Source organism: Hemibagrus wyckioides, linkage group LG16 (assembly GCF_019097595.1).
Source record: "Hemibagrus wyckioides isolate EC202008001 linkage group LG16, SWU_Hwy_1.0, whole genome shotgun sequence".
Classification (NCBI taxonomy): Eukaryota; Metazoa; Chordata; class Actinopteri; order Siluriformes; family Bagridae; genus Hemibagrus; species Hemibagrus wyckioides.
Genome location: NC_080725.1, coordinates 14,512,401 through 14,656,579, shown reverse-complemented (window position 1 = coordinate 14,656,579; position 144,179 = coordinate 14,512,401). Strand labels below are relative to the sequence as shown.

Sequence of the window (144,179 nt, the reverse complement as noted above, 5' to 3'; positions counted from 1 at the left end):
CATTGCTCAGTTACACCAGTCTCACCCCTCTCCTGGAAAGGGCAAAGTTGGAAGGTGAAGGGAATGAGGTTGACGGTATTAACACAAAGGAGAGATACTTCCTGCAACAAGGGATATTCTACCGTCGTCTTGGGTCGATGACAGTTGGTGGTACCCCAGTGTGTCTGTGAGGTCATTCTAATCCTGAGTCATTCGATTCCTTGGGCTGGCCACCTAGGGAAAGGTAAGGCCAGAAGATATTTTCATTGGCCTGGCTTGAAGAAAGAAGTATTGTAGAAGTTGCCCTGAATGTCAGAAAGTCTGTACAAGGTCCTTGTCAGGTCCCTCTCCAACCTCTTCCAATCATAGGCACTCCTTTAGAAAGACTGGGAATGGATGTTGTCAGCCCTGTGGAACGAGGTCGTTCAGGTAATAGATTTATGCTTGTTGTAACTGACTACGCTACACGATATCCATAAGTGTTCCCATTAAAATCCATGAAGGCAAAGTCTGTGGCCACCTGTTTAGTGCAACTGTTCTCTAGAGTTGGGTTTCCTTGTGAGGTTCTGACTGATCAAGGAACTAAATTTATGTTGACCCTTTTGAAGTAGGTGTACAGATTGCTGGCTATCAAGAGTCTGAGAACCACTCCTTACCATCCTCAGACAGATTGACTAACTGAAAGATTTAACCAGACCCCCAAACAAATGCTTCATAAATTCATCTGTGACTCAGGTAAAGATTGGGACCAATGGCTCCCCAATCTTTTGTTTGCATATAGAGAGGTGCCACAATCATCTACTGGCTCCTAAAATTTGAACTGTTATATGGATGTGAGATGTGAGAGCGCTTGGACAGGACCGAAGTTTTGAACGTGGTCAAAAGGTATTGGTGATGTTGCCAAGTCAGGAAAGCAAACTGTTGGCAAAATGGCAGGGCCCATTTGAGGTTAAAAGGAAACTTGGGCCTACTACCTATGAAATTGCAATGTCGGGCCAGGGTTGTCCTGTACCAACTCTACATATCAACCTCCTTAAGCGATGGGTTCCTGGGCCAGATAAGATGGCAAAGAGCTTGATGATTAGCAAGTTGGATGAAGAAGAGGATGAGGATGCCCCAGCCTGCTCTTGGAGATCTCAGCCTGAATCACCTACCACCACAGCATCAGCTTGAAGTGAGGGCTCTTTGCTAGCCTGACGTTTTTTCAGAATATCCTGAGTTCACTACTTTAATAGAACATGATATTGTGTTGAATCCTGATGCTGTTGTAAGGAGAAGGAGTTACCGGGTCCCCGAGCGGCTCAAAGAGTTGCCAAAGGAGGAAGTCGACTTGATGCTGCAGCAAGGTATCATACAACCATCTAAAAGTGAATGGTGCCACCCTGTAGTCCTTGTCCCTAAAAATGATGGCACAATCAGATTTTGTATAGACTTTCGTAATCTGTCACAAAGTTTGATGCTTATCCAACTCCACAGATAGATGACCTTACTGATCTCTTCTCTCAAAAGGTTATTGGCAGATTCCTTTGACTCGTTGGGCCTGGCGAACTAACAGCAGTTAAGACCCCTTGGGGGTTATTCCATTTTTGGGTTCTTGCCTTTGGGATACATGGGGCACCCACCAGTATCCAAAGACTCTTGGACCAGGTACTGCAAGGGATAACTTTTGTGGCAGCTTACTTGGATGACATTGTAATTTACAGTGACTCATGGAAACAACAATCCACCAAAGTGTGCCATTGCAAAGACTGAGACTGAATAGCTGGGATTTGACATTGGTGGGGAAGTAATAAAACCACAGGTGGAAAAAATCCAGGCCTTTGAAGAATGCCCTCGGCCACAGACCTGTAAGGAACTGCGCTCATTTTTGGGCATGGCTGGATTTTATATCAAATTTGTTCCTCACTTCTCTGGTAGGGCTGCAGTCCTGATCAATATGTTGGGTTTCAGATCCCCAAATCAAGTTCAGTGGTCAAAAGAAGCAGAAGCAGTATATCAAGACATTCAAACTGCCTTGAGTAAGAATTCCCTGTTATATAACCCTGACTTTAATCAGCCTTTTATTCTTCAAACAGATGCTTCTGACAGAGGTCTAGGAGCTGTATTGTTACAGGGTCCTCCTGGTGCTTGGCACCCCATTGTTTTTCTCAAGCTCTTTCCCAGAGAAGTTCGTTATTCCATTGCAGAAAAGGAATGTTTGGCTGTAAAATGGGCTTTAGACTCGCTGCAGTACTATCTCTTGGGAAGAGAATTCACATTAGAGACAGACCACAAGGCTCTGGAGTAACTCCAGAGAATGAAAGATACCAACAGCCAAATAACCCGTTGGTACCTGGCCATGCAGCCTTTTTGCTTCTCCATCCAACATGTCCCTGGCAAGGAGAATTTGACTGCGGACTACCTTTCCTACTGTGCCAGTGACATTCCCAAAGAAGGGAAGTGTGTGATGGCCCCCCAACGGCCACACATTGAGCGGTAATGTGCTCTTGCATCTACACATGCACACATACACATTCACTCCTCATTTTGCATCTCTATCTCATCTTTTGTTCATTTAATTGCTTTTGTATTTATGTATATTAATTTAACAATAAGACACCAAGACACCACCACTGGTAATTTCTTTTTATTTATATTTGATTTATTTTCTGATTTATTTTTCACTGTACTTCATAGCTTCATATATATATATATATCATTAGGGAACGGCTGCTGGACTCTCTCTCTCTCTCTCTCTCTCTCTCTCTCTCTCTCTCTCTATATATATATATATATATATATATATATATATATATATATATATATATATAGCGAGAGAGAGAGAGAGAGAGAGAGATATCTCTCTCGCGAGAGAGAGAGAGAGAGTCCAGCAGCCGTTCCCTAATGATTCGACCTTGATAAGCTAGAGCATTGTCGTCCATGAAGATGAAATTAGGCCTGTGTTGTTCATGCAGGGACACAATGACTGGATTAATAATGTTATTCTGCTAGTATTGGCTTGTCACTGTACTATTCACAAGACGTAGGGCAGATCTGAGTAAACACACCTGCCCAGACTGTAACACCACCACAACATTGGCTGATGCATAGCGCTCTCCTTGACATCTTCAACATCATTGGCGGCTATCATTTCTGCTCAACGTGAATCGACTTTCATCAGAGAACAGCACTGAGGCCCACTGGTCCCTCGTCCAGCATAAATGCTCCATGGCCTGATGCCTGTGCCTGGTGGTGTGGTCAGGTACCCTTGCAGGTCGTCTAGCACACAGACCACGCTGATGTAAATGGTTTTGAATGGTCTGACGTGACACTTGGGTGTCCCTCACCTCCCTTAAATGTGCCTGGAGTTGAGTGGCATTCATCATCCAGTTCCACAGGGCACTGTTCACAATGAAGCGGTCATCAATGTGGGATGTGGCCAAAGGACGTCCACTTCTATGCCTTTCTGTGACTCTTCCAGTCTCTCTGTATCTCTGTCGCAACCTGCTGATGACACTCCCTGAAACTCTAAGCTCAGTGGCCACTTCCCTCTGAGAACATCCTGTTCCTCGCAATGGCGAAGTACTGTTGATCAATTGTTAGGTGTGGTCTTGGTCTCATGATGTCAAAATGTGAACAGCATGATGAAGAGGACTGTTTAAATACCAATTCTAATTGAACCGGAAAATTTATTGGTCGATTCATGGATCAAACACCAGTTGTGAATTTTGCCGTTAAGCACCTTGTTAGAGAACAGCAAGTTATGCAAAAAGTACTGAAACACTGAACAGTTGGACATGTGCATTCAAAAGAAGAGAAGGTCAAATTAAGTTCACCTGTAAAGGTTATAGTGCATTTTAGGTGCATCCTGAAATTTCACCCGAAAGCCGAATATCCTTCCACTTTTTGTGAGTAGTGTATATATATATATATCCTTCCTGAATTAATCCACCTCTATACTATCATTATGACGCCACCATGGGCGTCGCTAGGCCATTTTCTACTCAGCCCTCCTAAAATTCTGCGATTCTCCATAAACTGTACACAAGTTCGTTATTGCCTCATTCCCCTTTAAATTTCATATCAAAACAGCGGCAGACTTCGGCTCCTTCCCGTCTTTCAGTGCATTCTTCAATCCGCAGACTGCGGCGTTGCAGATCGAGGATCAGAGGACATGTGTGTGCATGTGTGTGTGTGTGATCAGGAAGACTCATATTTGGCTTGTACAGTACTCAAATGTTCACATCTGAGAAAACACATCTATGCAATACAGTGGAATGCTCCAATAAGTTTACCATCCTACCCTGTTAGTCATTAACGTTTATTTTATTTTAGTTATTTATTTATTTATTTATTTATTTATTTTTTACTTTTATACCCTCAGTGAGGGCTGAGCCCCTCTTAAATGAAAATTCTAGAATCGCCCCAGGATGCCACGGCAATAGATACTAATCAACCGTTAAATAGCAAAGTAAAAAAGAAATTAGTCTACAGTATTTCACACCTCACAAGGAATAGTCAGTTTTATTACGGTTACATTTATCAAAAAAGGCATTCTTGATGACGTATGCAGCAAACTGCAATTCGAAGGACGCAGCATCCGAAATGAGATGCAGCGAATATAGAAACACTGTATACGTGCGGTTCGCTGCCTCTGACTACTCCAATTATCCAGTCAAAGGACGGGAAATAGCTGACGTATCATCACTTTAACACACACTCATACTCTAACACATGCACACACTCGTACAGCCCAACACACACTCATACACTGTAATACACACTCATACACTGTGTGTGTGTTAGAGTGTATGAGTGTGTGTGTGTTGGAGTATGAGTGTGTGTTAGAGTATATGCGTGTGTGTGTGTGTGTGTGTGTGTGTTAGGCTGTATGATTGTGTGTTAGACGGTAACTCTTTGCTGCTGCAGTGTCTGAGAGAGAGTTCTATCATGCTCTGTGTGGCCTGAGGATAAAACTATAACCCCCCCCCCACACACACACAGCTATTTGCTTAGATTACCGCTGTTCAGCTGCAACATTACAATGGCAGTCACTGGAAGTCTGTTAATGCTACTAAATACACATTACAGCACACCCAGAGTGTGTGTGTGCGTCCACAAAGAAAAATAGTGTGCGCAAAGTCATAATTCAGCCATAAATTATTCATCCGCTCATCCCTGAGGGAGTGCAGGGGTCAGGGAACACACACACTGCATAAAAATGCATCCACCAGAGTAGTGTACATCACCACAGACGAGTGCACAATAGTATAGCAGTGCAGATGGATTGCATTTAGAAAGAGATAAAGTGTGCATACTTGCAGAAAATAAAGTGTACATTCTTTCTTGTTATCTCACACAGTAATGAGAATGAGAAAGTAGTGAAGCATGACTACACACACATACTTGAGTGTGTGCATCTGCGTGTGTGCATCCGTGTGTGTGTGTGTTTGTGTGTGTGTGTTATCCACTAGGTGTCAGTGTTGAGTCTGTATCATGGAGGTGACGTTAATGTGCTGTAACTGAAATCCTCATGTTTGTGCATGTTCAATTTTTAATGGTTATTAAGTGTGAGAAAATGGTTGCCAGACTACACACACACACACACACACACACAATAAACGTAAGCAATGATGTGATGGCCCTCAGATGTTTCAACACTTGACTTTAACTTTAACAATGAATATTAAATTACTTAGGTACAATTAAATTTAAGATGATTATGAAACATAAACACAGATTCAGTTTCATTCAGCACATGAATACACACACTTCAGTGTCTTTGTGTGTGTGTGTGTGTGTGTGTGAGAGTCATCATCCCATGACAGTTTAAATTACTTCACTAGGAACTCTATACAATTATATGAGTGTGTCTAATAAAGCCTCCATTTCTGATACACTGTATCTGTGTGTGAGAGAGACAGAGAGAGAGAGAGAGATGGTGTGTGTGTGAAATTCCTCACCCACATAATACCACACAATACAATACGGATCTGCCTAAATATCTGTTTGGAGTATGTGAAAGGATGGATAAATAATGTGTGTGTGTGTGTGTGTGGCTATCCATACTTGTGCCTGTGTGCTTGCTTCACAGTGTGGTTGGGCTGATGCAAATGTGTGAATATTTCTCTCATTAGTACTGTTTAAGTGTGTGTGTGTGTGTGTATGTGTGTGTAAAAACCAGTCAAACCAGACACTGTTTGTTCCTTGGAAATCCAACCTGAGAAGAAACAGTATGAACATGCTACAGTTATAGAGTTATACAGTTATACTCTCTCTCTCTCTCTCTCTCTCTCTCTCACACACACACACACACACACGCACACAGAATATAAAATACCCTAAGGTTGTTGTGAAATCCAGTTTGTCCAGTTCTCCAGAGTTTAACTGTAGAGATTCAGACTGGGTGTAAAAACTGAAGCACAGACATGACAGCAGAAGATGTGTGAGAAGTTCACATACTGATCAAGTTCTGCAGGAAAACCACTGTGGTTTTGAAGGTCTGAATTTAAAATCTACTGTGCGTGTGTGTGTGTGTGTGTGTGTGTGAGTGTGTGTGTATATGTGTGTGTGTGTGTGTGTGAGACTGAAACATCAGTTGAAAGTAAGCAAAGTAGAAACAGAGATAAAGAAATAGATAAAGAGATTGTACACTGAAGGCCATAAGATGAAAACCTATACACACTATACACCCCAAAATTTGTGCACCCTGACCATCAGACCCCCCACGTCCTTACTGAACATCTGACTACAGATTTATTCCCCCGGTGGGGTAATAATAAGCTGCAGTCTTCCGGGTAAGGCATTCACTTGATGTTGGGGCGTGGCTGTATGGAGATTTATATTTATTCAGCTACATATTCCAGATTCTTTTATTTTACTTTTTAAATGGTTGTCTCTGACTAATTTGTATGACTTTTTTAAATGACACTTTCTCAATACATCTTGATTATTCTTCACGACGAACTGCAAGGTGTTTACATGTTTACACACCAAACACACACACACAGGCACACACAACCTCAGGCTGCGTGTGCATGTTTAGGTATATGCTGTAACTAAATGCTGCACTCCTCTTTATTTTGGTCAGTGCATTATGGTTAAATACACAGTTCCCCAGAGATCACGTAAAACATGGGTCAGTAGACTCCTTTCCGTCATGTTCTCATTATCACGGGGCAAATTCCCGAGAGCCGTAGTCATCTTTTAAAACAAACAAACAAACATAAAAAAACCACTTACACAATTACTACTGCAAGCATGTGGACACGTGTTTTATGTAAAGCGAGGTGTGTATCTGTCATGACTCACGTCCCACCGAAACGAGTGAAGATTAAATCTGTGTTTTCGAAGCCTCATGAAGCTGAAAGGGAAGAAAGCGAAACAGGAACTGGATGAAATAAACATCTTGTACTATTTTCTGTCAAATAACATGGACAGGGTGTGTCCAAGACCAAACACAGGACTTCGTGGGACGGAGACACGCAACAACCAGAGACCAGCAACTTCTTCTGCTAGCAACCACAGATCAACTGATTAGCCTGATTATCAGAATAGGCCAGAATTCTCTTAGATGGTGTCAATTAATTGTTTCTTTCAGAAAGCACATAAAATAAAATGTACTCAAACAACACACGTTTAGAAAGCTAATAAAATGGTGTAGGTCGTGTTTGAATCACCAGAAATATGACTTGCTAAATGTGCTATGCTATTTATTTTTTTCTCACTGATGACGTAACCGTCTCGCTCACGGATGTGGTTTTGAAGGGGCGTGTATTTTCCATTCAAGATGCGCATACTGTTTGTTGATTTATTGCTAATTTCAATTATTTCAAATTGATCAGAGAAATGAATGAACTTTCAAATGCCGTTTGCCGCTTCTTCCTACGCCAGTAATAAACTTCTGACCTGAAATATTTCAAAAACCATACAGATGATAATATAATGATTTATAATCCCACTCTCCGGTGTTTATAATGATTTATAATCCCACTCTCTAGTGTTAATAATGATTTATAATCCCACTCTTTGGTGTTTATAATGATTTATAATCCCACTCTTTGGTGTTTAGAATGATTTATAATCCCACTCTCTGGTGTTTATAATGATTTATAATCCCACTCTCTGGTGTTTAGAATGATTTATAATCCCACTCTCTAGTGTTTATAATAATTTATAATCCCACTCTCTAGTGTTAATAATGATTTATAATCCCACTCTTTGGTGCTTATAATGATTTATAATCCCACTCTCTGGTGTTTATAATGATTTATAATCCCACTCTCTGGTGTTTATAATGATTTATAATCCCACTCTCCGGTGTTTATAATGATTTATAATCCCACTCTCTAGTGTTTATAATGATTTATAATCCCACTGTCTGGTGTTTATAATGATTTATAATCCCACTCTCCGGTGTTTCTAATGATTTATAATCCCACTCTCTAGTGTTTATAATGATTTATAATCCCACTCTCTGGTGTTTAGAATGATTTATAATCCCACTCTCTAGTGTTAATAATGATTTATAATCCCACTCTCTGGTGTTTATAATGATTTATAATCCCACTCTCTAGTGTTTATAATGATCTATAATCCCACTCTTTGGTGTTTATATTGATTTATAATCCCACTCTCTGGTGTTTATAATAATTTATAATCCCACTTTCTGGTGTTTATAATGATTTATAATCCCACTCTCTAGTGTTTATAATGATTTATAATCCCACTCTCTAGTGTTTATAATGATTTATAATCCCACTCTCTGGTGTTTATAATGATTTATAATCCCACTCTCTGGTGTTTATAATGATTTATAATCCCACTCTCTAGTGTTAATAATGATCTATAATCCCACTCTTTGGTGTTTATATTGATTTATAATCCCACTCTCTGGTGTTTATAATAATTTATAATCCCACTTTCTGGTGTTTATAATGATTTATAATCCCACTCTCTAGTGTTTATAATGATTTATAATCCCACTCTCTAGTGTTTATAATGATTTATAATCCCACTATCTGGTGTTTATTATGATTTATAATCCCACTCTCTAGTGTTAATAATGATTTATAATCCCACTATCTGGTGTTTATTATGATTTATAATCCCACTGTCTAGTGTTAATAATGATTTATAATCCCACTCTCTAGTGTTTATAATGATTTATAATCCCACTGTCTAGTGTTAATAATGATTTATAATCCCACTATCTGGTGTTTATTATGATTTATAATCCCACTGTCTAGTGTTAATAATGATTTATAATCCCACTCTCTAGTGTTTATAATGATTTATAATCCCACTCTCTAGTGTTTATAATGATTTATAATCCCACTCTCCAGTGTTTATAATGATTTATAATCCCACTCTCTAGTGTTAATAATGATTTATAATCCCACTCTTTGGTGTTTATAATGATTTATAATCCCACTCTTTGGTGTTTATAATGATTTATAATCCCACTCTCTGGTGTTTATAATGATTTATAATCCCACTCTCTGGTGTTTATAATGATTTATAATCCCACTCTCCGGTGTTTATAATGATTTATAATCCCACTCTCTAGTGTTTATAATGATTTATAATCCCACTATCTGGTGTTTATTATGATTTATAATCCCACTGTCTAGTGTTAATAATGATTTATAATCCCACTCTCTAGTGTTTATAATGATTTATAATCCCACTATCTGGTGTTTATTATGATTTATAATCCCACTGTCTAGTGTTAATAATGATTTATAATCCCACTCTCTAGTGTTTATAATGATTTATAATCCCACTCTCTAGTGTTTATAATGATTTATAATCCCACTCTCTAGTGTTTATAATGATTTATAATCCCACTATCTGGTGTTTATTATGATTTATAATCCCACTGTCTAGTGTTAATAATGATTTATAATCCCACTCTCTAGTGTTTATAATGATTTATAATCCCACTCTCTAGTGTTTATAATGATTTATAATCCCACTATCTGGTGTTTATTATGATTTATAATCCCACTGTCTAGTGTTAATAATGATTTATAATCCCACTCTCTAGTGTTTATAATGATTTATAATCCCACTCTCTAGTGTTTATAATGATTTATAATCCCACTATCTGGTGTTTATTATGATTTATAATCCCACTGTCTAGTGTTAATAATGATTTATAATCCCACTCTCTAGTGTTTATAATGATTTATAATCCCACTCTCTAGTGTTTATAATGATTTATAATCCCACTATCTGGTGTTTATTATGATTTATAATCCCACTATCTTGTGTTTATTATGATTTATAATCCCACTCTCTAGTGTTTATAATGATTTATAATCCCACTATCTGGTGTTTATTATGATTTATAATCCCACTGTCTAGTGTTAATAATGATTTATAATCCCACTCTCTAGTGTTTATAATGATTTATAATCCCACTATCTGGTGTTTATTATGATTTATAATCCCTCTCTCTCTCTCTCTCTCTCTCTCTCTCTCTCTGTGTGTGTGTAAAAAAACTGAATTGAATTTAAAATTGTTTCAGTTAATTAGTCAAAGGAGGTGTGTTTAGAAAGGTTATTAAAGTACTTAATGCCAGGGCGGATAATCAGATAATAAATTGTTAAATACATGATGTCATTTAAATTGATATACAGAACAGACACAATGCACAAAGACACAGATGGGAAGTAAATAAAAACACGAAGCATAAGAAAATAGTGAAAATAGTTAGTGAAAATAAACTGGTGGTCAGAGGAGTGTGTAACGTTTCCATGCCCCCTTCAGAGATCTGTGCATACAGTGATTAAACATTTTACAGTTCCACTTAGAAACCTGATGAACAGAGAGGTTTTGGGACTGACACAGCATCTACTGGCGTAGATGGTGTGTAGAACACTTGAAGATGAGCAGTGTGTGTGTGTGAACACTGTGTGTGTGTGAGTGCGTGTGTGTGAGAACACTGTATGTGTGTGTGTGTGAACACTGTATGTGTGAGTACATGTGTATGTGTGTGTGAACACTGTATGTGTGGGTATGTGTGTGTGAACACTGTGTGTGTGTGAACACTGTGCGAACACTGTGTTAGTGTGTGTGTGTGAGAACACTGTAACACTTTGTGTGAGTGTGTGTGTGTGAACACTGTATGTATGTGTGTGTGTGTGTGTGTGAACACTGTATGTGTGTGTGTATGTGAACACTGTATGTGTGTGTGTGTGTCTGTGTGAACACTGTGTTAGTGTGTGTGTGTGTGAACACTGTATGTATGTGTGTGTGTGTGTGTGTGTGTTAACACTGTATGTGTGTGTGTGTCTGTGTGAACACTGTGTTAGTGTGTGTGTGTGTGTGTGTGTGAACACTGTGTGTGTGTGTGTGTGAACACTGTATGTGTGAGTGTGTGTGTGAACACTGTATGTGTTAGTGTGTGTGTGTGAACACTGTAACACTTTGTGTAAGTGTGTGTGTGTGAACACTGTGTGTGTGTGTGTGTATGTGAACACTGTATGTGTGAGTGTGTGTGTGAACACTGTATGTGTTAGTGTGTGTGTGTGTATCTGAACACTGTGCCTGAGTGTGAGTGTGTGAACCCTTTGTGTATGTGTGTGTGTGTTTGAACACTGTGTGTGTGCACACTATATGTGAGTGTGTGTGTGTGAGTGTGTGAACACTGAGTGTGTGTGATTGTATGTGTGTGTGTGTGTGGACTTTTACCTTCTGAAATGTCATCTCTGATATTCTGTCATGCACTAAGTATTTGGTATATAAAATGTGTGTGTGGTTTTACTTTCTGAAATGTTATGGTTATCTTTAATATTCTCTCACACAATGAGTATTTAGTACTTAATGCCTGATGTGTTAATAAAAACAGACCATAACATGTTCGTGTGTTAGTTTGAGGCCGTGTGAAGTCCAGCGCTCCTGGACAGGACTCCAGTTCCACAGTGATGAAGTCCAGGAACTAAATTTAGCTTCTTCCTTTTTTTCTTGTGAAATTTGTATGAACTCCAAACCAAATTACTTGTCAGTTGAAAGAATTAATCATATGTACTGCATCTATCTGTCATTAGTGACTGTAATTGATTATTAAAAGCAGAATACATGTTACAGTTTGAACATTTTTGTTTTACCATATATTACTGAATACTTTGGGAAAAAAAGTTTAAAATCTTATTTTTCACTTCTGTTACACATATATTGTTGCAGTTTGATTGTAAATAAGGGGCCAAAATAAACAAAATTTGAATGATAGCCATGCATCTGAGTTTATAGAGATGATTCATAATGTACAATGAGGCCACTGATAAGATAAATTATGTTGTAGAAACTTTATTGTCTCTATATTGAATTTCATTTTATTAACTCGCAATAAAATACAAATAGACACTAAACCAATTCTAACGAGACGAATTTAATCACCAGTTGCGATCAACTAAAGCGTAAAAACATCCTAAAACAGCATTTCCTGTTCGTGAGGCGTCATTCGCGAACGAGTCGGTACTTTGACTCGGCTCTCGTAGGTGGACATGAAGAGCAGTCTCGCATATAAAAGCCGATATTTCTTTGTATATTTTTGGTACTGTAAGATTTAATAAAAGGCTTTCAGACACAAATTAGCAAAGAAGAGCAAAACATTAGGAGAATAGGGGACAATAGCAAAGAGTCGAGTGAAATGATCCGACTCATTGAGAAGAGTCGGAAATCCCAAAAACTGTGTCTATTTTCTTCAAGTCGAAACGTTAATCATCCTCGAAACGATGACATCTGTAGGTGCTTCCCGAGTCACGTCCAATCACAGCGCAGACGTGACTTAGGGCGAAACTGGAGCGTGTCCCCGCCCATTTTTTAGTCACCCACACGCGCATCTCCTTTAAATGCGCGTTCCCGACGCCATTAAGGTGCGGTTTCCCTGGACAGGTGCTTCACCCATTCTCAACTCAGAGAGGAATTTAAACTGGGTTTCTTATTCTCGGAAAACTTTTCACCCTTCTCTTGGAGGATTTTAGTTACATTTTAAAGAAGTTTTAAAATCTTTTTGAAACACTTTTTAAGGACAAAAAAACTTTTTTTTAAAAAAGAAGGAAAAAACAGCGCAGAAACAGAAGATGGCGAATAAAGGGCTGCAGTTGCTGGGGTTTATGCTGGCTATAGTCGGGCTTATTGGTCTCATAGCCGGCACCATCATGCCCCAGTGGCAAATGTCTGCCTATGTGGGAGATAACATCATCACTGCCGTTTCCATGTACCAGGGCCTGTGGATGTCCTGCGCGTTCCAGAGCACCGGGCAGATGCAGTGCAAAGTCTACGACTCCATGCTGCAGCTCAGCGGTAAGAGCAACAACAAAATCACAAAAACATCGCATTGAATTAAATATATACATAAAAATCCGTTCTTAAAATATTTGAAATAAATTCATGTTAATTACTAAAAGGCTCAGTCGTGGTCTTTTACTTATTACATTTTATATTTATTTATATAACGCTTTAATTGTTTTTTGTCAAACTCTGTGCAGTACAACACAATACTAAGTATTATATTTCAGATGTAAAAACTGTGAATATTTATTAGCTTCCGTGTTGGTCTCTGAGAGATTTTCAACCTGTCGCTTGGTGATCCGCGCTTCAGGGAAAACGGGACGCGCAGTTTGTCAGCGCGCATGCGCAAAATCGCTCGCTACCTCTCACGACTGTGATAATAATTATTCAGGCTGCATCATGTGGCACAAAGCTGTAATTCATTTTCTACTGCGTCCGTGTTCTCTTTGTGATTTATTGCAGCCTTTAATTAACACACGATTTATTTTACTTTTAATGGATGAATTATTTCCCTGTCTTAATTGTAGCAGGTGGATGAGTGTGTAGAGGAGTGGAGTTTAGTGTAAAATGTGGAGCACTATGTTGTGGGGTTTCAAGTTTTTTTTTTTTCCTCCTCTTTCCTAATAAAAGAAGTTGTGATTCGTCCTGTTTTAGTTTGAGGTGTGTGTTTTATCGTAAAACCTCGCCCCCAGGTAACACACCTGTAGGTTGCTACGCTCTTTTGTTTCTCTTTTTTTTCCTTGGAGGAGGGTGCGGTGAGATTTTGAATGCATCAGTGCTTCAGGGTTAAAAAGGACATTCAGCACACACAAAAAAACCTGAAGGAAAAAGGGAAATGGAGGAAGTGGAACAAATGAAGTATGAAAATGAACAAAATGGCTGTTTGTTAAATTGCACTTCCTGCTTTGAGTAAACTGACTGAGTGTAGTTCCAGCTTGGAGATATGTATGATAGATATCTGAGAGAAGATGAGCAGTAAGTTTGTGGGAGTATGTTTTTCACTAAAGTTTGAAATGTGTCATTCATTAAAACTCTGATGAAGATCCGCTAGAGTTATGCAGTGAGTTGAGTAATCATTACACGGCAGATCGGCTTTCCTCCTACGGGTGGAAAGTCCTCTCAGGTTTTCAGTATCAGGGTGGGGATAGAGTGGAAGTTCGGCCAGGCCGCTTCGTCATCCGGATTTGCATGAATATTCTAAAAACTAGCCCATGCAAATGTTGAACGGCAGACACACACACACACTCTCTCTCTCTCTGATTTTATATATATATATATATATATATATATATATATATATATATATATATATATATATATATATATATATATATATATATATATATATATATATAAATAAATAATGAGTCATGGTGTCATCTAGATACTTTCAAAATTCCTAGAGTTTCTGATCAGATTTTCAGACTCAGCAACTTTTCAAGAAACCAGTGAGATTTTTCCACGCTTGGCGCTCGGCACGTTTATTTGTTTGACTTTGCTATCTGAGAATGATAAGTCTTATCGCTTATACACCTTTTTATGACATGGACAAATATAAATACAAGCCACTTATGATAACCTGCGCTGTTAGGAAGTCTTTTTGGATGAGCTGTGGCTTCTTTATTGGTGATGTCGTTGAAGGCAGGTTTCAGGGTCTTTGTTTCTTGAAAAAAATTTTGTTTGATTTTGAACATGAAGAGATTCAATGGGAGTTTCGTTATAATGAAACCAAACACTCTCTCTCTCTCTCTCTCTCTCTCTCTCTCTCTCTGTTGTTGCATCTACACTCAGAGTGGTCAGACCTGTTCTATGAGATCTTGCATGTAAAGAGCAAACACACACACACACACACACACACACACACACTCTCGAAAGACTATTCTGGATGGAACCGGTTTGTACCTGAGCGCAGGTGGAGAGTTGGGGGATGGGATTTTGGCCTTGCAACAGCGAGCATGCCGATTCATTCCAACAACAAAAGCTCCTGTATGGACAGAAATCAGGGGTTGAATCTGCTGGTCTACAAACAGAGTTCTCTTCACCACCTGCATCTTGGCGCCGAATTTATGTTTTAAATCATGTTGGGTCAATAAACATGGCTTAAATTTTAGTTTTTTTAGGACTCTAGCATGAAATGTTACACAAGTTGCATTTAGATAGTCGACTGTCATCGGGGGTAAAAACCGGGAGGAACTCGCTTTTGTGGAGCTGGTTTCACAGATAGTTTGTGTTTCCTGTCAGATTTGGTGAAGCGTTTAGAGCAGGAACACGGCACTTCTCAGTTTATAAGCTAAAGGATGTAAAGAGCGGTTCCTCTCGGCGTCAACTTCTGACTGGATTTCAGGACAAAAACAAAAGGACGCTGTGTCTCCTGTATAAACAAACGTCATGGTCAAAACATTCTCTCTTTCTCTCTCTCTGTATATAGGTGCTCTCCAGGCCACTCGTGCTCTGATGGTCATCAGTATCCTCCTGACCGTGATCGGACTGGGCGTGGCCTCCATGGGCATGAAATGCACCAACTGTGGTGGTGATGACAAAGTGAAAAAATCTCGCATTGCTATGACCGGAGGAATCGTCCTGCTGCTGGGAGGCAAGTTGTGGTTCTCCTGCTCATCATACTAAAATCTATAATATCTAACAGTTAATTGATCTGAAAATTTTTGTTATACACTTGTGGAACTGTGGAATAAACCTCATTTCTGTTGTAGTACAGGTTTAGTTTAGGTTTATGTTTAGTTCCATGCTAGTTATATAATGTGCTGTGCATATGAAGGATGTTTTTACCTTTATATTTACAGAGCCTTGGATGCACGGCTAGTCATGCAGAACAATGTTAAGTCATCTCTGTTGTTTTTTTTAATAGCTCTGTGTGCCATCATCGCCTGCTCGTATTTCTCCTACCAGATTGTCAGGGATTTCTACAGTCCCTTCACTCCAGTCAACACGAAGTAAGTGTGTGATCAGCGATATTAGCCTGTACGACATGTGTTTATTCTTTGGGCTGTTTCTCGATACTAACTTGATAACTGATCCAAAGGAAATGCTATGTTTAATGACTAGCATCAGGACATTTATGCCACCTATAGTAAAAATATTTAAATATAGTGAAGTAGCTTATGCTAGATAGCGTGTGCTTTGTAAAACAGAACAACTAATGGAGAATAAATCTGTTGGAAGCATGGTTTTGTTGTGTTTATCATAGAAGTCCTGTGCAGTCGCTTTCATGTCAGATTAAGTTCTGATTTCAAAAGTTTGATTAGACAGAAATCTGAGTTGTTTGTTATTGAGAGTTGGCATCAGGCAGCCAGAACACACCCCTTACATCAGGTTTGGTCCATACCAAGAGGATGGAGGAGGGGGATTTGATCTTTTTTCCTAATTCATGTCCATGTTCTCTGCAGGTATGAGTTCGGTGGTGCCATTTTCGTCACCTGGGCCGGAGCGTTCCTCACCGTATTCGGTGGCGGCCTGCTGGCTGCGTCCTGCTCTAAGCGCCAGTCGTCCAGCCCGACGTATCCAAAGTCCCGGCCCGCAAGCAGCAACAAGGATTACGTCTGAGTACCAGGCTCACGCCCGCTTAGAACCAATCCAACAACGGCAGCGAGCTAGTGGACGTTTCCCTGAGTGGCTGAGCTGAGGGCAGTTAGCAGTTTATTTAGCTTAAAGCAAATGTTTCTGAGATCAGCACACCACAGGGCGACTTCTACATCTGGTCTGCGGCGACGCCTTATGTTTTCAACTGTACTTTTTTTCTTCCATTGTTAACAGTGCCTTTTGTCCTATGTTTTTTAATAAGTTTGTATTCATTACCCCCATCTGTAAATCCATGCTGTTGTACAGAAGGATGATTTGAGGCGGAGTGATTTTTCTCTCTGAAGTGTACTGTAGCATGACGCGCTCAGGGATAATGTCTATCTCTGTTTTTTAGAGAAAATCATTAAACACGGTAAATAAAATGTCTTCCATCTTTTTCCCCATTTTGTCTTTAGGCCCAACTACAGAAACATAAACAATGGCATTTATATTCAAACACTAACCACGTCCCTTTACGTCTGTCTAATATATTTTTTTACTTTTCAAATCTTTGAGAAATATAGTGAGCTGAGCATCATTTTTCCCACCTTCCACGCCCAGCGTTCTGTTTTATCAAGCTTTGCCGTTGATCCTGCAGATCTCTCGACTCTGTACTCGGCCCAAAAGCAAATATTAACCTTTATTTTATAAACCGTGTCCTCTTATTCACCTCTTCCACAACACATTCCTGCCATTCTCTCTTTCCCAAAAACCTCTTTTTTTTTTTTAAACTCCAGATAACTTTTTGTGTGCAGTTTCCTTTTCTCTAAAGAAAAAGAAGGAAAAAAAAAGAGTTCCAGCTTTGAGGAGTAATAGCTGTAGATACTGTTCATCTTAGATTCTTTCACTTTTTTTAATGTAATTTTATGCAAATTAATTTTATGTAAATAAACAGGAAATGGAGAACGCGGTTTGTTCTTTTATCTATCTTTCTTTCTTTCTATGGATAGTTGATTCCTGTCCTTATTTATTATTGTATTAATTGCTCATTGTGTCATGTTGGGGAGGAACAAAATTCAATGATTTAACAATGATTTTAATTGCAAAAGAATGACATTAGATCATTAATATAAAAGAAGTAAAGATGATTTCATAAAAGTATTTCAGGTGTTTTATGAAAAAAGGTCAACAATTAGCAGGTAGAACGCCACGAAATGTGTCTGTTTAGAGGAAAACGATTTGACTCACTGAAACGTGCGAATTCCGTTGTTTGTTATTTTTCCATCATCGTTAGTGATCTAAGACTGGTTATCTTAAAACTGTATCTGAGTCAGAAGGAGGCATGTGGGCAGGATCAGAACATGCCTTTTCCAACTGGCTTAACAAAGTCATTCATAAACATATATAAAATGTTGATTAAGGTTGATCAAGATGATGATTAAGGGTTTTCTTATTATATATAATTATGAACCTTTGATGTGATTATCTTGATTCTACATTTAGCTGATGTATTTATTTATTTTTTTTACCCCAGAAGTTTCCATGACCTTGGAGAAAATGTCAGCATAAGCAGAAAGTAAACATTACTGAGACCTGAGTTTTGCAGACGGTGCACGTTAAAAAACCCAAACAAATAAAATGGACAGAATGAAGGTTTAAAAGCGAGGTTTTAAACCACCTTAAGGGAACTCTGAAGAGAATGTGGAGATAAGTTCTTATCTCCTGAAAAGAACATTATGGAAATTTTCTTGGATCGTCAGAAATGTTCGCAGTTGCATGGATATAAAGCTGTGCTACTGTCAAAGCTGCTGTTAGAGAGAATTAATCAACTCCTGACGTCTAATCACAATGCAGGAGTGTGGTGTAAATAAGATTCAAATAAAACAGGAATCAACAACACGAATTATATGGCATCTTATTATGTAGCGCTGTTTGCCATCTAGTGGTCAAAGATGGCATCACACACACACGCGCGCACACAGAGTCACGTGATCGAAAGGACCGCGATTTAGTGACGTCATTCAGGTAGAGCCGGTTTCGAGGAGTATTGCCAGAGTAGCACTTTGTTTTTTTTGTTTTTTTGGGGTAGTTGCTCAGTATCTGTTAGATAAAGTGTATTTATACACTGTATTGCCAAAAGTTTTGTGACACGCCTCCAAATCATTGACTTCAGGTGTTGGGCTTGGACCCTTAGTTCCAGTGAAAGGAACTCTTAATGCTTCAGCATACCAAGACATTTTGGACAAGGCCTGGTTCACAGTCTCCGCTCTAATTCATCCCAAAGATGTTCTATCAGATTGAGGACAGGACTCTGTGCCGGCCAGTCAAGTTCCTCCACACCAAACTCACTCATCCATGTCTTTATGGACCTTGCTTTGTGTTCTGGTGTACAGTCATGTTGGAACAGGAAGAGGTCATCCCCAAACTGTTCCCACAAAGTTGGGAGCATGTAATATTCCAGAATGTCTTGGTATGCTGAAGCATTAAGAGTTCCTTTCACTGGAACTAAGGGGCCGAGCCCAACCCCTGAAAAACAACACCTGAATTCAATCATTTGGAGGAGTGTCCCAAAACTTTTGGCAATATAGTGTATATTAATAGAATTATATGTTAGGGTTAGAAAAAAAAACTGTACTCCAAACCGATTCTGAGGTCATCACAAACACACACTGCCATGGGAACACAAAAAATACCCACATAAACGAGTCCACACACACACACACACACACACACACACAGACAGAGGAATAACAAAGGAATAACAAACAGGAAGCATGTAGATGTAGAATGTAGATCAGGAATCCCTGATCTACATTTTTTTTTTTTTTAAACCAATCCCACTTTAAGCTTCATAGCAGCAGGACAAGAGTTAAAAAGTGTACCATTTATCTTAAGATAAAAATGGACAAGAAAAAAGTTTTTAAAATATTAACTAAGAATGTGTAGTGTGTGTCTTTTGCGAATACTTGTGTAGAATTATGGACAATATTAGCACTATATAGGAGGAGTATTTATTAAAATGCTAGTGGCGCAAAATGACTATTTTATAGATATCAAACTTTTTGTAAATCTGTGGTTAGGGTTTGGGATAAGGTAACTGCTTCACTTATTGCTCGAATTGTACTAAATCTTTCACTCATTTCAATTCCTATCATGTAGAAGAAATACAGAATACATCTTGTGACGCAAAACTGCACACATTTTAGCAGAATTCATATAGATTTTTTCACAATAGTCTGTATTCATATCATCATCAGTCACAGTGTATATGTATTCATATTATATAGTTATATTATTATATTATATAGTATAATCATATACTACAATTATATCCTTTCTGTATATTTCTCCCCTGCACATTTATATTCCCTTTTCAGGGCACTGGTGGCTCAGTGGTAGGTTTCTTACCTACCATGCAGAAGGCCCAGGTTTGATTCTCAGCCAGTGCCCAAACTCCAGCCACTGGATGCAGTGCTGGTCCCAAGCCGGGGTAAAAATTGGAGGGTTGTGTCAGGAAGGGCATCCGGCATAAAACCTGTGCCAAGTTGTTGTGCAGACCAGTGGGTCAGCTGTGGCGACCCCTAAACACATAAGGAGCAGCTGAAAGAGCAACAACATTTATTTTCCAGTCAAAAAAAGCATTTCCCAGCATGATTTGTATGTGTAATGACTCTGTATGTGACTCTGTATCTGACTTAATTGTTGTAATTAACTCAAAACATCAGTCAGTTTTTTGTGCAGTGGCACATTTTTATGTTTAAGAGTGTAACAGAGTGTAACAGAGTGTAAATGACATTATGTAAGTCTCACCATCAAAAAACTGCTGCAGGGCCTCATTTTCACCGAGTACATCCATCTGACCTTTCCCAGACCTGCTGTAGTGCCTCTGTTTTATTCCCACTAGAGGTATATTTTAACCCTGAACATACATGTAAAGAGTTAATGTTGATGTGTGACCATTACATCCTTATGTCTTTCTCTTCTTCTGAATTTTGCACCTCATGTATGTTTAGTAAACTAACTAAAGATTTTTACCATATTAACAAGATACAAAGTGGCTTTATGTACTTGCATAAGAATACTGAGACACAGCTGATTTGCATTTAGTGACGCCCACAAAACTCCATATAAGGAGAATCTCACAGAGCTGAAAGAACAAAATGAGAACAAAACGAAAGAAAAGGCCTTTTCTCAGAGGTAGAGATAGGTGTGATTTTAACAAGTCTAAGTAAATAAAGTAATGATCCCCCAATATTAATACAATGATCAACTGAAACATATGTAAAAGTAACTAATTTTGTAACGTTATTAATATTCAGAATCGACTGTAAGTTTGTTATAAGAAATAAAATATATCCTTAATAACTCTAACTTGCTGCACATCCTTCCCACCTGGATCCCTTCTGCTATCTGCTTAGCTAACCTGTACAAGTCCTTCTCTCCTTCTCTAGTGTCTAACCTAGTGTACCACTCGTCATATGCCTTCTGCTTGGCCTTAGACACCTCCCTCTTGTACTCCACTGTAACTCCTTGTATTCCTGTCTATTCTCTTCAGTCCTGTCCATGTCCCACTTCTTCTTGGCTAACCTCTTCCTCTGAATACTATCCTGAACTTCCTCATTCCACCAACAAGTCTCCTTATCTTCTTTCCTCCTTCTAGATGACACACCCAGCACCTTTCTTCCTGTCTCCCTGATCACTTCTGCTGTAGTTTCCCAGTCATCTGGCAGCACTACCTGACCACCAAGAGCCTGCCTCAACTTCTGTCTAAATTCCTCACAACATTCCTCCTTTTTCAGCTTCCACCACTTGGTTTTCTTCTCCATCTCTATCTTTGACCTCTTCTTACAGACCATCAAATTCATCCTACACACCACCATCCAATGCTGTCTGGCTACACTCTCTCCCATTACCACTTTACAGTCACAAATCTCTTCCAGATTGCCTCTTCTACATAGGATGTAGTCTACCTGTGTGCTCTTGTAAGTCACTCTATGCTCCTCCCTCTTCTAAAATTAAGTGTTAACCACAGCCATGTCCATACTCTTAGCAAAGTCCACTATCATCTGTCCTTCAAGGTTCCTTTCCTTAACTCCAAACTTGCCCATCACCTCCTCATCACCTGTGTTCCCCTCACCAACATGTCCATTAAAATCTGCTCCTATCACCACTCTCTCACCTGTGGGAATATTCTCTATCACCTCATCTAATTCACTCCAGAATCTCTCTTTCTCCTCTAACTCACAACCTACCTGTGGAGCATAACCACTAACAACATTCAACATCACCCCTTCAACCTCTAACTTCAGACTCATCACCCTGTCTGACACTCTCTTCACCTCCAGAACATTCCTTACAAACTCCTCCTTCAGGACCACACCTACCCCATTTCTCTTACTATCCACACCATAATAAAACAGCTTGAATCCTGCTCCAATACTACGAGCCTTGCTACCCTTCCACCTGGTCTCCTGTACATACAGTACATCCACGTTCTTTCTCTCCATCGTATCAGCGATCTCGCCACCTTTCCCTGTCATAGTACCAATATTCAGAGTTCCTATTCTCAATCCTACACTCTTACCTTTCCTCTGTCTATGCACTCTCATTCCTCCTCTACTTCTTCGACCAACAGTAGCCCAATTTCCGCCGGTGCCCTGTAGGTCAACAGCACCGATGGCGGTCGTTGTTAACCCGGGCCTTGACCGATCCGGTATGAAATTCAGAGTACTGACGATTCGCATGATTAAGTTTGCAAATGTTTTACGCCAGATGCCCTTCCTGACTCAACCCTCTCAATTTATCCTGGCACAGAAGTCACTAGACTGTGACCCCCATGGCTAGATTTACTGTAACAACTGAACTTCTTTAATGGATATGCTTTGGACATATAGATAGATTAGATAGATATGTAGATAGTTGGATGGATGGATAAGCAGAGAGAAATTATGTAATGACACTACAGATATAACAAAGCTGGTTTCTTTTCCAATTCAAATTTAATTCAGAAATATCTGGATGCATATCTATTCACACTTTAACCCCCTAATGTTCAAACCAGCTGTACACCCATGCAAACAACTGACTCACACACCAACTGGGACAATGTCTTTTTGTCGTAAATGAATGACTGCTCTTATTTTTCTTCATTTCTGATACACTACATTGCCCATAGGTTTGTGTGTGTGTGGTGCTCTGAGATGGTCTGGCATCCTGTTTAGGGTGAACTCTCCTTGCATTGCATCTAGTTTTACAGTGAAACAATGGTTTGTTTTTTGTTACTGAATGGAGGATGATTCCAAAAATAGCGTTCTTTTTTGTGAGCGTTTGATTGATGGGAATCTATTCTGGATGCATTATAGTTGGTGTTTTTCATGAACTGAGCGGACCCCAAACTCACATCCATACAGTGCAATATGTGCAATAAAGCTGTCCAAGATTTTACACCAGAACTTCAAGTAATCAGAACTTCAGCAGCTTGTGTTGGACTTTAAATAGGAAAGGGCATGAAAACATAGACGGATAGTCTCTCACCAACAAATGTGCTGTTTAACCAAGAAAACTGTCACGTTTATTTAACATTTATATAAGGTGTCTCAGGGGTCTCAGTTCTATGTAACAATCAAATGCAGTTGCAAAGTTTCCCAGCACTGGAATGTCTTCAGCCATATACACATTATGCCCTGGTGAGGAGACAGCTGTGTAGATAGAGTGTATGTGAAAAAGCAAGTAACTTGTCTCTTGGATGTTCCACAAGATTAAATGGAACTATTAGCTGTTTAAATGTGCGAGGTGAGCTTCATTAATAAATGAAACGTTATAATTGCCAGCAGTTCATTGTGGTACGAGCAGAATAACACACTCCAGTCTGTGTGTTTAATACCTTGGCTACGTTCAGTAGCTCTAGCAGTACATGGTCTGTTGTAGCACTTCTAATAAATGATTAAACTAGCTGATAAAGTATGAATTGAACATTGTATGTGTGTAAAATAAAATAAAATAAAATTTTAGATAAAAATTTTTTTATCTAAAATCATCATACTGAATACTCTCAGAGGAAGCAAAAGGACATTAGGGTATTTCTCACCTACTGTTTCTAACACTGAGAATTCACACACACTACTGCTTTGTTGTACTGCTTTACATAGAGTAGTAGGGACTTTCACACACAGCTAGTACTGACGGTCCCCTCTATGTTATTCGATACTGAATGCATTAATGTCATGTGATATGGACATTATCATTTTGTGAGAGTCCACCTGTATTGAGTGTGCTGCAGAACACTGTCTCTAACTTGACTCCATAACTCTTAACATAATAAGGATAATGGACATAATTATTATCAGTAGTACTGTTATCATCATAGTGCCTTTATCATCTTAAAGTGGAGTGTGTGATTCTGATTATACCACAGCAAACTAAGAAACAATCACACATTTATTAATGAAGCACACATAACACGTTTTAACAGTTAAACGATTAATGCTGCTTGTGTGTGTGTGTGTGTGTGTGTGGTGAGTTTTGCTCACCATCCTGCTGCTTGACCAGTCCTTGGTGGATGTAGCAAATGTAGGTGAAGAAGTAAGGTGATCTAGGAGTAAAAAGGAGGAAGAGGTAACTTGGTTACAGTCACTAAAGTCCACATGAACACTGTACACCATTCTGTACACTTTTACTTCCTACAGAGTCTCCCTCATTATCAGTCTAATCAGAATTCCAGTTCAGTTCTACTGGTCACAGCCATACACATTACAACATGCAGAGAAGTACTTTATCAACTGTCCATGTTGTAAGAATACTAAAAATAGAATTACAATAAAATTAATTTAACTATACAGGTAGGAAACAGAAAAATCAGAACCAGAATCAGCACCAAAAAATTTTTTTATTGCCAGGTACAGCAAAGGGTTCACAAAGAGCACTTTACAGTACTGGGAATTTGCCTTGGTGTCAGGTGCAAACATATACACAGATACAAAATGTATACACAGTTTTAGAATAAACTAGAATAAATGAAATAAATACTGTATACAGACAGTGACATTGCATGAGAAGTAGTGCAATTTAAAATGAAAAAGTGAAAGTGACTGTCCAAACATACACTATATTGCCAAAAGTATTCGCTCGCCTGCCTTGACTCGCATATGAACTTAAGTGACATCCCATTCCTAATCCATAGGGTTCAATATGACGTCGGTCCACCCTTTGCAGCTATAACAGCTTCAACTCTTCTGGGAAGGCAGTCCACAAGGTTTAGGAGTGTGTTTATGGGAATTTTTGACCATTCTTCCAGAAGCGCATTTGTGAGGTCACACACTGATGTTGGACGAGAAGGCCTGGCTCTCAGTCTCCGCTCTAATTCATCCCAAAGGTGTTCTATCGGGTTGAGGTCAGGACTTTGTGCAGGCCAGTCAAGTTCATCCACACCAGACTCTGTCATCCATGTCTTTATGGACCTTGCTTTGTGCACTGGTGCACAGTCATGTTGGAAGAGGAAGGGGCCAGCTCCAAACTGTTCCCACAAAGTTGGGAGCATGGAATTGTCCAAAATGTCTTGGTATGCTGAAGCATTCAGAGTTCCTTTCACTGGAACTAAGGGGCCAAGCCCAGCTCCTGAAAAACAACCCCACACCATAATCCCCCCTCCACCAAACTTTACACTTGGCACAATGCAGTCAGACAAGTACCGTTCTCCTGGCAACCGCCAAACCCAGACTCGTCCATCAGATTTCCAGATGGAGAAGCGCGATTCGTCACTCCAGAGTCACTCCTGCTCTAGAGTCCAGTGGCGGCGTGCTTTACACCACTGCATCCCACGCTTTGCATTGCACTTGGTGATGTATGGCTTGGATGCAGCTGCTCAGCCATGGAAACCCATTCCATGGCGCTCTCTGCGCACTGTTCTTGAGCTAATCTGAAGACCACATGAAGTTTGGAGGTCTGTAGCGATTGACTCTGCAGAAAGTTGGCGACCTCTTCGCACTATGCGCCTCAGCATCCGCTGACCCCGCTCCGTCAGTTTACGTGGCCTACCACTTCGTGGCTGAGTTGCTGTCGTTCCCAAACACTTCCACGTTCTTATAATACAGCTGACAGTTGACTGTGGAATATTTAGGAGCGAGGAAATTTCACGACTGGATTTGTTGCACAGGTGGCATCCTATCACAGTTCCATGCTGGAATTCACTGAGCTCCTGAGAGCGACCCATTCTTTCACAAATGTTTGTAAAAACAGTCTGCATGCCTAGGTGCTTGATTTTATACACCTGTGGCCATGGAAGTGATTGGAACACCTGATTCTGATTATTTGGATGGGTGAGCGAATACTTTTGGCAATATAGTGTATATATAGATATAGATATGAAGTATGTACACAATCTAGAATGAAATAAATATTGTAAACTATATACTACATACTGTATAGTCTGTATACTATACTATTGTCTTCTTTAATCATCTTCCTTTTCAATTTGAACCAGATCTCTGCTTGTCCAGAACGTTACACTGATTTGCTGATTCCTATATTGTTTTTCTTTGCATCCTTTTTATTGTGTTTTCTCAGCTTTTCTTTGGTTTCTGTAATATGATCATTTACTTTACAGGATCAATCAGAAAAGAAAATACATATTCATTTTCTTCAAATCACAACATAACTGAAGGAAGAAAACATTTCAGATGCTTTATAATGAAATTCCAGGATCTTTCAAGAGATTCATCCAAACATATTCTTTATTTCTTCTTTTTAAATTCCAAAAAAACAAATGATCAATAATACATTTTTACTACAGGCGTGATGCACACTTGTGTTTTCAAGAAGCTGATTTTTATGTGCTGCCTTTTACAGCCATGCTGCGTTAAATTTAACATCATGTCAGTACAGTCAAGATGAGTTACAGGGGCTGTCTAATTATATCTATATATAATTATTATATACTGTTTATGCACTGGCCTACACTATTAACACCAGCTAACACATCTGCCTTTTATAAAAAAAAAGAAAAAAAAGTGGGCTATAAAGCTAACAAACACAAGAAACTAGGTGGAGAATGAAGGGAGAGAGAGAGGGAGAGAGAGAGAGGAAGAGAGAGAGGGCGCCTGAGAGAGGGTGAGAGAGAATGTATAGTATACATACGTGACTATTTCAGACTTCCTGCCACTAGGGGATGGCAAAACAACAAAAAATAATAATGATCCCACACCCCAGAGTATGACTGAATGATTTCAGAACAGAAGCAGCACTGGCACGGTCAGGTTAGATAACATCTTATGAAGGCGCTGTTCTGTTAAAAGAGCATCTGATTTTAAGAATCTGAATCTGAGATCCACAGCAGAGCAGGAGGAACACTTATGCCTGCTGACCAACACAATTTCAGAAATAAATCTACTGCATTTCTTTACTTTTTAAAAATGTATTTACTTACTTTTATCACTAACTTAATCATTTCACTTTCTAACTTATTTCTACCTTATATTACATACATGATCACTTATTTAATCTACTATTTTAACGTCCTTTACTTGCTTGCCTTTTGACTTGCACTCTTTACTTCCAATTTACTTAAGTTCCTTAGTTCATTTATTTTTCTTACATTACTTATTTACTGAACTTTAACTTACTTTACTTACTTAAATTATATCACTGCTTTACTTACTCAACTTCCCAACTTAACATACATGACTTACTTAACCCTTTTAACTTTCTGTTCAGTTTCTTTACTCACATTCTTAACATCTCTGCTTCACTTACTCAACTTTTTAATGTAATTACTTTATTTACCTGATGAATAAAGTTTCTGTGCACTCTTGCTAGCCTTTCATTCCAAAGCTTAGCCACTGTTCCTCACCTTCCAGTGCTTCCTTCAGCTGCTTTAGCAAGTATTTTGGCAGAAATGGCCACTAAAACATATAAAAGGAAAAAAAACACACACTTTTTTCACTGGACCAGGAAGTAGAATAAACCAAACAAATGAAAACAAACCTCAAACAGGCTAGCAGTGAGTTTCTCCAGCTCCTGCCCCAGGTGGTTCCTGACTTTAGAAAGTCTCTCACACTCCTTGTCTTTTAACTTTTAAGCTCCTTTGGACACCAAACAATGAAATGAAGACAAAAAAGAAAATGGGAAAAATAATGAATGTATGAACAAAAAAAAAACGGAAGGGTAATGTGGATTTTACTTTTCGTTTTGCTGACCAGGAAACAAAAATAAAGAGTCATGGCTGTGTCACAAATGAGTGTCATCTAAACAAACACTCCTGGACCGAATGTTCACTAGAAAAGACATTTTCTCCAGTCTCGAGGCAGAGCAAATGAATGTAAACCAACTGCATGAAATGACATGAGATCAGGTTCATTAGTGAGATGTGAATGTTAATGATGTATTGACATGCTGTAAGATCATTTTAGTTATACATTCACTGCAGTGACTCAGTGCTTTCCCACAGCATACAGTCTCCACTTGACAATGGACACTGTCTCAAAGCAGCTTTACAGAAGTATAAAAACTCCATAAATATTAAAGTTAAGTTACTATTTATCCCTAATATGTATCCCAAATGAGCAAGCCTGAGGTGACAGTGGTGAGAAAAACCCCCCTGAGATGATATGAAGAAGAAACCTTGAGAGGAACCAGACTCAGAAGTGAACTTCATCCTCATTTGGGTGACACTGGAAAATAAATAATGTAAATGTTGATAATGTTCAAAAGTTTATAGTCATGAAGGATTGTGAAAGCAAGAGCTCTTGAGAAACTGATAGGTCAGTGTAGTTTCTGAGTTCTTTAATGACTTAGCACTAATTCCCTTCTGCCTCCGAGTGGTTCTATCCACAGCAGTCACTTGTTACATAATATATTCCATTACTACTGAGATAATAGTGTTATAATCCCAGATAAATCCTACAAAACACTCGTTCTTATAAAATCGAGCTAACTTGAATCCCATACAGACACACTGGTGGAACAATGAGTTCCTGAACATTAACATATAAAAAAAACATCTTTGAATGCCAGACAGAAAGGGAGCTATAGAAAAAAAATTATTTATATATTTGACCTTGCTTTGACCTTTTCCATGATATAATCAGTTGATTTACTAGTTACAATGAAAAAAAGAACATAAAATTGTGGGTAAGTGGTAGCTCAGTGGTAAGATGTTGAGCTACTGATTGGAAGGTTGACTTCAGATCCCAGGAACACCAAACTGCCTAAGTGTAAGTATTGTTGAGGATGTGTGAGATACAGACAGAGCCTGTTGGCAAATGTGAGAAACTTTAAAAAGCTTTCACACTGGCAGATTAGTCTGAATCAGAACATATTTTGCATGATAAATTGATAACTGTCATGTGGAGCAGGAAGTGCACAGCGGTACTGAACCTGTAGGAGGTGGTGCGAGTTTGGTTGCACTGGAATTGTGCTGTGATACCTGTGTGTGTGTTTTTGCAGATGATGACCTCATTAGTGTTTGCAACACACGTGTAGCATGAGTGACAGGGGAATATTATGGGATACAGAAAAGCGAGAGCATTTCATCTACTCTGCTATGCATCCATATATACTGAGGCAAATGGAGTTGTGTGTTCTTCATGTGCATCTGTCAACTCAGTCTGAGTGCAAATGCACCAGGATTGGATAGAATCGAGTCAGACCAACACTGATACTGCAGGGGAGCCAGGAACAATCACACTCTGATTCAGACCACAGCAAAAGCTCCCACTGAGAAAACCCACCTTAAATATGGGACTTTTCCACTCAAGTCACTGCACCATGCTCCAAAAAGCCCATGGTGTTATAATGTTTGTTTACGTTCTGAAGTACAGAGAGTTAATCAGATTGCAGCCATCCAGATCCTGCAGGTTGTGTCCCGAAGAGTGTAAAAGATACCCTATATTGTCCAACATATGTGGACACCTGATCACCACACCTATATGAGCTCGCTGGACATCCCATTCCCAAACCAACAGCATTAATGTAGATATGCTATTTAACAGACGAGCAATGCAAAAGGCAGGGGTTTACAGGGCAGATAATTGACTTCTAGCAAAGGTAGCATCCCATCACAGTGCCATGTTTATAGTCACTGAGCTCTTCAGTACGACCCATTCTACTGCCTTTGTTTATTTGCAGAGATTGCTTGGCTTTGTGCTTGATTAAATGCCATGGATGTGGCAGATGTGAGATTAAACAGACAACGTAGCATGTTACTGATGCTATTTAGTCTAGTGAGATGTTTATTTAATCCCATTTTGATTTTGATTCCAATTTCCATTTTGAAAAACTGAGAGTGAATGTCTTTAGCCAAAACGTACAAAAGCATTCAGTCTGAACTGTAGCCATGAAAGCACAGAGAAATTTGTCAGATAGGAAGCGAGTGACTGTTTCTACATTTATTGGTGAGACATAAACAACTATAATGTATCTGAATTACTTACACTAATTACTCTGAATTACTTACACAAATTACTCTAAAGCCTATAAAACCTTCTTTAATATGTCCTTTCTATGGTATTAATCTGAGTCGACTGATATGTTAGCGTGATACAGATCTCCTCCTAGCATATTTAATGGTTAGTCTCCAGCAAGATTTACACAAAGCCATCAGTGGTAGGGTCTGCATTAGGACAGCGTTCCTGCAGCCAAGGAACCATCTGTCTCTCCTCACTACTGCCTCCAGCTTCACTAGAAAGATTCTCCATCATGCTGAATGGCAGATACGCTTTTAATCAACTTCTCCTCCTTCCTATATGTTAACACCTGACCTACATCCACAATTACACCTCTCATAAGTTTTGGAGATTAGGAGCTTACCGTAAGCAATAATGCTGTGCATCATGTAGTAGCCAGCAGTCCAAGTACAAGAAAAAGCGGAGGAGAAGTATAAAAATAAGTAGATGAAAATGACACTGATTAAATAAAAAAGGAAAGGAAGATGACATAATAATAACTTGTGATGATTATGAAATGGAAAATGATAAATTGAACTGGTGGTGGATTTCTGTAGGTGCAGATGCTCCCCCTGACACCAGTGAAAATTCAGGCACATTAAGATAGTGGACTCATATAAGTAACTGGGTACCTGGATTAGACAGACAACTCCACTCCACTGATTATACCTGCTGAGAAGAATCAGGTTCTTTGGTGTGCATGGAGCACTCCTTAAGACTCCTTTTTTGACTCTGTGGTCATTGTGCATCTGCCATTTTTATAGGGTATGGGGCAGTGGCATCTCTCCTGCAGACAGGAAGAGACTGGATAAAATCATAAAGAGGGCCAGCTCTGTCCTGGGATGCACGCTTGATCCAGTGCAGGTGGTAGAAGCTATCATGCATGCTGGAAAACGACTTTTACCCACATGAGAATCTGATGCCACGCCTCAGCTCCTACAGTGGCAGGCTGCTTCACCACAAGTGTGTGAGGGAGCAGAAATGCAGGTCTTTCCTCATGCTGCTGTTAGACTATACAACCAGCACTGATCCCAGCAGACAGCACCACAATCTGGACAATATCCACAGAAAATCAGCTGCCTGCTCCTCAGTTAGAGCTGGGAAATGACTATCAAATTTCTCCAGGACCTTTGATAGATGCACTATTTGACGTTGAATGATTTTAAAATTTTTAAGATTTTAAAGTGTCTGTCTGCAATAAATGCATGGGAGTGCTCAAACATGTCACTGATTCCAGAGGAGACATGGGTTTTCCAAATGTGTAGTTTTTTTTGAAAGCCTCTACTCATTCATGCTGCACCACACTGTTTATGTTTGCACTTTGCATTGCTCTGTTAAGCTTGTTCATTTCACAGAATATGTCTGAAAGGTAGCTGAGTTGAGCGAGCCATTTGTCATCGTCCAAAAACTCTGCAAGGTCTGGTCTCTTGTCCGCAAGGAAGTCACGCAACTCCTCCCTCAGGCTGAACAGACGCATCAGCACCCGCCCTCTGGACAGGCACCTCATGTCAGTGTGCATCAGAAGGGTATGCTTATCCTCAACCCTCATCCTGAACACCGGTGTCCCACAAGGCTGTGTGCTGAGCCCACTGCTCTACTCCCTGTTCAACCATGACTGTGTTTCGCAACATAACTCCAACGTCTTCATCAAGTATGCAGATGATACCACAGTTGTTGGCCGAATCAGCAACAACGATGAATCGGCCTACAGGGAGGAGATCCATAGACTGTCAGCATGGTGTCCCATGAACAACCTCACCCTTAGTGCCACAAAGACCAAAAAGCTCATCATGGACTTCCGGAAATCTAACAGCAGCAGACACTCCCCTATTTACATCAACGGGTCTGAAGTAGAGCGTGTCTCCAGCTTTAAGTTCCTGGGTGTCCACATCGCTGAGGATCTGTCCTGGCATCTGAACACCTCAACTCTGGTTCGGAAGGTGCAACAGCGTCTTTACTTCCTAAGGAGACTGAAGAAACTTCACCTATCCCCCAAGATCCTGACCAACTTTTACCGCTGCATCATTGAGTGAGCACCTTGACGAGCTCCATCACAGTGCACCCTATGTTTGCTGTTACAATGTGCTCCACTCTCTGTGAAGGTTTTCCACTAGATGTTGGAGCGTGGCTGTGGGAATTGGTGATCATTCAGCTACAAGAGCATTAGTGAGATCAGATACTGTTGTTGAGGAGGTCTGGGGTTCAGTCGGTGTTCTAGTTCACCCTAAAGGTGTTCAGTGGGGTTGAGTCAGAGTCAGCGCTCTGTGCAGGACACTCCAGTTCTTCCACTCCAAGCTTAACACACCATGTCTTCAGGAAGCTCAAGGAATTTGTGCACAGTGGCATTGTCATGTTGGGAAAGGGTTCGAATCACTTATTTCCAGTGAGGGGAAACTGTAATGTTACAACATACAGCAACTTTCTGTACGATTGTGTGCTTTAAACTTTGAGTTTGGATAAGAACCACATATGGGTGTTATGATCTTGGCTGCACATACTTCTATATAGTATGTGCCATATGATGTATATGGATCATTATTTAGCATGTTGAATTTTAGTGTAACAATTCACTGACCATCAGAATTAAATACAACAATGTTCTATAATAATATCAGTTCCTTCAAGCTGTTACTAGTGGAATGGCAAATAAAGATGCAGAATAGTTTGGGGAAAGAGGAATTGAAGAGAGGTATGGATCTTGTATCTTGTGGCAAACATACAGCAAAATGCTATAACTAAATGTATGCACACTGATTTTTCTTTTAGCTGATTGTTTTAGCTGGCATTTCATGAATTCTAATGAACCGCAACATGTAAAGCTTTCCTCCTTTTTCAGCATTGGTTCTATTTTTTTTTTAATCAAATAAAAATGTCTTTTTCACTTACATTATCACAATCTCTGATGCCAACATTAACTGGAGCTCTTGACCTATATCTACATGATATTTTGCATTGTGCTGCTGCCACATGATTGGCTGATTTGATAACTGTACTTATATGTGTAAGTGTTCCTAATTAAGTGGACAGTAAATGTTTAAAAAAAATGGATGCATTTTGTGTCTGGCCAAGCATTTTGCATTTTGTTCTCATAAACCCTGGGCAGCAAAGATATTAATGAAACCTAGCCATCATTGTCCAGTTCTTTGGGAGCGGGGTAAACCAGCTGGGTGGGTAACTGGTCAACACAGAGAGTGTTAGGAGGGCAGGGATTGGAGCTAAGGGAGTGTGTGTGGTAGAGGGTGCTGGGTGGGGCACTGGGCTTCGGAGTGTGCTGCTCATGGACACCATGCAAGTCCGGCGTGGTGGGTTCACCTTCAAGGGGTTCACTGGCCGTTGTTTCAGAGTCAAAGCATGCTTATCTAGGCATGAAGAGAAATTTGAGTCAGTAAAATTTATCTCTTATCTCTTAAAACCCATAATATGTTCTGGAAAGTTCTTAAAATATAAAGAATGATGTATAAAGAGCAATTCCATGAAAAAGCTCACATGACGATGACTACTGCAGTCTAACAGTAAGTAAATAACATCTTTCTGGTGGTACAGATGCTGGACTTTCCAGAAATGCTTTTTATGGATATTAAGATGCACAACACAAACAGAGAAACACTTTTGTCGTGTAGCTACACTCATTAGATGATTTATCAGACAGAATTACAATACATGCAGAGTTAGTGCCTGCATCCTATCTGTTGTCATGTAGCTCATCAGCTCCTCTCTACCAGCTCTATTGGGGGAAAGACCCAACCCAGGAGCACTGATCACCGGATACTTCTTGGGTGACGGATTATTCCCAAACACAATTGAGTTATAGTGGGGGAAGGGACAGACTACTACGAGCTAATCAAATGCAGGGTACTTTCCTCTGATGGGCAGAGCTGAGAAATGCTGACACAAAGCAATAAATGGTCTACATTTGCTGACTGTACACCAATCTATGATCATTTATGTAGGTAAATTAAAGAGGCTTTAAACTATCACACAAACAAACAGGAGAGGGTTTGTGTACCATTCTGTAGAATGTGTCTAGTCCTTCAGACATGTCTCAGCAGTGTTTCCTCACTACCTAAAAACACAGAATGTCAGACACAAATTTACTGAGATACTTCATACAACCTTGATAATACCACACACACACACAGACATGCACCCACAGACTCACACACCCACACAGACACACATACACAGACACACACCCAGATACAGACACATGTATCCATTAGCATGACAAAGATATGCTTTAAGGTTCTAGACATATATTTTTTTTTTAAAAAAACAACCCTTGTCTAGCAACAAGCAGCATTCATGATGAAGGTGAAGAAGCTTCCTAAAGTTGTGACAACACTCCAGTGGAAAAAACTACAGAGCAAAGATTGTAAACATCCCTGTTAGTACAACCAGTTTCAGCTAATCATCTCTGGACATCACACAAGATTACAAAACACACTCGCAGACTAATGTCAAGGACGGTAAAAGCATGTAAACAAATCAGAACTCTATTCAAAAGAAAACAAAACATCTTTGGCCATAATTCAGCTAGTTGTGTTTGGAGAAAGGAGGGTTATATTGAGGATCCCAAGAACACAGTGGCGGGCCGTGCATTTCACACCTGGGCTTTCACACCTCAACCGTTAAATAGCAAAGTCAGCCGCTGTGAGTTAAAATATATATATTTACTTTAGTTTGTGCAGTTCGCTCCCTCTGACTACTCCAATTATCCAATCAAAGGATGGAAAATTGCTGACGTAATCGTATGCCTGCTAGATGGCCCCAGTGATGCCACTCTGGTAACATGTGATCTCAGCCACTGGCTGAAATATGATTGGATAAATACTCTTAGCATAAATATACACTACTGGAAGCAGCGCAACCAAGAGAAAAGCTATGAAATATAGAGAATAGACTATTGGGAATAATTTAATACACACTCATGGAAAAATATATTAAATATATTAAAATGCAAGTCAGTGATTCAAATCACTGCTGTTTAGGCCAGCAGAGAAGGCCTTGCTGGCCCTGACCGCCCACCACTGCAAGAACATCCCATCCACAGTGAAGCACGGTGGTGGGAGCATCATGATGTAGATATATAGAGAAACGTTAGACAAGAATTTAATCCCATCAAGCCAAGAAACTGGGGACATGAGGAAACATGGAGAAAACTGACATTGCGAGTAAATATTACAAATCAAACATACAGCCAAAAACATTTCTTGATTCTTACTGACTCACACTCAAAAAAATACACTTTGGATGAACTCAAAAAAATCACGGAAAGTACATGATTAAATGCCTTATTTTAAACATAAAGCAATTATTTTTGGCCAACTTGTAATTCTTAAGTTTAATTCTCCATTATACTTATTTGCAAGGGTTCCTTCCAACTTTATTTCCTTGAGCTGGGTTAACACAATGTATGGGTGTTTTTTTTTAAGTTTTACTTAATTTATTTAGGACGATCTAACTCAATTGAATTAAGTCATTAAAACTCCAGTTAAACAAGTTGGCCAAACAAAATTGCTTAATGCTGAAAGAGAGCCATTGAATCACATGGAAATACTTTCTATGATTTATTTAAGTTCATTCTAAGTAAAGTATTACATTTGAATGTACATTAATTAGGTTGTGCTTCAGCAGAGTCGACTTGGTGTTAATGGTAGAAATATAATACAAAACCACTAGACGTCATCATGACGTTGTCGTCTTATAGCACCCCATATCAAATAATAACACTTTAACAAAGGGATGCTTGGCTAATATTCACTTTTTAGGCTTCCGAAAAGCCTAAAAAATCATCACAGGAACTATAGCAATCTACAATCAGAAAGAGACTACACAACTTTAATTATTATAGGAGGTGTGCAAGAAGGAAACCTTTGCTGTCTAAAAAAACATGAGGGCAAGACTGAAGTTTCCCAAAGAACACAGAGACAAAGGCCAAGACTTCTGGAATAATGTGCTTCGGATGAAGATTAGTCTAAAATTGAATTATTTGGGCACCATAACAGAGCATGTTTGGCGTGAACCATATACAGCATTTCAGCAAATGAACCTCATACTTTGCTGCAGCAGGACCTGGCCAGCTCACCATCGTAGAATCCATTATGAGTTCTACATTGTATCAGAAGGTGCTTGAGGAACATGTAAGACCATCTGTCAAAAAATTGAAGCCAAAAAGGAACTGAACCTTGCAACATGAATTTCTACATGGAAGTGCAGAATGAAATTATATAACTATTTTAAACAGACCATATTTCTTCACCCTAAATCAAGGATGCAATTTCTGGAAAAAGAAAATGAGGCTTGAGGGTAGTTTTTCCCCATTGCAATGAAATAAACTAATATTCACAATATGTTTAGACATACATGTCCTGTAAAAATTTGAAGTCTTTTAACCCCCCCCCCCCCTTTAAAATATTCTTATTCATTCTTTCTTCTTAAAATGTTTAGCACAACAATTAAATGAACCCAAATATGTTTAATAGATTTAGAGTGTCCACAAGACCTAAGATTCAGTGTCTTTTACACTAGTATATGAAACCTTGAGATCCAGCTAGTGCTAGACCCTATGACTTGATAGCACACACAAACAGCATGTGTAGTTTATCTCTAAATAATGAGATTTTGTGAAAGTCACATTTAGACCTGCTTCTAAACTTTGTACATGGCAACTCATGATGTGTGGCTTTTCTCCTAATACCATATAGAGCAATGTCAGTAAGTATGAATGTCATCAAATCACCTCACTAAATAAAGCAAAAAGGACATATCTGTGAGCATGTGTCTTATTTCCAAAACTCAATACCTGGGTCATGGGTGCCATCATTGAGTCTCCTTCCTATGAATCCACCTTTCTTGCTATATGCCTTGATTAGATTTGCAGAGTGAACATCCAGCTGGGAGAAGAACTTAGACTGCTAATGGACTGTTGTGATCCTTTTGAATTCTGCACACAACTATGAATAAAAATGTAAATACATAACCCATGTATTAATAATCGAATGTACAAATACAACCGCTGACTTACCAAGTGTTGCTTCAGACCATTAGCAAATCATCAGTTCATGAGTCTTTACATTGTATTAAGTTTTCATTATATGGTCTATCCTTTATCAAAAAGGAGTATGTTGTTTCACTTACCCCATGCACACTGAAGAGTGCTGGCCATCTTGTTCTGAAATCTGCTATCATGGGTGCATCTCAAACCACTCCATGACCAGAACCAGGCTCTTTCAAACAAGTATGGACTGGCTGCAGCTACATCCTCAAACTCTGCCTCAGAGAGGTAGACTTTGTACTTTGTTTCAATTAAGCCATCAAGATTAGAAGATGTAAGTTTAGTATCAGGCCTCAATAAAGTTCCATTTTCTTTAAATGCAGCATTAACCATTTCCAGCTGTACGTCAGCATCGTAAGAGAACTGGGGCACCTTGAAGACCAAGGGCCATGCTGAGGATCTTGAGGAGATAGACTCAGAAGAAGACCATATGTCTGTATCAAATGAGGTACACGATGAAAGGGACACAGGGTCATCTGAAGAGTGAGAGGAGGCAACAGATGAATAGGGCAGGGGGGCAGAGTCACCAGGAAGGGCAGGATGGTGTGATGCTTCTGTATTAAAGATGGCTTTGATAGTGCTTTTGTCCTGAATATCAGACATTGAGGTCAGGTTGGTAAACTTATTATTAAAATCTGCATCAATGAACTGGAGTCTGAAGTCCCCTTCTACTCCACATTGCCTCTTTATATGCTGTATGAGTTCATTGACAGATTCTGGTAACCTGACTTTAAGGATCAATCTCTGGGAATCATTTTCTCTGATTATAATAAAAGCAGATTAGGATAGTGCTCCAAATAATGATGCTTTGGTAGTAGTGTCACATCAGGAAATAGTTCTTGATATTTGTGTCTGTGATCTGAAATTTTGCGCTCAAGATAGGCCATGCTGTTTCACCATCAGGCACCAAATGCCCAATTATAAATGGGAGTAGTCTTAGGAGGGCCCAGTTTTCATGGGCATTCCCACCTATTGTTTTTTCTTGTTGAAAATGTGTGTGGGATTGCATGGGGCTTGTTTGTCTTGTCTCCCCACTTGTAGGGGAAATGCATAATAAATCTGTTAAGGATTTCAAGATCAAAATATTTCTTATGCCAAACAACATGCAATCTTTATTGGCACTATGCCCTCAAAAACATCATGCATGATATCTGGAGGATAACCTTTATGAGTGCGTAAGAATTTTACTGATAACACAATGATTTTTCACCCCAAAACTGCTTGAACCATTTGTCTTAGCTGACTGAACAGTTCTTTTGTCCTGAGTCTAAATAAGCCTGACTTAACCTCTCAACTTAACCTCCTTGGTTTGAATGTTCGTTTTTGTTCCTGTGTAGAATCTGCACATATACATATATATTCTCATTAAAACCAGCTGTGCTGTGAGCACTCATGTTATCTGCCACAACAACATGAATCGTCCCTTTAGACTTTTTCCAAGTGATGGAACAAAAATCAAATTTTGTTCCAGAGTTTTAACACCTTGGAGAAGTGGACATAAAATCCTGTCATAACCATACTTGTTCAGATCAACAGCTTTGCATAAGACGGCAAAGTAAATTTAGAACAGTGATGAATGTGAACCAGGAGACAGATTACTCAAAGTCTGCAAGAAGATCCCAGAGGATTGCAAACCTCAAAATCATCTACGTATAAGCTTAATAAAATTCTCAACTCATTCCCTGACAGAAAACTGTTTTCCTGAAAGTGTGAACCATCCTGAAATAATCTGTAAATATGCTGCTCACCAGTTGCCATATTAATCTGTGTGCTTTATGGTTTTCAACCACTTTGTCTACAACATCTCTCCAATCAAAGAATACACAAGTGTAAAACAAAGGATTTGCTCTTCCCTTTTCATGAGCGCGTGAAAAACAGGTGAATTCCCGAAGCTAGGCTTTGCATTAATCTTGTGGCTTCAGTGATGAGTTTCCCGGACACGCATGAGTTTGATTGTGTTATGTTATTTTGACATGAGTGAATCTATTAAAAGCTAAGTAGTTGACCTTACAGAAAATCCTACATGATTTATTCATGTTCATTTAGTAAACATGAAATTATATTGTAAAGAATGTATGTTACATTTAAGTAAATGTAAGAGGCAGCAGAGTGTATACAAATCAGTATTCACACAGTGCTAATTTCACAGCTCACAGAGTTGAATTGAACATTCACAACCCACTGCCTATGTATTTCCGCTAAAATCTCTACTGGTTTAGAGTTCTTACAATTCGATGGACATCGTTCACTGTAACAAAATGCGGAAGTAGTCGTGCATAGAGTCTAATCTCTCTCTCTCCCTCTCCTTTTATTTGTCTTCATTTTCAGGTTTGTTTTGTAAACCAAAGCTATTTCGAAACAGTTTCCTGCCGTTTTGTCAAAAAACTTCAATTCAATCGCAAAGTAGCAAAGATCACGTGCTGAAATTCGTCTCGTCCCATTGGATAAAATCCTAATGGCTATTCTTGTCAGAGCTGAAAAAAAAACCTAATAACTAAAATCATTTCTACAAGTTCAACCACATTAGCACAAAAACTGTAATCTTGTAATACCATGAATCCTGTGTAACTTTAAAGTATATATAAAGATTCATTTTATTTAGTGAATTTATTTATGAATGTCAGAAAGTTGTCAAACTGAGTAACAACAGGTGAAAAGTCTCATATCCATGCTAACAAGTCACAAAAATGACGTCAGCGCTCGAGCCCCCTAACGTAGCTCCACCCCTTCAGTGTACTTCAATTTCACGAGTAAATATTATTAGTATTTGTTTTTTATATCCCCATAATAAAACGAATGATTCTTATATAATTTTATTCCTAAGCTTTCATCCACAATGAAAAGAGATATTTTATTTCTTCTATTTAAGTTCATACTATAAACTATAGTCTAATAGCTAACTAACGTTCATAGCAATTATTAATCTCCACAAGAATCACAACAACAACAATAATAATAATAATAATAATAATAATTATAATATTAACCCTATCTATTGTAAGTGAAAGATTTATTTGAGAGATTATTAAAAGATAGTGAGCTAAAATGACGCATGCGCGTTTCAACACAGGTTAGTCAACGCAAACTGAGCACGTGTGAGTTCTCTTTTTTTCAGGCATGCCCCTCAAGCTAATTTACAGCACATGCGTTATTCCAGTCACTTCCGATTTCGGGCAGAGATTAGGCCAGTATCGGCAGCTCCATTGAGCTTCTCTCTCATTCAACACGGCGTCCAAATCAAAATCGTCATTCTGCGTGGTGGAGGCACAGAAGTGTGCAGATTTATGTGAGTCTTTCACACGGAGTCGGTCACTTTTACACACTCTGTAAACAAACTAACTAACTAAAAGCCTCTTCAGTCTCCAAAGACCTTCAGTTTGTCCAACTGACAAAAACCAGAACTTGTGTCCTCAATTCTTTTATTTTCGTTCCTTGTTTTTATTTTCATTGATTGATTGATTGATTCATTCATTCATTCATTCATTCATGTATGTAATTTTTTTTTTTTGTCTGGATTTATTTTGTCCCCTCCATCTCTCCGTCCCCATATCACAAACTCTGTTTAGAGCCTTGCTGATTTAACAATTATTTTAAAAAATATTTGATAAAATGCACCATGCAGTTTAGTTCATTAGAAGGGAGTGTAAGGTTTCATTCTCTAATCTCAGCCGTAATTAGATGAAGAATAACAATCACAGATTAAGTTTAGGAAAGGAAAAAAAAAAAAAAACCCTATAAGCCATTTGGGATTCGAAGAGTCGGCTCTTATGGATGAGTTGAATCAAATGAGCTGACTCACTGAAAAGAGCTTGAATTGTCATCGCTAACAGAGAGTGATTCATCTGTAACATGCGTTAAAGGAAAAGTCTACCCCTAATACATGAAATATATAACACGTGATTCTGGTGCTAATTTGTTGCATGGTGCTGTATATTCTTTGCTCCTGTGAGAAGGATTGTGCCGTGCAGAGCTCATTGCTACAGTGGCTTTTAACTGAGGAAAAAAAACTGTTTGCTGAAAACATTGAAAATCAGTGAGAGCTTCTTCTCTGAAACATTATTCTGAAACATATTAACATAACCATAACCATATTAATGAGAGATCCAGTGTGGAATTAGTGTAGATATGGTAGTCACTGTCCCATAATGCAGTGCAGCTGTTGTACAGAGGTGAGACTTGGCTAGAGTGAAGCTTGGGGAATGGATTTGTTTTAATATAGTGTACAGATGTGATGCAACAAACCTGGACACACTGAAGTGCTGCCGAATCGCTGTCTTTAGGTAGAGATGAAGTGAAATTCTGCAGCACAGGATGGCATTGTGGTGAATCCATTAAAGCAAAGTGAAACGAAAAACTTTTTGGATTTTTTTTTTTTACTATAAATATAATAAATATGCAATATTTTTAAATGTATTTATTTGTGTAATAAATGATTAGCAATCACAGACTTTTTCAGTGTAGAGTAGTGCAAACAGTGTGTTGTTCTTGCTGTTCTGTATGCGATGTTTGTACAGTGTTATGAATAGCTTTATTGTACTCTCTATCCCCTTCATCCTGTGCTGTTTTGTGTTGAAATGTAGTGCTGTTGTTTTGCGCCTCACTCAGCTGTGATGTGATCTAAAAGAAGTCACACTGAAGTCGAACTTTGACTTAATCGCTTAATACCTGACTTATTAAGTGTGTCTAGATCTCACAGGCCTCACGTTCTACCCATGGCCAGAGTTTCACTCGGCACCGCACCCTCCTGTTCAGGTCGGACAGGTTCAGGGGGATTTTTCTCCTGGTGGTTTTTTATAAAGCTCTGCGATTTTGTGTGCAGCTGTGAGTTCGAGTCGGGGAGTTTATCAGACAGCAGATCACAGGTAAGCATTAACCACATCCTCTAAAATCAAAGTGCAGATAGTAAATGAATGCATCGCAGCTTCGTGTCGCTTGGATTCTGTTTGAAGAGTTGTCGTAACTGCAGATGATTTGATATGAAGATTTATATTCTTAAAGAAGAGTTTTTCGTAGTGTTTCATCATTTTCAGATGTGCCATTGTTTCTCTCTTCAATGGCTGATCTTTTAAGGGTGAGAGAGGACCTGAAAAATGAAAATATCAGTGCAGAAAATATAAAAATATATCAAAATATAAAAGCTAAAGACCAGATTCAGTTAAATCCCCAGTATCTTCACTCTTTGCCTGTATTCATCAACTTTCCACTCTGTTTTCTGTAACTTTCCTTGAATCTCTTTTTTAATCTCCAGGTTTTATGTTGAGTAGCAAATATTTACTAAAACACAAGACAAGGAGAGAAAAAAAATATATTGTTCACTTATTAACTTAAAAAAATAGTATACTTATATATTTAAAATTATTTATTAAATTTCAATTTATATATATGTGCATTTTATATATATATATATATATATATGTGTGTGTGTGTATGTGAAATATATTTATTGAATTTCAAACTAGAACTTACTATATTTTTGTATTCTATAATATCAACCTGCTTATTTATTTGCATTAAGGAATTTGTTCTTAATTTCTTTTTTTGAAACTTATTTTGATTTTTTTCCCAGACATTAAAAATGCCCCCACTAATTTAAAACTTGAGATATTTTAATATCGTTTTAAATAATTTACTTTCACTCTCCTTTTCCAAACCAGTAATTTCCTAATTCTTATGATTATCATTAAATCAGTGTTTAAAATGTTGTATTGTAATATCATTTTCTGATAACATTGATAACATTTCTGAATATATCTGTCCTGTGTGTTGGAAAAAACATTGTTAATAATATCTTTATTTGCTAAAAACATATTCAGTGCTTTTTTGTCCATTGATTTGTCCAATGAAAGAAATATGTGGACCAAGTTTTATTTTTAGATCTAAAATCTGTAGAATGGAAATGTGACTTTACTGCTGATGTATGTAGTAACAGTGTGTGCTGAATATTGCAGCTTTTTATGTAATTGTAATTGAAAAATGCGGAATTGGTGCGAATTTCTTTTTCTTCTTCATTGGATGAGGTTGGGTATTGTATGTTAAAAGGACACGTCAGTTGCATGTCCTCTGATGTATCTAACTCTACTACTAATTACTGTAGTAACCCTTTCAGTAGGACTGGTGCTAGAACTTTTTTTGCAGCAGAATGATGCTTGCAGTGAAACATCCCAGTGCACTGATGCCAAATATCAGCACTCTAGGCATATTTTGTGGTTTATGGACATCATGACATTGCACATGAATCATCAAACTGAGAAACGACATGAGCTCAGAAGTGGAGTTTAAACAGACAGGATACTGGAAAAGTGTGTTGAATGGTTAATAATAGAAAGAAATAAGAATTAGGATGGACGATGTGATGCTCTCACTTCATGTCCTAATAAGAGTAGTTCTCCTCAGACGGTACTGTTTGTGTTTCAGCCGCAGAAATGACGACCAAGATGGTGATAAAGCAGCCGCAGCCGGTGCTGGAGTCTAAAGAATCTGATGAGTGGCACTCCGGGATCTGCGACTGCTGCGACAACAAGGCTGAGTGTAAGGAGCACACACTGCTGTTTGGAGCTAAGATGTAACCAGTAAAACAAGTGATCTGACACACACACATTTTTTATTTTCCTATAACGACACATCCTGGAGGGTTTCATTCCTCTAATTCTTTCTCATGAAGAACACGTCATACTTCTCATCTGTTTAATGTTGCGTAACAAAACCCCTTGTTTTCATTCCCTCACCAGCCTCTAGGTATTCTCTTTCAGGAACTTACTAAGACTAAAAATATGTAGCTTATTAGGAAGTAACACACAACTCCATTCCTGAAGATGTCGGAAAGCTTACAGTCTGTCATGCACGTCTCTGTGAAGCAGCCGTTGCTATAGAAACAATAATAACTAGGGGATTCATATAAACCTGAGCTACTATCAGAGCTGCTGTTATAGAAAACTAATGAACACATTCTGAACCAGTTTATTATAGTGCACGTGTAGTAGGTTTATGATAAAAAAATATTTTTTGACACAGTGACAGAAAATTCTGAAATATGATGAACTAATGTGTGGACATTGTGTATGCGTTTCGTATAAAGAAGGCTTTTGTGTGTGTTTAGGTTGTTTTGTGTTTTGGTGCTGCCCGTGTTTCGCCTGCATGAAGACTAAAGAATATGGCCAGTGTTTGTGTCTCCCCCTGCTGGATATGTGTGGTATCGTCTCACCTGCCACATGGGCCATGAGGGTGTCGATGCGTCACCGTTACGGCATTAAGGTGCGCAGAACGATTAGATTTAACTATAAAACATTACTTCTAGAAACAGTCTGCCCAAAAAACTGAAATTTACTGCATATTTTACAAAAGAACAAACAGCAAGCAGCCTATGAAAGTGAAGGGTATGTGATATGACACAGAGATCATATCTGGGATGGCTGGAAGTGATATGATCTTTATCAAGATAGAAAGGTTTGCTTGCAAAACAGGAAAAAATGTAAAACCTGTATGAACTTGAAATACTGGGACATTTCACTGTGTATCAGAATTTCACTTCTAGCAATGCACTAAAACAGTTTTGTCAGTCAGTCACTGCATTTTCATGGCAACACACAAGGCTCTGTCTGGCTTTGGCTTCTTTGCAAACTTTTATTTATTTATTTATTTATTTTTGATAGGGCACGCTCTGTAATGACTGTCTGATCGCCACATGCTGTACGCCCTGCACCTGGTGTCAGATGTCACGTGAGATGAAATTGCGTGCAATTCCCATCGCCCTGCTCAATGCCAGGCCAAAGAACTGATCCTGTTTCATCTGCCAGAAAATCATCTCCAACAAAGTGTTGTATAAATGTATTTATTTATATAAAGCTTCTATTCATCACAGTGTTTAATCACATGACAGTTCAGAGTTCTGTGAACTTCACCTACATGTACTGCATATTTCTCTTTTATTTTCAAAAAGTTGTATCGCTAACATTGTAGTAAAAATAAAATGTATGTTGAATTCTGTTCGTATCTGAGAGCTCACTGTTTCTGCTGTTTCTACAGTGAAATGGACTTCATTAGGATTATACGTCAGAAACCGACACCATAATAATGAACTGCGTAGTTTGCAAACTTATGAATAAAAAAAAAAAATACAAATGTTAATTTCAGAAGTATTCAGCTTCATTACTGTGTAATCTCTAAATTATTAGTGATGCATGGAATGGAGGTGTGTGCTATTAAAGAGTCATGTGATATCAAAATGAATACACTTGTTCCAGGAAGAATGCAGGAGCACTTACCAAACTTGTTTGTTAGGAAGTATCACAGAGAGCCATCACATCAGGTCTTCTGGAACAGCAGCTCCCAGACTTAGAACATCCTACAAAGTGTTTCATTCAATTCAATTCAGTTTGTATATTGCTTTTAAAATGGACATTGTCTTAAAGCAGCTTTGCAGAAATAAAAATGACAAAGTTTAAAATGATATTGATAACTAATCTTTAATGAGCTAGACTGAGGCAACAGTGGCAAAGAAAAACACCCTGAGACGATACGAGGAAGAAACCAGGCTCAGAAGGGAACCTCATCCTCATTTATGTGACACCAGAGAGTGGGATTATAAATCATTATAAACACCAGAGAGTGGGATTATAAATCATTATAAACATCAGAGAGTGGGATTATAAATCATTATAAACACCAGAGAGTGGGATTATAAATCATTATAAACACCAGAGTGGGATTATAAATCATTATAAACACCAGAGTGGGATTTATAAGGGAACTTATAGGTCATAATTAATGAGCTCATAATAGTCTTCAAATGTTAAATAATTAATATGTAAATAAATTCAAATAACCTCGTCTCTGCCTATAGGAGGCTGTCCACATAAGGACCCGGTAAAGAGCGGATTCATTGAAGAAGCAAACAAAAGGCCAACACCATCCAACCACAACCATGCTTCACAGTGTATATATTATGTATTATTATCTTTTGTTTCATTACATTATATTACTTACACCAACCATGCATAACATTATTAGCACTAACAGTTGACCTGAATAACTCTGATTATCTCATCATGGCACCTGTTAGTGGGTGGGATATATTAGGCAGCAAGTGAACATTTTGTCCTCAAAGTTGATGTGTTAGAAGCAGGAAAAATGGGCAAGCATAAGCATTTGTGCGAGTTTGACAAGGGCAAAATTGTGATTGCCAGACAACTGGATCAGAGCATCTCCAAAACTGCAGCTCTTGTGGGGTGTTCCCGGTCTGCAGTGGTCAGTATCTATCAAAAGTGATCCAAGGAAGGAACAGTGGCGACAGGGTCATGGGTGGCCAAGGCTCATTGATGCACGTGGGGAGCGAAGGCTGGCCCATGTGGTCTGATCCAACAGACGAGCTACTGTTGCTCAAATTGCTGAAGAAATTTATGCTGGTTCTGATAGAAAGGTGTCAGAGTGCACAGTGCAAGAAGGTGGCCTGGTCTGATGAAAGACGTTTTCTTTTACATCACGTGGATGGCCGGGTGCGTGTGCGTCACTTACCTGGGGAACACATGGCACCAGGATGCACTATGGGAAGAAGGCAAAATGGTGGAGGCAGTGTCATGCTTTGGGCAATGTTCTGCTGGGAAACCTTAGGTCCTGCCATCCATGTGGATGTTACTTTGACACATACCACCTACCTAAGCATTGTTGCAGACCATGAACACCCTTTCATGGAAACGGTATTCCTTGATGGCTGTGGCCTCTTTCAGCAGGATAATGCACCATACCACAAAGCAAAAATGGTTCAGGAATGGGTTGATAGACGCAACAATGTGTTTGAGATGTTTACTTGTCCTCCAAATTCCCTAGATCTCAATCCAATCCAGCATCTGTGGGATGTGCTGGACAAACAAGTGCAATCCATGGAGGCCCCACCTCACAACTTACAGGACTTAAAGGATCTGCAGCTAACATCTTGGTGCCAGATCCCACAGCACACCTTCAGGGATCTAGTGGAGTCCATGCCTCAATGGGTCATGACTTTTTTAGCAGCAACACAATATTAGGTGGGTGGTCATAATGTTATTCCTGATCGGAATATGTTAGCCTGCTATGTTAGACTTCAGGTCAGTTAAGTAAATGTGTCAGGGTTTAGGAGTGTGTAATATATTACAGATTACAGTGCATTAAGGACACTCTATTGAGCCCAGTTTATTCTATAACACTGTGACTTGGAATAAATAAAGGCTCTCACTGATGATTTCTCAGCAAACAGGCAAAATGTCACATAGGTGTAAATCACTGAGATTATTAAGATAGCCAATATAAAAGAAAAGAAAGAAGCTCTATCATCCAGTGCATTCTTTGGGTGGAAGAAACACTTGAGGAATATTCAGGTTTTTCTACTTTCACACGCCTATCACCTGGTGTGTACATGCGTGTGATAACTACGTATTTGCAGGAAGGTTCATTTCACGTTTAATGAGGAGAAGAACACAGCATTCACTAACCTAGGTAAGACCAGATAATACAATTATTCATGAAATAACATTAATAAAATGACAAAAGCTGTAAAAAAAACAAAACAATAAATAAGTCTGAGGAGCTAATTATCTTCGATGAGGTTGTAATGAAGATCACTGAAACAAATCAGGGAAAACTTCACACATCTTATCTAGTGTGCTTCGAAATTAGTTTTAGATATGAAATAGATTTTTAAATAGCTTGTAATGCAGCATGTTTACTGTAAATACTTTAATTTTTAAACAGCTCACTGGTTAAAGATCTGTGGTTAAATAGTTGCATTGGATTAAAAGCATCTGCAATAATTATTATATATTATCTGATATAATTATTTATTTATTTACTCTCTTAATATTCATTAGTTCTCAAGGGGTAAGTTGAGATATTGTGTTCTGATTTAAAAGGTTAACTCTTCTGAATGGAGAGTAAATGCCTTTTTCTAATCGTAATTGTTTCGTTTTCTGAAAACAATAAACCGGATGAACAGGTAGGCTGCTTATCTTTCCACATGTCATTCCATTTCTCCTTCACTGCACTAAGACAGATTTAAACATTGTATAAGAATGCACTGGTTGTATAGGAATGCAGTGATTTGAATACAGAGATTTTTGGCTCTTATTATGCTCTCTGTAACATAAAATCATCGATTTTCCATGTTTATCAGAGAACCTCAGCATCCGAGCATCATGGCCACCGCACCTATAGTGATCCAGCAGCAGCCAAGGGCAGTGCCAAGGGTCACAGCGTGGAGTTCAGGACTGTGTCACTGCTGCCAGGACATGGAAGCATGTAAGTGGAAACCCCCAAAATACATTCCTCCTGTGTCCAGAGGTTGGACTACTGCCTTGTTTTTCCAACACGATGCAAGCTGCTCTTTAATAAAAGTGCTCATACTGGAGTGGGAAGCCTATTAAGCTGATATATGGAAATGAAGGCATATCTTTAAATCCATATATGGAAATGTAGGCATACTTTTATGCTCATTTGGAAATCTGAGTAAAGTGTTCAATGCCTTAAAGCAGATCATATATGAAGTGTGTTTGTATAGAAGTGTAGGAGTATCCTTGAGGTCATACATGTCAATGTGGGCATGTTTCTAAGTCTATATATGAAAATTTATCCATTTCTTTTAGACCATACTATAGAGACAGATACACTATATTGCCAAAAGTATTCGCTCACCCATCCAAATAATCAGAATCAGGTGTTCCAATCACTTCCATGGCCACAGGTGTATAAAATCAAGCACCTAGGCATGCAGACTGTTTTTACAAACATTTGTGAAAGAATGGGTCGCTCTCAGGAGCTCAGTGAATTCCAGCGTGGAACTGTGATAGGATGCCACCTGTGCAACAAATCCAGTCGTGAAATTTCCTCGCTCCTAAATATTCCACAGTCAACTGTCAGCTGTATTATAAGAACGTGGAAGTGTTTGGGAACGACAGCAACTCAGCCACGAAGTGGTAGGCCACGTAAACTGACGGAGCGGGGTCAGTGGATGCTGAGGCGCATAGTGCGAAGAGGTCGCCAACTTTCTGCAGAGTCAATCGCTACAGACCTCCAAACTTCATGTGGCCTTCAGATTAGCTCAAGAACAGTGCGCAGAGAGCTTCATGGAATGGGTTTCCATGGCCGAGCAGCTGCGTCCAAGCCATACATCACCAAGTGCAATGCAAAGCGTCGGATGCAGTGGTGTAAAGCACGCCGCCACTGGACTCTAGAGCAGTGGAGACGCGTTCTCTGGAGTGACAAATCGTGCTTCTCCATCTGGCAATCTGATGGACGAGTCTGGGTTTGGCGGTTGCCAGGAGAACGGTACTTGTCTGACTGCATTGTGCCAAGTGTAAAGTTTGGTGGAGGGGGGATTATGGTGTGGGGTTGTTTTTCAGGAGCTGGGCTTGGCCCCTTAGTTCCAGTGAAAGGAACTCTGAATGCTTCATCATACCAAGACATTTTGGACAATTCCATGCTCCCAACTTTGTGGGAACAGTTTGGAGCTGGCCCCTTCCTCTTCCAACATGACTGTGCACCAGTGCGCAAAGCAAGGTCCATAAAGACATGGATGACAGAGTCTGGTGTGGATGAACTTGACTGGCCTGCACAGAGTCCTGACCTCAACCCGATAGAACACCTTTGGGATGAATTAGAGTGGAGACTGAGAGCCAGGCCTTCTCGTCCAACATCAGTGTGTGACCTCACAAATGCGCTTCTGGAAGAATGGTCAAAAATTCCCATAAACACACTCCTAAACCTTGTGGACAGCCTTCCCAGGAGAGTTGAAGCTGTTATAGCTGCAAAGGGTGGACCGACGTCATATTGAACCCTATGGATTAGGAATGGGATGTCACTTAAGTTCACATGCGAGTCAAGGCAGGTGAGCGAATACTTTTGGCAATATAGTGTATGTTTAATAGTTTGTATAGTTACAATGAGGGGATAATGAATTAGTAATAACAATAGCATCTCTTTCAGGCTGTTTTGCATTCTGGTGTTTTCCCTGCTTCGCCTGCAGCACCTCGTCTAAATTCGGCGAGAGTTTATGCCTCCCTCTCGTGGATTTTCTCGGTCCTGCATTAGTGGCGGCTACAGGCGTGGGGGTCTGTGTTCCTCCTGTCACTCTGTCCATGAGAGTGGCCATACGGTATAAGTATGCAATCCCGGTGAGTGCTATGCTTCATAATCAGTAGGGTGCAAGTAAAAACATAGAGATTAATAGGGTTTTATTGAATAGAACTGAAAATAAAACTATGAAACCAGGTTGGATGGCTGCCATGATATAAAATGAAACTAAATATTAAAATATAGACAGGTACTGGATTTATGTTATGTTAGCAACATAATGCAAGATGTTATTTAATTTACAGCATTTGGCAAATGCTTTTATCCTGTGTGACTTTTAATGACTTTTAGAAGTGATTTTTTTATGCTATGAGAGATGTTATTTTATGATGGCAAAAAAAATAAAAATAAACAAGTAAATGAAAATACAAATGAACAAACAAATAAATAAGAAACTCCCTCACCATTCAGATAGTAGTTTGCTAAGCAACTTGGAAACATGGCCATAGAGAATTTACGCTACTGATCTAGGGTAAGGTGGCTAAGGTGATGAATCTGTCATCAATATTAACAATTCTTTTAGATCTGTAAAGAAACAGGAAAGTGAAGACTTCATATAGCTTAAACAGCACTGTTCTTACACTTCGCATGGACTCATAAACACAGCTGTGGTGCCATTTTGAAGACATACACTATATTGCCAAAAGTTTTGGGACACCCCTCCAAATGATTGATTTCAGGTGTTGTTTTTCAGGGGTTGGGCTTGGCCCCTTAGTTCCAGTGAAAGGAACTATTAATGCTTCAGCATACCAAGATATTTTGGACAATTTCATGCTCCCAACTTTGTGGGAACAGTTTGGGGATGACCCCTTCCTGTTCCAACATGACTGAACACCAGTGCTCCATAAAGACATGGATGAGCGAGTTTGGTGTGGAGGAACTTGACTGGCCTGCACAGAGTCCTGACCTCAACTGGATAGAACACCTTTGGGATGAATTAGAGCAGAAACTGTCGATCAGTGCCTGACCTCACAAATATGCTTCTAGTGGAATGGTCAAAAATTCCCATAAACACACTTCTAAACCTTGAGGAAAGCCTTCCCAGAAGAGTTGAAGCTGTTATAGCTGTAAAGGGCTGGCCAACTCCATATTACTTTTATCTTCATCTTCTCTGCACTACTCAACCCTTCGACTCCACCTGCTCCATCCTCCCTGACTGACGAAGATTTTGCCACTTTTTACACAGAGAAAATTGAGAAGATCTGCCAGACCTTCACACCTGCCCCAACTTCATCTACATTACACAGTCAGGACTCAGCTACTCCTTCACTGAAGCATCTCTCAACCATAGCAGCAGAAGAGGTTTTGCAAATCATCCAGTCCTGCAATCCTACCACCTGCCTACTGGATCCAATCCCTTCCACTATGCTCCAGACTATCTCACCTGACCTCCTGCTCTTCATCACCACAGTCATCAATGGATTCATAACATCTGGTCAGGTACCAACTGCCTTTAAGAAAGCAAGAGTTATCTCCACACTGAAGAAACCTGCTCTGGATCCCTCTGGCATCAGTAACTATAGACCGGTAATACTTCTCTCCTTTCTTTCAAAAGTTTTTGAACGAATTGTTTATAATCAGCTGTCTGACTATCTCCTGCAAAATAACCTTTATTATCCCAACCAGTCTGGCTTCAAAGCAGCACATTCTACAGAGACTGCCCTTTTGGCAATCACTGAGAAACTACATGCTGTTAGATCAGCCAAGCTGTCATCGGTCCTCATCCTCCTCAACCTTTCATTTGACACAGTTAACCACAAGACTCTCTTGTCCACCCTCAGGAGTCTTGGAATTTGTGGAACAGCATGGGAATGGTTTGCTTCCTACCTGGATGGTCACTCATATCAAGTAACATGGAAGGGATTGACATCTGCTCCATGCAGACTCTCTACTGGTGTCCCTCCCTGTCTACTTAGTCCTCTCCTTTTATCCCTCTACACCCACTCTCTTGGCAAAGTTATATCGTCACATTGCTTTTCATACCACTGCTATGCTGATGACACCCAACTTATCTTCTCCTTCCCTCCCTCAGATACCACAGCTTCTGCTCGGATCTCAGTGTGTCTGGCAGACATTTCATCTTGGATGACAGCTCATCAGCTGAAACTCAATCCCAGCAAAACTGAACTGCTGGTCATCCCAGGTGATTAATCCCCAGCTCAGGATCTTGCATTATCTCTGAACAACTCCATGATCTCCCCTTCAGCCACTGCTCGGAACCTTGGGGTATCCATGGACAATCAACTGTCCTTTTCCTCCCATGTTGCTAAAGTGACACGCTCATGTCGGTTTCTTCTGTACAACACTAGAAGGATTCGACCATTCCTATCCACACAGGCTACTCAAGTGCTTGTTCAGAGACTGGACTACTGCAACTCTTTACTGGCAGGTCTTCCTCTGAATGCAATTCATCCACTGCAAATGATCCAAAATGCAGCTGCATGGCTTGTTTTCCACCTGCCTAAGTTCTTCCACACCACCCTTCTGCTGCATTCCCTCCACTGGCTTCTAGTAGCTGCACGCATCAGATTCACTGATGCTTGCCTACAAAGACAAGAATGGACCAGCAACATCTTACCTCAAAGATCTTATTACTCCTCACACTGCATCTCACTCCCTTAGGTCCACTAGCACTGCTCGACTGGTCCCACCATCTCTCAGGGTGAAAGGTAGGTATACATCAGACTCTTCTCTGTTCTGGCACCAAGGTGGTGGAATGAATGTCCCCTAGATGTCTGTACAGTCACTGATTGTCTTCATACGATGTCTGAAGACCTACCTTTTCCTGAAGCACTTAAACTCTTTTTTATTTTAAATGTTTTTATGTATTGTTATATGTTATATATATTTAAATAAACAAAAACATACCAACTCAATTTTAGGCTAATGGTATCCTAAGTCTGTAACCTATTGAACAGTGTTAATATACTCATTGATAGAGACTTTAAAAGCACTTTTGTATGTCGCTCTGGATAACAGCGTGTGCCAAATGCCAAAAATGTAAATGTAAAGGCAGACACCCCAGTTTTGGAATGGCTCACAGTCTAATTGATCCCAAAAGTGTTCTGTCTGGTTGAGGTCAGGACTCTCTGCAGGTCAGTCAAGTTCCTCCACACCAAACTCACTCATCCATGTCTTTATGGACCTTGCTTTGTGCACTGGTGTGCACTCATGTTGGAACAGGAAGGGTCTATCCCCAAACTGTTCCCACAAAGTTGGGAGCATGAAATTGTCAAGAATGTCTTGGTGTGCTGAAGCATTAGGAATTCTTTTCACTGGAACAAAGGGGCCGAGCCCAACCCCTGAATTCAATCATTTAGGCGGGTGTCCCAAAACTTTTGCCAATATAGTGTATCTTTCATCCTTAGTACCAGCCGCGGAATTTGATAGGGGGCGTGGCTTTATATACGTTAGAAGCAATTGAAAAGATAAACTAGTTTAGCTTACGATTCAAAATCGGTTAACTCGTTGAAATAACGTGACTGGGTGATGAATCTGTCTGAAATATTAACATTTCTGATGTGTTACTAGAAAAGGAAAATCTTATAGCTTTAACAGTAATTAGGCTAAATTAGCAATCACGGCCGTAGCCTAAACTGAAGACCAACCTGTCGGTAGGGGGCGTGGCTTAATGTACGTGATTTAAAAGATAAAACGGTTCCTTTAAGATCTCTCTCTCTCTCTCTCTCTCTCTCTCTCTCTCTGTGTGTGTGTGTCTTTTAGGGCAGTTTGTGTGAAGACATACTGGTCTCCTGTTTCTGTCTCTGTTGCTCGTGGTGTCAAATGAACCGGGAGCTCTCGCACCGGAAACGGACAGAGGCGGTGCTCGTCGGCCAGAACGTACCCTTCACCACCGTCACCACCACCGTACCTGCAATAGTTACTTAGTCATTTCTGCACGTCTTTCGATTTTATAGCAACACAAGCACGTCTGGAAAGCCAGATCGTCTCTTTTTCTCAGACTTGATGAGTAAACATATTTAAACTTGGGAAACTTCTGATCTCAGTGGAATTTAGACACTTACTTTCTTGTCATTACACACATCAGTTACGTAAAATTAAATTAATTTCAACTGAAATAAAATCTACACACCAATAAAGTCACCTTTATGATTTAGAGTTGTTATCGTTTACTTTTATTATTTGTCTTTTAAACAGTCTTACTTAAAAATGGTTCACTATAACCTGAACACAAAAGACAAAATGAGGATAATAAGCAGTCACGAAAATAACATAATTTTAACAAATGCTTAAAAAAAACATCTTAGAGAAAGAAGTAAATGATAATCCACAACCGACCTTTATTTATTTAAATGAAATTCTGAAAAATAAAATCTAAATAAAATAAATGATCATGAACTGGAGTAAGTTGATAGTATAATAATATACAATCTTAAAACGATTCTTTACATGGATGTAAGAAGAACAGAAGAAGAACCAATTTGGTCCCTGAAGAACCATTTGATCAATGGATCTTGATCCTTTTGTGTTGACGTCACAGAGAGCAAAATCAATAAATCAGTTCAATACATAAAATTAAATTTACAAAGTCCAACATTATCCATTACATGATTGTCGGCTTATGAGAGGATTTGTATCGCCTTCTCTCTAAATTGAATGTAAGAACCATTTTATTGCCCTGGTTTATTCATATTTACCATTTATTTTATTATTTGTTTTGTTCACAAACACCACACGATTGTAAACTCATTAACATTCTCTATCATTAATAACTGATCACTGAGTGTTTTTTCCCCAATGCAAATCACTTTGAACTCGAAAGCTGCTGTAGACCATATATATAAAGGTATATTATTAAGTGTCTGTCTCACTTCCTCCCACCCTGTCTGTCTGTCTGTCTGTCTTCTCCCTGTCTGTCTCTCTGAAGTCCAGGCTGTGTGCATGGTGATGATTAAGCTCTTCCTGGATCGTTTCCTGGAATCATTAAACTTTCCGCTAATCGGCTTTTTTTTTTGTTGCATAAACGACAGGAAATCGTGTGATTATAGAAAAAGACACACAGTGGTCCTGATCAGTTCAGTAAACAGGATGATGCAATCAGGAAAAGATCCGTGATCACGAAATAACTCGGCTATTATCTCATTTATTCCCGGCTTCTGTCGTTCAGTAATGTCGTCCTGAATGTCACTTCTGTGTCTCTTGCAGATTTGTCTGTTATTCAGACGCATATGAATACACCGAGCAATATCACACTATCAAATAAAAATCAAATAAAAAAAAACCTCAATATGATAACTTCAAAATAAATATTTTGTAGGAAAAAAAAAATCTGTGGTCAGCAATATTTTCTAATAAGAGAAGGTGTAACGTTGTGTGTGACCAGTAGATGGAGCAAAGCACACACACACACACACACACACACACACACACACACACACACACTTCCTGTGATGGCTTTCTCAAGCACCTCACACTGATCTATGTTAAACGATAAAGATTTATAAAAGTTTCTGTAGAGTTAAAGAGCAATTTAAAAGCCTTTTATAATCATTGCAGTTGATGAAAAGCAGACAGGAAAAAAAATCAGGCCCATTTAGAGATTAACAGATCAACCAAGAGATGGACAATCTCCGAGATAGACAAAATAGATGGATAAAATGTCAGAAATGGTCACATCTACAGATAAATGAACGGATGGAAAGCTGGATCCATCAGCTGAACAATGGAATCGATAGAAAAAGACATTTTTATGGAGAGATTGACTGTGAGATTGACATCTTAAAGATGGCTGGTTTGAGCTGGTCAGTGACTGAACTGAAACACAGCTGGATGGACAGTTCGATGAAGGAGGTGGATGGATGAACAGGATAATGGACAGATCAAAGAAAGAAACAGAGAGATGAACAGATTAACACACAGTGGTTGGGCAGATGGGTGGAGAGAAAGAGACATGGACATCTTGGTGAAGAGAAATGAGACAGAGAGACATATGGACAGAGAGGAAGGATTGACAGAAAGATGAACCTGAATGGGAAAAGCTGAAAGGAAATAGAGAAATGGACAGAGTCAAATAATTGGACACATGAAAAAAGGTAAATATCTTGAGGGCAACATGGGCAGAGAGCTTGGCAGATGGACAGAAAGATAGATAGAGACTGAAAGACAGAAGAGTTGATGGATGGATAGACTGTGAGATGGACAAAGATTAAAAGATTGGTGTATAGATGGAGAGATAAACAGTGGGACAGAGCTATGGATAAAGAATCTGACAAAATGATAGACAGATGGATGGATAGACTGAATGGACAGAGACTGAAAGATCGATGAATAGAGAGATGGACAGATGGACAAAAGAAAACACTCTGGCTGAAAAATGGACAAAAAGATGAAAGATGGAAAGATAGACAGAGAGATGGACAAATGCATGAATATCAATGGCTCTGAAAGATGGACAGAGAGATGGACAGATGCATGAAGATGAACGGCTCTGAAAGATGGACAGATAGATGGACGGATGCATGAAGATGAACAGCTCTGAAAGATGGACAGAGAGATGGACGGATGCATGAAGATGAACAGCTCTGAAAGATGGACAGAGAGATGGACGGATGCATGAAGATGAACGGCTCTGAAAGCTGGACAGAGGGATGGACAGATGCATGAAGATGAACGGCTCTGAAAGATGGACAGGGATGGACAGATGCATGAAGATGAACGGCTCTGAAAGATGGACAGAGGGATGGACAGATGCATGAAGATGAACGGTTCTGAAAGCTGGACAGAGGGATGGACAGATGCATGAAGATGAACGGCTCTGAAAGATGGACAGGGATGGACAGATGCATGAAGATGAACGGCTCTGAAAGATGGACAGAGGGATGGACAGGGAGCGCTAAAATGCGAGCAGGAGACAGAAGAGCTAAAGCTGATTGAGAGAGCATTAGGCACTAATGTATGCTTCTAATGACTCATTATCTCATTATCAATCTTTCTCTCACTCATCTTTTCCTTTTCCCTAACTCTCTCTCTCTCTCTCTTTCTCTCTCTCTCTTGCACTCTTTCTCTCTCTATCTCTCTCAAATCTCCCAATCGACCAGCGATGATGGGAATAGCAATTAGGATGTTGGGCTGCCAAATGGTTATTTTAATTAGCTTTCCTTAAGAGAGACAAGAAGAAGGAGAGCAAGTGAGCAAAAGAGAGAGAGAGAGAGAGAGAGAGAAAGAGAGAGAGAGACTGATGTCCTTAATAAGTGTCTGAGATGAGCAGATCATTAGACCTTCTACATGGGCTGATGATTGAACATTCCTGCAGGTCACACACACTTATTACGCCGGCCCACTCAGCGTTAATAGAACTCGCTGATTTGTGTTAAACACAAAGAAATTAAAACTAAAAACCAATTACTGCCTTTTTTTCTCTGCTTGTTACCCAGCAGCTGAACAAAGACAGAGAAAGGACGACTATGGACACGAGACACGGACCAACATTTATCTCTGTGGAGCTTTTTAAGTAGCCGACGTTTCACTAATCGCCGCCATTACCATATCTATACCGCTAACATCCGCTAGCACAGCTACGGGGTTTCAGTGCTGCTAACAATAGTTTTGACATCATGCACATTGCCAGTAATATGTAATGATACTTGATCATATTTATTTTAAGTAAGATTTCTATAATGTTTGTATTTGTAGGAATGGGTATTTCAATGTACAGATCTAAGCAGAATTTTAAGAAAATTTTCTGGATGATCAGAAAACAGACTGCAATACTGTTTATAAATGTTCCAACATTTCTACAACATTTTGGCTTGTAAGATAGTTTCTGAATGAATGGAAAGTTTTCTGAGTGTTCAAAGGACTTAAAATAATGCTAGCTACAGTGCTAGCATAGCACAAAAACTAGCATAGCATAAAAACCCCTAACAAGCGTGTATATTAATATTATGCTAATGTGAAACTTCTAACATAAGTATTGTAGCTGGAGGGCAAAAAGATGTGTCAAAGCCAGAATAAATTGCTTCATATTAATAATATCTATTGTAATAATATGTCTAAGTGTGTGTGTGAGTGTGTGTGTGTGAGAGAGAGAGAGAGAGAGAGAACAATGGAGAGCTAGCGATTGTACATCATTAGCCTTTATGCTTAAATAATGACATGGTTCAATGTGCCTGTCTCTCATGCTGTCCTCTTCTCTCTCTCTCTCTCTCTCTCTCTCTCTAAGCCCCCCGTTTGTCATGAAGCGTCCTGGGGTTATGATTGTTATGATTTATATGAGTCTGCTCTGAGATCTCTCTCTCTCTCTGTATGTTTCTCCTCTGTCTTCATCTCACTTCATCTCTCTCGTTCCTCCTCTCTCCTCTGATCATTTATACTTGCATCCCCTTAGGCCGATTCCGAGAGTAATAATGAAAGAGATTTAACCCTTCTGTGTTCCATCACTCTGACCCAACACACTATTTCTCTCTCTTCACACGAACATTTATAATTAAAGGTGTGAAGAAAAGAATCAGCGATGGCATGGTATGATGAAGCTGAGTTACTGTGTGTCTTATTCCACAGCAATTTTCAGAGAATTATCTTTAATTTATTAATAAAAAAAACAACATCATGTTGTTTATTTGTTTATGTTTTGTGAAACAATTTAGTTCATTTTCTCCTTGACGTTATAGCAGCTATAAAGATCCTTCCCTTACCAGCCACTCTTCATTCTCACTTGAAGTTACTAAGACTAAACACACGACTTGTCCTGTTACGAAGCATAAACTCATCTGTTCAGGAAAACATCAGTAAACTTAAAGTTACAGCTTCCTCTCTGACACTGGAGATGTCCAGATGTTAAATAAACATCTCCTTACTCTCCACCATATCAACGATTACACACGTTTACGTGACTGTATAGAAAGTATAATGTATTAGAATGAGTTCATTTGGGGAATCAGACCTGATTTGCACAGAATTGAGAAAAAATCTCCATATAAGACATAGAAAATTTACAAGTCAGGCTGTCTTGACAGTGTGAAGGTAAGACCGCAAATCTCAGCTCAGGACCCCAGCAGTGTTTATTTTTTTTACCAATACAAATCTGGTGGTAAACAGGAAATACCTCTAACCATTACACAGTGTTCGAAAATCAAGAGAAATTGTAAATAACGACAACTAAATTTGGATTTGGGGGATGAGTGAATGCACAGCCACTATACTGACAATGATCAGAACACACACACACACACACACTTGAAGTCCTTGATTGTCACTTTCTCTCTGTGCGTCCTGTGTGCATTACCTCCACGCTTTCCTTCCCTTCCCTTCCCTCCTAATTACGCTCTGTTAATTACAAATTTACACTAATGCGCCTAATTAGACAAACAACCCGCGTACAGGATTCGGAAAATGATCTCTTTAACAAACAATATGACTTAATTGCAGACATTTGCATAAACAAATGAGCTAATTAATTACAATCAAGCGCTCGCTGATGAGTCGGAGGACGATGAGACTTTCTATGCGGTCTCTGGAGATACCGGACGGGAATGAGCGCGCGCGCGAGCGTGTGTGTGTGTGCGTGTGTGTTCGTGTTTAAATTAAAGTTTATGAGCTTGTGAAACATGCTAATATGGTGCCCTGAGCGCGGGATATTATCGCAGGCACGCTGCAAGTGCGAGTGCGGAAGTGGCCGCACATAATAACCTGCTTGGCCTTTTGTGATTCTGCAGACAACACAACTTCACACACATACACACACAGAGGCGCGCGAGCACAGGCAGATTTTCCTTTCTGCATACTCCCCACACACATTCATCTCTCTTTCCTTTCTTTCCATCTGCTTTTTTTTCTGGAGGCTTTGCAGATGGAAGGACCTCTTCCCCTCCTCTTCTGTGTCGGAATTTAATATGCAACTTTTTTATTGGAAAACAATCGCGCGTGCCTGCGTGAATCCTGACCGCAATATATCTGTTAGCGCGTCTAATCCGATCAGGCCAGGGAGGGCTATTTATCACCGCAAATCCAGGGCATTTCAGCCTTCTTTTTATTATTTTAATATATTTCTCAGCTATTAAATCACCGAAATGATGAATTAGAACTGTCTGGCACGCTTTCAGCGCAGTGACAGAAAATGATGCACTACCCAATTTGAGTGGTCATTTGGACTTTTTAAAGACAAAAAATGATGGCGGAAAAAGTCCAATATTTTTTCCTGTTCATAGTTTTTGCCTCCTCGCGCTCATCCCCCCGCCTCTCTGTTTCTCCCTCTCTCTCTCTGAGTGTGTTTTTAATAAACACTCTAAGTGGGCTTTATTGCTGTGTTAGAGAGGGCAGCGGCGCAACTATCTTTAATATACGGCCAATTACTGAGCGAGCGAGCGCGCGCACACATTCTCTCTCTCTCTCTCTCACACACACACACACACACACACACATAGGTATACACAAACACATAAAAACACGCACTTGCACATACATGATCATCCTAACACACGCATTATAGGCGCCATGCTGATATGAACTCATGTTGCGACACTTGTTCACACTGTCGCAAAAAAAAAAAACCCTTTCATATCTTGCGGTTCAGCTTCATGACTTCATATCCGCCCCAATTTGCAGCTCAGTCTCCGCATTTTTTTTAATAGTTCGCACTTTCCAACCTCTGCGAGTATAAAACTTCTCCTCCATCATCCTGTGCACTCATTTGTCCTTTGTTTTTTTTAAGAGCTTCACCTCGCTGTTAAAAACCTAAACTCTTTACGCTTGCGCTTAGATTAATCCTCCATTTATCAGCGTTACAGCTACTCAACCGCTACAGGGAAGAAACTGGCGCCCAGTACCCACGATGCTCCAGGAGGTCTTTAAGAGCCCATGTGGAGATGACATGTGGCTGGGTTTGTACAAATACTACGATGAAATTATGGGCGAACAAAAAAGTTACACGATCGGTCAATACACACGAGGCATGATTGAGATGTACATTTCGGTGATGAGCTCAAATATCTTCATGTGGTCATGGAAATTACCAGGAAATTGTTAGAGCACCACCTGCAGTACTGGAGCTCTCGCAGGCGACAGCTCATACGAAAACGTGGAGAGTGTGAGAGAGCTTTAAATCTTGTGAAAGTGGTTTTGTCTCAGGGTAAAATAACAATTTCACAATTACATAGGGTGGCCAGAGGTAGGCCAGAGGGAGGCCAAAACCAAATTATCATTGTTGAAACCTACCTATTAGTTTACATTCGCAACTTCGCAAACTCAGTTGGATAGATGACAGCATTCACTTAACCAGTTAGGCCCACATAGGTCAGTCAGAGGTCAGGGCCACCCCAGGCACTCCATCAAACACATCAACATTTTCTGTATTTCTCACATTTAGAGGCCCACGCTAATAAAGCTAAAGCTAACATATTAACGTAAGAGTGAGCTGTACAGCTAAGATGTCGGTTAGAAGAGGACCAATCACATTAGCAATAATAAAACTTCTAAATGAAGTGCATTAATAATGCTAAAGCTGTGACAGGATAAAGTCATCACAGCTAATGAAGCTAATGCTGTACCTTCTTCTGCAATGCTAACAAATCTGAGTGACTTCATGCTAATACTGCTACATCTAGTGACATAATTTGATTCGGTAGCGAGAACGTGTAAGATAATGAGATCATTTTGAAGAGACACAGTGCAGAGGTCCGATAGGGGGCGTCAGTCTGCGGAGGTTGGGGGGGACATGACCTCCTGCAGGTGGATGTTTGGGGGTCACGCTGCTCTGAGACAGCTGGTCCTCACACCAATCAGCTCTGCACAGCCAGAATCAATTAGCACCACGAGAGGAGGGGGGGCTTGGAGGGGCAGCAGTGGGGTATGTTGGGGGTTTAGGGTAGGGTTGTGGGGCAGAAGTGAAACACACCTGGCCCGTCTCGGTGTCCTCCGAGTCTCCTCGTCCGTCTATTCTGCCATCATTTGTCTTCCATTGTGTCTCAGATTTATTAATGTTCTTTATTCAATCGTCCCTGCCCTCTTTTCTTCTTTCATCTCCCTCTCCATTTCTCTCTCTCTTTTCATTTCTCTCTATTTTAAAGATGTGTGTTAATAACTTTTAAATAGTCTGGCAGCACAGGGCCGGAGGGCCACTCACTCCTTCCTTTTATTGCTTTGCCACTCTCACCCCCCCCCTTTTTTCTTTTCTTTTCTTTTCTTTTCTTTTCTTTTCTTTTTTTTCTTTTCTTTCAAACCATCCCCTTTTCTTCTCTCTCTCTATCTTCATGTACTCTGTCCATCTCTCTCTAACCGCAATTCTGAGCGGATGAATAATTTAGTCTCCGACAGCAGTATGGGTAGCTCTTTCTTTCATTTTTATCTTCTCTATATCCTGCTCTATACCCTCTCTCTCTCTCTCTCTCTCTCTCTCTCTGAATGATATCCGAGTGTATATCCATATTTATAAAGACCTGTGAAACGGCTCATCGCACATTCCGCTTTATGGAGCCGTTTAACTCAAACAGAAACATTGCATTAAAGCAAATCGCCTTCTTGTAAAACACACACAGGGCGATGAATATTTATGGAGCGCTCAGCCTCGACTCTGTATATTGTCGTGTTCCTGTGAGGGACGATGCGTGTGATTAAGAGCGTAACCTCTTCCAACCCTGGACAATAAAACTCCCAGAGTGCAAAGCGCTTTGTCTGTTTATACACTGCTGCTTGGGACACTATGGGGGACTTTTTGCTTACGTCAGCCTTTTTTTTCCATTTAAAATTTTTCAATAAATTCCATTGGCTGCTGATCACTAATTTGTTTAAAACTTAGCACCTTGTAAGAATGCTTTAAGCTTTGCCCACTTGCCCCAATCACAATATATATGATCTGATTATATAAATGTATCACTAGAACAAAAATCTCAGTTTGACACTCGTGTCACTTCTTTTCTCACTTACGCTGTAGCAGCTATAACTTTCTATCTCAAAGGTAATAAAACAAACAAACAAAATAACCCTGCAGTTCCTGTGGAAAACTTCCCAAATTTACCTTACTGGAGACCCCTTCTGTAAATATGAAATAAACATCTCTTTACAGAAAAATTCACCATATCAACAATGACACACATTCTTTTATCCTTTGATCCTGCTGTTGCTATGGAAACGATAACCTATCAGAGTGAGCGCAATAATATAAACCTAGTGCTAATGTCAAAGCTGCTGTTTTAGGAAACTAATCAACATCTGATGACCAATCACAAGCCAGAGCTCAGTGTGAGGGGTGTGAGGTCAGTGGAAATGTGAACAATATTAAAGAACTGTCACGAAGAAAGTGGCAGCTGAGGATCAACCATCATGTTGCAGTAGTTTAATAAGTGTTGTACGAAGATCTCTCTTTCCTTCTCTCTCTCTTCTTCTCTCCCTGTTTCTGTTTAAAGGAAGTGTATTAGTAACTTGGGCAGCAGATGGCTTCGGAGAAACTGAAGTCCTTGCACAGATGACCAGCAGATGTCAGCCTAAAGAGAGAGAGAGAGAGAGAGAGAGAGAGAGAGAGAGAGAGAGAATGAGGGGAGAGACACTGAATGATAGAAACATACATAGAGAGAGAGAGGGCAGAAGAGAGAAAAGTAGTGATTAGAGAGAAAAAGACAGAGACACAGAGAGACAAAAAGAGTAACAGACGAGAATGAGAGAGATAGAGAGAGAGAGAGAGAGAGGTCCTCTCCCACTCCGACACTAATTGCGTTTTCAGAGCAGAATTGAGTTCCGGAGAGAAAGAGAGAAAGGCCAGAGGCTTTTCATAATTGTATCGACAGGAAAATGAATATGATGAATGGCGTTCATTCGGCACGTCCTGGATTTATTGTCTTTTCCTCAGGGCGTTAATCGCCGTGGAAAAAAAATGGGGAGAGAGCGAGAGAGAGAGAGCGAGAGAGAGAGAGATGTATTGTATACTTTCAGTGCTCTCCAAACTTACAGCCCGTGTCCATTATAAACTTTTCTCTCTTTGTGTGTGTGTGTGTAGTAAAACGAAGGCTTTGATAAGCATGAGCCTCACGGCAACACACCGATTGGCATTTTCCCAACATGGACAAATCTGTTTATCCTGACAGAAGGATATTAACGTCTCAACTTTGGACATTGTTGCTTATTTTTCGTTTAGTTTTTTCATTTAAAAAAAAAAGGACACAAAGATTAGAGAGCACTTGGTTGTGCTCATACTGCAACCTTCTATAGCACTCTCCAAACCCCTATACACAACTCCCCCCCCCACACACACAGAAGCGCATGTGCTGCAGTTAAATGCGGTTGTGGATGCTGGGATTCCAGATGAATGCGATGCTCATAAAGTGTGTGTCTGAAAGCCATCCATCATGGAGATGTCTGAGGGAGCGAAGAAGCACAAAGCACAAACTCTCTCACTCTATGTGTGTGTGTGTGTGTGTGTGTGCAGAAAAAGTGCACACCATTCTTTTTTTCCAGTCATGAGGGTGTTATTGGCGTGATATTGGTATGTGACGGTTTTTCTGCCGTATTATTTTTATGCTAAACCGGGTCAGTTTTTTTCCTCTGAGGTTTATTTTTAACACTCAATAATCAATGAGTCGATATTAAAGCATGTTATAACGATATAAAGCGTTCTAACAGAGTTACCGAAGGTCTGCTTCACATCACGTACTTCAAACTAAATGCTTTATTTTCTGCATAAACAGGAAATATCTTGGAAATGATCTTTATGTACTGTAACGACCTCCGCTGTGTTTCAGAGAGCAGTTCATCTCAGAATTCCTTCCATTTTACACACAGTAAAAAACTAGGTACCTGATACTGGAGCTACGACCTTAACAACAAGCTACATTTATTCCTCAATTTGCTACTTTGTTATACAGTTCTGGAAAAAAATAAGAGACCACTGCTCCAATCTCCAGATTTGAACCCTATTGAAAACCTCTGGAATGTCATCAAGAGGAAGATGGATGATCACAAACCATCAAGCAAAGCTGAGCTGTTTTGCAAAAAGAGTGGTATAAAGTTCCCCAACAGCAATGTGAAAAACTGGTGGAGAGCATGGAGCCAAAACGCATGCAAATCAGGGTTATTCCACCAAATACTGATTTCTTAATGTTATTTAGCCAAAGCATTAACACAATTTGTTTACAGATTATTTGCATTTTGTTTTATTTGAGTTCTTAAAGCTCTGCAAATACCGCATGATCTTGGGATATTTTGATGTGTTGTCATTTCCTTTAAATATACACTCTAAATAACAATAGTTATATTTTGAATTTAGGAGAAATATTGTCAGCAGTTCACAAAAAATGAAACAAAACTGTTCATCTCACCAATACATGAACCTGGAAGAAAAAAACATAAGAAACTGATTATTTTGCAGTAGTCTCTTATTTTTTTCTCTTATTGTGTGTGTGTGTGTGTGTATATATATATATATATATATATATATATACACACTGCCCATGGTAACAAAGCTCCTCCCCCCAAATCTTGTAAAATGATTGACAGGTGACTCATCCAAACACAACCAGGATTAAAGGATGCAGCTTTAATTGTTAATCATTTTAACTATTTTCCTGGTTATTTGTAGAAATAACGAATGCAGGCAATCACCATTTACTCATTTATATGTGTTTATAAACATTATGAAGAGGAATAAAGCTAGACTTCCTATGAAAAGAGATTCGTCTAAATTTTGCAAATTCTATATGTGATGCACTTAAATACAGGAAGGAAAAAAGAAGCATTATATCAGATCTCATCAGAGGAACAGAGGCTAAATACGCCGTGACTTTCCTCTGTAAATGTCTGATTAGTTCCTGATTATCTCCCTGTTTGAAGATCTTGACCTTTGACTTCACTACAATGAGAAACATGTGTATGTATACCTCAAATAACAACACTAATAATAATAATAATAATAATAATAATAATAATAATAATATAGTTTTGGTTTGGTTCAGACATATAGAAAAAAATATAAACCTAAGAATAAATAAAAATATATTATGCTTAAAATAATAATAATTTGCTAATAAGAATAAATTATAATATATATATATATATTATAACGATACTTTTCCATTTTTGAGCTTCAATACAATTTTGTTCCACTACAAATCTACCGCTACAAACCTGTTCCACACCATCATAGAAATGAAACGTATGATTTATAATAATAATAATAATAATAATAATAATAATAATAGTACTCCTATAGAAATCAAATCAATCTGCTTTTCAGAAGATTGTGGCCCTAATTTAGTGTAACACAAATAATTTAGTTACTTAAATAATACCGCTTTACTAAAGTCTGTTAAACTCTGCATGTAATTATTATTATTATTATTTTTTAAAAAGATGTATGTAAAAGATTTTTTATTACTTGTACTCTAAACTAGCTTTGTTTTGATTTTAATTTTCAGAAACCTATAGGCATGATGGCTTTTCATCATGAAATTGCTGTTTAGCTTCGTTTTCTTTGACATCAGTCGAGGAATTTGCTTTGTTGGAATTTGTTTAAACACAAAGACCAGCATCAGGGGACAAATTAACTGCTAAAATGTTTTCTTTGAAGGAAAATTAGTATTTACATATTAGAATAGTTACAAAAAATAACTGAAGAGTAAAATTCATTACAGCTGTTTTTAATTTCAGCTGATGATGGTTTTGTGGAAATAATGATATTGGGAGAACTCTAAAGCAAGTGTTGTTTATGTTACTTGGGATTTCATCAAAATGCACCAGAAAATGATTATATTAAAAGATCAGGAAGCTTGTGTCCAACAAGTGAGCGTGTTAAAAAAAAAAAAGATTCACATCGTTCAAGAATATGGAGAAGTTACAAAAAAAGAGAGACTTGTTTATATATGAGTATGAAAAAGTAAAAAGGTTATAGGATATATCCATTAAGACATGAGAAGAATTTGAGAATCAATCCAGGAACAGAAGACAGGAAGAGATTTAAATTAAATAAATAAAAAGAACAATCAGGCTCTTTTGTCCAAAAATAAATTATTTAAAAGGTGGTAATTATTTAAAAAAAAAAGTGTTTACAGGGTCAGAGAGGAATGAATGTGAGGAGAGAGCGAGAGAGAGAGAGAGAGAGAGAGAGAGTGAGAGAGAGAGAGAAAAGTGCCCTTGGCAATACTAAAAGACTGTGTGTGTGTGTGTGAGGGCAGGTGGGAGAGCAGGGGGAGGCTGGTGGATCAACAGCTTGCTCCACCCTGAGGGCACAGAGAGACGTCTCTGCCAACGAGAGGGGCAACGCGCCCGCCTGGTGGCAGCTGGTGGCCCCCCTGCAAACACACACACACTCACACTCACACACACTCACACACACACCGCGGGAGGGGTGAGAAGGTCAAAAGGCCGTCGTTAGGAAAACAAAGAGAGTGCACGGCCACACGCCGGATAATCTGCTTTTATTGAGTGCCTCCGACAAGGCCAGCAGCGAAGAGGACATTGACACCGCGCACACACACACACACACACACACACAATGAGTTACACACTCATGTGTCATGAGGCAGGAGTGTCTGAGAAAGTGCCAAAAGGCATCCAAATGTATCAGCTACTAGATTATACTAGATTATACACAATTGCATAACAAAATGCACTCTCTCTCTCTCTCTCTCTCTCTCTCACACACACACACACACACACACAAATATTGACTGCATCAAGTTTGTTATACCATCTACACAAGGTGTGATACAAAAAGACACATCCAGACCAAAGTTACATTTTTCCCTTCTTCTTACCTTCTTCTTCTTCTTCTTCTGTCTTCTTATTAACATGTGTTTAAAAAATTCAGGATTCTGTCTATCTACCAGGACAGAGAAGCAGGACCATGTCAATAAAACACTCACAAGAAAAAAAACATGCCCTTAGTTAAACACTTATGCAAATAACATGCTAGAGCTTACAAAGAATTTTATTTACTTTAAATGTCGAGAACATGAATATATTATAATATTAATGGGGGGGGGGGAGAGGGAGAGGCAGACAGAGAGACAGAATGAGAGACAGATAGACAGACAGAGAGACAAACAGACAGAGAGAGAAAGACAGACTGAGAGAGAAACAGACAGACTAAGAGTCAGACAGACTAACAGAAATACAGACAGCAATAAAGAAAGACAGAGAGAGACAGACAGTAAGACAGACAAACAGACAGACACAGAGAGATAGACAGACAAAGAGAGAGAGACAGATAGACTGACAGACAGACAGACAGCAATAAAGACAGAGAGAGAGACAGACAGGCACAGAGAGAGAGAGAGAGAGAGAGAGAGAGAGAGACAGAGAGAGAGGCACTTAAAGAGAGACAGATGTTGTATATAGAGAGACACACACATATAAAGACACATATAAAGAGAGAGAGAGAGAGGGAGAGAGAGAGAGAGGCGCTTTACTTTAAAATTTAAATTAAATTAAACGTGAAAAAAGAAATAAACTGTGATTTCTGCCAACAGAATAAAACAAGTTCAGTCTTGAAGTAATCTCTTAATGGCATTTTTTCGCGTGAGGTATTTATGCAGCTAATTGACGCACATTTTTCAGCTGATTGGATAAATAAAGCGCCTCATTGTCCTGCAGTCACACACTGACCACACAAACATGCAGTCACTTTTTCCTCTCACCTTTTTCCACATTCCTTAAACTCACGGAAGAGAAATCCTGAATCTCTGGAACCTTTGTGAGAAGATTCCACCCTCTTGTGGTCTTCATCCCTTCAGGAAAAAAAAAAAAAAGTCTCACATCTCAGAGCAGGACAGAATGTTAAAGTTTATTACAGCAGAACCCATGGAATTCTTGGTTAGCGGTCGATGCTAAGTGTAATAACAGTGTAATTTTAGGATTTCTGAGTCATTTCTTGGTAATTTACCAACACGTCTGAGGTAAATGTTGACATTCCTGATAATTCCGTCTCGTTGCTATGGCAACTGCATCTTTCTGTTATCAGTATAAATGTCTTAAAAGCTACATGGTAGCTAGTGAGATCCTTAGCCTTACTCATTAGCTATATTATGTTTGGCATCTCTGTTTCCAATTGCCAAGCAACCGTATTTTTATGACTTGATTATATCTAAATGAACATTGAGTGTGTGTGTGTGTTTGTGTGTGTGTGTGTGTGTTAGAGAGAGAGAGAGAGAGAGAGACTGTAAAAAGCACACAATATACACTCTGTCTGAATAACTGCAAAGCTCAACACTGGATCGCTAAATGTCCATAAAATCTGCTTAAAAAACTAGCATGCGTGCTATCGGCTCTAATGCAGATGTATTAGCATTAGTAGCTTTATCAAGTATCATTATTTGCATTAGTATTGTGTAGCATTAAATCAACAGTATTATACTGACAGCTTATATACTGCTGTACAAATTATTAGCAGTATACAATTAAGTTGCTTGTCTTTTGGTCATGATGAAGTGAGTTTTAAAGCTGTGTGAATTGTGTGTGTGTGTGTGTGAGAGAGAGAGAGAGAGAGAGAGAGAGAGAGAGAGACTGTAAAAAGCACACAATACACACTCTGTCTGAATAACTGCAAAGCTCAACACTGGATCGCTAAATGTCCATAAAATCTGCTTAAAAAACTAGCATGTGTGCTATCGGCTCTAATGCAGATGTATTAGCATTAGTAGCTTTATCAAGTATCATTATTAGCATTAGTATTGTGTAGCATTAAATCAACAGTATTATACTGACAGATTATATACTGCTGTACAAATTATTAGCAGTATATAATTAAGTTGCTTGTCTTTTAGTCATGATGAAGTGGGTTTTAAAGCTGTGTGAATTTTTGTGTGTGTGTGTGTGTTTGTGTGTGTGTGAGAAAGAGAGAGAGAGAGAGAGAGAGAGAGAGAGTGCTCCTGCCGTTTTGGGCCTGAGAGCCGTGACCTGCCGTCTGCTCTTTCATTAGAGCGAAGCGCAGTCACGCATTCAACCATCAGAGCAGCAGTTCTGCACTCCACACCACTTAACATCACAGAGCAACACACACACACACACACACACACACACTTGCACAGGAGGAGCCCGCAGACAGTCTGTTTACAGCTATGAGGCTAATTTTCACAAAACGTTTCACTAAATAAGGGTTTAATCACGCACTTGGCTAAATAAAGGTACTGAAAGATGTCTCGGTTCTTGAATTGAAAAGAACCTTTGGATTAAATCGTTCTCAGCTCTAATGTGGCTGTTTGTACGGCGCCCTCTGACTCTCAGAGGCGTCCTCTGTCTTTTCCCATGCTGTCCACAGGATGAAGCGTTTACCAAACCACAGCATTTCAACATCAAACAACACATGGAATCAGACTCATCTCCCGACATCAACTGGTTCCACACACACACAGACACACACACACACACTGATGACAGGGGAGAACTTCCTACTGCAGCTCATCTCCACTCTGCGTGGCGAGTTAAACTGTCTCTCCGTCTCTCTGCGCAATGGAGCGTGTCTCATCCAGACATGTAATGGAAGACAGACGTATGTGTGTGTGTGTGTGTGTGTGTGTGTGTAGGGGGGTAGAAAGAGACATAGAAAGAAAGAGACATAGAGAGGACACACACACACACACCAGGAGACAGACATAGAGAGAGATAAATACATATATAGAGAGACAAACACTTACAAAAAGAGACACATATATAGACAGAGACACACCCACTGATAGAGAGACACACATCTAGAATGAGAGACACACACATGTAGAGACACACACACACATATATACAAAAACACACAAGCACACACACACACATTCAGACACAGACACACTGATATGTACATATATAAAGAGGGTCACAAATGGACAGACAGAGGGAAAATTGTTCTGTGTAGAACCCAAAGGCAGGACAGGTTCTACACAAGAACACATTTACTAAACTATGAATGTGAAACAATACAAGGATAACAAGAAAAACTAAATGTAAATGTATGTGTGTGTGTGTGTGTGTGTAGGAGATCAGTTTGCTCCCTCAGGCAGATCCTCTTTAGTGTTTTGTAGCTAAATGCTCCCAGTGAGCAGGTTACTGTGCAGCATGTCCTCATTGTCTTAAACAGCTGTCCATTGCCTGTCTCCCCTCACATCCTCCTCCTCCTCATCTCTCTCTCTCTTTCTCTATCACACACACACACACGCACACATACACACACACCAGGGGTCTGCTTGTGTTTAAGGATGTCCGGGCCAAACTCATTACATCTGTGAGCTGATACAATTTCTCACTACACAGACAGACAGAGTAAATAAATTAATATTAGCTATTAAAAATAGCTAATAATAATAATAATAATAATAATAATAATAATAATATTTGTTTATTTTTTATTATTATTACTATTATTATTATTATGTCAGTTTTAATAAGCATGTTTTATCTGTGCTGGACAGAGAGAGAGAGAGAGTGAGAGAGAGAGAGAGAGAGAGAGAGAGAGAGAGAGAGAGAGAGAGAGAGAGAGTGTGTGTGTCAGAGAGAGAGAGAGAGACAGCACTGATTTGTTGTACATATCGCTAGCAGAGTAAGACGAGTCCATAGAGGCGTCTACAGTGACACTCCACTCATGTGTGACCATATGGCGTGTGTCAGTAGGTGAAGGGTGGAGGGTTTAGTGTGTGTGTGTGTGTGTGTGTGTGAAATCATTCAACAGCACAATATTGTGTATTATACAGAATGATTATCATTTTTGGGTGGGAGATTAAATGTGAGAAAGATTGCACGCACACACACACACACACACACACAGACAAACACACACACACACAGACACACAGTAAACCCTCCAACCTTCACCTATCCCTTCACCCTCCACACACAATCCAAACCTACAGCATGTAGTGTGGATTAAAGGGGGGGAATAAGAAAGACCAAAGAAGAAAGAAAGAAAGAAAGAAAGAAAGAAAGAAAGAAAGAAAGAAAGAAAGAAAGAAAGAAAGAAAGAACTTCAAGGCAAATATAAATACTGAAAGTAAAGTGAAAGAAAGTAATCAAGAAATAAAATATAAACAAAAAGATAGGAAAAAAGTCTGAAAGGGAAAGGGGGGGCAAGGAAAGAGAACGTAAGGAAGAAATAATGGACACCGGAAGACAGAGAGACAGTCCACGTGTTCGTCTCTCTCTCTTTCTCTCGGTGTGTAAACTAAATTAAAAGCGGCTCCATTACAGCGCGCGGATAATAAAGCTGGAAAAACAGCGCGAGGACACAAAGAGAAGCAGTGAAGGGCCGTTTCGGCGCGCGCGCTTTATCTTTATGGGCCGCTTTACTTAATATTTCATAGGAGCGGAGAGATAGCGCGAGCCGCTACACTTTCATTAAAGCGCGCGCTTTTCGCTCGGAGGGACTTTCTTCACACCCGGTGTTTTTTTTATTGCAATAACAGCCTTGGTGATCTCTCTATCTCTCTCTTTCTATCTTTATCTCTCCTTCTCACTTCCGCGTCTCTCTCACACTCGCTTTTTTGTCTTTTTTTATTTTGATAATAAAAACATACCGAATCTCTCTCTCTCTCTCTCTCTCTCTCTCTCTATCTTTTTTTTTAAATGCACTATTACTTACTGCGCGAGCTTTTCATATCACGGCGTCGCGGCAGTTTTATCTATTGCGCGTCATTTATTATTCAAAAAGAAGCCGCGCGAGCCTCCAGTTTCTAGAACGTTGGGCAGGCGCGCGCAATAAAAACACTGCCGAGGGCGGGAAGAAGAAAAAGCCGAAGGGGGCGGGGCAAGGGTGAGCACGCGCGTATCTTGCTCATAATTACTTCTATGAGTGGAAGGCCGGAGTTGGGGGAGGGGCAGTAAAAGAACGCTATACTTACGATTTTAATTACGATTAAATTGCGTTTTGTGAGTCGCAAAATTAAGCAGCAGCCAATTTCGATATGGATTTTAATCATTTATGTTTTAAGAAAGTGTGTGTCAGTATTAGCATAACTGCCTCCAGCTCACACAGCTAACCGCTAGCTTATTAGCATTCAAAGAAACTGCACAGTACATATACACTTATACATAACTGTAGAAAGTATTCACACTCAGGCCCCGCCCACAAGTAAGAGATTGTTTTACCACAACCTTTTGAAAAACAAAATCTCGTCCGCACAAGGGACAAGGAACCTAAACAAATCAACGTTTCATGCTAAGCTAATGCACAACGGAACAGAATGCAGAGATTACATACAAGGGACCTCTATCTGTCGATCTAAGTAATTGTGGCTATGTCAGGCTAAGCTAGCTGAAGTACGTCTATGTGCAGTTTAGCAAACAGTATTAGCTGCTTGTTTTTTGCAGTTACCATGGCAACTAACATACTAATAAATAATGTGACATTAGCAAATATTTTCACGTAACAGCTGGAATGTGTAAAAAGTTAAAATGTAATACAAAATAAGTTTAGCCCTAAAACCAACATGTTAGATCAATAAACCCAAGACAGACACAGCAGTAAGTCAGGTGATCCTTCAGGGTAGAATTTGCTCTAGCTGATGTTTTCCTCACAATGCTTATTTAGCTAAATAAACACAATAGAAGCAAGTTAAAGAGTGTTTTCTTGCTAACTTTCCAGACCATGACCTCAGTTTAATTTAATATTATGTCACTGAGAAGAAAAAGGGTGTAAAATATACATACATCATTTAATAGCACAGATAAAAATAAATAAATTAAAAAAGATTCAAAGAAGGATTCATTTACAGCAACTGAACAACAGCATTTCTGTAATGAATATACTAAAGTTTTTACTCATCAGAGCGATGATCGATGCTGTAGATGAGCTTGAATCTTTAAAATCCTGAAAACTGGGGATTTTTTAATTGAATTTGATTTTGATTTTTAATGAATGGATATGATGCCCAGATTAAACAGATAGTCACCAGTGCTTAATTAACTGTTTGGGAATATTGCTACTACTAATAATAATAATAATTAATAATTAACCAGCCCGAGCAATAATGATAATAATAATAATAATAATAATAATAATAGTAATACTACTACTACTACTACTACTACTACTACTACTAATAATAATAATAATAAGAAGAAGAAGAAGAAGAAGAAGAAGAAGAAGAAGAAAATTGAAATAAATAATGAAGTTAAATGATTGTTATAGTAAGTGTAGTGTAGTGTTATATTACAGTATATGATGATTGGAATAGTTACTCATTTATTTACTCTACTACTACTACTATGTAACAATAATATAGTTATTTTTATATAGTATAATAATAATAACAACAATAACTAATAATAATACTTAGTTTCATTATTATTATAATAATTATTATTATTATTATTATTATTATTATTATTATTATTACGTCATAGTCACAAGAACTGTTTGACCATATGCACATCGTTGCAATGCAGCTTCTGTTTCGTTTAGTTAAGGACTTGATGGCGTCATAGAAACGGTGTGAAACAAATAAGCTGCTAAATTCCGGCCTAATAGTTAAAAAAATTATATTATTAAAATCTATACTCAGACCACACCATCACCTCCACCAAAAGCAACCGTTTTCCTTCTTGGTGGATGAAGGGACAGTTCTGTGCAGTTTAATCACCGCCTCAGCTACAGAAGAGTGCAATTTGAGACACAGCCCAAGTTCTTGCTCAGACACACTAACAACCCTAACAACAAGTGACACTGGAATGAAGTGAACATCTTCAGCCACTGGACTGAGGACCTCCTCTCTCTCTCTCTCTCTCTCTCTCTCTCTCTCCCAGGGGAAAGGAGCTTTTTAGCATCAGCAGCACTCGCTAATGGTCTATTAAAATATCAACTCCTTCACAGTTAACCGGATTTGCTTCTCCTCCGCAGCCCCCTGAAGCTAATCAAACGCAGCAGCTTTGAGCCGAAAAGAGCCCAAACTTAATCTGGTTTAAGCGCCGCTTTTACACGGGAGCACTTTGGCAGCAGATCGTGTGTCCCAGCGGCCACACACACACACACACACACACACACACACACACACACACACACACACACTAAAACGGCGCCTTAATTGGATATGACAAGTTTTTTGTGCTTCACTAATTGTTTCAATTAAGAGCCGTGTTAAAACCACTGTTTAATAAATGTTCAGCGCATCCTCTCTGGGTATAAATATCACCTCGCTGAAAATCCTGACTTGCAAAAAATAGATATATAATTATGATCAAAGTCATTCAGTGTTAGGAAAAGAAAATGTTTTGATTCCATATTTTAATTTAAAACATTTAAAGTTATATTTTATATTTCAAACAGCAGAAAAAATAGTTTTAAATGAATAATTATAATAATCTCTAATTATACTATACATCTAATATTTGAGTAATATTTTCCTCTTCACTGCTCTCTAATGTTTCCTTCCAAACACAAAAATCGAAATAAATAAATAAAAAGAAATCTAATAATTTTGGAAAATAGAACTAACAATGGTGTCAATGTACAAAAATATTCATCATGTTAAATGAAAAAATAAATTTAAATAATATATAAAATACAAGTTAAGTAAAGTCTATTGACTGAATTGCTAACCACCAGTTACTAATTAGCTAGTATAATTTCCTAATAAAAATATTTAGATTTTTTTGGTCCATAGCCTATTTCTTTAATTTACTTAAGCATCTAGTGTTACCTAGTGAATTCTGAATGTTAAATATACATGTATGAAATACTTTATTAGTATTATAAATTATTATTATTATTATTATTATTATTATTATTATTATTGCTGCATCAATATCAGAATTATTAATCAGAGTTACATTATTAAAGTCGACTCTACAGCAGGATCAATAAATAAATTCCTTTCATGCAGTAAATGGTGATGGTGGAAAAGCCCAGGCTGCCCCGCGCTGCTGCTGCTGGAGGCGATGTGAAGTCCGGATGGTTTTCTAATGACGCCGCTTTTAATACACACCGGCTCGAGTTTCTTATCCGACCGATCGATGCAGCTCACACACACGAAAACCATCAGATTAGCTCGTGCGAGACATCTCGCGCTCATCTGATTAACCCTAAACGGTTGGAGAACACCAGTTCGTTTTGTTCTTTCGTTTCACACACACGCACACGCGCGCACACCAAGCGTCATATTGCACACACGACACAAGTCTATCATACGTTTCTGCAAGTTTTATAAACATGAAGCAATAAAGTGTAACTAAAGCTCTGAAATAAAATAACAATTATCCCTTTAAAAACACTTTAAGATGTCCGACAGACAAACAGTTACAAGAAGACAACGTGTAGGATATTAAAAAGGGGGGGAGAAGAAATTCCACTCCCGACCAATCAGGGAGTGATGTCATAAAGCGTCCACCAGTCAGTGCGGAAGAAGACATAAGTGACCAATCAGAAAAGAGGGGAACATAATGAATTAGGAGGAGCTAAAGAGCAGCAGACAAACCTGGGACTGTGTGTGAAATCGGTCCAAGTCCTTCAGCCAAAAAAACTTTCCATGCTCGGATCGACGCTGGCTCGTCCCCGGAATCTGCTACATCCAAAAAAAAGTTAACAGGAATTTAACACGCAGTGTCCTTGACAATTAGTCATCTAAAAGTGGAATATAAGTTCCCAGAAGGGTATTCGCTCAGGTTTGTGGAAGGAGAGGATGGACCGAGCGTCAAGCTCCAGCCCCACGGGTCAGACATCTCAGCCTGGCCAACACGAAACAATCAGCTTCGGCATCGATCAGATCCTCAGCGGTGGAGAGCCGGAGAGCCAAAAACAACGACAACAACAACAACCGCAACAACAACAGCAACAAAACTCGACACAGAACAGTCCGGACAGCGCACACGGTCACCGAACGGCCAGTCCGAGTCCTTACCCTGCTCTCTCGGGAGCTTTTCACGGTCTGGCCGCTCCGTATGATGAATCCGGTGCGTACGGCCCGAACTTCGCTCTGGCGCCCGGCGGCGTGATCAGAGTCCCGGCGCACAGACCGCTCACCGCCGCCGTGCCGCCCACCGTCCCCGCGCTCAGCGGCATCGGCTTCCCCTGGATGGAGAGCAGCCAACGCTTCGCCAAGGACCGCTTTGCAGGTACCACCACCAGCATCATTCTCATCCTCAATATAATTTAGAAGCACAGAACAGCAACACATTCTATAAAACACGCATCAGTGCGCCCAGGTCCAGCTGGAGCTCATCTACAATCAGAATGTTAGTTACTTAAAACAGATGAAATCACTCCTAATGTGTGCGTCCAGCTGGTCTTAGCTGTAGAAATGTTACACAATTATTATTCATTCAACACTAAAAACTTCTGCTTTGTCTAAGAAAAAAACGTAGGACGTTAGACTACTTTCTGTATGACTGTGAATGTCTGAATCCTTTTAGTTCACCTTTTCCTTGTTAAAAAATACAAATCCCACCAGTCCCCAAATACAATTAAAAAATATGGCACGGACGTGTTTACTTGAACTAATTTTTTATTTATTCATTCATTTTTTTTACAGCAGAAGATACATTTCATAGATTTTTGGAAATAAACACTTTGAATAATCAAGAAGAAATTCAAAATCTCCTCATATGTATTATTTATTTATCCAGAAAATCCGAATTTATTCTCCAAATCCATGAAAGAATTTTAAAGTTGTTTTTCAATGACTAGTGGTACAGTACACAGTATAAGGCTATGCTATTATTTGTGATTGAAATATATTTTAAACGGTTTGAAAGGCAGCAGAAGTCAGCAGGCACCTGATGAGATATTTGGATGTCTCTTCGTCTGTTTTATGAGCACAGACTTCATGTGTGTTAAGATGAGGCTGGATTCAGTAGATTCATGGGACATCAGGCTTCGAGCAAGTCAATTTCTCACAAAGAAACCTTATAGATCACAAGAAATAAAACGTGCAGGATTACATTTATATCATTTTGACAGATTTTAGGAGACAAAATAAGTATGCTACAGGGGGACACAACACTGGAGTTTCTTTTAGCTGATGTCCCATTATAATGCATTATGCATAATATGCACTTAATATTAATACATGTGTTTGTTTCAGTAAATGCACGAGCGGCTAATGGTGCTGTATATTTTTCAGGAGTTTAATCTTCTAACTTTTTTTCCAGGAGATTTACAGCTTAACACATTTTTTTGCGTATGCTCCAAATTACACAAAACACCGCAGTGACAGCAGTGAAGTCTTCACAATAATCCCCATGAGTATTGAATAAAACCTTAAAAAATCTGAGGTATTAATATTTATGATGTACCAAATCGTTAATTCATGCAAAACAACAACAACAGCAACAACAAATTTACAATCAGCATTAAGCTCCTATATTGGCGTCCATTAAGAGCAGCTGGTTCACATTTAGCGCAAATTCATAAATACATAATGTCGTGTGTGTGTGTGTGTGTGTGTGAGTGAGTGTGTGTGTGTGTGCGTGTGAGTGAGTGTGTGTGTGTGCGCGCGCCGCGCTAAAACAGCGCCATATATCGCGCAGATTGATTTTTAAAAGGGAAGCAAATGGATAAAGGAATAAAAAACGCTGTCATGTTTTAGAGTTCAGCTCCGGTTTAAACGCGCGCGCGAGGCCTTCTCCGGTGTCTTTTATACATTCATCACCAATCCGCTTTATGGAACAAAAAAAACGGGCTTTATAAAAGACGTATCAATATTTCAGCAGGGTTATTTATGGATGCCCCACAGGCCTGAATCAGGTTCTGTCACTTTAAAGAACACACACACACACACACAGAGAGAGAGAGAGAGAGAGAGAGAGAGAGAGATGGAGGAGGCAACATTGGTGCATTATTGCGTATTTTTCTTGCGTGTCTAGAAATTATAGAAATTATAGAAATCATATTTTCTTTTAAGTTGTAAGTTTGTAGTCTGATTTTAACTTTTAAGTTCTAGTTATAAGACAAAACAAAGGCACATATACAATTTTAGGTATTTTATGTTACAAAAACCCAAGACCAAAAAAACACCCTTCTAGTGTGTAGCATTTATTCATTAATAAGTATTCACTTTATAAACGTCTGCATACTTTCCCGGAACCTAAAAACAATTCCCACAAACGTAAAAAAAAGATTTATTTTCTTTAAATAATTAGATTTGTTTATTTGTATTTCACTTTTTTGCCATATAGCTAGCTTGTAGAACTTAAATCGGACCTCCGTGTATTTCATTTCCTCTCACGCTGAACAGCAGCAAACATTCCACTCTTAAAGCACTGGGGAGAAGTTGAGTGAAAACGAGTAATAAATTATTAACAACGATTTCCTCTATACGATCACCCCCCCCACACACACACTTTTGCAGAATAAATGTAACAATGATAATGAGACAGACTTCAGAGTGATTATAAGGGAAAGTGACAGATGATATGATACAAAGCGACTTCTATATCGATCTTCAGTGAATATGGTTCTGTAAAAAAAACTCGTATTTTTTTTTTAAATGAATGCTAATTCTGGAGATATGATTGGGGATTTCTTTACTCTTTTAAACACACACACACACACCTTCTCAAGTAAAAAATATTATATAGATAAATAATATTTGTAAATAAAATGACAATATTGTTTGTCATTTTATTTACAAATATTATATATATATATATATATATATATATATATATATATATATATATATATATATATATATATATATATATATATACACATACGTGTGTGTGTGTGTGTGATTTTATGAGTAACGTGAAAAACACGTGAAGGCAAGGCATTGTGAGGCAAATTGCACGTGAGTGTGATCATATGCGAAAAATGACCTACATATGGAAAATTGATACGTGAAAATAAATGAACATCGTGAACAAAATTATAAACAGTGTGAAACATAGAAACACGCGAATGATGTTACAAACATAGTCTGAAAACGACGCACTCACTACATCACGTTTCTGTAAGAGGAAGCAATTCAGCGCAAAGGAGAAAATTAGAATTTAGTTTGTTATACTTTCTTTTTTTTAAAGTGAATTTCTTGCCTGCTTATATTCATAATGAATCAAGTATTTCGTGTTAATCATAAAAAATCAACTAATGAAATAATAACATTCCCGCATACACAAGTAGGCCTCTGTTTATTATATTTATTCCAAGACGATTTAAGACGTCTGGACGATTTGGAATAAACTTCTCCTTTCCTGTCCCTCAGCTGCCCTAACGCCCTTCACCGTGGTCGCGCGGCGGATCGGTCACCCGTACCAGAACCGGACGCCGCCCAAGCGAAAGAAGCCGCGCACGTCGTTCTCGCGCGCGCAGATCTGCGAGCTAGAGAAGCGCTTCCACCGGCAGAAGTACCTGGCCAGCGCAGAGCGCGCGGCTCTAGCCAAGACCCTAAAGATGACCGACGCGCAGGTCAAAACGTGGTTCCAGAACCGGAGGACAAAATGGAGGTACGACAGAGAGATGCACGAGAACTATCGCCATGTTTACACAATTCTGCAGCTCGACGGCGCGCATGGATCATCAAAAATGTTCTAAAATGCAAATTTATAGGTTACGTGACTCAAAAAACATATAGAAGATCACACTTACTATTTTAAGTTGAACATTTATAATTAGTTTAAATGTGTATACATATGTGGATTAAAATAAAAGTTCGAGCTAATTTTCAAACGTCCCCACAATGAAGCTCAGACATTTCTACGTTTCAGTGTTAAATCCTACATTACTCTGATATTTAATTACAAAAACACACAGCCATTAACTTACACCTATATGAAGCATACACGTGATGATTTTAATAACTTCATTAATAGTTAACGTGGACAATCACGTGGCCTGCAGCAGCTTGTGGAGTGTCCCAACATTAATTTTTCTCCACAATGTTCCATCTGCTTGTTCTGTCCAAAAAATGTACAAAAATATTTAAAATATAGGTAATACATCATATAAATCACAATAAGTGCATAAAAATATTCCTCACATTCATTGTTAGACTTCACCCTGAGTAACAAAAGGACCACAGTTTGCATTTCCAGTCAAGTTGGAGCATCACACCTACACCTTTTATACCTTTACTGTGCATGATGGGAATGTAGTGAACCTTTAAACATGATTTAAGTTACACAACTGGAGGTTGAGGACCACTCCTCTCCATTTAATTAGCTCTAGAGTAATATTTAGAATAACACTACACATTGCTATGCTACTAAAGGATACACGCTAAATGTGAACTCTGAACACGAAAAGGTGTGCTCAGAGAGAAGAACTGTTTTTTTTTTCTGCCAGTGTTCATGTCAGTAATTTATTTATTTACTTATTTTGCTGTAAATGAGATCACATCTAAAGGGAAGTCTGTTATGTTCCCATAATATTTTGCTTATTTCTTTGTAACTAGGTGCAAAAATTACTGTACAACACTTTAGTATTCCAAACAACAGATTAGGATTAAATGCCGAAGATTATTCACGGATGTTATATGAACCTGCTGTTTATGTTTAAGACAGACTTTAAAAATTCTGATAGTTTGTAGGATGTTTGAAGAAACACAGCTGCATTTTGGATTATAAGTCGACAGATTTCAAAACCTGGCGTGTAACTCCGATACTGTTATACCTTCTCCACGTTGTCATCATTCATGAGGTAATGCTGGGTTTTACACAGATTCTGTACAAAGTAAAAAAAAAAAAGATTCCGAGATGTACATTTATGAATCAAAGCTGTACTGTATTGATCTGAATCATATACTGGATCAAATCATATCAAATCAATGAATCATATTGTATTGACTCAAGTCATATCGAATTGATTCATATCGTATTGTATAGAATCCTAACAAATCCTAGCAGATTCAGTGGAACTGTCTAATATAAAACTGTCACTTTATGAATTAAAGTCCTATGAAATCATATCATATCACACTCGATTCAGCTGTATCATCAAATATCAAATCACGGACGAATCAAAATAGCATCGTATAATGTCAGAGCAAATTCAGTATCGATAAAATATCTCATCAATCCCGTATCGTATCATGAGGAAGTCTGAGGTTTACTCCTCTTGTAGATGTCACTTTAGAGCTGCGTTCCTGTTTTGTTATAGAACAGGACTAAACGCAGTCAGCTGCTGCTTAACCGTCTGGCAAAACATCAGCACAGATCCACATCTGGCCCAGGTGCTGATTACGACATGACGGAAAACACAATCCAGCGAACACGACAGGCCGCTGAGCGCGTGATGGATTCGGCAGAGTTTCAACATGGCGACTCTTTAACTGACATTAACTTCCTCACGAGCTGCAGTTATTTTTTACGACTTAATTTGCAGAGTATATATATTTAATGTGCACCCTGTTGTTTCCACCCGTCTTACATTTATTCTGATCTTTAATCATGAGCATTAAAGCAAAAAAGTCACGAGGCTCATTTAAAGATTTTATTCTGCAGAATCAGCAACTGGAATGTTGAACGTTTTACGCAGTGCCACAATGAGACAGCAACAATGGCAAGTGCTCGAGGAAGAAACCATGGCATAGAGGAAGATCACTCACATACACACACACACACACACACACACACACATATATATACACACGTCATGTCTAGCACATATGATCAGGAGAGTAATACCAGGGCCAGGTTACTCCCTGATCACTGCATTGTTCATTGAAGCAAACACGTGACATCATGTGATTCTAATCATGTGATAAAATGCTTTTAAATGAACCCACATGACCTACATGTCAACAAACAAACAAACACGCGAACACAGAAATAAATAAGAGCATATGTGAAAATAAAACACGCCCTCTCTGTGAAAAAGTTACAATATATAAATAAAAAAATACGTGAGAAAATGTAAAAATCCTGCCCTGTATGTGAAAACATACAAGGAAACACACAAGTAGAAAAATGCATACATATGTAAACAAATAAACAACAAACAAATGAATAAATAAAAAAAACATGCAGTACATGTGAAATAATCTGCAAGTGTTTAAAATCCAGGAGGCTAAAATTACACATGGCTTTTTTGTAGTGTGTGTGTGTGTAGGAGGTATTAGTTTCACTTTACTACTGTATATTTTAACTAGTCATCATGTCCAAAATCTAATCAGTGAAACTGAAACTTGTCTCTGTCTCTGATGTGTGATAATTGCTCTGAGTGTCAGAGGGAAATGAAGTGCAGCTATAACATGACCACCAGGTAGATTTACATTCCACGCTGCAGAGCCGGAGCTCACAACACACACACAAACACAACACCACCACTAACACACCATCACAAACACCACCACATTAACACATAACACCACATTAACACATAACACCACCACACAACACAACCACAGAACACAACAACACAACCAAAACAGAACTCAACCAAATCACAACATTAACACGACACTCAAACAACCACAACACCTACACAACACTAATGTAACACTAACCCAACATTAACCCAACACTAACCCGACACTATTGCAGCAGTAACGTAGCAGTATCGCCGCCCTGCAGGACCCGGGGTGGAGGAGGGGAAGATTTAGAGCAGGTTTAATTGAATTTAACAGGAGTGTAAATAAAACAGCCCCAGAGAGAAACCAGGACGTTTGCAGCCATGTTGTCTTCATTACCTCTGAATAGCAATAAAACACGCTAACGTTCCACACGCTCCACAACTCTTTAGAAATGATTTATTCTCAGATATTTTGGTGTCTTACACTAACCATGCGTGCGTCCCTTGATTTATTTAGCAAACGTCTGTGATTTCTGTGCAAAATGCCTTCTTAATGTCGACAAACGGAGAAAAAATATACAAAGCAGCTACATTTCCCATGGCGAGTGCAGAGTAAACTTAACTCAAAGCACACACTCAATCTAGAACCCTTAAGTGTACACGTCCTTCAGTGGGGCCTCGGGGGAACCTGTGAAGATTCCACACACAGTCTTAAAGAGAAGCAGCTAGGAAGCACAGAAACCTGGAAAGAACTCAAATTCAGTGAAAAGTGGAGGTTTAACATGTAAATATTATTTATATAAAACAACAGATGAGCAAGAGATGGACCGCAATTTTAGACAAAACTATTTTGATTTATTTATTTTGTTATTATATTCATTTCTATACATTTATACGGTACTGATAAGCTCTAAAAAAAAAAAAAACAAACTCATATAGACACGGAGTCATGCACAAAAATATGATTCTGCAGCAGTATTTATATTTAATCTAATAAAATGCTATACAAAAATACACCTACACTGCATTTATACACTAAGTGTAAAGTTGTATACATTTTACACACTGTATCTTAAGTGTAGAAATGTAGTTACAGTACACACCCCAGTGTCCTGTTACACACAGTTATTGATCGAATTTAGTCGAATTTTGTGGTTTTATACACATCCCAGTATTTAATTGTCTTTTAGAGCTTATTTAGAAAAATATTACTGATATTTAAATGAAAATCTTCTTCATGTTTCTGTGTTATTATATAGAATTATAATTTTTTTTGCACATTTTATATATGAAATATCAAAAAAGTTCTAATAAAATTCAAAAATATTTTTAGCACCCCAACACTTATATCATTATATCCTTAATCAATCAATACAATCATTAAATGTATTGATTAAAATAACATTCGGATAACTGACATTCCTCTTTGAAGGAAGTTTAGAAACAATGTGCATTTGAATAAAGTTCAACCTCGAACCGTATAAAAACAACGTTCTTCTTCCTGAACAACACGTGCTGCTGAAACTGATAATGTCCAGGATTCCCAGACTGCATGAACACAACACTCGACACGACACAGCTTAAATGATGGGGAGAATAAATAACACTCCTTTTTTATTATGGTTTTGAAAATGTTTGACACTGAAGGATAATTGAATAATTTAAAGCTTGAAATCATTTTCTTCTTCCAGTGGCAGTTAGCAATTTTGAAGCATTTATTTTTTAGAAAAGAAGCAAAAAAGATCAGGAGAAAGAAGAACTGTAAAGAGGAAAGTGTTTATATTTCAATCTTATATTTGCTTTCTTATAAATCTGCTGATATTTTTGTTTGCTAAGATGTTTTTAGAAGATATTAAAGGTAAGCGGTGGAGTCCAGATCTCTGATGCTGACTGTGTGTGTGTGTGCTCTTGTTTGTCAGACGACAGACGGCGGAGGAGCGCGAGGCCGAGCGACAGCAGGCCAACCGTCTGATGATGCAGCTTCAGCACGACGCCTTCCACAAGTCTCTGAGCGAGCCGCTGCCGGCTGACCCACTCTGCATGCACAACTCTTCCCTGTTCGCTCTGCACAACCTGCAGCCATGGGCCAGTGAAGAGGGTGGAAAGCTCACTGCGCTGGCGTGAGAGCCTCACTACAAACACCCCGTATTACCCCACCCACACTACCACTCCCAATCACCCCTTCAGCCCCCCCAACCCCAGCGCCTCACTCTCTAATCACCATGCAGCTGCATCTCAAAGAACTTCGGGACGTTTTCTGTACAGAGCAAAAAGCACACCTCCGGAGCAGAGGACGAGCTCCACAACGAACACACAGACACACGCAGAGCTGCTACAGTCAGAGACTCAGCAACTTTCTATCTATCTCTCTATCTCTCTTTCCCTCTCTCTCTCCATCATCTCATCATGCTGAGGGAACGCCGCAGAGACACATAACCGAGGATAAATTATTCACAACATGACCTCCCACGGCCCCTACAATGGGCAATTTGAACATAAAGCTAACAAGGACACACACACACACACAAATACACACACACACAAGCCTGAGAGAAATCAGTACTGCTTACATTTTAGTAAGGGTCAAGGGCTATTCTGCTGTTTCATCTTCAGTTTCTAACAGCTGAAGAAAGCGCACTGTGATTTTGCTGCACAAAGTTAACGTTTAATCAACCAATCACCTTCTTGAATTTATGACATCACCAAACTAGATAAAACCTTGAGCTGGATTTTACCTGAAGTTAAAAAAAAAAACTCTCGACCATCTAGTTTTCCGTCAGTTGGCTGGCTAAGGAGCGCAAAACAGACTAAATGAACAAATGCTTTATTTTATCTTATCATATAGCTATAATAAAAGTAATAGAGTGAGATTATAAATCAAAAAACTGTTTTTTTTTGTTTTTTTTTTTAAAATACTAATATAAAAAACTAAAGTATATATTTAATATACTTATACTGTATTTCACAGTGAACACGGCTACACAATATAATAACCTGAGGTTTGCTAGCTTGCTAACACTCACAGAGCCTGGTCTTAATCACACAAAATCGTTGTTATATTTATAGAAGTAGCTATATTTTATTACTATATGTTAGAATAATATTTACATAGCATCTGGTTTTACACATGAAGTACACTTTTACTGATTTATACACAATATAAAAACAGCCGAATGTTTGCTCTCTCGCTAGCAAACATGGCTACCGGTTTTAGTTACATCACGTGACATCATGTAGCAGGTGCAAGGTAAGATACAGTTTTTTCTAACATTAGATTAGCTTACTGCTGAGGTTAGCTAGCTGCTTAGCATCAAATAGCTAGTACTACAGAGGCAACATTGGCATTAGGAGAGGCTTATTTGGGCTGCTATGGCAATTTCTTTTTTACGCAAAATGATAGAGAATTAGCAAATAGATGAAAAAAACAGGATTATTAATATATTTTATAGAAATATCAGCATGTACTATTTAGCTTGAAGTTACAGGTGCCTTGATGCTAGTTAACTGGCTAATGTTTGTGCAGCGTGCTTGCATAACGATTATATTTTGGACTCCAACCAGAATTTTGTGCTAGACAATAAAAAAAAAACCTTAAATGGTGATGTCATAGGATCAAGTTTGCGAGCAGTTGATCAAACTGTAACGCCGTGACTCGACAAAATCACGACGTGTGCCAGTGACGAGGCTCATCTCATTTTTGTTTCGTTTCTTTTTAAATCATAAGGCATTATTTCCGAAACGATGAACGACTTTCGAGACTCTTATAAGAAAATGTCTGTACAGTGCTGAGGCTGTGCCATGAAGAGATAAGTTATATACAGTGGTGAATAAAATGTTTAAAGATGTTTCTAAAACACTCTCGATGCATCCAAATGAGGTGTAATATACAATGTATTGTAATTCATATGTAAATAGCTGAAAATGTAAAATTAAACCCTCCTTTTTTCTTTGGCTTCTCACTTTCTTTGGTGTCGTTTTTGCAGATCATCAATTCTCCACTCAGATGGTGAGGATGAGAGTTGCGCTTTAACTGGACACTGTTATGCACGCCGCAGCACTGAAGCACTTAGGGCCTCGCACTCAGATAAACGCTGGCTCCTGTGGGAGCGTAAACACGGCCCCCAATTTCCCACCCGAGTGCTGACTCTCAGGAATTGACCTGCCAGAGAAAGAGAGAGAGAGAGACAGAGAGTGAGAGAGAGAGAGAATGAAAGAGAGAGCCGGTGGGGGCAAATGGAGCGACATCCATTATAAAGCGGTTTAACATTAACATTAAAATCCTGCGTAGGTGAGTCCATCGTTCCGTTGTAAAGCTCACTGGACGTTTAACAGCAAACAGCCGCCATTAATAAACACTCAGAGACTTAGCTAATCCACACAGGAAGGCCTCTGACCTCTCCAGGCCCCCCTGTAGGTCCACAGAGACAATGACATCATTCAGAGAAAGTGAAGTCTACAGTATGAACCTGTGAGCAGCAGAGTTTTGGCTCCACCTAGTGGCTGAAGCGAGTAAAACATAAAAGTGACCAAGGACGAAAATGATATTTATAATATGGAGACTTTTTTTTTTTTAGTGTTTTTCTCCTCGTCCCACATGCTCTTAAATCGCTGAGGTATTCAGGTTGTCTCTAAGCCTGCAGTACCACAAAGGAGCAAGTAGGTTTTCCAGCTTTAATGTGGTATTATAGAGGACACACCCATCTCTGCCCTCGTTAGACAATTAAAAAATAGATTGTTCCTTTTAACTATTTTACTGCTTCTGTGGATTAGGGATGGGCAATAGCACAATTTTTTTAATGTGATACGATACCGATACGTTCTGTTACAATTTTAACGATACCTATACCATTTATTATATTAAATGTGAATGTGATTTTTCAAAATATGTTATGTTAATTTGTGTTATGTTAATTTTTTAGAAAAAAGATCATTACATGTAAAGGCAAATTATATACACATACTGGCCATTAATAACAAATTTATTAGAAAAGCAAAGTCAAAATGTTTAAACAACGTTCTTACCAAAATATTGATTAAATAACAGAAATCTTAATAAATACCAACAACATAAACTCTTCATATTTTCACTTATTTCTTTTTTGTAAGCCGGACGTTTTTTTCTTAATCTTCAAAATTCTATTGTACTACATATTTTACAAAAAAATATTGATTAAATAACATAAATCTTAATAAATTAAACTAAAATACCAACAACATAAACTTGTGCATACTTATTTATTAATTTTAAACAGTTTTTCCACCATTGCAAAGGGTCCTCACTTCTTGGGATCACATTTTCTTCCATATATCTGCGCATTTCAATGTATGTGTCTGTATTGGCTGTGTGTTTCCCCTGGAAAGCTAACATACGTGTGTCAAACTCCTGCCATAATCCTCCTTTGGATGTTCAACAGTCTGCACCCTTCCATTCAGTGTTTGCAGCAGGTGACTCTTGTGGCACTGACAAGGCTGTTCCCATAGTGGTGGCTGATGCAGAGGGTTCACTGGTTGTTGCCTGTCTGTGCAGGGCTTGCATCTCACTGATAAGCTGTGATTTAATGTTTTCTACATTTCCAGTATCACAAAACACAATGTTTTTGAACCTAATGTCCACAAAGGTGTTGGCTGCATGAGTATAGTTGAGCTCAATGTTTTCAAAGCGCTGTTTGAACTGTGTTGCAAGCTGTAAAGCCAAAGTGCTACTCTTCTGCCTGGCAGACATGGTTGCATTTTGGAGAAGAGAGACTAGAGGTATGACTTTTGAAATGGTTACATACTGCTCTGATAAAACGTCCTTAGTGGCTTCTTCCAATGGCCCGAGGGCTTCAATGGCTTGGCTGATACAGGACCATTGTTCATAATTCAAGCACAAGGTGTTTCTCCCAAAAAGACAAAGTGCTGTTTTAACAGCTTGTCTTTGCTCCTTCACTGTCTCTAGCATGGTCTCTACTGCTTGAATTAGTTTGTGCCCTGGCAGTTGCAAATGAATTAGCATTTTCTTTAGCTTGTCAGATGCTTTGGCGCTATGGTGGAAGAACCGAACAATAGCACCACATTTCTCGAGGAGGGACTCCAAATTTGTCTAAGCGTTAATGGAGTCTTTAACAACCAAGTTAAGGGTGTGTGAAAAACACAGAACATGTTTCCATTGGGTTTTCCGCACAGCTGAAACCATGTTAGCTCTGTTACCAGTAATAACAGCAAAGACCTTGCTGGTAATGTCCCAGTCATCAGATATTTTTGTGAGGAGGTCAGACATATTTCGTGCTGTGTGCTGTACAGCTACATGGACTGCCTCAAGAGTGCAAGCCTGCATCTGCCAGTTGTGGTCAATGAAATGTCCTGATACAGTCAAATAGGCTTCGGTTGTTCCTGAGGTACAAATGTCACTTGTTAAAACCACACTGCTTGCAGAATCTGTTGAGTCCTTCAGTGTGGTTTTGACTTGCTCAGAGAGCTTTGGAATTACACTAGAAATCAACAAACACACACACACCCACACACAATATATACTGTATATACACACTGTACACACACACACACACACACATGCACACACTTTAAATATACATATACAGACATACTAGTATTCCTAACATTAAGGGGTCATTCCATTGTCACAAGTTATTACTCAATTAATCAATATTACTCAATTAATTTTATACTGTACAAACTGTGTATTCTATCCCCAGAAGGTTAAAAATTTATTGGTATTATTATACGTGTTGTGGGGATGTTTTTGGTCTCTATAATGTAAGGAATACTAGTACATCCCCCATGCACGTGCACACACACACACACACACACACACAGTTAAGAGTACAGTTAATAAGTTAAGTAATTACTCTGCTCTTTGTACCTGGATAGGATTCGCTTTCCTTAAAACTCTCCTGTAACGTCTTTTGTTGGACAGAGGGAGACTGAGCAGAGGAAGACTGGGCAGCTTGTTTTTGTTCAGCCTCTTTATAAGATTCAGGGTGTGTTGTCTGTAAATGTTTAAAAAGGTTGCTTGTATTGTTGCTGTGTGTGACTTTCTTATCACAAATATTGCATCGTGCAATTTTTTTTCCGCTGTTCTGCCATCATGCCATTCTATAATGTGGGTGTGTGTGTGTGTGTGTTGAGTATGTAGCTGAATGGCACGTGATCGCTCACGTTCCACTACAGACTGATTGGTGTGTAACATCATATACAAACCGTCAACGACCATCCTGTACACAGCACTAAAAACATTTAGTTATGTAGAAATTATTAATATAGTTAAAATATCAATACTTTTTTTTGAAAATATCTATACCAAGTTTCTGAGTATGGATATATCGATACTCCAGCATCAATATGCACATCCCTACTGCGGATTTATTAGTGCATCATTTCAATATCAGTACTGATAGAAGACTGATGATTTAACAATGTATGGATTATTAAAATGACCTTTTTTAAGTATTATATAAAAAATAATTAAAGGAAAGGCTGATGGATATATATTTAGATGTTTTGAATTGCAAAAAAATTGACATCTAATAACCTCTAAAAATGGAGAGTTGTTTATTTTAACTGATTAGGTTCATAATGTATATATAAAACAGCGGAATATAACATAGTTAGCCTGATGTTAACTTTTTAGCAGCCTGTACTACGGGTTTACGCAATATATGATGTAGCCTGACCACGCCCACACGTAATCGCCAACAGTCGCTATGTCACTGGAAGCTAACTCTTGTTGAAATAAAATGGTCTCCAGTCACTTTGCTGCTTCTGTATCTATATTCTTTTTTCAATTAGCGATATTCAGTCAATTAAATAGTGAAAAGGTACATACATATTCAAAAAAGATAAAAAAAAAACCCAAAAAAAAAACATGTGCTTTCTGGAAGTCTGAGGTGTAATTATTCAATGATTGCACTCAGCCTTCTGCTGCCACATAAGTGGCTGATTAGATAATCGCAGGAATTTCCAGGTGTTCCTGATAAATTGGACGCTGACTAAAACCGCCGAGACCGATTTTGCTAGCAAGACCACTAATCATAGACTTAGATAAATCCATCAAGCTGCAGTTGAATACTGTATAACGAAATCTATTTAGTTCTTCTTCTTCTTTCGGCTTTCCCCTCAGGGGTCTCCACAGCAAATCATCTCTCTCCACCTATCCCTATCTTCTATATCCTCAACACTTGCACCCAATAGCTTCATATCCTCATTTATTACATACATATACCTCCTCTTTGGCCTTCCTCTTTGCCTCCTGCCTGGCAGCTCCATGTCCAACATTCTCCTACCGATATACTCACTCTCCCTCCTCTGAACATGTCCAAACTATCTTAATCTGTCCTCCCTAACTTTGTCCCCCAAACGTCCAACATGAGCTGTCCCTGTACTCGTTCCTAATCCTGTCCAACCGTATCACCACCAAAGAGAACCTCAACATCTTCAGCGCCGCTCCCTCCAGCTCTGACTCCTGTCCCTTCCTCAGTGACAGTCTCTAAACCATACAGCATGGCCGGTCTCACCACCGGAAACTGTCTTGTACACCTTCCCCTTGATTCTCGCTGATATTTTTCCATCACACAGAACTCCCGACATCTTTCTCCACCCATTCCAACCTGCCTGCACACACTTCTTTACCTCTTTCCCACACTCTCCACTACTCTGGACTGTTGACCCCAAGTACTTAAACTCCTGTATCTTCATCTCTTCGCCTTACCGTTCCACTTCCCTCCCTTTCGTTCACACACATGTACTCAGTCTTACCACGACTGACTTTCATTCCTTTTCTCTCCAGCGCAAACGTCCACCTCTCCAGGTTTTCCTCCACCTGTTCCCTGCTCTCACTACAAAAACTAAATCTATTTAGTTAAAACCGGTAAACTAGATTTATCCAAAGCTAGCTAACATTATGCTAAATTATTATACAAGCAAAACTAGCAGCCAAGCCAGCTAACAGAAGGCTAGGCATTATATAATTACATTTACATTGCTAACTATTGACTGTATTATTGAATTAAAGCCTGTGAATTATAAATAATTAGCCGGGTGAAGCTAGTTAGCCTCAACACACACTGATAGTCCTTCCTTTCTATTCTTATTTAGAAGTATAGTGTCTTGACCTGGCTACAATATTTCCCCTCAAACACAGAAATTAAAGTTCCTCTTTTCTTTGTTTTTATTGAACGTGGTTTAGAAAGCAAAGTGTCTGAAATGGGTGCAACTCAGCATACTGAAGAAACAGAAAACAGCAACATTTCTTCCAAAAAACCTTTTATTCCTGTGCAGTAAAATTGTTTTCATTGCAAAAGCACAACAGACAAGTTTCCCTAAACTCAGAGAGGAGAGAAGGCCTCAGAGTTAAACATCAAACCTGCGCTATTTTACAGTATATTCATAAGTAAAACTTCATATGCTTCCTCTCACACGACACTGAAATGTTCAGAAACAAAGGTCCTTAGCTGCACTCCTGATAAAATGTACAGATCTGAAGCACACGTGTCCTCCCAGAGGAACTGAAAACTTGCTGGAGTTTGTGAAAACTGAAAACTCAATAAAAAAAAAAAAGGGAGGGAAAAAAAAAGGAAGATGTCTTCTGAGGCTCCTTCTGAGAGAGAGATGGAACGGTTCTGTGTCTTGGCAGGTCTGAATCAGGAAAAAACACGGGCGGAAAAATAAAGTGACTTTAAAGGAACTTTTAAAAGGAATGGCACGGATATCATGCAGAATAACTCAGGAGGGAGAAATTAAAAAAAAAAACAGGAAAGAAAACAAGACATAATTTAACCAGGTAAAATGTCGGATTAGTTCTTTGTCTGTCTCCACTGCCACAGCTCGCTGATCACCTGTAGAGAGGGGGCCAAAACTTTAATACATTTGAATTGATTTATATACATTAATATAAAGGTATCATTCATTCTAATGGAAACGTATCAAAGGTGGTAAAATTCAGTAAATACCTTTGGGTCAGTTACTTTGAATCCATTCTTCACATAGTTTTCAAACTTGACCTGAAGTTTGGGAAGAGTCACTCCCTGTGAACACACACCACAGCGTTTAAATCATCACATACGTCACATACACGTCTCCCGATGGCAGCGACTTCACACGCTTTCTTTTCCCTTCGACAGAAAAGTTACAACACTAAGGGGGCGGAGCTTAAACGGATCAGCAAAATCACCACGATGGCTTAGAATAACAAATAACTTGTTTGTTATATTTAAAAATGATAACCTTTGCAAACAAATTGTAGTTGAAGCTCATGGTGCTGCTTAGCCCTGCCCCTAAATCAGTTCCTTCAAACCAAATCTACATTTTTTAAAACATCAATACAGGGGGTCCTCGACTTGCGTCAGAATTCCGTTCCTACGGTGTGGCGTAACGCGATTTTCACCTTAAGTCGGAACTTAAGTACCCGTCACTCACCTATGCCGGCGAACGTAAACAAAGCCGTCTTCCTCGTATAGCGCCGCCTGACGATGTATTCGTCCACTCGCCAACTAGTTCCTGCGCGAAATTTGTTTTAACGTCGCAAACGCCGTACGTCGGAACGATGGAACAAGACTTTCTTAATATGGGAGACGGCAACGTGACCACGAAACGCCGTAGGTCGAGGATGTCGTAAACCTGTTGTAATTCTGAACTTAAGCCCCGCCCCTTCATGAACATGCACACCAAGTATATGCACTGTGTTTAATCGTGAGCAGCTCCACATTTCTTGTGTAGTCTCATCTCACTGCGAGTCATAACGTCGACTGCTGACTCCATTAATTACTGCCGCAATCAGCCAACAGCGAAAGCCGTTACTTCAACACACATTAATAATTAGCTTTAATTACTTCATCGTTTGGAAATCCGTCAGGTAAATGACTTCCGCACCTGAACTGAATAAGCGTATGTTTTTGCCGTCGAGTTTGAAGAACGCACTTGTTTTTTCTTTTTTTCTTTAAGCGCTCGGGTTATTACAATTCAGATTAATACACCTCAAAGATATTTTATTATATGCTCCACGCAAGCTGCAGGATTTCCAAAACTTAACAAAAAAAAGAAACTGGATTCGAGTCCTCGGTGCTCGCTGAGAAACCGGGGATGATGTATGAAGCTGAATTCCTAATCAGACACAGCTGAAGTTCATTTACAGTTAAAACGCCGCCTGGTGAGCACAGGCACAGGAAACTCTTACTAAGTTTTTTAATCACATAAACAACGATAAAATACATGGAAATGGGGAAAAAATTACTTTTTTGCTGACTGGGCACAAAAAGTGTTTTTGGTTCAGTTCAACTTAAACGCATTTTCTTGCATATTACATGCTAGTGAACGCTAACACGCACCTTATCCACGCTAGCCATCATCTTGGCCTTGATCTCCGAGACGCTGAGAGGAGCTTGTGGAGTTTTGGGGGTCTTGGGGCTTTTGGGGGTCTGTGGTTTCTTCTCATTCTTCTTTCCAGTCTCTGGCGTTTTGGGCTGCTTTAAAAGAAACAAAAAATTCCATATGAATTATAAATATATCACAAGTCCCTGTTAACATGATGTTGCTATAGCAATAATTACGAGTGATTCACTGACACCAGAGGAAATAAATCAACATCCTTCACTGGTTATTTAAAAAGATATTGATAAAAGTCCACAGGTGGAGCTAAATCTAATTTGATTCCCCCCCTAAACCCTTCTCAGGTTACACATGCTCATCCAGCCTGAAACACTCAGGAAGAGGGGGAGCTTGATCACCTCAATGGACTTTGTGCTCCACATTGAGGGATAAGTAAATTCAGGTTCTCTGAGCATACTGGGAGTGCTGGACACGTACCTGTTTGGGTGCTGGTGTGTTGGATTTGCCGTTCTGAGAGGGAGTCTGTGGTTTGGCTGCTGGCTTCTTGGCCTGTGACAGAAACTCTGACTTCAATTTCATGTTCATATTTAACAAGTCACAAATCACCACAAATCATCGACACACTCACCTTCACAGGCGTCTCCTCTTCACTCTCATCCTCTTCCTCATCATCATCATCCTCATCCCTGAAAGAAAGATCCGGATTCATATTTACCACCACACCAACACACAACGTTGTTAAACTGAACAGGTTCACATCCGCTGCAGCTCAAGGGCACTCACTCGTCATCGTCCTCATCATCGTCGTCATCTTCATCTTCCTCTTCCACTTTCATTTTTTTCTATAGACAGCAATAAAAAAAATACAAACATCAGATTGAAGAATGCCAGCAAGATCAGGACAAGATGCACACTAGATAAACCCAGGGATTAGTAAATACTCACCGATGGCTTTGTGATGCTCGGTGCTCCTCTCTTCACAGCTGTCCTCATGTCCTCCTCCTCCTCCTCATCTTCATCTTCATCAAAAGACTGATCTCCGCTCATCACTACAATGACAAGAGCAACATTTCACTCTCTTAAGGTGTTAACCGGGTGGAACAGACTTGAACATTGTGTGCCTTTTTTTTTTGAATTATAAAGAATGCAGATCTCCTCTGTGAAATGCATGAAGGTCAGTAGGTGTGTAGAAATATCACATAAATAAACGTGATCAGCACATGTGTTACTTACTGATGAGATGCTGGCCGCTGATGTGAACTGGACCAGAACCGGTACGCAGGCGGAACACAACAGGGGGACTGATCTCGAAGCCACCCAGACACACCTGAAACATGAGATCATGTCAGGATAATTCAGTATTATTTTTGGTGTTTGTTTTAAAGCTCAGTGTAAACCAGCATTCTGATACACTCACACTCGGCATGGTGGACGGCTTCAGCGTGGCCAGCACGGCTTTAACCTTCTGACCCTCAGAGTCCTGGCCCTCGACTTCTACGACGTTCAGCTCATCTTTGGTGGCAGGATCGACGCACGCCTGAGGGGATAAACTTCAGTTTAATCTTTTATAGACTGGATCCAATTGCATGACAAAGTTTAACTCTAGGCTCTGATGAATTAATACTGATGAATTTGTGCTATATTGGAGCAAAACAGGGGGAACACAAGTTGTAAACTTGATTTTTGGGGGAGATTTTTTAAAAACTGCCCTAAGCACAAAAACTTGTCTTAATGCAGTTGTGTTAATCTCACACATGCAGCGCACACAGCAGATATTTACTATACATACACTACTCATATGCTATGAAAAAGCAGATTTCTGAGCCGTCAATCTCTGTCTTGATAAACAGTAGAAAGATCCTGATGCTGTGTTTGCAGTGTATGAAGCAGTTTTTTTTTTTTTGCAAACTTGTAATACACCATGATAAAGATGCATGATAAGGCTGTGTGTCACTGAGTGGAAACTATTAAATAATCACTTCCTGTATGAAATCCAACACAACAAATCAATCAAATTAAGTGATAGTGAATATAAATAGCTCCACGAGCTCCATGCACACACCATCCTGACGGACAGCTGATGCTCGAAGTCGTCATCTTCTGGATTAAAGGTCACTTCTTTTCCCTGCTTCAGCTCGCAGCCTGTGAAACAGTTCAACACAAACCTGTCAAGAGAATTCTCGGACTTGCAACTGGTCAGACCGAAGAGATCAGTGAAGTGTGGAGGGAGTAAAAAACAAAAAACAAAAAAACTAGCGTGTGAGGGGGGTTTTCCAGTTGTGCCTCCACGTGCTTCTGGTGCGAGGTTGTGCGCGCGCGCACGTGCGCCATCTCGCGAAGACGATATATACCGATAAAACATTAAATGTTTCAACAAAATTAAGACTGTGACCTAAAACAAACCAAGTACAAATAAAATAAAAAATAAAATCAATCAATCCTGCAATCTGAACACAGGATTTGTCACAGGCGCGCGCGGCACTTACTGTTATGAGTAGTTTATTATTATTATTATTGTTGTTGTTGTTGTTGTTTTAAAAACCCAAACTAAGACACATAATGCAGAATTAAGAGTTAATTTGTGATGAATACAAATATCTGACTATTTTTTTGTGAACGGGTTTAGAGGCCGCCGCCGCCATTTTGGAAATCGCGTCACACGTGTGCGCGCGAGTGGAGGCAGACATGCGTCTAAAAATGAGCTAACTAAATGCAAGGGCACCAAAGAAGACATTGTGATCACGATGATCACTTTTTACCCAAAGAACTAATTAAATCTTCACTTTGCTTATATTTATTAGTGTTATTTCACTGTTAAACACTGATGATGATTATGCTGGAATTCTGCGCGAGCTAACGGTTTTCCGAGCTAGCTAAGCTATTACAAAATTCCTAATTTCAACACCGGACTGCTGATCTGTACCGTACAGAATAACAGGAATAAGAAATATACCGTAAAGGAAGGTCTGAGGGCCCATCTGTTCGGCGTCCATCTCTGCTCTCTGTGTGACTTGTGTGAAGAACCGGTGTAGTAAAACCTCTATGGTACACGAGGAGGGTCATGCGGCTCCGTTCTACATTGCTCACGCGCCCACTTATGGGCGTTTCAAAAAAATGACCAATGAGAGTACACAGTGACGACAAAAAGAAGGCGGAACCACTGGTTTCAGAAGATTCCGTTCATTTTTTCATAATTTTAATTTATATGAAAAATTCTTCTTTTGATTTACGTATGTAATACACAAGCTTTACATTTTCTTTGTATGTAATTCACGACATTAATTATTTTCTTGTAGTAGAACTCCAGTCTAAAAACTACAAATACCATAAACATTACATATTCACCTTCTTTAGCATGTCGCTAGCTTTCCGTAGTTTTTAATACATTTTTTTTTTTACTAATTAGCAAAAGAATTTTATTCTAGCAGCCATGGTCTCCTTTATTAATTATATGAAAAAACAATTTATAAACTAAAACCATTAAGTACTTATTAATGCTTAATAATAATTATTAGGTGATTATTATAATGAATGAACAGAGACACAATTGTAAAGATGTTCACAAATTTTTTAATTCAAATAGTTGAGTAAGAGCATTGTACAGCATTCGAAGCTTCTCTCTCTCTCTCTCTCTCTCTCTCTCTCTCTCTCTCTCCTTCTGTGGCTATTTTCCTTTTTTGTTTAATGTCCATGAATAAGAATACAAATAAAATAATTTAGGGTGCATATTTACTTTGTAGACTAAAAAAATAAATGGAAAAATACTAAGCTGAATTGTCAGAGAGAGAGAGAGAGAGAGAGAGAGAGAGCATGAATGGTATGGAGTCATTGTAAGGACAGACAGACACATAACAGGACAAAGTGACAAACTGAAGACAAACAGGATTAAGCAATAGCATAAATACACCGCAAGGCAAGACATCCAAACATTTTCTTCCATCTGTAATAAATAAAACATTCAACCATTTAATGCATAAATCAACATGTCAGGCTTGTATATTATATTACATCAGCCAATATTCAAGTAACTGAAGATTAAAACATGCAAATCTCTCAGCAAACAGTAAGTCACTGTGTTTTAGATGCAGTTCAGTTCTTTCACAGGTAGATGGAGTCCTCGAGTTACAGCTCCATAATCCTGAATGTAGCAGTTGGCAGAGTATAAAGTGAGAAGCAGCACTAGGAGACATCTGAGCATTTAAAAAAAGAAACGTTCCACTAAGTCTGAAATGGTCACTTTGTTAGCATATGGCTAAGTTGTAGAGCGGCAGAGAGAAGTAAGGGTTCGTATGCTTCCAATCCTTCTCTTTCTGAGGGAAGCAGGGAGTCCATGGTGTCTGTCTGATCATTAGCCTTCATTCAGGATTGGATACAGTACATAATCTTAAGAGGCTGCTCGCTGTGATGGTGTTCACTTGCAGATAATTAGTTTGCATTGCGAGCGAGAGTGTTGATCCTTACACATAAGCTATGCTCACATGTAAACATTTTAGAAAGCTGTGCATATACTAAAATCATTTATATTCCTCCATCTCCATGTCTTTCTCTTTCGCCCATACACACACTCTCTCTCCTGCACGCTCTGTGCTTGTGTGTTTTTTTTTTTTTTTTACATAACATTTTCGAAGAGCTGCAGGGATCTCATCATGGTTTCATCCTGAATGGAAACAAAAAATAAATAAATGAAATGTATCAAACTATTTCAAACACCACCATTCACAACCAAATGTCACCTTTCACCATCATATACCATTATTCACCTCCATTTACTATCAAACACCACCATACACTATCAAACAACACAATTCACCACCAAACACCACCATACACTGTCAAACACCATTATTCATCACCAAACACCACCATACACTGTCAAACACCATTATTCACCACCAAACACTGCCATACACTAACAAACACCATCATTGACCACCAAACACCACCATTCACCACCATACACAATCATACACCACCATTCACTATCATACACCACCATTTACCATCAAACATCAACATTCACCACCAAACGCCACCATTCACCACCAGACACGATCATATACTATGAAACACCACTATTCACCACCAAACATTAACATTTCACCATCAAACACCACTATTCACCATCAAGCACCATCATTCACCATCAAACACCCATTTTAACCAGTGTAATGTGTTTAGCTTCATAAAATCCAATAAATGAACATAGATGGTGGAGAACACTGTTGAAGCTTTACAGCAAGGTTTGGTGGTGTTTGACGGAGAGTATTTAATCACTGTGCTCTGGGCTTCAACATGCTGGAGAGGACTGGTACCTACTTCTTGGCATGCCAGAACAAACTCTTCCAATGTTACAACACCATCTTTGTTCTTGTCCATTTTCTGTGAAATCAGAAAGTAACAGTATTCAGGCAACTACTAGTTTTTATTTTGTAGTATTTATTACACTATCATCATCCTGATTGTTTAACACAGACCTGGAAGAAAGCATCCACGTGCTGCTTGGGAGCGTCTCCTTTTAGAGCAGGATACGTGTACTTCCCCATCATATCGTAAATGGCCTGTACAATCTCTGTCATCTCCTGATTCAAAAGCAGGGAAAGATATGTCACATTCTAATCACTGCTCAGTTTTGACATTATCTAGCTGTTTTGTTAACTGCAAACATGGTAGTCTGAAATTTGGTTCATCAATTTTGTTATACAAATAATTTAATAATTTTCACAAATCATGGAACTTTGTCACACACTTCTTTGTTGATGAACCCATCTCGATTGATATCATACAGATGAAAAGTCCACTCCAGTTTCTCTTGTACTGATCCCCTCAGGAGAATGGACAGACCCATCACAAAATCCTATCACAGACCATATATCATAGTTTAAATCATTGACAAATTTCATAAACGTAAATATAAAGAAGTGATCTGGCAGCGTGTCTTTCTACCTCAAACTTTATGGAGCCATTATTCATTGTGTCAAACGCATTAAACAGGTAGTGCGCATATGTGGAGGCATCTGAAATCAAGGAACAGATGATGGGAATCTTGAGGTATTAACTAACTTTACGAAATCTGAGCAGTAACTTAATAAATAGCAAATGTAACATACCAAAAGTTAAAAATATAGGATTAGCTTAGTTTTAATAAACAGAGGATATAGCAGGAAATCTTTGCATCTGCAAAGACTCCTGTCTTACTTGTATGATTTGTTAACATGCTGCTTATCAAGCATGCTAACATATCTGTTGGTATGATGAAAAGGAAGCATGAGTAAAGCTTTGAAAACACATGCTAGGCAGGCTGGAAATATAGTCACCTTGCATGTATAATAATAAATGTTTTTTATTGTTTGTTCTTTTATGTAGATATATATCAAATTAAAGACAGTATCAATATTTACCTCAGAAAAGCAACAGTTAACTAATCGATATAAATAGGGACATTGACATTTACCTCTGAAAAAGTCTATATTTTCCTCAGGAACATCATCATTTCCCTCAGAAACAACATTTCTCTCAGGAACATCAATGTGTACCTCAGGAAATTCAACATTTACCTCAGAAAAATAATAAGTTACCTCAGGAAACATCAACTTTTACCTTAAAAAGTGCGACTTTAACCTAAAAAATGTCAACATTCACTTTTGCTTAAAAACATATCCATGATGTCTCCTGTAGCTACACTTAGCATCAACTACTAACCAGTATTTCAAGCGCAATAAATGGAAGCACTATACACAAACGTCTACTTCTAAAGTGATAAATATTACAAAAGTGTCTAATTCATATGTAATCCTCTTGTAAACACCATTCCAAACTAATTTAATAGATTTTTCTCAATGTCTGTGACTTGTTACAATCGTTTCTCACACGGATTTAAACACAAGGAGTGAAGAGAGAAGAGAGTACCTCCATGAGGGAAGAACTGAGCGTAGATGTGCTTAAACGTCTCCTCATTCACTACTCCACTCGGACACTCCTGAGAAAACACAATGGAAGAATAGATGCGTTTTCTTCCCACGTGTGTTGGCAAACGTGTGTTTGTGTGGGTGTGTGCATTATAGCATGTAATTTCCTGCCGTTATGACATATGGCTCCTCAAGTGTCTTACTGCAGGCTGCTGCAAGCAGATTAGCAACATGAGCGATGAGAATCACTGTTTATTTACCAGAGAAAAAACAGACTCACAGCTTTTCCTGGCAATATGACATGAAAGGTTCTTGATAAATAGCTTAACAGAAAGCTAACAGAATTTCTTAAAGACTAAATCATAAACTCCTTTGTTCGCTAAGATCAACTTGATGTTATCTAGTTGACTATTTGGATAAGTTATTGCTAACTAACTTTTTTTTTCAATTCATTGTCTGTACCACTTATCCAATCTATTCTCGGGTCACAGGGAGCCTGTGCCTATCTCAGGTGTCATCGGGCATCAAGGCAGGCTACACCCTGGACAGAGTGCCAACCCATCGCAGGGCACACACACACACTCATTCACTCACTACGGGCAATTTAGAGACTCCAATCAGCCTAGTAGCATGTCTTTGGACTTTTGGAGGAAACCGGAGCACCCGGAGAAAATGCAAACTTCACACACAGTGAGCAAGACTCAAACCCAGGACACTGGAGGTGTGAGACAAACATGTTAACCACTAAGCCACCATGTCACCCTAACTAACTTGTACATTTTAAATCACCTTCAGAGAAACCTGACTGCGTTCCATACAGTATAGAAACCAGAAGTTCTTTTTTTATGTCATAGGATATGATGGCAGATAAACACTGCATAGGTTTATATACAAAGCATCAAATTGCCAAGAATACTGATTTGTTGTCAAAAGTGGAATGCTGATAAACATTATTACTATGGCAATAATAGGAATGCCCACTGATAACTTGTGATAATGTGTTCACTAATCACTTTTAATTGTGTGAAAGAAAGGGGCACTGAGCAGTGTGTTTTTAAATCCTCGCATACGTTTTTAAATCCTCGGTAGAGGACTTGCAACTCCTGCTTGGTGAAATTCGTTTGCGCCTCCAGCTGATCAAGTCCCTCAGGCCGATGACACACCATTGTCATCTCCAGCTCATCATCCACTTTATCTACAGTGAGAGAGAGGGAGAGAGAGAGAGAGAGAGAGAGAGAGAGAGAGAGAGGGAGAGAGAGATTTAAATGATAGTGGTGAGTGCAGAGTCCATTTAAACCTTAGCATTTTCATATTAGCATGTGATCTGTACTGTGGGCACTATCTGATTACTGATCTGAATAATGAGTGAAACGATTTGCTCCTCGCATTTACACTGTGCAGGAATCTTGCAGTCTGTGTTCTGTATTCACAGAGATCACAGCTCCTGATTCCTAAACCTACTTATACATACGTGAGGTTCTCAGATGTCAGCATGGTGCGGATGATGGATCCTTAATGATAGCTCATGGAGTTTCATCATAAAAACAGCACACAGCTCACAAAGCAAGAACTGCAAGATTATTCACACACACACACACACACAGAATGGTGACACACCATTCCAACACACACACACCAGGCCCTGCAAACTCTTCACGTTGATGCTCCCTTCTTGTACGTGTGTGATGGAAGTCAGGAATCAGAGATTCATGTTGGAAATTAAAGCCTGCTTGATCTGCGTCCATTACAGCTCTGCCTGAGCACCTATTCAACACGGCAGAGTCTAATTAACACTGACTCACTGCTCACTCAATAAGACACTTCATTAAGAGCTCTCTCTGGTTGCTAATCACTAGCTTTTAATGTCTCTTCCTGTTTGCGTCCTTCGCTTTTTCCCCCTGGCTCATCCCGATTCCTGACTGTTAGCGCAGGAAGTGATGCTCTTTCAACTAAATTCATAGTCAGAGGTTGACCTTGAACAACCAGCATACAGATACAGCAGTTAATTAACACTCAGCACACACGTCACTGTGGAGAAATACATAAATTACTAGCTGCACTCTCGTTGCAGTCTCTCTGTTAATTAAAAAATCTTAAACGTTATTCCACAGAGCTGTCAAATTGTGATTGGTTCATTCATTTTCTATAACAGCGAGTTTAATGTTTAATAATGAATGCATTCATTCATTCATGTGTTATTGTTTCTATAGTAACAGCTGCACATGAAAGAATAAAAAACCTATCATCAACCTATCATACCTTTTTTGATGGAATTTTTGTTTTTATTTAACATTAAGGGAATGAGTCTCTAGTGTCAGTGCTGAAACATGATATTTAACTTGTTTTTTTTATTAACTGCAAAAGAGAGAAAAAACCATAAGGAATGAGGGAATGAGAGTTTACAGCTGCTATAACGCAAGAGAACACGTAAGATACATTTTATAATAAATATATCTGAATTTGGAAAAAGGAGGAATAAAACCGGAAAATAATCAACACCACTGCATCACTGATTATTTTACTAGCTAGCTAATCAACATGAAACGACTCTTTATTTATAAAGAGAAGAATTCCTTCAGACCCAAGAGCTGAAATTTACAGCAAGGATGAAAATCTGTTCTGATACAGCGGAATACAGATTAAAAGAGATTAGAATAGAAAATTGCCGTGCCACTTTTCCCCATATTTATTCAATTAGTTTTCTTTTTATAATGTAATGATCTTCTAAGTGCTGAACTCTTTAACCCCACCCTATAGACTTTATGTCAATAAGATTCCATCTTTACATTTTATATCCTAAGTGATAAAGTGGCCCCAGAAAACCAATCAGTGTGTCAGCTGGGGTGGATAAGATGGAGTCTTTATTTATTTCTTCAAGTCCTACATTAAGTCCCGGCTTCCCACATGGCTCTGTTGTTTTCCTTTCTCTCCACCCTCATTTCTAATCCCTCCATCTGCATCTCTCCGCTTCCGTTACCATAGAGATGCCTCAGCCGCCCTCAGCATCCAGTCAGTAAATAATAATCGCATACAACAGCTGGGAATCAGACGCAGACGTCGTTAATGAGGAACGGCACCGCGCATTGCTCCTCCTCGTGATCCTTTCCACATCAGCGCTTGCTCTTCTTGTCACGTCCCTCTGATGTGCAGTTGTTATTCCCATCGGGAGATCAGCATCTCGACGGGTTGATTATCTCAGATTCACCATTAGCTAATTATTGTGGAATTCATTTCTCTGTGTGGTTTTATCAATTATAAATGATGCCAGCAAAAGATATCATAAATCATCACTGATTAGCTCCGCCCAGAACACACCCACCAATTATTTCCATTATATTTCAATATCCGAAGTCAAGTTCAATTCTATCGCTTCTTTTCATTAGCACATGCAGGGAACTGGGAAAAGGTGCTAGAAAAATGTACGAGATGAAAGAGAAGTGAGGATGGAAGTGAGAATCAGGTTCAGCTGTCAGATCTGTGCGAAGAACAACATGGATGTTCCTTCAGTTCTTGCGGAAACCTGAGCTCTTTATAAATGATATAAGTCATTTCATTTCTATTTATTTAAATCATTTGCTTGATATTAATGGACCAGCCTGTGGTGCAGACAGCTGATATGGAGAATTGATCTTAATGCATTTGTTTTAATATGTTATCGTTTCTATAGCAACAGCTCATTCAACTGGTAACCACTTGACATTAATATGGTGAAGGAGGTATTAATGTATGATGTGGGGAAGGAGTCTCCAGTGTCAGCGCTGTGTATCTGTCAGAGGTGAAGCTGTAAAGTCCCACTTCTTCAGGACAGAGGAGTTTATGTAAACATAAGTGGAATAAAACATTTCACATGTCACACAAATCAACCTTATAATACATTCCTTACTTGGCTCCACACACATTCTAAGCTTGGATTTAAACATTACTGACCATGACTTTAACAGGACCACAGTGAGGACATGTCTGTTCTCTTAAGCTGTCTTAGCATGGGGTCAATATTCAGTTCCATTAAACTGCTCCATTCCTTTCTGAAAACCTGAGCAGTATACACTCTCTCTATTTCTCTCTCTCTCTCTCTCTCTCTTTCTGCTAGAGAGAGTGTTCACCCTCTAATCAGGTCTATATCTGGTTTAAATCGGGTTTAGCTGCGATTTGATGAATCAAAACATCAGTTTGTAATTAACATCTTTAACACTTGCAGGTGTGTGTGTGTGTGTGTGTGTGTCTGTGTGTTGTGTTTGTTCCACGCTCTTCATCCACACTTGTTATTAACTCTCCCCTCCTCAGAAACCCATCACCATGACAACCATGGCACCGAGCATGTGGACGTTAAGAGTGCCAGAGAGTGAGTGGTGTTAAACCGTCCACTCACGTACACACACACACATTCTCACACACTCACACGCTTAAGATGGAGTGGTGATGAGTGTATGCGGTTCCATAAAATGAATATTCTCTCTCTCTTTATCTCTCTTTCTCGCTCAGTCCTTAACATTCTCTGTTCAGTCATGCGCTATTTGTTATTCCAGTCTATGCCGTGTGTGTGTGTGTGTGGTACCTCTGCTGGTCTGTCTCTGTTTGGTCTGCATGGTCAGCATGCCCACCACTGCTCCCATGTTGGCGCCGTCCTCAAAAATAATCCACTGTGCACTCTCTCTCTCTCTCTCACTCTCTCTCTCTCTCTCTCTGTATGTGTATAGCTGTCTCGTTCTTTCTTTCGCTCTGTCTTTCTCTGTATGCGTCTCTCTCTCTCTCTCTCTCTCTCTCTTGTGAATGAATGAGAGGTGACAAATTTTCTTCTCCTGAAGAACCCAGACGGGTTACACGCTCCACCCACACATCCCTCCTCCCTCGTTTCCCTGCTCCCTCTCTCTCTCTCACCCTTCTTCTTCACTCTCCTCTTGTCTAACTCTCATTCCTCTTCCCCTATATCCTTCCTCTCACTTCTTCCCCTTTATCCTCCCCTCTCTCTTTACTCCTTCCCCGATTTCTTTCTTTTTTCTCTGTCTTCTTCCCTCAATTTCTCTTTCCCTTTCCCACATTATTCATCCTTTCTATCCCTTTCTCTCTCTGTCTTCTCCCTGTCTTCTCATCTCTTTTCCTTTCCCTATGTTCTCTCTCTCTTTTGGGAATGTTGGTAACCATTGCTGCATTGGCTCTGACTTATGGTGTGTGTTTGTGTGCGTTTGTGTGTGTGTATTTGTGTGTGTATCATGGTGTCAAAATCAAAATGCACACACACACACACACACACACATACACACACACAGAATGGTGACTCATGCTGTTGACTGCTGTGTCTCACAATTTTTATCCTCGTTACGAAAGTGTGTGTGTGTGTGTGTGTGTGTGTGCACCTTAAACCTTCCAAGTGTCTCTGCATTGTTTATAGAGAGACATACAGAGAGACAGAGAGCTGTAGAAACTGGAAAAAGGTGAGAGAAAAATAGAAGTAAAGAAGAAAGTGAAAAAAGAAAGAAAGTGAGAGAGACAGAGTGAGAAAGAGAGAGAAACAGTTAGAGACTGCGAGAAAGCAAAATAAAGAGTGAGAGAAAGGAAGTGAGAATGAGGGAAAGAGATTAATTTCTTAATTAATTAGCTAGCTAGTTAAGCTAAATTAAAAATTAAGAGATTTATATGTAACATTATCACAATGTTAGCTGTTTGATATATTATAAACTTTAGACACCACTATTAGTAGCTGTTTAGCATTAGCATTGTTTACACAGACTATTTCAACAAATTTAATGTTTGAGTTAATTATATTGTTATTATTATTATTATTATTATTATTACTTGTTTTACTTTAACAATGCTACACAGATAAAAGCTGTTGAGTTTGTTGTGATATAGCCTTTTAGCATTTGTTTTTTTTTTGTCATGTTAGCTCATAGCTGTGAGGTTGTATTCCGTCTAAGCTTGAGTGCACATGGTGTAGATTAAGTATCTGCACTGGAATAACTGGAGTTTTCGTTTCTTTACTCGTGTTGCGTAAGATGGAGACAAGACAATATGTTTCCTTTGGCGAACTCACACAGCCACGAACCCCGAAGCTTTCACTCAACATTTCAAACCATCTTCCTGTCTGGATGCCCAGAAACTCGTAACGCTTTTGGCTCGATCCCCGAATTCACATCTACCTCTTCATCTCTCTGCTCGACTCCTGACTCACTGCTCAGCATTAACGCTGCCAGCTTCCTTCCTCTTCCTTTTCCTCCCCCTCATCCTCTTCTTCCTCCTCCGCTCTCTAACTCTTTTTTTTTTCCTTCCAATATTTTATTTGCTTATCATCTACTTGCAGCAGCATCCCTCCTCCTCCCCCTCCTCCTCCTCTCACTCTCTCTATCTAGTCTCTTTTCATTAAAAAGCAGCTCGGGGCCAGTCGCAAGCTTAATACTTTTGGAGGAGGCAGTTATGAGATGTGTTTATTAAACCATGGAGAAGAGAAAAGGACGGAGCCTGGAGCACCACATGCTAGTTAAAAAAAACTGTTTAGTTGCATGACTGAACTCAAGAAGAGTTTCTCAGATATTTGTCCAGTTAGCTTATGTTAGCCTGAGAGGTCCATTTGGGATAGTGAGAGCTACCAATGTTCACTCGCATTTTTCTTTCTTTTCTTTCTTTTTCTTTTTCTTAAAGGAACATCACAGTTATTCTGCCAAGTGGAAGATTTAAAATCTTTCTAAAGGTTCTAAACTCCCTTTTGTGGTACAAATTATTGATTATGTTATTTATTAGTTTATTTTTCTGTGCTTCTGTCCTTTCTCTCATTTTCCTCCAAGACGTGTTGAATCTAGCCGACTGCATTATTTCAACCAGCGTCACAGAGCAGCATAACACATTCAGGGAAAAGCGTGTGCTATCTACCCTCTTCCACATCCATGAGCTCATAAGATATCCATGTCTCACTGTGATTAACAGGAGAGACAGAGTTAAGCCCCACCCCCCAGGCAACACGGCCAGGCTTGCTCTCATGGACACAGGCGACGAATTTCAATTCATTTTTTTCATCACTAACATGATCACAAATGTGATCAGAAATATGTCAATTACAGATATAAATTTGAAAGGTATAATTTTTTCTGTAATGTGTGAGTCAAAGGTGACAGTGGTGAGGAAAACCTTCCTGAGAGGATATGAGAAAGAAACCTGGAGAGGAACCAGACTGAAAGTAAACCTCATCTTCATCTGGGTGACACCAGTGAGTGGGATTATAGATCATTATAAACACCAGAGACTGGAATTAAAATCATTATAAACATGAGGGAGTGGGATTATAAATTATTATAAACACCAGAGAGTGGGATTATAAATTATTATAAACACCACAGAGTGGAATTATAGATCATTATAAACACCACAGAGTGGGATTATAAATCATTATAAACACCAGAGTGTGGGAATATAAATCATTATAAACACCAGAGTGTGGGATTAAAAATCATTATAAACACCAGAGAGTGGGATTAAAAATCATTATAAACACCAGAGAGTGGGATTATAAATCATTATAAACACCAGAGAGTGGGATTAAAAATCATTATAAAAACCAGAGAGTGGGATTATACATCATTATAAACACCAGAGACTGGAATTATAAATCATTATAAACAGCAGAGTGGGATTATAAATCATTATAAACACGAGAGATCTTTCAGATCTGTGGACTATATGAGCAGGAAGTGCAGTCGTTCCACCAGAAGGTTCATTCATTCTAGTTATATGACGCAGTCTGTCTTGCTGAAGTTATGAAGAACTGATCACTGATGGAGATGAAACCAATGGTATTAGCCGCAGTCCAAAATCTTCCCCATCGTCTCTAACAGCAAGCTCATGAGTCTCTAGGCTCCATCATGGAGGCCATCTTCAGCAGCAGCCAGAAACCTTCAGCTGATGAGCCTCCAACCAGAAGCAGGGCATCAGGATGATCAGTCAGGAACCCTCCATCTCCATCTCCATCACTCAGGAGCCTTAACTCACTCTTTTTAAATAATATTTGGAGAAGGGACTGGTCAAAGTTTTTTTTGTTAAATATCAACTCAAATCTGTGTCATGAGTCGAAAGTGGAAAGTAAACAGAAGCAGTTTGTCATATTTTTAGAAACTATAAATAAGTAAAAAGGTAACTGTTGTCGCAACTCGGTCATGTCACTCACATATGTGAACATTTCGATGCCGCTGGACAGAAAAGTACACTGGAGGTCGGAGTTTCTTACCTGACCTGCAGTGAGAGCGGGTCACCTGAGCACTCTGCATAGAGAAGGTCCCAAACATCATCCCCATCTCCACCTGATACACCAGCAGACTACACTCAGAGTCCCAGAATCGCACACGCTGATGGAGCTGTGATTCTACTGCTGCCTTCTCTCTCTCTCTCTCTACCTTCCTCCCACTCTTCCCTCTCTCTCTCTCTCTGACCTGTTTCTGACTGTGTTCATCATAACTGTCTTCCTTGAACTCATCACAAATCTCTCTCTCTCTCTCTCTCTCTCTCACTCGCTTGCCCTCCCTCGCAGTGCCTCGTTTTTCTTTTATCTTCCACTCTTCTCCACCTCTGCCTCTTCTTTTATCCGTCGTTTATATAATCACTTCTCAAAACCTACTCTTTCCACTTTTTTTTCTAACCACAGGAAAAATTTGTCCAAAGAAATATAAAGCAATAATAATCCGAGTCGATTTCTGTTTACATTTCGGTTTAACGCTTTCGGACGTTACCCACAGCTACCTGCTGATGGAGGGAATGAAGCAGAATGATTTAACCCTCACTCATTCGTTCCTGAAGCGAGCGATGCAGCGGCGCTTTTAATGTTTTAATCTGTGCAGGTCAAATTTTCACATTTTTTTAATTCACATAATACAACATGCAGTGTTTTTTTTCCTCTGTGACATAAAAATAGAATTAATATACACAGGAATTTGGTTTGATACAGGCCGGAAAGTTGAAATACAAAAATCTAATCTTGCATTAAACATTAAAGCTGCGTTCCTAATCGTGTTTGTCATCTTGTAGATCAAATACTGGCTGTTTTGAGTCTCAACTGTGTTGTATAGCTGCATTGAATTCTGGGAATTAGAGTCCAGCTAGTGCCATGACATCACCGCTACTCCACTTCATCTACACTGGAATACACAGAGTTCGATATTAACACATTTTATCTTCCTTTAAAGGAGCAAGTCAAATCCAAACATTTACCCTCTTGATCCAAATGTAGCTAATCAGCTAGTGCTGCAGTTTTCCTTTGCTAATGTAGTGAGTGGAAGTTTAGCACCTCCAGTTTAGCATGCTGTGCGAAATATCTCAGGTCTCAGGTGTTCAGTGTCTGTACCAGTCGTACTGATGTGCTCTGACTCACTGGTGTCTATAAACGCAGGTGTATTCGGAGTGACAGGGATGTGTGTATGGTTTTTTTTGTGTCTGGAGGTTTTAGCACCCTGGCATGAGTCTGTGGAATCAACACATCTGTCCTGTAAAAAATGATTTTATTTAAAAAGCTCATACTCATAAAACTCTCCTCAACTTTTATTCCTGTACTGATTTAATATAGCTGCACACAATTCTGTACATTTTAGAGATGAATGCAGGAATATTGAGGTGTTAGAATTAGCATTATGCTGCTTAGTGTTCAGACTTAGATGATTTAAACCAGTTTAAGTCGACTCTGCTTTTATCCCCTCTAAACGTAAACGCTTTAAATGAACAAACACGTTTTCCTTTTTGATGTTGCATCATTCATGATTCTAGAGCTGAGCTCAGAAACATAAAGACAGGGAGGTGGGAGTTGTGTGCTCCTCGATGGTAGTTAGTGTTTAATCTGTTTTCTTGGAAAAAACTTTTAAAAAGTTCCTGTCCACTTCGAATTCAGTTCATTGAAAGAGCTCAGAATCAGTGCTGTGCTGCCCTCTGCTGGTCAATCAGCGCCACTGAGGAAAAATAGATTATATTCGATATAAAATATAGATTATATTCGAAGGTGGGTCAAATTAAATTAAATTAAATTAAATTAAATTAAATTAAATTAAATTAAATTAAATTAAATTAAATTAAATTCTTAAAATCTAGAAGAATCCAGAGGCTGGAGAATTAGTGCTGAACAGATTATGTAAGAAAATGATCCTCTTTCATGAGTAAACCTGTGTGCAGAAAACAATGCAAAATTATGAAGGTTTTAACTAAACTCACCTCCATACTTTATTTATTTAATTTCCTACAAATGCAAAAAAAAAAAAACCCAAAACGTGCAAATCTGTAAAACTGTTTTTTTATGTGCTTTTATGCTGGAAAATGACTCTCGAGCTTCTAAGTGCTGATGTTCTGAAATGTAACCAGCAGAGGGCAGCGTTTCCCAACATTTCCAGCTTTCCCTCCTCAATCAATGTTGTAGGTTCTCCCCAATCCTCATATCTACACACTTCAGTTTATTATTTTAACAATTAAGTTCTGATATTGATTTCAGCACCACACTTCTCTGCATGACGTCATGCCTCCCGTTCTCACCTCAGCCAATCAGAACCCATGATATAGGCTTCCTACTACATAACAAAGTTAAGATTTGAGAGAAAGTACACATAATACATGAATTCTTCTTCTTCTTCTTCTTCTTCTTCTTCTTCTTCTTCTTATTGTTATTGTTATTAAATTTAGAAGTCAATTTTTATTTTTTATTTATATCTATTTTTCATTTTTATTAAGCATTTATTTATTAAGAATTTCCTTATTAGAAAGAAAATTATTCATTATTAAATAAATAATTTAAAATAAAAAATATTAAAGTATAAATTATAGTAATATTGCTAATATTTCGGTTAGATTTTCATCATGAAATTCCATTGTTTTTTTTTTTGTTTGTTTGTTTTTTTTTAATTAATTTTTTTTATTGTATTATTATATGTTTTATGTGAATTGATGAATGGAGAGGCAGAGGAATGAATAGCAGGAGGAAACAGATAGAGATGGAAGAGGGGATGAGTGCATGGTGAAAAGATGCAGACGATAAAAATAACCTGGATGAGGAAGAGGATTACATAAAAAGGGAGGAGAAGTGCTTTAAAAATTAAATGAGGGAACACACACAGTCAGTGCCGATCCGATCTAAAATTAGAGAGTGTACATGCGCAAACACACACACACACAAAGACAGAGAGGAAATGAAAGGAATCTATCTATCCAGAGTCATGATCCAGGTTTAAAATCTGTGTGTGTGTGTGTCTGTATGTGTCTGTGTGTGTATGTGTATATCTCTCACCTGAGTCACCCACAACAGAAATAAACGTGCATTTTTTTGTTTTGTTCTCTCTCTCTCTCTCTCTCACTCTGTTAAAGAAGCCTATTACGGAATCGTTGTTAATGATGGGCTGTCCACGGTTACCATAGCAATCTGCGCACGTGCGCTACAAGGAAGCCACAAATCCCAGCACATTTTATAAAACCCCCCCACACAAACAGTGCAGTTACCATCAGCCACCAAACGCCACCTTCCTTCTGCCTCATTTCATCTATTCACATCGCTCTAAAATGCGGAAATTCAACCGCGCCCCTCGTATATTTTATCCGTTTCAAGTTACACTTATTGTTGTGGAAGTTCTTAGACACATAGGAAAGTTGGATCCTGTTCTCACTTATGCTACAGCAGCTATGAACTAAAGTCAAATTCAAAGAAGCTTTATTGTCACTTCAACCATATATCGCTTATGCAGTGAAGTGAAACAACACTCCTCCTGGACCAGAGGTGCAACACAGAACAAAAACAAAGTACAGGTGATGTAGACAAACATAGAGCTAAACTATTACTACAAGGTGCATTCTTTACAAACTAAACATACAGCATAAATGCACAGTTGCTCCATCAACATAAACAAGCTCTTACTATGGAAACGATGGCATATTGTTACAGCTGCACTAAACTAATCAACACATGACGACCAATCACGATGCAGAACTCAGCATCAGACACCTCTGATTAATAAATATCAATACTTCAGGATTCTTCAACAGATTTTAGATCAGTTAATCTGATTTTATAATCCAGAATTAAATCCTCTCACGGTTCTGCTCATAACCTTCATCTTTACTTTACTTTTTTTAAATAAACTTTGAAAAAACGTTTTTGAACAAGAAATAAAGCACATTTTCCTCACAGTATAACCAAATATAAATATTATATTAATGTCTCTCATCAGCCACAGCTCCAGGTGTCAGATGCTTTTTCCTGAGCAGGTCTGAGAGTCGGTGTGAGTGCTGTGTTGCTAATGCTACGTTTACATAACTGATCGCTGATGCCAATTTGGTGCCTTCTACGTCCTCCATCACCACACAGAGAAACTAGTGGTAAGAAGACACAGAGCTGAGAGAGAGAGAGAGAGAGAGGGAGAGAGAGATAGTGAGAGAGTGAGTGAGTAAGAGTGAGAGAGTGAGAGCAAGAGAGTTAGTGAGAGAGAGTTAATGAGAGTGAGAGAGAGAGAGAGAGAGAGAGAGAGAGATAGTGAGAGAGTGATTGAGTAAGAGTGAGAGAGTGAGAAAGTGAGAGCAAGAGAGTTAGTGAGAGAGAGTTAATGAGAGAGAGTGAGAGAGAGAGAGAGATAGTGAGAGTGAGTGAGTGAGAGTGAGAGAGTGAGAGGAAGAGAGTTAGTGAGAGAGAGTTAATGAGAGAGAGTGAGAGAGAGAGAGAGAGATAGTGAGAGTGAGTGAGTGAGAGTGAGTGAGTGAGAGTGAGAGAGCAAGAGAGTTAGTGAGAGAGAGTTAATAAGAGAGTGAGAGAGAGAAAGCGAGAGAGTTAATGAGAGAGAGAGAGAGAGAGAGAGAGAGAGAGAGAGAGAAAGAGAGAGATATTTGCTTTTATTCTCTCAGGATGGGATTTTTGTGATATCTCTCCGTCTGGCAGGTTCCACCCACACACCCGGTGAATCGGTATTTCAACATGGGACGGTGAACACACGGGAGAACAGTGTTGCTAGGCAACTAGGAAATTCAGACACCAAATGTTAACTAGCTACTGACCGAACCTCTGATTTGGATGATTTAGCTAGCTAGCAGCAGACGGCGGCAGCAGGAAACAAAACCATTCTGTCAAGAACGTCGGCATTTTCCTCAGATGTGATGAAGGATTAAGAGAAAAACTGTTAAATCAGCTGCTGTTATGCTTAGCATCCAACGCTAGCATAAAGTCGATGCTGCCAGCTTACCATCGACTCTATATTCTTTCGTCAGACTTTTTATCCATGCAAATTTACAGGAAGTGAAAAAGCAAGTGTGTAAATGAGCTTGTTGTTTTTTTCTATTGTGCTGCCATGGCAACAACCAACAATAATTTTCAAGCTTAACAAAAAAGATTTGATGTAAAAGTTCGTCACACCTGTCACAGGAGACGTTATAAACATGTCTCGCATAACCAGGAGATAATTACTCACCCTGTAATTATATAGTCAGCTTTAATTATCAGATCTGTGTTTAAGAAATAAACTAGCGTGTGTGTGAGCGCGTCATGCGCCGGTAGCAAAGCTGTTATTATCCTGACAAGGACGACATTTAATATATTCTGGACGAGAGACAGAGGAAGAAGTCTATGGATTATTCTGGAATCTACGTCGTATATTTTTTAAAACATGTATTATTATGAGAAACCGGACACTTCAGACCAAAGCGAAGACCTTCTTTCACCTTAACGTTTCAGCATTATTAGCGCTGACTCAGCTGACCAAGCCCCATTTGTCCCGAAACATCAAACCTTCTTGTCCTACGCAGCGGTTTCTATATTTACTCCATAAAATCATATATTATATATCAGAGGTATGCAGAAGTCTTGCATAAGTATTCACCCCCCTTAAAACCTGAAAGTGAAATGGATTTAATTGGAGTTATGCCGTATGTCAGAAATCCACACCAAATATATATATATATATATATATATATATATATATATATATATATAGAGAGAGAGAGAGAGAGAGAGAGAGAGAGAGAGAGAGAGAGAGAGAGAAAGAGAGCGAGAGAGAGAGAGAAAAACTTTGAGTTGAACTTTGTGTTAATAAAGGGTCACATTATCTGAATAGAGATACACTGGTTGCTACTGGAGAACCTACCAAAACAATCATAAAACCAAACAAGTCCAGGGCAAAGATCCGGAAAACTGTCATTCAGAGATAGGTTGTTAATTAAAAAACCCTCCCCTAAACATCAGTTAAATCTACGATCAACACCTGAAAGTGTAGAGGAGGCTAAAAGTCCACTAAAAGTCACCTGGAAAAGAAGGGAATAGAAGTGAAACTAGAGTAATGTTGCTACCACCACCAGGCTTCAGTGTAGCAGAAAAACAGTCTAACACCTAGGCACTGTTGAATTCTGGATCCGATTTGTTTGTGTGGGGTTTAGTGTGAATATGTGAACGTATGTGGTGCCAGCACAACAACAACACTTGTGTTTTTCTCAGGAAATAATTTTGCAAATTAGTCTCATTCTAACATAAACAATTCCTTAAATAAAGGTTAAATAAAGTGATCTGTACAAAGAACTGAAGCTCTGACCTTTAAAGAATCCACATTCGCAGAAAATGGCACTAGAATTGTTCAACGAATTTGTGTAGATGTTATTTCTACACTTATAGAGTGTGTAACACGACTAATTTACAGCACACTAGGTGACATGCTCCGGGTTCAAAACTTTTTTTTTAAACTTGTTTCTCACTGACAGTCTGAGATGATGTTCCTCAATTAATTCCTTATTAATCCTGGAGTTTGACTTAGCTCTGCTCTCGCTCTACCTTTGGGACAACAATCATGATGATGATGATGATGGTCGCTTCTGGTTGCTGTCAGAACACACTTTGGCGCGTCAGTGAAAGTGTGAGAAACTTCTGCATGCTGAGCAACGAACCAATGCATTATTCAGTTCTGCTGCGGTGCAGATAACACACACACACACACACACAGATAATATATTTTCACCTCACTGCTGTTGGTGTTGATTCATTTTCTGTAGCAGCAGCAGCTCTGAGAGCTTCATATTAACACTCTGTTTCTAACAGTCTGTTTCTTATCATTTCCATAGCAACAACTCAGAGTAAAAATGAATGTAATCGCTCATGCATTCATGTTTATGCATCTTTGCAGTTTCTGGGATTCATTTTTTCTTATTCACCTGAAGAGAGACAATAAATAGGCTGGAGGGACAAGCATTAATAGCTGCTATAACGGAACAGATGTTAGGGACTGACTCGTTTCTAAATGTAACTCTAAACGGATAAAAAGTACAACTCGTGTTGTAATGAGGAACACAGCGTGTTAGGATGATGGAGTGATAACCGTAACTCCGCTTCATCACACCAGCCTGACCTTGATGATTTTACTACAATATGATACACTGACTGCTTTATTTCTCACCTGATGAACAAACAGGAAGTAAACAAAGTGTGGGAAATGTGTCAGAAAATAACATCAACACATTACAGTAAAGGCTTCCACTACAAATAAACACACCCTTTCTGTAGATTTACTATGCAAATGAGATGCTGAGATGTTCATAGTTCCTCGTGTCTTACCTTTTGCTAGAGTCCCTGAGACGAGTCTATGGAAGGACTGGAAGAGCTTCACGACCCCCTGTCTGCAGCGGCTGGTACATCCGGCCATGGTGAGGCAGGAGGCAAGGATAGTGTGTGTGTGTGTGTGCGAGACGTCACGGATGAGTGGAAGCTACAAGCTGCAGAAATTTCCCGTGATAGAAGTGAAACCAGGCTGCAGGATTTTGTCCCACAGTGCGATCAATACAATATTTTTAGAAAAAACAAAACTAAACAAAACAAAAAACTAATAATGTCTGTCAATTATTGTGACCAGTCTGTCTTCCATAAAGTCCGTGCCGATGCACCAGTGATGTCCAAATGCACTCTAAACACTCTCTCTCTCTCCCTCACACACACACACACACACACGATTAAACAGCCCCCAAGCTGCCCGTCATTGTCTTCAGCGTGTTGGAAAGTTGCAGCAGAAGAAGTTGCTCTCTGATGAAACAGGTGATGGATTATAAAACGGATGAAATTAAAAGGTGTTCACACACACACGCACACACACACACACACACACACACACCGTACACTGCGCTCCCACTGAGCATCCGCTTCACCTTTTGTTTTTTGTTTTTTAGATGTGTGTTTGTCGTCCTGCTGCAGAGACGCTGCGCTGCTGTAAGATCCTGCAGCACTGATGAACACTCGCAGACTAAACAGTCACACTCCCTCATTCCCTCCCTCTTATTCCCTCCTCTCTCTCTCTCTCTCTCTCTCTCTCTCTCTCTCTCTTCGTTTCATTTACATTCAGTATTTAATTGCATGACTAAATGACTAATTTCCCTTTCCTTCCCTCTATCCCTTCCTCTGGATTTCTGTCTTTCTTTTTTTTTTTATCTTTTTATCCTCTTTTCTCTTTTGCACTTTCCTTCCTTTTTTCTCTCTCTATTTATCACTCTCTGTCTCTATATCTCTCTTTTATTTTTCTTCACCTTTTCTGTCTTTATTTGTCTCTCTCTCTCTCTCTCTCTCTCTCTCTCTATATATATATATATGTTTCTTTTTCTTCTTTCTGTCCATCCATTCCTCTCTTGTTTGCTGTTATCCTTTTTTTTCAGTTTTTGCCATCTTTATCTTTAACTCTAGTTTTTCTCTCTGTTTGTGATTCCATCTCAAAGATTCTATCTATCTATCTATCTATCTATCTATCTATCTATCTATCTATCTATCTATCTATCTATCTATCTATCTATCTATCTATCTATCTATCTATCTATCTATCTATCTATCCATCCTTTTTCCTCTTCTTCCCCCCTCCTCTCACTGTCAAAATTCATTTCAATCATATTCAAGCTTTACTTTTTCCACCTTTCTGTTCTCTAGTTCTCCCTTAGTATCGCTCTCTCTCTCTCTCTCTCTCTCTCTCTCTCCTTCCTCTCAGCTCACTTCTTTCTCTCTGTTCTGCTTGTCAAGCTCCAGATAACGTGTAATGAAATGTGTGTGATGTACACAGATGAGATGTGACAAGGCTGCCGCAGACAGAGTGATGCGCTCGGGAAGAGATGGAGATAAACGCAAGATGAGTTCCTGGAGGTTAAAGAGAGAGGAGTTGTGTGTTTGGGTCATGATGGAAGAGAAATAGAGATGCTTTTGAGAGAAAGATTGTATTAATGAACTTCAGAAAAAACGATCTTAAACAAAACTCTTGTCTTCTTAAGCAGTGTCTGAAGTGCTTCCAGACATCGTGTAACCTTCAACAGAATTCTGTGGAAAACCTGCTCTGTTCTTATTTTACCCCAAAGCCCTTTTCCTTCAAACAATTTCTCAACTAAGTTTCATCAAAAGTCTCAGCTTTTGGTTTATTCGATCCAAAAATCCTGATTCTTTTTAACCCGAATTCAGCTCCTCAGCTACAACTTCCATCTATTTGGAATTTACCCAGATGTCTGTTCTTTAACCAGAACCTCATCCTCTGGAACAAAGTCTCATCTTTTCAAAGCTAAGTTCTTCCTCTCAACTCATTTTAACATGAAATCCGTTTCTTTTCACCTCAGATTCTCCTTCATCTCAGAATATATATTAATCCATAATTGAATCAGAACTCGGAGTTCTTCTGCTGAATTACTTGAAGCTTCAAATTTGATGACTAATAAAAAAAAAATCTTCCTGTGAGTTACTAATTATCTAGAAGAGGTCATTGCTAGCTAGTTAACTTCCAACTAGTTGAAAGCTGTACCACAGGATGGTAGTTCTTGCTCGCTAGCGGAGTGCTGCTAGTCTTCTAATGAGAGTCGGAACAAACCTTTAATATTGCTGGGATTATATGAGCATCTTTTCCAGTGGATTACCCATTTCTGCATTTTCAATGAGAATTTGGTGCAACACTGAAAGGAACTGAAGTCTAAAATTATTTTAAAATGTCTGTGTTAAAATTGACCTTTGATTGAGTATAAGAATGTTTCTCTTACGGCTAATCAGTCAGATTAACAGATTTAGCAGAGAGAATTAACTAAAGGCACCAGGGAATCCTTACAAGTCTTTTTTTAATGAGTGTATTTGGTGGTTCTGGGCTTTCAGTATTGATTGATGTCTGTTTGGCCTGACTGCTTGAGATCTGACCTCTCCTGACGATCAGATTTGTCCCATTCCACAGACTTTTCACGTCTTTTTCCTCCATGATCTGAATAACGACCTATGAGCTTGTCCTTGTGAGCCAGTTCTGCCTCTCCATTTGCTTTTTTCTTCTCAGTTGTTTATCTGTTAGAGATTCTCAAAAAATCTGCGACAGATTTTCACACAGCCGCTTTTTTTTTTCTCTCGATCCTCCCCACAGTGAACGCGCCATATTTTTATTCTGTGTAGGAGTAGGCATGAAACAAACATGGGAAAGAGAAGAGGGATGGTTTTAATTAAAAACACAGGCCTAATGGGTTTTTTTCTCATGTTGTGGAGAACAGAACAAGCAGCTTTAATAACCAGAGTGATTATGAAGTGTGTTCGGGATCGTCCTGCCGGATTAAAGCGCAGGAGAAATGAGTGCATGGCTGTAATTGGCCGAAAGCAGCATGAACCAAAGGTGAGAGGAAAATGAGGGTTTATTAGACTGAGATCTGCAGCGTGTGGGACATCAGGATGACGATCAGTAGTTAAACAGTGTTATGTAACAAAGCAGAGCCGAGAAGGAGAATTTAAAAAGATTAAAAAAAAAAATCAGGTGCAAGAGAAATGAGCTTTACACATATCCACACATCCTGGAGAGCAGGAAGCAGCATCAATCATCTTCAGGACAGAGGACTTTTCCGTTTCTCACTAACAACACAAGCTGACTACAGCAGAGAGAGGAAAAAGTTCAGCTGCTGGGGGGAAGAGCATGTATAGCTGCTATAACACTAAAATGTAGCTATAAACGGATAAAAAGTATTCTGTGCCATTCATTAATAAATATAAATGTTACTAAACTGTATAAAAAGGGATTAAAATCCATGCTGTTATAGGAAAATAACCTATTTCTTAGCTCTAACAGTAAAACCTTAGTCAGTAACTTATTTTACTTGAATTAAAAAATGTAGAATTTAAAATTCTGAATTCAAGCCGCTCTGATTGTGATTCGAACATTTTATCTATTAACCTGGAAGAAAATTCCCCTTTTTTTTTCAAATGAAGCTAATCATAATAATGACTGTCAAAGATCTTGTTCCTTCACACTGAATTTCATTTCTTGTTCATATTTTCAGGTATTTCATTGAAACAGGCTGCTAGAAAAACTCAGAAGTTTCAGTGAATGCGACTGAAATATAATTGGTTTTGTTTGAAATGTTCGGCTGTCCTCGTGAAGGCTGACATGAGGTTAATAATAATCAGAAGGAGACCAAACACATGATAGAAATTAAACCGTATATAAATTCACTAGACTGATGCTGATGACATGATGGACAGATGATTAGATGAGCAAAAAGGAAACAGAAGCAAACCCTCCATCAGGTCAGTCTTTAAAATGACATCATTTTTAAGTCTGACTGTAAAGTGAAGATAAAAGCTATGTAGAAACTTGTGTAGTTTATGTGGAAATCTGTTTAACATCCTACAAGCTCCCTAGAGAAAACACAACCCTGTTACACACACTACAGCTCAGGGGTAAAATACTCGATTAAAAATATGAATATATTTTAAAAGTCATGGATAGGACGTCCTTAATGTCCCTTAATGCTCACAACTTTAACTTACATGTGTCGTGTGTGTGAGGTTTTAAATGTTTGTTGTACTGTGTGTGTTGTGTACATTTTTATGCCACGTTTTCCTCAGCACCCGATTCTCTTATTTCTGATTTTCATTTAGATTTTGTGTGTTTTATTTTTGAGATAAAATCGTGCACAGTGCAGTCTGGTGTGTGTTTTAGTTTTAGCAGAGGTTTGCAGTGGGTTGAGATGTGTTTAAAATCTCACACACTTTAATGTTTGATCAATTTTCTGTAGGAAAGATGTATGATGTGGTGTGTAGGGGCTGAAGTGGATTAAGTGATGTGTGTTAGACTTCATCCTACACCACTGAAGAAGCTTCCGGAAATGTGCAGTGAGTTTAGTTACACTAATGTGATGTGACTGCACTCACAGAGGGCGTCTTTAAAACTGGCTATAAATATCCATATCCTGAAACTGTGTGTGCATGTGTGTAGATGAGACGGTGTTTTGGTTAGATGTCACTCAAAGTGATTTATATGTAGCATATTGTGGCAAAAGTCTCATGAGTTCAGGAGAGACACACCATCACAGTGGATTTCCACATAAACCATGTGGTTTTTTTTCACTCCTAAATGAGGATGCCTCCATCACCACCAAGAAGTCTAATCCTATGTCTAAATTTGTTTATCCCTGATATTCCTCAAACATAAATTCTATAAAGTCTATAAAGAAAATCTGACCTTGCTGTGACCTTCACCCTGTTCGGAGCAATTTCCGAAATCTAATCAGTTCCTAATGAAGATGACTACAATGACGATGATGGTGATTATTTCATATCCCTTCTGCAAACATTCAGCCATTTGGTTCTGAGGTACCAGGTTAATGAGAATGCGTGGACAGAGGAACAGCAAACACACACCTTCACCACCCAGACATAGAAACAGAAAAAAAATTCTGTTGGAGCAGTTTAACGACGAGACCCCACTAAAAACATGGTTGTTTAAAATTATTCTCTGTTCTTTTAAATAAAAGTTTACTGCTGTAGTAAGAGATAAAGTGCTAGAGCTCCAGCTTAAATCTTGGCTCTGCATCATGTGTATTATCACCTAATAACAAATCCACATCACATGAGCTGTGTCCCAAGTAATACACTCCACACTTACACTATGTACTCTAGCGTCTAGTGTATGCGTTTTAGAAGTATTGAATCATCTCATGCAAGGAACACTAATGCTGAATTTCTAAAAGTGGAAGAAGAAGCAGTTTTCCAGTCGATGGTGAATGACGTCAAACGAAACGTGATGCAGCTACCGGAGCTTTAGTGTTTAGAATTCGCTGAATTTATAAAATATTAAGTAATAAATAAATCACACAACATGCATGGACTAATTTATGGTCCATCGTAGTGTAGTTGGTCATCTTGAAATGATTTTCTTCATCTAGCATCAGTGCCTGGTACAGTAGCTCCACCCCTCTTCACACTTGTTTTTTTCAGGTGAATAAGTGAATCATCCAGGTTCCTGAAGTGCTCCTCTTATTTTTGCTCGAATTTTCACATGATTCATGCTATCCATACTACACAGTGGAGATAAATAATGTGTAATTTGGTATGCAGCGACTGCCTGCCCTTAGAAACTGTTTCACAAAGGAAATCATCATAGACGGACCTGCTGTGAGAACTTTGTGTCTTTCTTTCATGCCTCTTGCTCGGAGAAATAATTTTATCATCTCTGTTCATGATGTGATGGTGAAGCTGAGTGTTTGGTGACTGACAGGAGGAACTCAGGAACTCGGTGTGTTTGTGATGATGGAGTATAATGCAGGTCTAAAAGGGTTTACTGACAGGCAGATGACACCAGGGATGAGTGACACCAGGCAGGTGTGTTTAGTCAAGTCAGGCTGTGTGTGTGTGTGTGTGTGTGTGTGAGTGTGTGTGTATGTTTCCGGTGTCGCTCCAGACTGAAATTCCTGCATGACTCCAGCTTTTCTGCTTGTTTTGTTTGCGCAAGTGAATTCCACTAATGCGCTGCATCCAAAACGGTTTGATAGATAACAGTGAAGCGTTAATGGATGTTTAATGCCGTGAGTTTGTCAGAAATTGGACTCCTCTTGGAGAACTGCAGTCAGAGCAGTGATTAGAGCTGATTGACTGAAATTTAGTTTGATACGTCGACCACAATAAAAGTCTAATCACGCAGAAAGCAATCTGAGAGGAGTCTGTTGCTCTGGTAATGAGTGAGTGCACGCACACACACTAGCAAACTGCAGAACACACACACGATCATTCTAATTTCTCAGGATTGTTTTACTGATAAAGTGAATAACAGACAAAGCTGTTAGAAGACTGATTAACACTTTCTGAACAAATGTGTTCTTTTTTCATCTGTGTGTGTGTGCTTGTGTGTGTGTATTGTCATGAATGCTACTATTTCCAGCTGCTGTTCTGGATTTATGTTAAATAGCATTTCCACTAATTGCTCTCCAGCTATAGCATGACCTTGACTCCTGGTTCTGCAGAATAAATGATTAAAGCCTGAGTTCGTCTGTAATAATGCAGGAATCAAATCATCTCCAGAATGCAGAGTGATGGAATTTTTTTTCTTTTTAGCTGGAAAGCATGTGTGTCGCTGTTTAGATTTAAATTTCCTTATGAAAATGGTGTAACATGTCGAAAACGGGATGAAATCAGCTTCACGGCGACGCAACAGCTCGGCTTTATGACAGCAATCGCCACTCCTGCCAGCTGTGTTGCTTTCATACAGGTAAATCTTGACATCGTGATAAACAGCACAGCATTAGCCAATTAGATAAAAGAAAGGTCTAAATGTTTCGGGTAAAGCTGATTATAGTTAAGATGTGAGAACGCGGATGGTGATCTTAGCTGGCGAAACATTTATACGACTGAGGAGTCGAACAACAGCCTTGGCCTGTTTTTTTTTCCCCGCAGTGAGCGATGAAGGCTGTGCAGCAGGGGCTGGATTTACAGTCCGTGAAATGCTCACGCACTGCAGGATAGCGTTCACACACACACACACACATACACACACAGGTTCTGCACTGCAGTACACAACCCTCTAATGCATGGTTTAACGTCCCACATGACAGAGCATCACTCAGATACAGAGACGGACATGGAAATATTTCACGAAATTTCACCCTCCATCTTTCCGCTGTTCACACTAATGTACAGTTTCCGTCCACAGAAGTATTTATTAGTGTTTATCTGAAAGCAGGATGATATCTTACCTCTGATTAAACAATTAGACAATTATGTGTTTATATATGTATATGAAACTCTGGTTTCATATAAATCTAATCTAGCAGCCTTAATATTAACATAAGATAAGGTGAAACACAGCGACCCAACGGTGGGCGTGGCCTAATCTGAAAAGTGTTTATTATTTTAAAATAATGCTTGTAATGTGAGTGACAATCACACACACTCGCACACACACACACACACTCACAGACACACTGCTCCAGCTCCCAGGACACTCGGCTTTGTGCCTGGCAGCTTCCTCTCCATCTGCAGTGTGTTTCAGCTCCAGCAGCTCTTCTCTTATCAAATATTAAAGGCAGCTCTTCCTTCCCCTTTAAATTTTGTAAATTTTCCTTACCCACAATCTCACACAGGTAGGTTACACGCAGGTCCCATCCTTCAAAATCGATAGTTCAGGATCAACATTTTTTTAAAATGTATGTTTGCATTTATTTATTAATTAGAAGCTTTAGTTGACTTGAATTTAATATAAACACATGTATAAGATCAGACAGAGACATAAACCAGCCAACAGTCGAGCCGTGAGGTCACATGAGGTTCCTCTGGGTTCTCCTATGGATTCATCGTCCAGGGTGTGTTCCCAGGATGGACTCCAGACACGCTCAGACCCTGAACGGGATATAGAGGAGTGCAGAAACGACAGGAAGTGCAGACTGAAAGGCTTTGCGTTCAGTGCAGAATGCAGTGATGACTTCCAGGGTTGAGGAAGATAAATATAGAACCCCGTCTGTCGCTCTGTCTGGATGACATTAAAAAACCAAACAAACACTGAAACATTTCTCTTTAAACTTTTTGTTTAATTCACAGCAGAGATTTTTCTTTTAACATGGGATCATTTTACAGTGTGACTCGAGGTTTAAACATATAAGAATAAAAAGTGATGTATAAACCACCTCTGTGTGTGTGTGTGTGTGTGATCATTTATCAGACTTTGTTTTAATGGCATCTTAAAACAGACTTAAACGTGACTCATAGCGATGTGTGAAAATAATCACATGACTCACACTCTGTAAGATTACTTATTAACGCTTGTGAAAGTCTTTGCTCTGCGTATTCAGGTAAGGAAGGAGAAGTGATGCTGATGGTGATGCAGGCGTTTGAGTGAAATGAGAGAGGAAAGTGAAAAATCACTCAGAACTGAATGATTAAATATGACGCTAATGCAGATGGCACGGAGGAGGGCGGGCCCTGGGGGGAGGTTTGGGGCATGAGGGAGGGTGGGCCTTGGGGGACATGCAGGATTTTCCAAAGTTTTCAAGTCAAAAATGCTCAAAAAAAATCTGAATATAATATATTCAAAACAAATCACGTATCAAGAGATAAAAATCTGAATCATAATTTAATCGTGGTTTCTTTCAAAATGATCAACAACAACAAAACTTATGAAAGACACGTCTTTACTCTCAAAACTTTCTGATTTTTTCCCAGAAGCTGGTTCCTCTCAGCTCTAATATTCATTTCAATGGTCTTTTTCCTCTACAGATTTCTATTTCAAATAAACCACACAAGAGAATATTTGAAACCTTTACGTTGTGATGGTTGGTGTCAAAAGGGGCAGAGCTTCATTCTGAAGATCCAAAATGAAAGATGAAAGATTCAGAAATCCTGGAGGGAAGTGTAAGCAGTGGAAGTTTAGGTCAGTCTGACTTGCTTTCTGTTTACAGCAGCATCAGCTCTTCACATGGAAGTGAAGTGAGATCTTGATGAAATGGTCTATGCTGTGATCAGAAATGAGGGAATTTTCACCTCCCTGACGTGGAGTCGGTTTTCATTTCAGTCTCTTGGCAAAACACTCCATGTTATTAAGAGAAGACGGCTCATTTGCATATTTACGCCATGCTGTTTATACGCAGCGCAGCAGAGTTGCAGTATGTCGAATTGTTTGTACACGTGTTTTTTATTAGACAGAAATTGCTGAAGTCGCTGTGACACGTGCAGCCATTACACTGTAATAAGCGATTCTCTGCTTCCTCTCTTATTCCTCTTAGAGATGCCATGTAATTGAAAAAGGAAAAGAAAACTCCTGCTATGTCGAGAATGAGTGTGAAGAGAGAGCGAGAGGGACTAATATGATTGCACTCTCTCTCTCTCTCTCTCTCTCTCTCTCTGACTTAATTGCATATAGAAACACTTTCTCTTTCCCACTTTTCCTCTCATTTATTTTTCTCATTTATTCCTCTTTATTTTCACTGTCTTTATCTTTTTCTAGCTCTGTATTTCTCTCTATCACTCTCTCTGTTGCTCTCTCTCTCTCTCTCTTCTTCTTTTTCTTCCTTCTCTCTGTTGCTCAATATTCTTTACCATTTTCTCCCTCCATTTCTCTCTGTGTCTCTGTGTCTCTGTGTCTGTCTCTCTCTCTCTCTCTCTCTCTCTCTCTCTCTGTTGCTGTCTCTCTGAGGGATGAGTGCACTGATGTGTGGAAAACCGAGCCAGAGGTGAAAGGAGATAAAAATACAAATAAAGCCCTAAAGCCTCTGACTGCAGAGAGAAGCAGCGAGACAATAAACAAGAGAGAAAAGGAAGAAGAAGAAAAAGAGAGAGAATGAAGGAAGAAAAGTAATTTAGTTGTGAACCAGCTCAGCAAAAAAAGGGATATTGCTTTGCTGCTTCTCTTGAGGGCTCTCTCTCTCTCTTTCTCTCTTTCTCTCTCCACAGTTGGCTTCATCTCAGAAATAGACTTATTAATCTATATTTTTAAAAGTTCTCCTCCAAGATCATTTGGATTTCCATATCTCTGTTCATCTCCAGCTTAATCCCTCTTCCCTCATTTACTCCTCCAGGATCTCGTGCTCATGAGGCAGATCAGAGTTTAAGGCTCAGAAGGTTTTGAGTTTATCTGCTGCTTCTGTCTCACTGTCTCTGCTTGGCCCTGAACCCTCGACTCAGCGTAATTACAATTCCTTTCAGATTGAATCCTTTAGAAAACCAGAAACCGTCTCTTCAGCAGGATTCATGTCCCAGGATGTCAGATTTCCCTTCTTCTTTTTTTTCCATCTTTTTGATCTCCTCACACGGATAGTGTGAATGATACTGAATGAAAAGTAACATTTATTACTATTAATTAATAGATGTGGCGATATTGCAGTTAAAGCAGAAACCTCTTGTGGTTTAAGGATGAAAATAATGGCTATGTAAGAGAAATAAGAGTTAGTTAAGGATTTTCACATTATTATTATTATTATTATTATTATTATTATTATTATTATTATTATACCTTAAAACTGATAAGTGCAGACCAAGGTGTAAGGTCTAGAGATAGATGTACTTTATATATTTAAAATCCCAAATCCCTTTAGCGGTCTTCCATTTGTAAGATACAGTTTTGTATATAACTGTACCTCATATAATATACTAACACTGGTCTTAGTCCATATATTGTAGTCTTTTTGCTATTAAACGATCTGTTATGTGATTGTGTGGCCTGCGTTCAGAATCCCTGATTAGGTTTGCTTGTAATTTGGCGCCATCTGATGGCCTATTTGCTTCTTTGCAGCTCAGTGTAATTGTATATTTATTAGGAGACTTAAAAATAATCTTGATTATACAGGGATTTTTTTTTGGGTGTACAAAAGTCTCTATCATATATATATATATATATATATATATATATGAATACATCACCACTGGTTCACTAGGTCACAGAGACTTTGAATACCATCAACCTAAAAACTGTGTATATTTCCTCCCTGTCTTGGGAGGAAATTTAGCACAACAATTTTTTTTAAAATAAGAGTTAGTTTAATTGTTTCACCTGTCGTTTGAAGATGGCCAGTGGCTTAGCTGTTTGGACATCTAGGGGAAGTTCATTCCACCACCTTGGTGCCAGAACAGAGAAGAATTATAATACTATAATATATATTTTACTTAACGTTTTAGCACTGTTGATACGCTCTGTGATCCAAAAAATAATCTGTGGTTTATAATAATCTGTTGAAGAAATAAAATGGTTGAAAGTTAAATCATACCCTTGTTTAAATGTGTGTTTGGCCATCTGCTGGTTTCTTGGCGTCATTGCACCAGTTTCATTAAACCAACCAAACTGGGGCGTGGCCAGTTACTCGCAAAATTAAGAGTTGAAGATAATAACTATTAGGAGAAAATGAATTCGTTGTGATTTTCATATTTAAATCTATGTTATTCGAAGGCTATAATTTATTATTATTTTTTAAAGGCGATGATGATCTGTATGAACTGCAAATGTTCTGTTTGAATAAATAAATAAAAAAAAACTCGTTTGCCTTAAGTTTAGCTAAAAAAAGATTACTATAAGTCAAATCACAAGTCGAATTTTATATTAGTATTCTTATTGTTATATTATTATACTAGACAATTAGTTTTTTTTTTTTCAGGTTAACTGACAATCCCTTTCGTTTTCTATTCAAAGCAGCGCTGAAGAAAGAAACGAAAGCGAAAGTGCGAGTTTACGCTGAAAGACCCGAACTTCTCCTGCGCTGTGATCGCGGTCATTGCTGGACTTCAGGGGGACAAACATGGATGAATTTCCGTATCCAGTGCTCGTGGAGGGAGACTGGTCATCTATAAACCCTAAAACACTCCAAAGCAAAGTTCAGATTTACTTTCAGAGCAGAAAGAAATCTCAGGGAGGAGACTGCGTCATCAAATGGTCTGATCGGAGCTGTACTGTCTTCTTCAAATCAGAAGAAAGTGAGTTTTAATCGGATAAATAATACAGCCGGATTTAACAAGTTGAAATAATGTGGAGGATCGATTCCGCGTTATATTTTTTAGCTGCTTCTGTTGAGTGCGAACGTGTGTGTGTGTGTGTGTTAAAGTGTAATACAGAGTGTTTACTGAACACGTACAGGGTGGAATAAACACCAACAGTGTTATGAAACCATCTGGATAGAAACACAGAGAATGGTGAGACTTTTGTCAAACAAAAACGTAAAAAAAAAAAAGTGATTGTATTTGCTTGTGTGTCTCAGTCCGGGATCAAGTTCTCGATAAAGCTGATCATGCAGTGCCCATCGAGAAACAGGTGGTAAAGCTAAAGGTGTCCAAACCATCCAGTGATTCAGGAAGTCGCCCAGAAGAAAAAGCCCAAGCATCAGTAAGTGGACGATTTTGTTTATTAGGTGTTTTTAAGTTATACAAGTGTTTTATTTATTGTTATATGTATTTTCTCTTATTATCTTTAAACATTCAGCCATTCATTTCTACTAAAACCAAGTAATTTTTTTAAATCAAATGATTCTTGATTTCTTTGGAATTGTCCAGCTTCTACTGATGCATCGTATCTATTCTATATACACCGAATCACGACAAAAATAGATCCACCTTCTCCACGCAGTAGGGTGTAGAGTAACTCAAGCACTCAGAAAGTGGATTTTGAACTTCTAAACCTGTTTACAACAATGTGGTAAAACAACCCGGGCCTTATCTAGGTGAATAAATGTGCTCCTGTGTTTTATAGGCTAAAACAGGAAGTGATGTGTCAGCTGGAGCTTGTCAAGCAGGTGAGGAACTGTTTACACTTTAATTTGCAGCTTTAATAGAAAGAAATCTATTTACTTTAGGAGAAAGTGTACTTCTCCTTTACATATAGTGTTACCCTTTAGATTTTACACTTCTCCTTTACTTCTCCTTTACATATAATGTGCATGCTACATTAGTGTGTGTGTGTGTTTGTGTGTAAAGAAACTCTGATATAATAACAGCTATGATTTAATTGCTGTTCATTTCCTGCTGTGTGGTCAGCCTGCAGTGTGCAAGTGGATAATGTCCCTGCTGATATCATCACCAACATTAAATTTCTGGAGCAGTACCTTGAAAAGTGGGGTGGAGGTGTAGAGAAAATCAACGTAAATCCTCAGGACCAAAGACTTATTGTGACATTCTGCTCACAAGATGGTATGAGCCAAGTTTTTCCAGAAAACATTCAGTCACTCCATAAGTTCTGCTGCAGAGGAGTGAGGTAGTATTGTGTGTGAAGCTTAAGCTGTTTGAGATGAAGCTGAGAAAATTAACGTAAAGTGAAGTTCTGAAGTGTTTTACTCATTATACACAAAAAATTCATTTTAGCCTTTTCCCTTGTAGCTTGCTAACTAAACCGCAATTAGCAAAAAATGTTATTTGAATGTGCAGGAAGTATTTAACATCTCCAAAGAAGGTTAAATTGTAATAAACAAAGTTAAAACATTAAAACATTTGCTCCTTAGCTTTACAGCGGTCTTAGAACCTGCACACACTGTGCTCTAAATTACTTAAAAACAAACTTTTACATCTGTAATAAAATGATATAAAAACCTTTCAGAAGGTTGACAGATTAATGCAGATTAATCAAGACCAAATTAATCTTCTCTGATTCTAATGTTTGGAATATGAAAACTCAGAGACAGTTTGGTGCCGAAATATGGGTGCTGTAACTGCAGTATCATGTGCATTTACATGGATTTACTTCAACATTTTAGCTGCAAAGAGAATTTTGGAGAAGACGGATCACACTATATCCAATCAGCCAGTCACCATGTGCCCATACTGTAAGTCCTGAGTCTTTCACAGAAGAATAGGTAAACTTTGTCATGTAAGAAAATAAACATTGTGTTTTCTGTATTTTGGCCTCCAGTTGGATTTGATGCGAGTCAAATCACTGAGGTTTTGGAAGACACGCCATGGTCCAGTGCTGTGGTCCTAGAGAATGTGCCAGAAGACATGAATGAAGACTTCCTAACGCTATTAGTGGAGAGTTTCTGTGGTCATTCTGAAGTGGAACATTCCTTAGAGTTAATATCAGAATCAAATGCTGCCGTTGTGACCTTTAAGGACCCCAGCGGTATGTCCTTAACTTGCAGTGTGAAATAATGTCAGCCTTAAGTAAATCACAAATGAACAGACTGAACTTAAGGATCATTTTGTTTTCTTTTAGCTGTAGAGAAGTTTCTCAAAGAATGCGGAACTAAAAAGAAGTTCCTTGAGTATGGTTTCAAGGCCCGGCATCTGGAGAAAAGTCGAAGTGTCAGAGTGGAAAACCTGCCTGCTCAGTGCCATAATCAGTTTCTAGAACTTTACTTTGAAAAGCATGTAGGAGCCGTGGAAAGAATCAAGGTCATAGCAGATGAACAAGTTGCAATCATCACCTTTCAAGATCACCAGGGTAAATCATTTGTATTTTAATTGCATACATTGAAAATTTGTGGAATTTTGGCATACACTAACCAGCCACTATAAGAGGAACACCAGATCATTCAGACACAGCCAGTCAAGTGCAATGCAACAAAACATACAGATACAGGAGAAACCTCAGATGATGTACACATCAAACACCAGAATAGGTTTGCAGAAACCCCCTGATGCTGTTCAAGGTTTAGAAAAATGGCCATGAAACTGGACAGGCAATTCTTTTTCCAGCCTCCATTTCAGTTCTTGTGAGTCTGTGGCCTCTTTTTCTTCAGATCCGTGTACCTCATTTTCATCATGGTGTGTGTTCTGGGATGTTTACCAGTGTTGTAAAGAGTGGTTATCTGAGTTACTGTAGCCTTGCTGTCAACTTGAACCTGTATGGTCATTCTCCTCTGATTTTTCTTGTTAATCAGACAGTTCTACCTGCACTACGTAAACTCACAGGATTGTATTTTTTGCACCAGTAAGTGTATGGAAATCCTGGGAGATCAGCGGTTTCTGAAATACTCAAACAGCCCTTTTAACACCATCAACCCATCCTGCTTTTTCCAAAATCTGAGGTTTGATGTGAACATTACCTGAAGGTCTTGACATGTGTCTGCATGATTTGAGTGTTACACATCTGCCACATGATTGGCTGATTGGAAAACTGTATGAATGTTTGGGGTACAGTGGCCAGTGAGGGTATTTTGGCCCTCTGTGCAACATTAGATATTTTGAAGGTGAATTTGTTTATCACTCTCTGGAACTATAAGGAATACTGAATATCCATGCTTGGCTACATATTTCATATTTCAAGAAATTTAATATTTTATAAAATTCACAATGCATTATATTTGTATGGATCATACCATGACATCTCTTGTCATTCTTTTTTAGCTGTCCAGAATGTCCTGGGGAAAAAACATGCCATTCGCAACAGCCCAATTAATATATACCCATATTTCCCTTCTTTGGGTTCTGTTTTGTATGGCAAAGACAGACCAAAGTGGTCGCTGCCCAAACCATTTACACATAAGATCCATCCTGCCATTAGAGAATTCCTCCAGAAGAAAGGACAAATCTCTTCCATCTGTAACCAGATGAGCTCACACTTCTGCCAAGTGAAGATAGACAAAGATGAAGTTTTGTTGAGTCCTCTTCCTGCCCTGCTGAGACGAAAAGGTATAGCCAAAAAGCACATAGACAGCTGGAAGGAAGACACCATAGATGCTTTCAAAAACATCCTCTCCTGCTTTGGTGTTTTTGAGTATTCAGTGATGCCTTCAGTATGGACTGCAGTAGAGAAAGATATCCGGTCTGTTGTAAAAGACAAAGCTGTACTGGAGGTGGATTTCTCAACAGGATGTCTGACTCTGGCAGGAATGGCTAAAGATATTAACATGTTGAAACCGATATTGGAGACCGTTTTAAAGGATGCATCAAGTCAGATAGAAAGGGAAAAGATGAAGACCTCAGACAGCATTATTATGCCCCCTGCCATATTCTTCTTGTTTCAGCAGGAGGAACTGCAAAAGAGTGCTTTAGCCAAATATCCACAGCTGGAGCTGACGTACAGAAAGGATGTAAATCAGTTACAGTTAACTGGGCTTCATATGGAAATTATTGAAATCAAGAATTTCATCTTGGAGAGACGATTGAGCATGAAAGAGAAAATTCTGAAAATGGATTCTTCCTTGCTGAATTTCTTGAGCTCAGTGGACTCTGAGGAAATGTCAAGAGATATGTTTACATCCAAGGGAATTAATGCGGTCTACAGATTTGAAAATGGGGACAATGTTTTGACTGCGAGTACAGATAAAACACTGACTGAGGCTGAGAAGAGGCTTGAAATGATGCTGACATCACAGAGACTTTCTGTAGAAGACCTAGCTGTGCTCAAAAGGCCAGAATGGAAAGATCTCACTAATCAGCTTTGCGAGTCATACAACTCATCCAAGAAGACAACAGTGCTTATAAAGTCCTTAGAGGACAGGAATACACTTATGGTTTGTGGCTTTCAGGAACCAGTCAGAGAAGTCAGTAAGAGTCTGGAGCAATTTATTAATAAATACTCAAGGGTAGAAGAGACCCTTCGTGTCAAGTGTTCTGCTGTAGTGAAATTTATCAGAGAGAAGAAGCCCCAAGTTTGGCAGAAATTTTTAAAGGGTGATGAACTGAACATACATTTTGACTCAAAAAGACCCTTGATTCGAGTGTCTGGAGAGCGTATTCATGTTCAGCCTGCGCTAATGGCTTTTCAGAACATTGCAAAAAATGTTTTCACTGATAAGTTTACAATTAGAAAGGCAGGAGCGAAAAAGTATTTCCAGGAACAGGGTAGCATGATCTTTATGATGATAAAGGATGAAAGATTTGTAGTTGTGCTTGAGGATGCTTCTGTAGAGGAAGACATTGAGGAGAGTTACCATGAAAAGAGTTATAATGAAGGTACAGTGGAACACTCTGTACAGCATTTCTGTGAGGTTCAGACTCCTGGTGGGATTGTCATCAAAGTCCTGAAGGCCGACATCTGCCAGTTAAAAGTAGATGCTGTAGTCAATGCTGCCAACGAGGACTTGAAGCACATTGGTGGTTTAGCATTAGCACTTCTGAATGCTGCAGGTCCATCTTTACAACAAAGCAGTAATCAATATATAGCTAAACATGGGAAACTGTTAACTGGGAAAGCTATTACTACAGAAGCAGGCCGTCTGCCATGTAAATATGTGGTGCATGCTGTAGGTCCCCGCTTTTACAGTACCAACAAGTCTACGGCTGTGAGGCAACTGAGACAAGCTGTGAGGGAAAGTTTGGACCAAGCTGTGTTTAAAAGGTGCTCCTCCATTGCAATCCCTGCCATCAGCTCAGGGATATTTGGATTTCCTCTTGACCTCTGCACTGAGACGATTGCTAAGGAACTACATTCATATGTTGAATTCCAGATTGGCCAAGGTGGCATGAGCACACTGAAAGAGATTCATTTGGTGGACAATAATTCCAAAACTGTCGATGCCATGGTACAGGCTGTTAAAAAGGAGTTTACTGACTTCAACCCCAGAATAACATTACCACGGCAAATTGGCCATGGCCATGGTCAGCATGGTCAGAATCATCAGGGTCAAAGTAACCGAGGTCAGGGGTATCATGGACAAGATGTTGGTAGACATGACAATGTAGTAAGGGGTAATGAATTTAGATCCCAGTATGAGGACATAGACAGGTCAGGCTCAGGGTTTCTTGAAGATCAATCTACAAAAGAAGGACTGAAAATCATTCTGAGGAAGGGGAATATCCAGGATGCACATGTAAGTAAATATTTCAAGGCAAGCTATGAGTGTGAATTTCAGAAATGTATTTCAGAATTTATCTTTGGTGTTTATCTTACAGTCTGATGTCATCATCAATACCATCTCTGAAGACCTTGATCTCAGTAAAGGTGCCGTCTCCAAAGCAATACTCAACGCTGCTGGTCCTCAAATGCAAGCTGAAATTTATTCACAAGGTATTTCCAGGCTGAAGTATGGAAACATAGTGGACACTAAAGGCTATAACTTAAAATGTCAAATGGTCTTCCATACCGTTTGTCCATATTGGAAAGGAGGGAATAGCTCAGAAAATGAGGTGACTGCCGACTTTGTAGCTGTTTAGCACATTCTACATATCTATATAGTTATATTTTCATTGCAATATACAATATATCATTGTGTCAGGTGACTTAATTTGGCATGATTTGTACTTTGTTTTAATAGATTCTACAAGGGATCATTGACACCTGCCTGAAAAAAGCAGAGAGACATAAAATGACTTCGATTTCCTTTCCAGCCATCGGCACAGGGAACCTTAACTTTCCCATAGATCTGGTCTCCAGAATTTTGCTAAGTGAGATTCATGCCTTCAGTGCCAGTGTTTTGCCTCAGTTCCTTAAAGAGGTGACGGTGATGGTGCATCCATCAGCCAGTGAGACAGTCCAGGTACTAGGAAAAGTTGCTCACTTTTTCAGGAAGTGGTTTCTCTATGTGTGACTTAAAATAATGATATTTTTTTGTCTTATTAGTGCTTTGTAAAAAGCTTCAGAGGTGGATGGCAGGGTTCCATCAGGAAAAGAGCACACGCTGTTCAGCAATCACCAGCTAAAAAAACACCTCCTGTTAGATCACAACAGCCTGCTGGTGAGCGTCTCTGCCTGCTGCTATTCATCAACTTTAATAATCAGGCTTCCTGTTGGAGTTTTATTGTATTTTTTTAAATTATTAAAATAAAGTCAAACTGACATCTTAGTACTAACAGTGATATTTCTGTTTCAGCAGTTTATATTGGAGCGGTTTCTACTCCTAGTCTTGGAGTGCACAGAATGCAAATAAAGCATTTGACTCTGGAGGTGTCTTCAGGTGACATCACCAAAGAGAGATGTGATGCAGTTGTTAATTCCTCCAATTCATCATTCTCTCTAAAATCAGGTAAACTACTATTGTATATCATGACAAAAGCTACATTAACACAGCACCTTTCCAATCTTTTTATGAGCCTTGGTGGTTTCATCTCTATTTATCCAGGAGTTTCCAAGGCCATTTTAGATGCTGCTGGTATTGCAGTGGAAAGGGAATGTCAACAGATTAGTTAGTAAACCCTTTTCTTCTATAATATGTGATTTAATTTTACATTATGATAACTTAGGATCCTGACTGATGTTGTGTAATTATTATTATTTTTAAATTTTTTTTATTATTTAGTGGCATCACAATCTCAGAATGGAGACATGATCATGACTTTAGGAGGACAGCTTCCATGCAGAAACATTATTCACATTGTAGGTCGAAACAGTCCTGCAGAAATCAAAAATGTTGTTTACTCTGTATTAAAGTTCTGTGAGGAACAAAAGTTCTCGTCTGTCGCCTTTCCAGCACTTGGCACAGGTAGATTCTGACACTTGCTTGGATTCTTTGTGAGAAACTATTATGAGGTCATACAAGGTGGTTACTTCAGTGCTTTTTTCTCAGTCATTGTTTCTCTTATTTCTTTTTACGTTTGTGATTATTAGGTCAAGGTGGAGCCCACCCTTCTGCTGTTGCAGATGCCATGATTGAAGCCTTGATTGACTTTGTGAAGAAGAAAAAAGGAACACATTTGCAAAGTGTAAAATTCTTGATATTCCAGACACCCATGGTATCTGATTTTCATCAGAGCATGCTGAAGAAGCAGCAGGAACGTCTGGATGAGGAAGGTGGTATTATAGGCTGGATTAAAGGTATGTGGATGAATACAAAGTATAAAAATAATTTAAAAAATTCAACCTGGAAACTATACCTATACAACTGATCTATTTATTCTGCTTTTCTTTTACTAAACCAAGCATGGATTGTGTTTTAGGGGAAATAGAAACTGTGGTCAGCTACTTTCGTGGCAACAAATCAGAAGGGGCTGAAAATGAAGAATTCGTGTTGGTGGGCGAGGAGTTCGAGCCTGTTGTACTTCAGCTGTGTGGAGAGAGTCAGGAGGACCTGAACATGGCGAGGAACCTGATCACCAGCTTCATTGTGAGGGAACACATGAGCTCAAAAATCCAGGACTCGGCCATCAGCAACTTTGGCCAGGAGGAAGCTGACATACTGAGCAACCTGCAGAGGGAGCTGACGGTCAGTATCCAGCTCTTAAAGAGTGGTCCCGAGCCGGTGCTCACCATGGAGGGCCTGACACGAGACGTGGTGAAGGCTGAGAGCCAAATCCGTGACATGATTCGTAAAGTGGAGAAGAACATGACACGACACCGTGAAGCTTTTTCACTTATGACCCAAGTGGAGTGGCAGTATCAGGACCACAGTGGGAAATTTGTGCCTTTTGACCTTCTGACCAACTACGACCTGGAGGAGGCATTACAGTTTAAGCAGCCTCGTGTAATGATCAGCATCAATAATGACCCTTATGAGGCGAACTTTATCTCTGGGAAAGCTAAAGGGAAACACAGAGAGATTGAATTGAAAAGGATTGATCGAAAACGTAAGATATGATTCTTTGTATTCTCATAATGTAGAGGATCAAATCTACTAGATACAGTAACCAGTTTGTATATTACTGTATTATTTGCTTTTTATTTATGTTTTTTAATTATGATTTTTGTTTTGTTTGTTAGAAGAACAAAATTCTGTCTCTTTACCCAGTCATTGGAAAGACATGAAGGGAAAGTTCCTTTTGAAGGTCGAAATTCAACAAGGCAGTAAAGAATACGCTGATGTGGAGACGTTGTTCAGGCAAACAGGATTGACCTCAAACATCCTTAAAGTAAGTCATTTTTAAAGGAGACTCCATGAATTCGACACTTGTTGTGTTTTGTTTTAGACCCTGCTAATTGTGCAAAATCCTCAGATTGAAAGAGTTCAGAATGAGACCTTATGGAAGAACTACATGAACCAGAAGGTATACCTGGAAAAAAAGAACAACCACACAAACAATGAAAAGCTGCTTTTCCACGGCACCGGCCCTGCTAATATCGATAAGATCAACGAGCGAGGTTTCAATCGCAGCTATGCCGGGATGCATGGTAGGGGCTAGAGGAACTAGAATTGAGCTGCATGAAAATAAGTTGTAAAATAAATAAGTTAATAAGTGGAAAAGAGTTTAAGAGAATTTAACTGTCAATTTAGAAACATATTTTCACTATTCTTCTGTTGTGTCTATAGGTGCCATGTACGGGAACGGTGTGTATTTTGCTGTTGACCCGTGTTACTCTGCCCAAGGCTATGCCAAGCCTGATCAGAAAGGCCACAAGCGCATGTATTTGGCTCGTGTGTTGGTTGGTGACTTCACCACAGGGAAAGCTGGTCTCCTCACACCTCCAGACAAAAAATCAACTGGCACGGAGCAGTATGACAGCGTCACTGATCCAAATCAAACAATGTTTGTGATCTTCCACGATGTTTACGCCTATCCTGAATACCTAATTACGTTCCAGTAAGGGCTGTGTTTACAGTGACGCTATCTGATTTCTATATGACCTGCTTTTCACACTGTGGAACTAATTGCCAAAAATATGCAATCTAAAAAAATATGCAAAATAGATCAACTGTAGGGTTTCAAACATTAAGTTTGAATGTATGAATGCTTGAATATAATATAATATGATCTAAAGTTTATCATTTTCTTCATATAGACTTATATAATAAAGAACATCTGTTGCTTTCAAGGTCATTTTGCTGCTTAGTTGCACTTTGAAATTGAATATTTATGATATAAATCGGTGGTTTAGTAAGGGATCAGTCAGAGCCAGAGAGTAACTGTCACTGGTCACATTGATTGTGTAGAAAAATGTACATCTTGACACCTACATTCTCCATGTAAGACCAGAGAGACCAAAATAAACACTTACAACACAAAGGCATTTTTTAAAATCATTGCTTGCTTTCATGCACGAAAGTGTCTGCACTGCCCTGTTTCAGAATCAACGAGCAAGAAATGTTTAGAAATTATTTTTAGAAAATGTTAGAAAATATATTTTTATTATTATTTGAGATGTTTTTCTGCTTAAATTCAGGGCAGTGAAATGTGTAATGATTTTAGAACCATCTAAGAATCTGCTGAAGAACCCATTAGCACCTGACTGCATTTCAAATCTCTGTAGAGATCAGCATGGGTAGTGTACACTTAATTTAACAGCAGTTATGGTGATGGTAAAGAAAGATTCGTTTTTAATCTAAGGTGTTTATTCTTTGTCAAATTTGTGACATGATCCATAAAGTGGAACATTACAGAGGTGTTCATTGTCATAATGGTTTTGCTTCTTGTTAGATAAATTACACGTTTATTGTGGAACATATACACTGAGAGAAGATGAGCAGAAAGATTTCAGATTTTAGAGGAATGCACTGTATATAAAACAGTAAAAGTGCTTATCGGTCATAACTAATACACCAGGCTTTCTGGTTAAGTCACTGGTTCTACATAGCAACTCTGTAATTCCTCTCTGCAATACCTCAAGTCTCCACAAGAGGTCAGAAAACACAAACACAGTCAGAGAGGTTACTGAACGTTTCCAGTTACTTTTTTCCTTTCTTACCGGGAGAGAGATGTTAATATCCTTTCTAATTTCTCATTTAGCATCACCTCATAATGTTTTCAATACAATCAATACATTATACATCAAATAGATGCCTGTACAGAACAAATTACATTGTGCTTTGACCTTGACCTAATAAACAACAAATTTCTTTTGGAGCATTGAGACTAGACATCAGCTTATTTTTCCTCCCAAATCCATTAAATAATTAAAATATAAATATTAATAAAAATAATATAAAATAATAAATAAAACAAAATAATAAAAACGTTTACTACAAATGTTGTTACAAATAATAATAATAATAATAATAATAATAATAATAATAATAATAATAATAATAATAATAATGGTTCAAGATACATTTTGGATGACTTGACCCCCCATGCTCCTCTACTCTACAGTATTGTGTAAACAATCCGCTGTAGAAGTTTATTTTATAAACTTGATCCAAACACTGTCCCAGAATATCCGCTTCAATTTTCCATCGCTTCCAAGTCCTCGCTCTGAAAGCACTCCATCCTATCCGTGTTATTCCCTTCCAGAACATTCTGTCTGACACTGACGACGTGCAGATTGTAGCACTCGTAATTTATCACACAAACGTGTGATCTTAATTTCTGTGAGCTCTTTTTTTTAAATGGAGCTTTTCCAGCCGTCTCATTTTCCTGTCTCGCTGTAGGATGTTTTAAAGGTGCCAAACAGATGGTGTGAACGTCACACAAAAGAAGACATAACAAAGAATACACATGTATTTATATCTTTTCTTTGTACATCATTTACGCTGATACACATTTTAAGTCATCACAAATCTGTTTCATTTGAAATAATGAATTAATAACCATTTCTTCTTAAATGACATGGAAATAAAAAGCTGTTTGCATTCACTGTGTTTCTATTTACAAATTAAATGTTTAATTCAGTCTATAAAAGAATATTAAAATAGTGTAGCTAGCATTACGCATAACATGTAGCTGCACACTTCTTTTAATTGTTGTAGCATTGGAGCCCCAGTGATCTCCTGTATAATGGATGACATTTTGGGTCAGAGGAAACTAAATTTAGGACAAACACTAAACCTTCAGGGCTGCTGAGGAGACAAGGTGCTTATTTTTAATAAGGTGTAGCCATATTTATTATATAGAGGCCATGAGATAATACACTGAGGCTATGAGATAATACACTGAGGTCACGAGATAATACATTGAAGTGATTAGATAAAATTCTGAGGTGTATGCTATTGTGACCATGAGATAATATATTGAGGCCACTAGGTAATATATGTAGGCTATGAGTTAATATGTTGAGATACAAGATAATATATTGATGCCATGAGATAATATGTAAAGGGCCACAAGATAAAACATTGAGCCCATGAAATAATACATTAAAGAAGAGTTAACATTTTGAGGCTACTGGATAATACACTGAGGCCATGAGATAATAAATTGAAGGGAGAAGATAATATACTGAGGAAATGAGATAATACACTAAGGCCATGAGATAATAAATTGAGAGAATGAGTTAATATTGTAAGGCTACTAGATAATACAATGAGGCCATGAGATAATATATTTGTGGCACTAGATGATATATGAAAGCCATGAGATTATACATTAATTTCATGAGATAGTATATTGAGGCCACAAGATAAAACACTGAGGCCATGGAATAAGAAATAATAAAGCGACAAATAAATGAGTCCATAGGATAAAAAAAACTGAAGCGACAAGATAATACACTGAGGCCACAAGACAATATACTGTGAATGCGAGATAATATATTGTCACAAGATAATATATGGAAGTCATGAAATAATACATTAATGCCATTAGATAATATTTCAATGCTACATATAACATTCAGAGCTCATTGGTATCTTGTGTAATTTGAACCACATGACTTAATATTTTGTGGAACATCTGACTTGACATATTGTATTCAAGTTCCAGTATGTCTTTATACCATTTCAAGATTATATGTACAATGTATATGTCCTATGTTTTATCTCATAGTCAAATCTTATAAAAATTAAGCACCAGGTCACCTCAGCAACACTGTAGAAATTGTTTTGTTCTCAAGGTATCATAAAGTATAAAATAGTTAAATAGTTAACAAAACATAACAAAAATAGTTCCATCTACATACACACCAATCATTGAGACATGAGAAACTCGGACCACATGTTTATTCCAAAAATCTCTCCATTATCTTTTATCTTCTCATTTTTCTCATGCTTGTGTTCATGGTTTTATTCGGGCACAAAGTTAAAGCATATTGTAATATAGAGGTTAACTGGTGTGTTCTGGACCTGCATCATCATTCATCTCTTCCTGGTGGAGATGCATCTCCATGGAAGACTTGCTACATTTGTTTTCACTCTGAAACTCATCAGACAAGACACTTCTGTCTTTTCCTGAAGTTCTGATAGACATGAACGTGTTCTTATGTGGGTTCCTGCAGCGCAGCAGATGTCCATAGGCATGTCTGAAGTCTCGGTTTAGGGCGGGGTACAGGATGGGGTTCAGGGCAGAGTTGAAGTAACCCAGCCAGAGCACTACAGAGTGTGCAACTCGGGGTGGCTCTGTCTCACGCCTCAGGCCCATGCAGGTGAAGAAGACGATGTATGGCAGCCAGCAGACAATGAACACTCCAAGCACTGCAGCCAGAGTCATGGTGGCTTTGTGCTCTCTCAGTGTGGCCCCTCTCAGTGATGTTGATGAACGAGTGATGGACGGAGTGGCAGCACGAATACGACGCACCTGAGGGAGAAAGAGAGTGAGGGATAAAGGAAGCTCTAAAACAGTTTTGATTTTCTGAGGAGCACAGGACACAAAGGAAATGTATAATTCATTAGTTTCTGTGTGAATAAGATACCTGTTCACGTGCCATGCTGAAGATGCGATGGTACATCCCACACATGACCAGCAGAGGGAAGAAGTACATGCAGAAGGCGGCAAGCAGCACGTAATTATTGTTCCACTCATAACGGCAAGTCCGTCCCTCATCTCCCTCATTCCCCATCCTCCAGTCACGGTTCTGTACGTTGAAATCTGCTGTGTTCCAACCCATGTGGATGGGAGCGAAGGCCACTGTAAGTGAAGTGATCCAAATAACCACAATTGCTGCCGTCGCTCGTGCTGGTGTAAGCCTCGTGGTGTAGCTGAGTGGCGCAGAGATAGCCAAGTAACGATCCACGCTGATTGCAAGCAACGTAAAGATGGATGCGGTGCCCAAAGTCACATCTACAGAAAGATAGATGTTGCAAATGGTGCCCCCTAGTGGCCAGCGACCTCCACGCAGCTCTAATGTGGCACTGAGAGGCAGCACGAACAGGCCGACTAGCAGATCTGTCACAGCCAGAGCCACCACAAAGCAGCTGCTGATGCAGCGAAGACGGCGACTCGTACAAACTGCTAAACACACCAACACGTTTCCACCAACGGTGAATGCGATGAACATCACAAGCACCAACCAACGGAAATACAGGGAGACCATGACTTCCTGCAGTCACTGCTGAATGCTTGCCCTCATCAGATTCAGACTGAAAATGATTTCACACATAAGAAAACACACCTGATTTAAAAAACAAGGAATAAAATCAGATGATGAATATCAAATCTGTTCTAGCTGTAACACTGCGATCTTTGGGATTTTATAAAAGACATTTCTTTGATATTTGTTTTTATAAAAGACATTTTATATTTGTTTAAGATGATGGAAGGAGTCTCCAGTGTCTGCGCTTTGGAACATTCAGAGAAAAAATCAGTAACTGAAAGTTTTCCAACATTTTAAGAAGCTGCATTTTTTTGTCCCATTAACTTAAAGAAAGAGAATTAAGAGAGGCTGTTTGTAGCTGCTATACTGTAAGTGATAAAAGAAGCAAACTTATTTTATTAAATGTAACTTTACAGGTAATGCAAAAAAGTATGATGTGTCCTTCTTTAAGAAAAAAATTAAACGATTAGACGGAAATGTAAGAGCAGGTTATGTATTCATCCTGTGGTCATGTGATCTTTGCAGTAAAATACTCCCCAAAAAATTCATCTTCTGGCAGACAAGCTTGTAAGATTGTAAGAGGGCAAAAATGTTAATGAATGCACTTTCTCCTGATGTGTTGCAGCACTGCTTCTTCTGGAAGGTCACCAAAGGAAAGGAGTTGCAAACCGAGCTTTTGTCTTCCCAAGCTGTGCGTCATGCTGCGACTGCTCTGGCTTACAAAAGAATGGCACAGATGAGAAAATTCCTGCTGCACATTTTTAACATGTTACATTACGTTACATCACAGGAGTGCTGTGCGTCTGGATTTCCTGCACTTTTAATAAAAAATGTGTTCAAGGACATTTGATCCAAGTTTCCTCAAACCATTATCTTAATGATTTTAGAATATTTCCTTAA

The 144,179-nt window shown here is 39.0% G+C and overlaps 8 protein-coding genes and 1 long non-coding RNA gene across 15 annotated transcripts; 5 read left to right on the top strand and 4 right to left on the bottom strand.

Annotated features, from left to right (window-relative positions):
• Window positions 1-12,821: 12,821 nt before the first annotated feature.
• Window positions 12,822-17,743, top strand: cldn7b (claudin 7b). Its single transcript, XM_058412428.1, has 4 exons — window positions 12,822-13,269; window positions 15,686-15,850; window positions 16,124-16,208; window positions 16,662-17,743. The coding sequence occupies exons 1-4, from the start codon at window positions 13,047-13,049 to the stop codon at window positions 16,816-16,818; spliced, it is 630 nt and encodes a 209-aa protein (XP_058268411.1). The 5' UTR covers window positions 12,822-13,046; the 3' UTR covers window positions 16,819-17,743.
• A 24,235-nt stretch (window positions 17,744-41,978) lies between these two features.
• LOC131366642 (cornifelin homolog B-like) lies at window positions 41,979-45,246 on the top strand. The gene is made up of 4 exons (XM_058411261.1): window positions 41,979-42,125; window positions 43,678-43,791; window positions 44,360-44,514; window positions 44,913-45,246. The coding sequence occupies exons 2-4, from the start codon at window positions 43,686-43,688 to the stop codon at window positions 45,036-45,038; spliced, it is 387 nt and encodes a 128-aa protein (XP_058267244.1). The 5' UTR covers window positions 41,979-42,125; window positions 43,678-43,685; the 3' UTR covers window positions 45,039-45,246.
• Window positions 45,247-47,633: 2,387 nt separating this feature from the next.
• ponzr10 (plac8 onzin related protein 10) lies at window positions 47,634-55,207 on the top strand. The gene is made up of 4 exons (XM_058411140.1): window positions 47,634-47,730; window positions 48,404-48,528; window positions 50,212-50,399; window positions 54,082-55,207. Exons 2-4 carry the CDS (start codon window positions 48,426-48,428, stop codon window positions 54,244-54,246), a joined length of 456 nt encoding a protein of 151 aa, XP_058267123.1. The 5' UTR covers window positions 47,634-47,730; window positions 48,404-48,425; the 3' UTR covers window positions 54,247-55,207.
• Window positions 55,208-62,543: 7,336 nt separating this feature from the next.
• Window positions 62,544-77,248, bottom strand: LOC131366519 (uncharacterized). Its single transcript, XR_009206831.1, has 4 exons — window positions 77,109-77,248; window positions 76,686-76,772; window positions 68,937-69,026; window positions 62,544-63,794 (listed from the first exon to the last, which is right to left on the bottom strand). It is a non-coding gene; the product is annotated as an uncharacterized LOC131366519 (long non-coding RNA).
• tlx3b (T cell leukemia homeobox 3b) lies at window positions 76,696-87,393 on the top strand. Its single transcript, XM_058411022.1, has 3 exons — window positions 76,696-77,322; window positions 80,412-80,652; window positions 85,357-87,393. Exons 1-3 carry the CDS (start codon window positions 76,890-76,892, stop codon window positions 85,559-85,561), a joined length of 879 nt encoding a protein of 292 aa, XP_058267005.1. The 5' UTR covers window positions 76,696-76,889; the 3' UTR covers window positions 85,562-87,393.
• Window positions 87,394-92,678: 5,285 nt separating this feature from the next.
• Window positions 92,679-97,853, bottom strand: npm1a (nucleophosmin 1a). Of its 2 annotated transcripts, none has more exons than XM_058412649.1 (11): window positions 97,710-97,853; window positions 96,819-96,898; window positions 96,174-96,293; window positions 95,990-96,083; window positions 95,702-95,805; window positions 95,540-95,598; window positions 95,385-95,442; window positions 95,234-95,305; window positions 94,756-94,893; window positions 93,382-93,456; window positions 92,679-93,267 (listed from the first exon to the last, which is right to left on the bottom strand). In XM_058412649.1, the coding sequence occupies exons 1-11, from the start codon at window positions 97,747-97,749 to the stop codon at window positions 93,226-93,228; spliced, it is 882 nt and encodes a 293-aa protein (XP_058268632.1). In that variant the 5' UTR covers window positions 97,750-97,853; the 3' UTR covers window positions 92,679-93,225. The 2 variants fall into 2 exon arrangements, with proteins under 2 accessions (XP_058268632.1, XP_058268633.1); XM_058412650.1 differs by having other exon boundaries at window positions 94,756-94,890.
• Window positions 97,854-98,326: 473 nt separating this feature from the next.
• On the bottom strand, window positions 98,327-117,838 carry kcnip1b (Kv channel interacting protein 1 b). 3 transcript variants are annotated; one of them, XM_058411024.1, is made up of 8 exons: window positions 117,188-117,838; window positions 102,732-102,856; window positions 101,663-101,732; window positions 100,700-100,770; window positions 100,503-100,610; window positions 100,231-100,335; window positions 100,073-100,135; window positions 98,327-99,413 (listed from the first exon to the last, which is right to left on the bottom strand). In XM_058411024.1, the coding sequence occupies exons 1-8, from the start codon at window positions 117,273-117,275 to the stop codon at window positions 99,366-99,368; spliced, it is 678 nt and encodes a 225-aa protein (XP_058267007.1). In that variant the 5' UTR covers window positions 117,276-117,838; the 3' UTR covers window positions 98,327-99,365. The 3 variants fall into 3 exon arrangements, with proteins under 3 accessions (XP_058267007.1, XP_058267008.1, XP_058267010.1); XM_058411025.1 differs by lacking the exon at window positions 117,188-117,838 and adding an exon at window positions 106,217-107,210; XM_058411027.1 differs by lacking the exon at window positions 117,188-117,838 and adding an exon at window positions 109,874-110,099 and having other exon boundaries at window positions 98,329-99,413.
• An 11,170-nt stretch (window positions 117,839-129,008) lies between these two features.
• On the top strand, window positions 129,009-139,942 carry LOC131366979 (protein mono-ADP-ribosyltransferase PARP14-like). 4 transcript variants are annotated; one of them, XM_058412100.1, is made up of 19 exons: window positions 129,009-129,277; window positions 129,559-129,683; window positions 130,047-130,089; window positions 130,331-130,483; window positions 131,044-131,112; window positions 131,199-131,405; window positions 131,499-131,726; window positions 132,632-135,039; window positions 135,122-135,355; window positions 135,484-135,705; window positions 135,789-135,903; window positions 136,042-136,191; window positions 136,288-136,350; window positions 136,465-136,647; window positions 136,773-136,979; window positions 137,102-137,728; window positions 137,865-138,010; window positions 138,095-138,269; window positions 138,409-139,942. In XM_058412100.1, exons 1-19 carry the CDS (start codon window positions 129,103-129,105, stop codon window positions 138,681-138,683), a joined length of 5,805 nt encoding a protein of 1,934 aa, XP_058268083.1. In that variant the 5' UTR covers window positions 129,009-129,102; the 3' UTR covers window positions 138,684-139,942. The 4 variants fall into 4 exon arrangements, with proteins under 4 accessions (XP_058268083.1, XP_058268081.1, XP_058268082.1 ...); XM_058412098.1 differs by having other exon boundaries at window positions 136,039-136,191; window positions 138,409-139,941; XM_058412099.1 differs by having other exon boundaries at window positions 137,862-138,010; window positions 138,409-139,940.
• Window positions 139,943-140,432: 490 nt separating this feature from the next.
• Window positions 140,433-143,546, bottom strand: hrh2b (histamine receptor H2b). Its single transcript, XM_058412101.1, has 2 exons — window positions 142,659-143,546; window positions 140,433-142,543 (listed from the first exon to the last, which is right to left on the bottom strand). The coding sequence occupies exons 1-2, from the start codon at window positions 143,277-143,279 to the stop codon at window positions 142,073-142,075; spliced, it is 1,092 nt and encodes a 363-aa protein (XP_058268084.1). The 5' UTR covers window positions 143,280-143,546; the 3' UTR covers window positions 140,433-142,072.
• Between the last annotated feature and the right edge of the window lie 633 nt (window positions 143,547-144,179).

Coding starts and splice junctions, on each gene's coding strand:
- LOC131366979 (XM_058412097.1), top strand. CDS start 129,103: ATGGATGAATTTCCGTATCCAGTGCTCGTGGAGGGAGACTGGTCATCT. Junction 135,706..135,788: donor CAGCCAGTGAGACAGTCCAG/GTACTAGGAAAA, acceptor TTGTCTTATTAG/TGCTTTGTAAAAAGCTTCAG. Junction 136,980..137,101: donor TATTATAGGCTGGATTAAAG/GTATGTGGATGA, acceptor ATTGTGTTTTAG/GGGAAATAGAAACTGTGGTC.
- tlx3b (XM_058411022.1), top strand. CDS start 76,890: ATGGACCGAGCGTCAAGCTCCAGCCCCACGGGTCAGACATCTCAGCCT. Junction 77,323..80,411: donor CGCCAAGGACCGCTTTGCAG/GTACCACCACCA, acceptor CCTGTCCCTCAG/CTGCCCTAACGCCCTTCACC. Junction 80,653..85,356: donor AACCGGAGGACAAAATGGAG/GTACGACAGAGA, acceptor CTTGTTTGTCAG/ACGACAGACGGCGGAGGAGC.
- hrh2b (XM_058412101.1), bottom strand. CDS start 143,279: ATGGTCTCCCTGTATTTCCGTTGGTTGGTGCTTGTGATGTTCATCGCA. Junction 142,544..142,658: donor TCAGCATGGCACGTGAACAG/GTATCTTATTCA, acceptor TTTCTCCCTCAG/GTGCGTCGTATTCGTGCTGC.
- kcnip1b (XM_058411024.1), bottom strand. CDS start 117,275: ATGGCCGGATGTACCAGCCGCTGCAGACAGGGGGTCGTGAAGCTCTTC. Junction 101,733..102,731: donor TCTACCGAGGATTTAAAAAC/GTATGCGAGGAT, acceptor GTGTTTTCTCAG/GAGTGTCCGAGTGGAGTAGT. Junction 100,336..100,502: donor ATGGGTTCATCAACAAAGAA/GTGTGTGACAAA, acceptor CTTTTGAATCAG/GAGATGACAGAGATTGTACA.
- cldn7b (XM_058412428.1), top strand. CDS start 13,047: ATGGCGAATAAAGGGCTGCAGTTGCTGGGGTTTATGCTGGCTATAGTC. Junction 13,270..15,685: donor CTCCATGCTGCAGCTCAGCG/GTAAGAGCAACA, acceptor CTCTGTATATAG/GTGCTCTCCAGGCCACTCGT. Junction 15,851..16,123: donor AATCGTCCTGCTGCTGGGAG/GCAAGTTGTGGT, acceptor TTTTTTTAATAG/CTCTGTGTGCCATCATCGCC.
- npm1a (XM_058412649.1), bottom strand. CDS start 97,749: ATGGACGCCGAACAGATGGGCCCTCAGACCTTCCTTTACG. Junction 96,294..96,818: donor ATCAGCTGTCCGTCAGGATG/GTGTGTGCATGG, acceptor TTATCCCCTCAG/GCGTGCGTCGATCCTGCCAC. Junction 95,599..95,701: donor CGAGCATCACAAAGCCATCG/GTGAGTATTTAC, acceptor TGCTGTCTATAG/AAAAAAATGAAAGTGGAAGA.
- ponzr10 (XM_058411140.1), top strand. CDS start 48,426: ATGGCCACCGCACCTATAGTGATCCAGCAGCAGCCAAGGGCAGTGCCA. Junction 48,529..50,211: donor CTGCCAGGACATGGAAGCAT/GTAAGTGGAAAC, acceptor CATCTCTTTCAG/GCTGTTTTGCATTCTGGTGT. Junction 50,400..54,081: donor GGTATAAGTATGCAATCCCG/GTGAGTGCTATG, acceptor TGTGTCTTTTAG/GGCAGTTTGTGTGAAGACAT.
- LOC131366642 (XM_058411261.1), top strand. CDS start 43,686: ATGACGACCAAGATGGTGATAAAGCAGCCGCAGCCGGTGCTGGAGTCT. Junction 43,792..44,359: donor CTGCGACAACAAGGCTGAGT/GTAAGGAGCACA, acceptor GTGTGTGTTTAG/GTTGTTTTGTGTTTTGGTGC. Junction 44,515..44,912: donor GTCACCGTTACGGCATTAAG/GTGCGCAGAACG, acceptor TATTTTTGATAG/GGCACGCTCTGTAATGACTG.